At 42.0% G+C, this 115,891-nt stretch overlaps 5 protein-coding genes and 1 long non-coding RNA gene across 17 annotated transcripts; 5 read left to right on the top strand and 1 right to left on the bottom strand.

The window, feature by feature from the left end:
- The first annotated feature begins 938 nt into the window (after nucleotides 1–938).
- On the top strand, nucleotides 939–7,631 carry UPK3A (uroplakin 3A). The gene is made up of 7 exons (XM_081861336.1): nucleotides 939–1,020; nucleotides 3,531–3,689; nucleotides 4,023–4,302; nucleotides 5,723–5,805; nucleotides 6,680–6,812; nucleotides 7,217–7,472; nucleotides 7,541–7,631. Exons 1-6 carry the CDS (start codon nucleotides 966–968, stop codon nucleotides 7,329–7,331), a joined length of 825 nt encoding a protein of 274 aa, XP_081717462.1. The 5' UTR covers nucleotides 939–965; the 3' UTR covers nucleotides 7,332–7,472; nucleotides 7,541–7,631.
- Nucleotides 7,632–11,665: 4,034 nt separating this feature from the next.
- Nucleotides 11,666–21,036, top strand: LOC309343315 (uncharacterized protein; the record flags this gene model as incomplete). Its single annotated transcript, XM_081864650.1, has 5 exons — nucleotides 11,666–11,873; nucleotides 15,074–15,229; nucleotides 17,512–17,749; nucleotides 19,088–19,167; nucleotides 20,145–21,036. The coding sequence occupies 5 exons, from the start codon at nucleotides 11,666–11,668 to the stop codon at nucleotides 20,279–20,281; spliced, it is 819 nt and encodes a 272-aa protein (XP_081720776.1). The 3' UTR covers nucleotides 20,282–21,036.
- Nucleotides 21,037–25,558: 4,522 nt separating this feature from the next.
- Nucleotides 25,559–42,456, top strand: FAM118A (family with sequence similarity 118 member A). Of its 5 annotated transcripts, none has more exons than XM_081861421.1 (9): nucleotides 25,559–25,622; nucleotides 30,415–30,472; nucleotides 32,654–32,906; nucleotides 34,235–34,456; nucleotides 36,810–36,938; nucleotides 37,991–38,276; nucleotides 39,356–39,388; nucleotides 40,879–40,962; nucleotides 41,845–42,456. In XM_081861421.1, the coding sequence occupies exons 2-9, from the start codon at nucleotides 30,426–30,428 to the stop codon at nucleotides 41,871–41,873; spliced, it is 1,083 nt and encodes a 360-aa protein (XP_081717547.1). In that variant the 5' UTR covers nucleotides 25,559–25,622; nucleotides 30,415–30,425; the 3' UTR covers nucleotides 41,874–42,456. The 5 variants fall into 5 exon arrangements, with proteins under 5 accessions (XP_081717547.1, XP_081717544.1, XP_081717546.1 ...); XM_081861418.1 differs by having other exon boundaries at nucleotides 25,569–25,622; nucleotides 30,418–30,472; XM_081861420.1 differs by lacking the exon at nucleotides 25,559–25,622 and adding an exon at nucleotides 26,042–26,163.
- LOC309341738 lies at nucleotides 35,032–36,457 on the top strand. Its single transcript, XR_014156552.1, has 2 exons — nucleotides 35,032–35,225; nucleotides 35,449–36,457. It is a non-coding gene; the product is annotated as an uncharacterized lncRNA (long non-coding RNA).
- Nucleotides 42,457–43,851: 1,395 nt separating the features above from the next.
- On the bottom strand, nucleotides 43,852–78,985 carry SMC1B (structural maintenance of chromosomes 1B). Of its 6 annotated transcripts, none has more exons than XM_081861348.1 (26): nucleotides 78,840–78,985; nucleotides 77,556–77,664; nucleotides 74,646–74,834; nucleotides 71,636–71,748; nucleotides 70,412–70,615; nucleotides 68,594–68,832; nucleotides 67,254–67,512; nucleotides 66,659–66,799; nucleotides 65,127–65,209; nucleotides 63,089–63,296; nucleotides 61,510–61,695; nucleotides 60,987–61,166; nucleotides 60,039–60,185; nucleotides 59,147–59,284; nucleotides 58,091–58,207; nucleotides 56,282–56,388; nucleotides 54,988–55,129; nucleotides 54,466–54,611; nucleotides 53,608–53,761; nucleotides 52,909–53,007; nucleotides 51,292–51,448; nucleotides 49,184–49,338; nucleotides 48,157–48,308; nucleotides 46,058–46,127; nucleotides 44,968–45,078; nucleotides 43,852–44,746 (listed from the first exon to the last, which is right to left on the bottom strand). In XM_081861348.1, exons 2-26 carry the CDS (start codon nucleotides 77,662–77,664, stop codon nucleotides 44,621–44,623), a joined length of 3,732 nt encoding a protein of 1,243 aa, XP_081717474.1. In that variant the 5' UTR covers nucleotides 78,840–78,985; the 3' UTR covers nucleotides 43,852–44,620. The 6 variants fall into 6 exon arrangements, with proteins under 6 accessions (XP_081717474.1, XP_081717475.1, XP_081717476.1 ...); XM_081861349.1 differs by lacking the exon at nucleotides 78,840–78,985 and adding an exon at nucleotides 77,817–77,942; XM_081861350.1 differs by lacking the exon at nucleotides 58,091–58,207.
- Nucleotides 78,986–79,921: 936 nt separating this feature from the next.
- On the top strand, nucleotides 79,922–94,069 carry RIBC2 (RIB43A domain with coiled-coils 2). Of its 3 annotated transcripts, none has more exons than XM_081862030.1 (9): nucleotides 79,922–80,010; nucleotides 80,363–80,511; nucleotides 81,845–81,926; nucleotides 85,888–86,232; nucleotides 86,782–86,900; nucleotides 88,723–88,950; nucleotides 91,365–91,531; nucleotides 92,674–92,794; nucleotides 93,607–94,069. In XM_081862030.1, exons 2-8 carry the CDS (start codon nucleotides 80,395–80,397, stop codon nucleotides 92,753–92,755), a joined length of 1,140 nt encoding a protein of 379 aa, XP_081718156.1. In that variant the 5' UTR covers nucleotides 79,922–80,010; nucleotides 80,363–80,394; the 3' UTR covers nucleotides 92,756–92,794; nucleotides 93,607–94,069. The 3 variants fall into 3 exon arrangements, with proteins under 3 accessions (XP_081718156.1, XP_081718155.1, XP_081718154.1); XM_081862029.1 differs by having other exon boundaries at nucleotides 93,409–94,069; XM_081862028.1 differs by lacking the exon at nucleotides 93,607–94,069 and having other exon boundaries at nucleotides 92,674–92,850.
- Nucleotides 94,070–115,891: the final 21,822 nt, after the last annotated feature.

Raw genomic sequence — 115,891 nt, 5'->3', positions numbered from 1 at the left:
TCAAGGGAATAAAACAAACAAGCAAATAAAATCCATGACCAACTAGGAACAGAACAAGAAATTCCCAGCACGGAGATACTGGAATGAGAGAAGCAAGCCTAAACTACTAAATTTATGCCTGCCAGGCCTCTGAGAAAGCATTTCTCCAGTACTAGCAGTCGTGGTCATAAAAACATTTACTGTTTATATTGTGCTTCAGAATGCTTGAAGTGCTGAACGTACTGCGGCCATCCCTTCAACAAGCCTCTAAGGTAGGTCAGGATTCTCAACCTCACATTACGGTGGGAGGATGAGGGCCAGAGATTTGACCAAAGATAACTTGTGCCTTTCTAATTCAGCCTTAATCCATCTGGTGAGCTCCAGGATGTTTTGGACTGCAACTGCTATCATCAGCCCCTGCCAACACGGCTGGGGGTCATGGCTGCCGTGGGCTGGAGGGCACCAGGTTGGGGAAGGCCAGTCTCTTGGCCACTCTAATAAAGTTTCTAACAATGTGCTATTGTTATTACAGGTGCCATTCAGGCATGTAATATACATACATACTTTCCTTTCTTACTGCAAAACATCCTGTGCAAGAGGTTTTACTTTTAACTTCAGAATAAGCTGCTGCTTCCTTGGGAAAACTATGAGTAAGTTCCAGTAACAACTGGCAACACAGCAAACTTTAAAAATGAGACCTTGCTAAAACTGTGACAGAAGGTCTGCAGTCTGCTTCTACTGGGTGAGGCAGGCACAGCCCCCTCCCCCCCAACAGATTGGATGCAGATGATAATGTGTGTTTGGGGCAGGGATGAGAAAGGGTGCCTGCAAGCGAGCTTGAAAGGGAGCAGAATGTGAGCCGCTGATTGGTGGAACAGAGTAATTAGTGGAAGGTGTAGAACCATTGATTTAGTTAGTGCAAGCTGTGGAGCTGGCATTTGTAAGCTGGGGCTGCCGGTAGCAGGGGCTTCCTCTACTGTCTGATTATGTGGGCTTTCTGGCTGCAGCTGATTTTTTGCTGTTTGTGGCAGCTGTGCATAGGTAAGTCACTGGAATCAGGAGTGGTGCTTGCTTTAACCTGTTCCCTAATACTGTTTATGCTACACAACTGGGCTGAAAGGTTCTTCATGGAAACTCCTCCCTGCAGGAGAAATGTTCTTTTTCTGGGATTGAAAGTAGAAGACTCTTCCTTCTTTATTTTTAGGAAATACTTTTCAGACATGGCACTCTAATGTAATCTTAAGCATATAAGATTGCATTGGAAGCAAGCCCATTAAGTTCAATGGAACTTGCTTTCAAGTGTGCATGTCTAGTACTGACAATTTCCCCTTTGTTTGAAAAAGTAACCCGAGTGCCTTGATTGCTCCTCACTACAAGGTCCCAGAGCATCAAGCGCCTTAAAGGGGGACCATAATAGAGCAACTTGGTCAGTGTTAATCTCTCTGCCGCACTGTATGTGCTGCTGTATTGAGTGCAATTATTACATATCCAATGACAATATTTTATAATAGTCTTCGTAAACTCAAAAGATACTAAAATAGATACAATATACTTGGGTAAGCCAATATCTGTTTAAATTTCATTACTCTTCCTTCCACATGGTTTATTAATTAACACATAGATGTTAAGAGTCATTTTTCATAGCTGTGTGTTGTTGACAATTCAAGTCTTGCATCACTAATCATATTTGCCCGTGGCTTTGAACAACGTAACACCAATTGCATTAATTCTGGCCTTGAATGTTTGTACAACTAAGTACCACAACAATTATTAGCAGCATAAGCTGTTGCAGCAACTTTTCCTAGTGGTGATGCTCTTCAGTTCAGCATCAAGAGTGCAAAGCAGAGGAGGGTATTATTTTCTCTGTTAAGGGAGAAACTTTTGCCAATATCCTGAAAATCACCTGGAGACCTAACTCTCAAACATCTGTGGATAGCAACAACTAAAGAGCTTTCTCCCCTGCTCCCTCCCAAATAGGTTGCTGGGGGGAAATATTTGAAGGGGACTGGAAAATGAGGCACAGATTTTTGTGTGAAATGGCTTGTTAGCTTGGTCATGGGACCAATTGCAAATCCCTAGGCTCAATCTGTTTGTTATGCTCACCTAGTTGGTGGACCTTGGGATTCTAATAAAATCAAAGTAGATCCTACAAATCTAAAGCCTGGCCACCGCTGCAATAAAAACATAGAAAGGGCTTGTGTGCCTGTGATTTTTATAGGCAAAATCTTTAGGATAAGCAGACCCTGTCGATATTCTGCACTACTAACATATAGCAGCCATCGTCTTATCTGGTTCCTGGATTGGTTGCTGGGGGGGGGGCTGTAAATTTGCATAGGATTGGGTATTTACTGGTGGCAGCTGCTGTAAGGATTTGGAAGTGCTAAAGATGACCAAAGATCAGTGTAATAACTGTTAAAGGAACAGGAACATATGACCTATGGGCACGGTGTGCTGCAGTTGCAATGTCCCCGACCTCTGTAACTTAGGATGTAGTTAGCTTGCTGTTTGTGGAAATGGAAAGGCAAACCACTCTCTTTTCTGTGTTAAAGGCAGAAAGAAGCTTAGCACAGATGATAGTGCTTGTGAATATTCCAAATCACTTCACATATGTTTTGTAATCCTTACATCACTCCTGTAAAGCAAATTAGTATTGTCATCCAAATACTGCAGATGGGACAGTGACAGACTAATTTAAGGCTCTGCTATATTTTGTTAAATATATAGACTAGTCATACAGTGTTTGTTAAAGTCTATACCACTCACACACTGGTTTGCAAGCACATTTAAGTCCCAAACAAATCCCTGAATCTGGTCAGTTTAAAACAATAAAAACAATAAATCCAATTATAAAGTAAAAACAAAACTAGCAAAGCAGAGTAAACCAGCAAAACATAATTTTTAAATGGCATAAAACCAGCTAGTGAATTATTTGATGCAAGAGTCTAAGAAAGAGTCTAAGAGTCTAAGAAAGAAAGCAAATGACCACATCCATTGTAATTTGAACAGCCTGTGAAAAAATAAAGGTCTTCACCTGGTCCTCAAAAGACCACAGTGAGTGTGCAGGTGTGCATCTCGTGGGAGAGCATTCCGCTAATGGCCCCCCCCCCTTGTTAGGCAGCAGGTAGAAACGGAGAAGTTCCTATAGAGGTAAGAAACTGACTGGAGAATCTCCTTGCTTCTAACTCAGCCACTTAGGCTGTGGTAAAATGCATCCTCACGGGTGTCATTCCCTTAGTCTTGATAGCATCAGGCATTTGGGTCTTCAACTGGCTGGTCAGGACCCACTACTGAGTCCACCGTCTGCTCTGATGTGGGTTGCCATAGCAGCACTGCCACCATAAAAATATATGGTTTTAAAGAAGAAGTGGGGTGCATGCTTGGGCTAAAAAACAGAACAGAAAGGTTCAAGACAGACACATGCCAACATTACGAGACTATATATACCCCTCTCCCTAAGTTCAAAGAGTACAACAGCTTCTTGTTTGAGCCTGGGAGGCTGAGTGATTGACTGTTCCAAAGTTAATAGCAAGTAATTTTTCTTCTTATTCTAGAAGGCCAGACTCTGGGACCACAAATTGCAAACCCAAAATTTGCTACAAACAATCCCACCCTCACAACAGTTGCTTTAGAGAAGCCCTTCTGTGTGTTTGATGGCTCGATGTTGAAAGGAGCAGCCTATGAAGTATACCTGTATGTCATGAAGGACTCTGGTAAGTGGGTGCTTATTGTGTCTTTCCTTGATCAAGGGGGGTCCCCAAAAGCTGATATTATATTGTTTGGAATTGGAGTAAACCTGTCCCTGTCACCGGCTCCTAGACAGAACCAATTACAGATAGCAGTTTCCACTTGGATGGCAAAGTTTGGAATGGGGAGCGGGGAATGGGTAGACAGGCATTTTGGCAAATGGCCACTGGCCATTCTCCTGCAAAGACACAAGAAAAAACACTGCTAACAGTTACTTAAATAAATAAGCTGATAGTGCTGGTGAATGCCATGTACAAACTGTCATGTAAACTTTTTGCATGTGTCCATTTCTGCTGCAGCAAGTACGTCAGGTTCCTTTGTTATGGACAATAGTAGTAAACCTCTCGAAGCTACTTTCCAACAAACCAGCGGAGGACAAAGTGGGCCTTACAAAGCTGCGATGTTTAATGTTCCAAACTGTGCGTCGCTTCCCAAGCTGTCTGATGCTGTGGATGCCACCAAAGCACCTGCCATCCTGTCTCAGTATCTGGTCAGAGTTGGTGATGATGCCACTTGTTTGTATGACCCAAATTTTCTAGATGCTTGTAATCCGCCTCTCTCCCAAGACACAGCCTACAGGTATGCATTTCTCCCAAGAAAGTTTTTAAAACGTAAGTGCTCAGGGTAATCTGAAAGGGACAGAACACCCTCTACCCAATTGAATGGTGGCATAATTATAAGTCTTCCTGGAATTAAGATCAGCATCCAAATCCTTCCCCAGGTATTCCCACAAAGTGAAATTGGGTGGTTGAGGGTTGGAGGGGGAGGTTGAGGCTCCTCCGTGTAGCGCCCAGCTTGGAAATTGAGCTTTTTCAGGAAGCCAGTTAGAACACATTTGCTGAGGCTTTTGGTGGCTTTTATTCTTATTGTCTTGCTTTTGCTTCTTTTAATTTGGTTGTTTTAAAGTATTCTACAGAGATTCCAGGGCAGTAAAAATTCAATATAATCTCTTAAGTGCAGCAGTAAAAATAAGGTAATGAACTACAAGACTATTAAGCAAAACAGACGTCATAAAACCAATGTCTTGGCCAATGCTGAAAAGACTGAGAAACATCAGTGCCTTCCTGGGGAGGGAATTCCAAAGCTGGGGCACCACCACAGAAAAGGCCCCCTCTCCTCTGCAAACCTCTTTTGCTCCCAAGTCAGCAGTATTGTTCCTGCTGCTGCTTTATGTTTGTACAAGCTGCTTTTAAATACTCAAAACAGCGTACAAATTTAAAATAAGCCAGCTGACCTGCACTTAGCTGCGACTGCAGCAAGTCTCTTCCCAAGGGCTCTGGAGCCTCACTGCAGTCCCTTGGCAGCCCTCTGAGTCACTTGCCATAGCCTGAGGTAGATCAGCAAAACATGTGTACAGTATAGGCCAAGACTCCAAAAGCAGATTTAATAGGTTGGCTTCATTCAGAATACTCCTTGCAAAATGTAGGGAGGGCTACAGCACCCAGCAGAAACGCTCTGCTTTTAAAAAATTGAGTTGCATTCAGGAGCAGGAGCAGGAGAGTTCCCTCTTCCACTGTCCACATGCTTAGTATACTAATCCTAGATTAAATATTCAGTAGAGACCAAAGTGTCAGAATTTGGGTCTCTGCCACAAACAGCTGCAAGGCCCTCATGGAAGGGCACTGATCTAAGGCAGGAGACGGGAGGAAGGATGCCTATGCAGGCTTCTCCCCGTGCCGCTTTATCCCTGCAAGCTCCCTTTGCTCAGCTGGGACTCAGATGTGTTTTCTGGGCGAAGGTGGCTGGGGCACGGAGGGTGGCAGAGGTGGGGAAGGCAAGAAAGCCTGGGAGGAACCATCTCGAGATCTCTTTCCAGCAGAGATCCAGATTCTCAAGCCAGGCCTTAATAATAAGTCTAGCAGCTCGCCAAGTGCCTTAATAGGTTATTGCTTATGCCTGAACTGAGGATTCTGCAGGTAAGAGGCCAGGGTTTTGGTGCGTTAAGATGTTGTCTTCTGTTATCGGAACAGTAAAGCCTTTTCCGCATTCTTGCTACCAGGTTTAAATACGTCCTTGTAGACAGTACAGCAGGTGTCATGAAAGACCAAACTCCCTGGTCTCAACCAATCAAAACCAGAAAGTGTAAGTATTATTATGAGGGGGGTTTGGGGGGGGGGAGTAAACTGTATGCTGAGACCCCTCTAATCCCTGGATCCAGCAAGTATTAAAATTTAACCAAGGCTTCTAATACTTGGAATAGGCAGGCCAGCTTCCTGCTGAGGTGATAGCCTGGGTGATGAGCCATTCAGGGGGACAAAGGAAGGGGTTCTGTGGGAGATGGCAAATGGAACTCACAGAAAGTGATAAGGACAAAAACCAGAGTTGAGAGCAGAGTTTGGCAGAAATGTGATCTAGAAGTAAAGCAGTAAGCTAGAGAGAGAGTCAGAACAATACCTGAGAGCAAGGCATGATTTCTGTTTGAATCCAAGGCTGTAGCTAAGGAAGAAACAAGACCCTTTTGGAGTGGTGATGCTGTGAACCCCTCAATCGTAGGTTCAGGTTGTACATATGTGTAAATAAACCATATATCATAAAGATTCCACAGTCTCTTCTGACCCTCATTCCAAGCGGAAACACGAACCCTGGGTGAGCACCTGCAACCCCTGGAATCTGGCACTGCTCAGAGACTGAGGCGGCATGCAACAGTATGTTTCATGGGAGTGGCATTTCTTGTTTGGCCATCCAGTGTTGTTATACCAAATCCTCCTGTTAAAAGCAACAACCTACCACTTGCCAAGTGCTCTTTCATTGTAGGGTTGCCACAAGTCTGGAATTTTGTGGACATACCTGGAATACTGCAGTCAGAAGCAGCATCCAGGCAGAAATCGGTTAAATGTCCGGGAAAATCAACAACTTCTGTCCGAATTCTCACTGTTTGAAATATGGCAACCCTACTTCATTGTCCCATCTAAATAGGTTGTGCAGAAGGCTGACACCACTCCACTTCCTCTCCTAGTGAAATGGTCCTCCACCATTGATACCTGGCCAGGTCGCAGAAGTGGTGGGATGATAGTCATAACTTCCATTCTGAGTGTGCTGATGTTCACCCTCGTGGCTGGATTTCTTGCTGCTACTCTTCTGACTGTAACGTGAGTTTCTTTTGTGCTCTGCTTTGTCTCTACCCATTATTAAGGTTCAGATCTAATCAACATCTCCCAGTAGAACCCCTTCAGAGCTTCATGCACATGGGAAGGAAACCCAAAGGGTTTTGCTGCAGAACAATACTGCCCTAGATGTAGCCTTATAGCACCATTAAGAGAGCAGCTCTGGAAGGTGATTGAGGTGGCTTTCTGTTTCAGTTGCTTAAGTGTCGCTTGAGCTATCATGAACTTGTCCTAATCAGTTGGCGTAAATAGGGCTGGCTTGCATATGCATTAAATTCATCTTGCTTCACATTATGCTTTTCAGTGAAGTTGGTTTAAAATGTAAGTGAGCTAGTGATCAAGGGGTTGCATGATGTGAACCCCTCCTTCCTTCTCTCTTTCTTTCCCAGGGCATCAGAAGAGACTCCCACTGAGATGAGATATGAATCCCAAACAACCCAACAGACGTCTCCAAGAGTGCTAGAAGCTTCTGAGTCAGAACTAGAAGTTTCTTCCACCCACTAAATATAGTCTTCAAGTCAGAAAAGGTGGCAAACCAACTGTGGATGTCCTTTCAATGCTCCCAGATGCTTGAATACGAAGTCTGGTTACAAAACTGCACATCTTTAAAAAACTGTGACCCCGTGTGACTTAAGTGTTGCTTAAGTGTCGCTTGAGCTATCATGAACTTGTCCTTGAGCTATCATGAACTTGTTGGCGTAAATAGGGCATAGGACAGGAATATTCATGAACTTATCTCCAGTTCTCAAGCAGCGATGAACTTAAATATATGGCTTTTTTAAGTTTAAAAGGGGACCTTTTCTGGGTGGGTAGTCCAAAATAATATTCTAACATTAATTCTAACATTAATTAAATTAATTAATTAATTCTAACATTAATTTCTTGAATGACTTATTAACTTTGAGCAATGGGCTATAAGTCCTGTTACTGAAGTTGGGGGTAGCCCATATGATGTTTTTCAGTATTTCTGACTACAACTCCCATCAGCCCCATCCAACACAGCCAGTGGCCAGGGATTATGGGAGTTGTAGTTCTAAACATCTGGAAGACACCAAACTGGCTACCCTGATTTAAGTGATATAGCCTGGGTCATTTAGCATGTGTGGTTTTTATAAAGCAATCATTTGATTTGTGAAAATTGATTGTAGTAGAGTACAAATTTAAACTTCTAAAGGTATCATAATTGATGCTGTATCTAAGTTCCAATTTAAAAGAAGAGAATACTGAGTAATTGGAGTCAACGTGGCCGAGTGGGGAGGGGAATGGCAGAGGAAACTGGTTACAAATCTGAAAATTGTTGTGGCTGCTTAAGCTTTGTCTTTGGGTGAAACTGAGCAACATTTATACATAGAATTGCATGGGAAACCACATTCCAGAATGCTCATTTGTTTAATGTACATCATGAGATTACTGAAAATCTTCCTGTGCTTCAAACAATAGAGCATTGGAGGAAGCATTGTTGACCTTGTTCTGATGCGATGCTCCTCTAATAACACAATCTGCAGTGTTTTCACGCAGCAAGAGTTGCTGTTTATGATTTTTGCTGGCCCTGTTGTCAGTCTAATCTACATCAGACCTAATGAAGGGCATCCCCAAAAAGTTTTTTGTTGACTTGGCTGAGGGATGGGGAGTTTGTGGCCTCCAACTCTACTTGGATTCCAGCTCCCATCAGTCCCAGGCAGTGTAGACAATGGATGGTGGGAGTTGTAGTTTAGCAACAGCTGGTGTAGAGTTGATCACTTGATTTGTAAAGTGATAATGTAACTAAAAATCTCAATCCAGATACTTTAAGCTTAAGCTTTTTTTAAAAAAAAAAAATGTTGTTGGCTGATTGCATGATTCAAAAGTGTTGTGGTAAAAACTGAAAGGTACTTTGAAGTTCTGGAGAATAAGTATCCAAGCTGTGAAGCCGGGAGCTGAAGAATGGGTAAAACGCTGCTTGAACAGAGTTTAACGGCGTTCCTTAGTTGTAACTTGCCCAGTCCCCAGTCCCCTTTCTTCCTTGTGTCTTGTTTCAGACTGCAGATGAAGCTATTTGCGCTTATCTTTGCCCAATAGCCTGGTTCATATGTACAGTATTGAGAAACTGCCTTTCCCATTATAAGTGAGACTTAGACTCACATGGTTCACCATTGCAGGAAACTGGCTTAATAAACATGCTGGGATCTTTGGGCTTGTTCACATTAACCATAGTTTAAGCAACCCACAGCCGTCAGATGTCTTGGGCAACTGGGAACAGTTTAAAATGGGAAGCAGAAGCTTTACATTTCCTCATTTCAGGTGTGCAGGCCTATAGCTCTTAAGTATTTGATCCTATGTTGTCCATTATGAGAAGAAATGTAACTTGGTTCTTTGTGGTATGTTGCACTTCCGAGTTAAATGAACAGAAATGTGTGTAATTTTTTGAGAATAAACAATCCAGAGGAACGCATTGTGTTTCCTGCCCACAACTTGCCTTGAAGAAGTCAAAAGCTCTGCATGTTTCAATGGGTCTCTCTCCTCTCCTCTCAGCTATGTTTGCCATTCACAGAGCTTTACTCCCTTGTGGTCAATTTGATATTATCATGGGTCCCGCCCAGGGGGCTGTGGAAAGGACCTTGCTATTCGGATGGCAGGTTGAGGACTGCATTACAAATGCATGCTGAAAACTGAAAACTAACACAGCAGGCCCAGGGAAGGGCTAGGCTTGAACTCCTGGATTTCTCCTGCTAGACAACTGTGGCCTTATTTTACATGGGGGGAGGGTGTTATAATGTCATAATCATGTCAGTTGACTAGCAGGTGGGTTGTCCCCCCACCTGTCAACGTTGGCCCACAAGGTGGGAACAGATAAGGATCTGGCCCACTGAGCCAAAACAGAACCCCACCCCTGTGGTAAATCAAGTTTCTCTTGATTTGATTACCACTAGCTTTCTCTAGCCAGTTTGCATGCTCCTCATGCCATTGAGATGAGAACGCTCTGGAACATGGGCAAGAACCACCTTGTACTCAAATATGATGTAGTTAAAGATTATAGGTCATCAAAGCATGTAGCTAAACCTGTTTGCAGAGGTCATGAACTTTGAAACAGAATGAAAGGCAGGGACAGTGGTGAAGGGATAGGACTGGACAAGACTGACCTTTCCGCTGTCAGAAACCAGAGCAAAAGAATCTCAAGCTGCATACATACCATATATTTCAAGCACATTTAAAACAGATGGCTTCCGACTCAGAATCCTAGGCTACCCAAACAATTTCCAGGTTGGAGGAGGCTGTGAAGCCGAGAGGGGTATAAATAACTAGGTCATACTAGGACACATGGCATTCTTAGGTGCCTAGTAGAGGTGGACAAGTTACTGCTGTGGCAAAACAGGGACAAGGTCTAACCCTCTGCAACAAAGAGTAGTGCTTCTATGAGATCCATGCTTTGTTCTTGGGAGGAGTTGCTACTTTTTGGAAGACCCCATTAGCACTATTCTTGAGTCAAGGGCTTAGCCACACTTCCTCTTTCCCCCTGGGGAAAATGGTTCTTTAGCACTCAGTCAGCGCAAATGGCTTGTTGGGTTTTCTGTGGGTTGCATTTTCTTCCGATTTAGAGCTGAACAGTGGGTTTCCCCTGAGAATAGTTGGTTTTCCAGGTCAGGGGTGGGGTGCAGAGGGTGCTCTTCAGCTTCCGCACTCATCCAGCCCTCACCGCTGACAGGCAGGCACTTGTGAGCTGGGCAAGGTGGGACATGGAGGGTGAAGAACCTCCTCTGCGCTCACCCAACCCGCACTGCCACAGCCCAGCAGGGCGCTATGGGGATCTCTTGGGGGCAGGGGGGGGGGCTGGTTTGCGCCTTCCATATTGTGTGCCCGGGGCCACGGCCCCCCTGGCTCCCCCACACTTCACCCCTGGGAGTGGGGCAAGGAGAAAACTGCTCAGCCCCATGCTTTCTAGGCACAGGACAAGCGGAAGTGAGGATGAGCCCAAATACAACAGAAAAAATACATACCTGCAGATCTATCCAATTCCCAAAGACTACATATGCTGTTTTGGCATGGAAGGGTACATTTACAGTAGAAAGTTCCTTTTTAAAAAAAGGAAATGATAATAATTTTATTAGTTTATTAATTGATTTTTACATAAGTCTCAAAGTGATTTACAATAAAAATAACTAAAATAGGTTCAAAAGAAATACAGAGAAAATGAAGGATCACTTTTAAAACAATAGAAAATGAACACCGAAGGCAGAGATGAGTACGTAGGTGAGTTTTCCATCTAGCTGGAAAAGCTTGTTGAAACAAAAATGTCTTCAGTTGTATCTCAAAATTATGATGCCCAAGAAACAGGGGCAGCCACAGCCCTCTTCTAAGTTGCTGTAGCGCAGGCATTTTAGCATTAAGGACTCTCCTGCTGAATGCCCTGAGCTACCAGGGATGGAAGGAGGAAGGTGGTCTCTCAAGTTACCTTGATCACACAATGTGTATGTTATTTATTTTCTACAGTCTACCCCACATTAACAACATTAACTCCGGGCACAGACAGATGACTTTGGAACCTCTCACACACTAACAAGTTGGGTTTTTTTAATCTCTGAAGCTGTATGTAATTGTTAAATATTACCATGGGTATGCTCCTGATATTCTTCTGAAAGAATGGACTCCATTAGGAATATAAAAAGAAAACTATCTTGTTTCAGCCCAGTTCTCATAATTATTTTTTTTTAACATTCCTGTAAGTGCTTTTATAGGTAAGTATGCAGTTCCCAATACGTTAAGGACTGTGTTGTTGCATAAGTGCCCAGCACACCTTGCTCCCCTGTCTTGCTTGTGCAGCACCTGATTATCTTGTTTTCCTTGTTTTTCTGGCCCATTTCATGCTTACAAAAGAATGGGCTGCCCATCCACACCGCCCGCCCCCCCTGCCCGGCCAAAGCAGAAAACTTGCGGTTCGATCAACTGTCCTTTCAGTTGGCCACTTAGTTAACTCTTGGCTGTACAACATGAAGCTGAGTTTGCTCTTGTGTTTGCTTGGCAGTTTGGGATCTGGATGGGCTGTTCTAGTGGAAGACCTGGAAAAAATCAGTAAGTATTACCTTCTTGCTTGAGCAGGAATAGGTTGCCAAAGCATTGAAGTGTAGAGCTTGATCTGGGTGGACAGGAACATAAAGCCCACTGTCATCTCAGTACATAAATTTATATTGATGAAGTTCCATATGTTTGGGTGATGTTTTACGGCAAATAACTGTTCATATTAAATAACAGTTTATGCTCTACACTACACATATGATTTGCTTGCAAAAAAATTAATACATAATCTTTTTCTCATTATGACCTGATTCTGCTGATACTTTCAGACTTTCTCTTCCACTATTATTGTTGTTTTCTTCCCTTGGGAGAGTCCTGTACCTTTAAAAGCTGTGTGGCAAGTAAAAATTCAGATACTTAAACTTTCCCCATTATTACAACTGGATGCCCCCAAAGAGCTGAATTTCTGCTTCCCACGCAGATGTTAAAAGCACAATAACTTTGCTTCAATGTTTTTTTCTTGGCAACCTTACAATAAATCAATCCTTGTCATAAGGAAATTTACTTTTATGTACAGTTCCAAGCAGCACTTCAGAAAACAAAGAATCACAACTAACAATTCAGTGGAGTTGCATTGTATATGTCTGAGAAAGAACTGAAACCTTCAAGGCTATAACTGATTATCGCCGAGAAATGACAAATGACCAGAAAGCCTCATGACATGAGTAGAAAGCTAGAAAGGACATCTGTATGTTAAAGCAATAATGGAGAAATCATTTTGTTTGTGATATATATTCAGAGATATAAATAGAGCAACGTAAGATACATTTCATATGAAGCTGTTAGGGAAGAAACCAAATAAGCTTTATGTTCCCTGCCACTGTTTGCAGAACTACATCAGAGAAGCTACAATGTTAACATCATATTTCAATTATTCTTGCAATGCTGTATGCAAAACGTGTTACTCTGCTGCTGTGATGCTCTCTTCAGAAAGGAAGCAGCGGTGGGCCTGGATGGCTAAAGGGCAAACATGCTGATGGGCAGCTAATGAGTTTTTCAGGTTATTGTTTTTAGGTTGTTTGCTGAGATTAAAAAACACATTTGAATAGAGATGGATTGATTATTATAAACTGATAGAGAAGAAGGAAGCTTTTCACCCTGTGTCCATAGTAGGGTTACTGCCTTTTTGACTGGCCCTCCACCTGTGCAGACTAAAGTGTGATGTTTCCTTGCCTTACGCCAGCACCTCAGATCTGTCTCTCTGGCCCTTGGGACTCTCCCTGGCTTGTGTCCCTCCTCAGCCACCCCCCCCCTCAAAAGGCTTCATCCCTCAATGACGCTGCTTCAAACTCTACTTCAGTGTTTTTGCCTGCCTGGAAGGTCTCCTCGGAGTATGGCAACATTCAGGGGTCACTTTTGTCCCTGGCCCTGCCTACCATTAGCATGTGGCCTCCAGAAGCCTCTTTGGAAGAGAATGTGGCCTCTGGCGGGAAAACATTCCCTACTCCTGACCTATATACACTGAAGACCTCCAGTCCTTTGAAACTCCACCCCCATTTGTGCTTCTTTCTTTCTTTCTATATCTATCTATCTATCTATCTATCTATCTATCTATCTATCTTTTTTGGAGAGCATAATTCTTCTAGCTATCTTTGAGTATTAAATTAGTTCTTTTTCACCAGGGAGCAGTTTAGTCTTCAGTAGCATAATTCTTTCATAGAGAAAAATTTAAACCACTTAGGCAACTCAACTGAAGGAATTACCGTATTTTTCGCTCTATAACACGCACCTGACCATAACACGCACATAGTTTTTAGAGGAGGAAAACAAGGAAAAAAATATTCTAAACGAAACAGTGGATGTATGATTTTTATGGTTCATGCTGTGGCCACAGACATGTGATCTGATGGTGAGTTTGGGGTAGCCCAATGCAAAAATCCTGAGGATCCATGTGGATCCGTGCTTTGTAACCACGTTTTAAGTGGGGAGGGAAGGAAAAGCACTCAAGGGACAAGGAGCACGCATGGGGTGTGTGGAGAAGGATGCTGCTAATAATGCAGGAGAGGGGTATAAGGGGAGAAGGCTCCTCTCCTCTCCCACTTTGCTCCTTTAAAACAAGCAGGCTCTGCTTCTCTCCCTCCTTCCCAGCTCGGCTAGCTGAAAAGCTTTGCTGCTATTTAGCGAGCTGAGTGGGGAGGAGAGAGGGACAGAGAGCACGGTTGATTTAAAGGAGCCAACAGGACCGGAGCTGCTTACACTCGTGTAAGCGGCTCCTCTTCTCTCCCGCTTTGCTCCTTTAAAACAAGCAGGCTCTGCTTCTCTCCCTCCTTCCCAGCTCGGCTCGCTGAAAAGCTTTGCTGCTATTTAGCGAGCTAAGTGGGGAGGAGAGAGGGACAGAGAGCACGGTTGCTTTAAAGCCTCTCCCGCTTTGCTGTTTCAAAGCGAGCCATGGAGGAGTGAAGGAAGGGGAACCATGGATCCTCTGCTCACGACTGCAGCAGATCCCCCCACCATCCGTAGGCATTCGCTCCATAACACGCACAGACATTTCCCCTTACTTTCTAGGAGAAAAAAAGTGAGTGTTATGGAGAGAAAAATACGGTACTCTTCTTTTATTACGTAGAACCATGTGTGTGCAGTTTCTCATCACTTGAGAATGGCAGCTAAACTGAGCTGGTTCTACCAAAAAGCCCTGCATTTGAAATAAGCCGAAGCCTGGCTGATGGTTCATTCAGACACAGCTGTCACGATTCAGGGCTGTGCTCATGAAGTGATGGACCTGCATGCCTGAGCCAGCCCATTTCAGCATCTCACTGGGCCTGCAATTTGAAACAGCACAACACATTCAGCTATTGAATATTGTTGAGTGTGTGTGGAGAAAATTTGGCACATGGTATGGCATTCTGCAGCAGCTGCCATCAAGCATTTTGTACAACAGCTTCTGAATAGGAGCAGCCTATGTCAGTGCTGTGAACTTGGGACTTTCAGAAGCAGTACAACTGAAAGTTTCAAAATAATTTTTGCCCCCTTCTGACTGGGAGGGGATGGAGCTGGTTTAAAAGTAGGAGCCTGTTCTGAACATAACAATAAATGTCTGTTTATGTCTTTGCCCTTAGTGATGGCTATCTGCAAGTTTGGGGCTGTGATTCAAGCAAAGGCACTTTGAAAAGTGCACTTTATTCAATTGACAGGGTTTGTGATAAATTAGCTATCCCATGGAACAAGACCATGATGTTACTTTTCATTTTGTTTTTCAGCATTGGATTTTTTCCCTAACAACAGCATGCTTTTAACAACCTATATGAGCACCTACTTTCTTGTCAATATCCCAAAGTGTGTTACCACCGCAAAGTTTTCTCCAGCCACAGTGAGAATAGCTGTAGCTCAGCTTCCTGACTCGTCCACTTTGCCAGGTATGGGATTTATGTGTGTGTGTGTGTGTGTGTGTGTGTGTGTGTAACATTTGATGCAGCCATGCAGGAATGAGCGGGATCCTGCCTGAGAGATTTCGTTACTCTAATCCAGATATGGAGAACCTGTGGCCCTCTAGATCTTGTTGGGCTCCACTTCCTATCAGCTCCAGTAGGCAGGAATGATGGGCATTATAGTTCAACAACATTTGGAAGGCCAAAGGGTAGCCCCCCTTGGTCTAATAATTGTCTCCCTTCTATTAAAAGTCTCACATGTTTCTCCAGAGGGCAAACCTCAGCATTGTACTTTGAGCAGAAGTCAGCAGCTGAGGGGATGGTCTGTTGTGGCTGTCTTCCAGAAGTGATGAACCTGCGGCTGTGTGAATTTTAAAAACTCATTTCCACATAGCTCCCATGCAACCCACCTCAAGGGCATTTAAATGCCGAGTGCCTGAAACATAGGGAAAAACATTAACATTCATATCCATTTATATCCCAAGTGCTCAGTGTACAATTTTCAAAACCAGGTTTTAAAACTGCCGTCCAGCCTGAGAAAGGTTAAAATAACAAGAGTCACCAGCAGATGTGACCTGGGGGGGCAGATGTTTTCCTTATCCTTCGTACATCAGTCTTGTGGCACCACACAGACAAGCAAAACTTGCTGATCAAGAACTGAAGATAAAAACTACAGCATTTCTGTTCCACGTTTTACTTCATTCCTTTTCCATTAATGTACGTCTGAGCTGGACTTTCCAGTCCCAATCCCTCTTGCTTTGAAATGGCCAACAGAATACTTGGACAATTTTTCAGGGACTCCTTCATAAAGTAGAGAATTAGCAACTGGGTGCTGTAATCTTTTTCTCTTTTCCATATCTGGACATGCAATAAGAGTGCTTGAGGAAAGAAAAATACAAAATATATTATGCTTCCTTATCTGTCCATCTCACAATATTAAAACTGTAAATGAGAACGTTTTCCTGTCATTTAGCCAAGCCGTATACTTGAGCAATGGAAACTGGGGAAATGATGGGCTCTTTGCTACTGGAAAGGGCTCCCCAAGGATGTTATGCTATGCTGTGGCTTATTTATGTACAGTATTTTGACCCAAAGGGCCCCAAAGCGGTAACCAGCATAACAGTACAAAGTGGGAGGGTGGGGAGTACAATAAATACAACTGGGTTTGACGGTTGGCCTGTAATACAAAGAAAGGTGGTCATATATTCAGGAAAATGAATAGGTTCTGGGTCACGTTTGAGTCCCCTTAAGCTCTTGGGCCATGTTGTTCTGTTTGCTTGGATTTACAGATATAGAGGGACACAGAGAGATGCACACAATCATTCCCCCTCCATTAATTAAGCTGAAGAATTTAGCAGAATGATGAGTCTAGTCTTCTCTCTACTTTCTTGGCTTTATATAATCCTTGAAATGTCTTTACCTGGCACTACTTTGGATGACAAGAATTTGGAGCTCATGATTGCTAGTGCCTGTCCCTCAAGTGTCCCATTTTAAGTGGGACATACCAGATCACAGAAGCCAATCCCAGCTTCTGTTTGGATCCCAGAAGCACTGGCGGAGGAAGAGGAGTGTGGGGGGAGCGCACTGCCCCTGGCAGCTCCATCCCGGTGGGGTGCCATCGCGGCTGACCCCCCGCTAGGTGCCACGCCCCAGCAGGTGGTATGTCATGCCCCCAGGACACATGCCATGCCCCCGCCTGCTCTCCGCCCCCTGGTACCGGAGCATGAAGCTCTGCCACTGCCCGGAAGGTCCTGTTTTTTCATCTGGTGTGAGTCCAGAGTGCTGGACCAAAAGATGCTCACTCTGGTGCAATCAGCAGGGCTGTGCCACCTCTGGTGTGATCCTGCTAACGAGTGCCAGAGTGCCGGAACAGAAGAAGGTGCGTCCCTCCTGATGTCCCAATTTTGGGAACAAAAATTTGGAGGGTATGGAAATAGCATGTAGTGTTCTTTCTCATTTCTACCAGTGCAGGCTTCCAAGAAGAAGGGATTTCATTTTTCAGTGATCCATTTTTGAAAAAGGAAAGAGAGAGGCCCCTCAAATAGAGAAATCCAGCATGTCAAGAAGAAGGCTGGGCTAACATTTTATGCATGCATAGAAATTCTTGGTTGCATATCAAAGATGCATTCCCTCACCTGCCATCTGAACAGGTGCCATCCGAGAAGAGCTGTAACATTTTCTGTTTCTAAATGCTGAAATGACTCTTTGTGCTGTACTGATGAAATATATTTGTGATTATCATATTATGGGCTGTTCTTCATCTTTTGAAGGTGTGACAGATACTGAACAGATTGAAAATCTCCGCAAAACACCTCAAGCCACTCTTTATTTTGCTGGTGAATTCAAGAGTGTCTCCTGTGAAGTAGCTAGGGACATTGTGGTACTGGATTTAGATAACAGCCAATATGAGCTCATGACAGTCGTAGGCTACCAGGTGGGATCAGAATTTTGCCGTCAAACTAAAGGTCCCTTCTGCAATCAAGCCCTCAAGCCATCCACATTTTATAGGTAACTGAAATATATGCACCTCTGACTTTTTAAAAATAATGTATATTTTATTTACAGACCATGCACTAATTTTAGAGGCTAAACATTTGTACTTTTCAGATGGTTACTGGTGTATGTTGGGTTGCATCTAGGCAGGGGAGGAACTGAGGTTGTAGCATTCTAGGACACTGCAAACATCAAGCTTGTGTTTAAAATACAAATACAAATACAATCAGCAGGAGAAAAACCTGTCACATGGAACCTTGCCTTTGGAATGATCTCAGGATAGGCACATGATATGGGTGGGGTAGAAATAATAATAATAATAATAAATAATAATAATAAATAATAATAAATAACAACAACAACAACAACAATAATAATAATAATAATCCAGTTCTCAGTGAATGGGATCCGTACCATTTGAGAATACAGAGGGGGGTCCTTATGTCTGAAATGTCCTCCGTATATACACATGGAGAATTAGCATGATGATGGGGCAAAAGCTAGGCTCCCCTGGTATCTAGTTTTTTTTTACATGGAAGAAATATTTTTATAGGGAGAAGAGTTTTAGTACAATCTGGAGTGGCATACTCCAACACAGGTTTACCACTTAAATAAAACAAAACAAATTCCTTCCAGTAGCACCTTAAAGACCAACTAAGTCAGTTCTTGGTATGAGCTTTCGTGTGCATGCACACTTCTTCAGATACTGAAGAATACTTCTTCAGATACTTCTTCAGGTATCTGAAGAAGTGTGCATGCACACGAAAGCTCATACCAAGAACTGACTTAGTTGGTCTTTAAGGTGCTACTGGAAGGAATTTGTTTTGTTTTCACTTAAATAAAATTAGGCTGCATTCTACCAGGGTTTCCAGGAATGGTGTAAAAAGCTTTCTTGTTCCATTAGAATGCTTGTGGGGTAAGAGAAACTCCCCTTCCTTTGCTTACCTATTAACGAAAGATCTTTTGGGTTTAACTAGTACCATACAGTATAAAATAGTAGAAGAGACAGGTTGAACCAGGTAAGCGATTTTGGTTGTTATCAATAACTTTATTATGTGTGCATACTTTTAATTATGGCCATTTTTTGCACACCACCTGCATTTATTTTCCAATATAAAAGCAAAAGTACATAGTACCAGTATTCTAAACAGGCAACATTCCCCCCAGGGCAATACCAAATTTTAATAATAGAATCTAAGACTATGGATTCAGGATGGTGGGTCGAGCATTCCTATTTAACATGTTAAAACATGGGGCCAAGACTACAATGAGATTGTCTCCAGTTCTATTTTCATACTTGATATTTTAAAGTGCATATGAATTTTCCCTGGCCTTATAATCTCTGTTTTCTAGGGTCAACTTCTTTTTCTTGGATGCCAAGTCTACAATAAGAGCTCATACTGACTGGTCAACAGCAATACAGACCAAAAATGGTGAGTTTCAGTAATGAATAGATATATCCTAGAATGTAACACATTGCCCAGTTAAAAAATATCTGTGCAGTTAAGGACAGATATGGTAGCAGAAAATATTCACCTACTTGGTATGTGAAAGATTTTGAATCTGGGTTTTCCACTGCTGCGTAACCTAAGTGGCCATTGATGTACGGATGCCCACCCACTGTGTGAAAATAAAAATAGATACACTTGTGAGTTGTGAACAAGCGGAACCTTAAAGTCTAACCACTTTTATTATGACAATAGATTCCATACACTCACAGGTGCACATGTAGGCCAGACTAAAAATTCTTAGACTATGCCACAATACACTTTGCTTCTCCCACCACCCAAAAAACTAACACAACTTTGGAACAACTTTGCAGGGGTTAGTTTTTTCTGATATGGTACTTGTCCCCCTGACCTCTAGTTCTCTATGTGGAAGGAATGTTCTTTCTGTAGGAAGGAGTGTTTCAGTCACGTGGGACCACTCTGACACTTTGTTGATTCAATAGGAATATGTTGTGTGTATACTCGTGTTATACAAGTCCTGCCTGAATACCTCAGTGCAATATTTTTAGTTGTTATACATAAGTATAAAGCACTTCCTTAGTAGGGATATAAAATGGACTTTGACCATTTATAAATGGACTTTGACCCAATCTGTCTTGATTGCTTTAATTCATGGGTAGGCAAACTAAGGCCCGGGGGCTGGATTCGGCCCAATCGCCTTCTCAATCCAGCCCGCGGACAGTATGGGAATCAGCGTGTTTTTACATGAGTAGAATGTGTGCTTTTATTTAAAATGCATCTCTGGGTTATTTGTGGGGCATAGGAATTCGTTCATTCCCTCCCCCCCAAAAATATAGTCTGGGCCCCCACAAGATCTGAGGGGCAGTGGACCAGCCCCCTGCTGAAAAAATTTGCTGACCCCTGTGTTTAATTCTTGAACCCGTTTTCCTTTTGCATTCCAGTGACAAACTATGAAACTGCTGATGTGATGTTTGAGCGAGCTGGAGGAATGATAGTAATCACCATTCTGGTCTCGGTTGGTGGGGCTGTCCTAGTGGTTGCCTTAATTGTAGCAGTAGCTCTTTCAAATAAGAAATAGCAAGCAGGCAACTCGGCACTTCCTTTCTTCTGGAACAGCGGCAACAACAGATATGAATCAACTGCAGGATTTTTCCAGAGAATCAAAGAATGTACTTTAGTAAAATGTTTTCAGTCAAAGAACAAGCATTCTGAAGAACGAGAGTATCTTAAAAATGTTTTGGGTTGTTGTTGTTGTTTTGGTAGAATTTAACCTACAATGACTGCAGAATTTATGCTGTTTATGTGGCCTCTTCCCACAGTATGTTCTTAAAGTCTATATATCTGAAAATGAGATTGTGGTTCCCTGTATGTTCATTGGTGACAAACCTTTGTTGTTGCCGCATAATGTATGAAATGCTGCTTAGATAAGACTGAATCATAATAACAATTTCAATGTCTTTAGCATGGGGAATGGAAGTTCCAGAGAATTATGAGGAGGGAAAACTCTTAAAGTGACACCTTTAACTGGACCAACTTCTACAAAGGTGCATATGCAAATTTTAATGCTTTATTCTTCATTATTTCTGCCTGCCTAAAAAAAGAATACATCTGCAAAACCCAAAGGCTGGTGGACTTTGGTCCTATAAGGCAGCTTGCTATTTCATGTCTTTCACATTTATACAAGTGCGCTTTTGGACGGGCCTGGTCTACTTTCTGTGCTCTGTTACTATAAAATAAAAATGATCAAACGTTGTACAGTCCTAAATGCTCCAATGTCATGTAATACACACACAATAAGGCTTTTGTAATCATTGTGTCCAAATTGAAGAAATAATAAATCTTTGTGTCTTCTTTGTCTTTTAGTTTCTGATTGTATGCTACAATGCATGCTGGTTTAAAATAATAATAATAATAATAATAATAATAATAATAATAATAATAATAATATAATGACTTAAACCTGTAACACTGTGAGAAAAAACTGCAGGGTTTATATTGTAAAATCTATGCATATCTGTCAGAGTCACCCGTGGTCCCAGCTCACAAGAGACCAAAGTCCAGTCCGGCTTATGTACAAAAGCTTTTATTGAAGAACATTCTTAGCTTCCCAGCCTAGCTCCGTGACCCTACGTCTGTTACGCTTAGACCGCTGAAGTCCCCTCTGAGTCAGTACCGCCTCTACACCAGTTTAAGAGGCTTGTACTGGTCCACCTCTTCCTCTCCTTCCTTTTCCGCAGGGTCTTTCTGCCCCCCTGTGTTCTCTCCCTTCGGGACTCTCCAGAGGCTGAATCCTCTGGCGCCTCCTCCCCCCTCCTTCGCGCTTTGGGACCAGGCTCCTCCCCAGGACTCTCTTCACTTCCGCGCGCCTCCCATTTTGAACTTGGCGTGCGTACGCTGCTTCTGACCTTCCCTCCGCCAGTTACACTGCTCTCGGTACTACTCTCCGCCCCTTCCGGCAGGACGTCTTGCCCCGATCTCCTTCCCCTCTCTGCTCCCTGTTCTGCTCCTTCTGACACACTGGTCACTCCACCCCCTTCACTCCGTTCCGGCGGAGAAGCCGGTCCCGATCTCCAACTCCCCCTGGGGGTTTCCCCTTCGTTCTCCTGCTCCTGACTGCTTCCCCCTCTAGCTCCCCTTGGCTTGCCCAGGGGGGCTCCCTTTTGGGAGTCCTCCGATTCACTGGACGGACTCATGGACAATCTTGGGTCATTGTCATCCTCTTCCTCGTCACCCTAGAATCCTTCCCCCTCGCTCTCTGTCTCCTCCCTCATCTGCGCCTCTCTCCTTGAACCCCTGACAATATCCATTTAGAAGTAAGCCCCATGGAGTTCAGTCAGGCTTATTCCAAGATTGCAGTTTTAGTCATCCTACTGGCTAAGTGTAGTTTGAGTGATTAGTGTGACAGCCCCATTTAGACCCTTCTGATCCGCTCCCAGGTGTTTGAACCTCTCTTTTTCTAATCCCTTTAACATGTGAACAACTTATTGCGAAGTAGCAATACAGGAGGGTGCACCTTACTTCTTTATTGTTTACTCACATTGTATACAAAATGCTGCTGCCCTCCCAAAAGAAGGACCATGTTGAGCAAAATCGGGTGATATTTCCATTGTTCCTCTCAAGACATAAGGTATCCTTAGTATTATCTCATCACCAAGTACAGCTCACTGCAGCTAGACAGGCAGCTAGAATAAGGAGGAGATTCTATAGCTAAGAGCCAAACTCAGTGTGACATTGGGGATCTGCTGCATTTTTAAACAAAATGGAAGCAGAACTATGGAGGGGGGAGGTCAGATCATGATGCCACCCCCAAAGCTGCTATTTCATAGAATCATTTATTTGTGCATGTGTGTTTTCCCCTATAGGGCAAACAACCTGATGGTGTGATTTTAATTGGGAACATGGCGCTAGGAAAAGATTAAACTTCTCCGCCAGAAGCACTGTCCCACTTTATTTGCCCCTCTCCCCTTGACTGCTATTGAGGGATTTTTTTAAAAAAAGAATAGGGAGATCTGATCTCCTCCTGACACTACTTGTACTTTTTAAAAGTCTGGAACGGATTAATCCATTTTGCATTACTTTCTATGGGAAAGCGCGCCTTGGTTTTAGAACGCTTTGGAAGTTGAACGGACTTCCAGAACGGATTAAGTTTGAGAATCAAGGTACCACTGTACTTGAAATATGGGAGATATAAATACAGTAATAGCAGCAGTGAACATTTTGTTTGGTTAAAGTTTTTTTAAAAAACTGTTTCCCTTTTTGATTGTGGTGCCATTCCATTATAAGCAAAGGGGGAAACTGGCAGATGGCGCCACCTAGAGTAAGCAGAAAATATGGACAAATAATGTGGCAAAAATAAGTCGCGACATTTTGTTCAAGTAAAGTCATAGCAGAGCTCACTGTGTGAGAAAAAGGGTTTATGTATTGAAGAGGGACTCCTGAAACACAAGACTTCCATTTCCCCCTCCACTTTCTCTCTTTTCTTTCTTTCTCTTCCTACCGACTCACCTTTTCTTTGTTTTCTTCTTTCCCTTTCTTTGTTGTTTGGTTGTGTAGCGAGGCCCCTGGGCCCCCAGTTCCCTCTGAAATAAACACACAGACACAAATATATTGGGTTAATTGGGATAAATTAGGCTACAACTTTATTGGTTACAGATGTGAGCGGTTTGGCTTAGGCATTTGGGTGAAGCCAGACTATATCCTGACTCCTGCCCGCCTGCAGAAAATCTCTGGTCAACCACTGACAGGGGGAGTCCTATGATATACAGTGGTGCCTCGCAGGACGAAATTAATCCGTTCCGCGAGTCTCTTTGTCTTGTGGTTTTTTCGTCTTGCGAAGCACGGCTATTAGCGGCTTAGCGGCTTTAAGAAAAAGGAAACAAACTTGCAAGAACTTGCAAGACGTTTCGTCTTGCGAAGGAAGCCCATAGGGAAATTCGTCTTGCAAAGCACCTCAAAAATTGGAAAACTCTTTCGTCTAGCGAGTTTTTCGTCTTGCGAGGCATTCGTCTTGCGGGGCACCACTGTACATCAATTAAGAGCACCCCCAGGGTCACCAATGGGGCCTTCGGACAGGCTCCACACCCCTGGATGCCTTTAACGGGATACCCTTAACATGGAGGGGCAGGCCAGAGGCAAGAACCACCCCTCCCATGACAAGGCTTACCCAATGCCTAGCCTTACAAAGTTGTGACGATTGGTACAAGGCAGGTGAAAACCAAATGGCTGGTGCCAATTTGCCAAGTGGAAAAATTCCTCCCTGGCCCCCACAACTAGGTGGCCGACATTAGTCATAGAAAGGCCACAATCAAGCAATGCATAAAAAAGAGGGTGGGCGGGCTGGGAGATCCAACAAGAAGGTGAATAGAGGTTGCCCCCCCTCCCACAGCTGCACTGCAGTTTAAACAGCATTGGCCACGCCCCCAGCTAACCCGATTGGTCAGCCAGGGGGCGTGACGTGGCTGGGAGCCCTAATGACATGGGTGGCATCCCTCTGCCCCCTGCCAGGTCAGAGTGAGGTCCCAGCTGCCCGCCCACAACTCCACTGGCTTTCTCAGTAGGCCTGGGCTTCAGTCTGGCATGAATGTAAGTAGAATATATAACAAAGTAAAGGCCCCTCCAGTTGTCCTTTTATTGAACATTCCTCATTACAAAACATGTTAATGGTGTGTTCAGGACAATGTCGTAGCTTTAAGAAATATGGTTTATTCACCTGTTTACACCTTCAGTGTGCATGGAGGGAGTCCAGATTTCAGTCTTTCTTCCCAGCAACACTTGCTGTGGAAGCCAAGCCTGAGGAGGAATGGTAGAAGGAGCTGGTATGTTAAGCCAGGAAAAGAGGAGGCTGAGAGGAGATATGATAACCATCTTCAAAGATCTTAAGGGCTGTCACGTGGAAGGGGGAACATGCTTGTTTTATCCTGCTCTAGAGAATAGGACTTGAACCCATGGCTTCCACTAAACATACGGAACCAAAGGAGATTCTGACTAAACAAGAAAATCTTTCTGACAGTAAGAGCTGTTTGACAGTGGAACTGTCTCCCTCGGGAGGTTGTTAACTCTCCTTCCTTGGAGGTTTTTAAGCAGAGGTTGGACCAAGGTGTGCCTGCCCTTATAGAGACATTTTAAATTCCCTGCCCTGGAGCTCCAGACCACCCCTCCATACATCATACCTACCATCACAGAAGGGGTGTAACCCAAGACCACCCCCCCCCCACAAACATCATACCTACCATCACAGAAATTTGAATGTTGTTGTTTTTCCTGCCTGCCAGGTTATCTGATAATGCCTTATCTGGCTGCCTTTCCTGGTAGTCTGGCCATTCCTTTGAGATGGTGATTTCCCAATTCCTGAGACAATGGAAAGGTTCCCTCGCTCCCTCCCTCCTTGCAGAGAAAACATTTGGTCACTTTGGGAGTCAAAATGGTTTCAGGGCCGTCTTCCTGTGCTGCTCCAGAAATGTGGTCCACATATCTATATCTATATCTATATCTATATCTATATCTATATCTATATCTATATCTATATCTATATCTATATCTATATCTATATCTATATATCAGAGCTTAAATCTTATATCAGAGCTTAAATTTTTTATTATAATATTATAAGGTAGCTGTGTGTTCTATGTTCTAAATCAAGCACTGCTCGGAGTTGCTTCTTTTTGTTCCCCGTTGCAGTTCTTGCCAATAAAAAAATCGGCGTGGCGCGAGCAAGTTTTCCTTCGGAAAGGGAGGACCGCAGAGGAAAGTTTGAGGATCGCAGGCGCAAAGGGGCGCCGTTTCTGCAGCCTGGAGCCAAGGAAGGATCGCAGGAAGGAGGAGCCGGAGGAGGAGCCCAGCCCCTTTCGCTCCTTCTTCGGGCTCGGCGTCGCCTTGCGCCGGACGGGAGACCGAGGAAGCGGCGGCGGCGGCGGCGGCAGGTCAGGGGCGCCCGAGTCGCGTCGGGGGGGGGCCGGGGAAGCAGTTGCGGGCGGGGGCCTTGGGGTGGCGCCCCCCCTCTGCAAGCCGGGCGCGCGCGCCGGTGGGTGCCGTGCGCGCGGAAGAGAGGAAATGGCGAGGATTTCTCCATCCCATAATGCGCACGCCTTGCCTTGGAAGGAGCCTCTTCCTCGGCGACCAGCCCGGCGCGGGGGCGGATTGCTCCGCGCCTTGGGAAGCATCGCTCGCTTGCAAGCCGGGCTCCTCCGCGCCCCCCCCCCAAGCCCCCTCGGCCGCCAAGGCTCCTGTTCTCTCTCAGCCCACGGAACGACCCAAGTCATTCTGTCTCGGTAACATTTGTAACTTGACTGGTCCCCCCCCGCCCCCCCCGACAAGAGGGTCAGGCAGGCCGGCGTTCAACAGGTGAAGCCTTTCCTCCAGCAACAGAACCTGCGGGATTTCTGCTTGCTGCGATGCGCTCAGCCCTACGGAAGAGGAAAGGACTCTGCTTATATAACTGAGTGGGATGGGAAGAAGGTTTTGGTGTGTACTTGAAATATGTACGGAAGAGAACCTGGGGTCTCTTGTTTTATGCGTATTGGGGGGGGAGTGTTGGGGGGGGGGCTTCTCTTTCTCCCTTTTTGCCCCGGCTCCACTCTATTATTCATGCTGTAATTCTCTCTTCTTCAATTTGAACCCTGCTTTTCAGCCTCAAACTCTCCTTGTTATTTGGCCCCTCTTCATTGAGCATTCCTTCTGATTTGCTTACACAAAGCTTACGTGGATTTTAGAGTATATCCGGCCATTGCTGAGCTGCCCGATGGCTTCTCATTAGCCCTTTGTTCGTCCCACACTTGTCAATGCGTTTCCCTGCCACTTTCCAAACTGCAAAAAGTCCAGATTCCCTTTTTTAAAAAAAAACAATAAAGTGGATTTGTTGTGCTAAAGAGACAGAATCCTTTAATCCACTTTCACTGCACCCACTGAGTTTAGCTACTGGCACTTTCCCCTTAGGTCTTCTCCGATAAGAAAAAGTCATCTGAAGCACCATCCACCCACCTCTTCTTCTTCTTCTTCTTCTTCTTCTTCTTCTTCTTCTTCTTCTTCTTCTTCTTCTCTTTGCCTTAGCTTCTCTGGTGAGCGCAGTGTGTCAGCTGTCTCTCTTTCTCTTTTGCACCTCGTTGTGTCTTCATCCCTTGAGGCGAAGGAGGAGGACACACATTTCAATCCAGCTGCTGCTTATTTGTTTCTGCTTCCTTAAGGTGCAATTCCGGATATTTTTTACTTTGCCTTGGCATCTTTGTCCTGGTAACTGTGACATCAGAGCTTAGCGATGAGACACCAGAGAGCCTTGCTTGAGGTCAAATAACAGGCGGTCATTGGTCAAAATAGCACCTCTAATGTCTGCTATTTTTACTCGCCAAGCAAACTGTTTCTGTGCCAGATAGGGAACAGGATGAAGGAATGTCTGTGGGAGGTTTTTGTGTGTGAATACAACGTTCAGTCTGGCGTCTAGTATTGTTAGAAACCTGTTAACTAATTTAATTGAAATGAAAGTTTAATGTAGAGATTTTCTTTGGGGTTGTTTTGGATAGAATGAAACACTGGTTTGCACTTGTTAGGTATTGGAACAGTAAGAATCAATGAGGTAATAATGGGCATGTACTTAGGTCATTGGGATCAATTCATGAAGTGTGTGTTATGAGAAAAAACATAAAATAAAGGCCTCAACAACAGGACATGACTGGCACCTCAATCCTAAATGTATTTGCTCCTTTATTTTCAATAATGTTTATTCAGAAGTGATTACCATTCATTAGGGATTATAAATGTCAGTAAATTAACTTCTGTTCATTTAATTCCCTTCAAGTGTGTGTAGTTAGGACCAAAGTCTAAGCATTTATTGAGGAGTGAAGTTTTTCTTGAGAGATCAGTGAGGAATTGGTTTACTTTATTTCACAAAATTTATACACCTCTTGATTGTAAAGTCCCCCCCCATAAATCCCAAAGTGGTTTAGCCACAGGTAAATATTCCATATTATGGTTGTCAACTTTTCCCCCTGGAAGGCCCTTGTGTCAATTTAACACCAGTGTAACAAAACACAAATTTAGCAAGTGAAGCTTTTCCTAGCATACAGACCAGTGATGGGAAAAGTTTTGGAGGCTGGTTTTCATCTGGCATGGAGCTATTAAAGCCACGAGGGCACTGCTGAAGTACAAATAGTGACCCTACATGATACGCAGTGGCGTGTGGATGTTGGGAGTGGCTATAAATTCCTCTGCACAAAACAGTTACATGCCCTTTAGGTTAGTTTCCATTTTCCAGGTCAATTTGTTTCTATATTGTAGTACAGAGGTTCTCAGACTTTCTACTCCCAGAGTTCACTTGAGATGGCCGGAAATTACTGAGGGGCACCAGACACACCCACACACACCCCTGTGCTGCCTAGGCAGAGCCAGTCACAAAATGGTGTCAGATGGAGACAGACATTGGCACAACCAGCTGGCAATTTCTGACTTCATTTTCTAGTAATCCATATATGGAAATTTCTGAATTCTTTGGCACAGCGTCTTCCTTGTGGCAAGGAGTTCTGTACTTCATCTTTCCTTAAACTAAGAACAGGCATTTTTGTTCTGTGGCCACACACCATTTTAGGCAGCATTTGTTGATCTGGGTGCTCAAAGTGGATAAGGGTTCTTTTCTTTGTAATATTCCCCTATCCCCACACCCGAAGTTTTTTACCCACCCCCTGTAACTTCTCCTCACTCCACTCGCCTTATCTCCACCCCATCCCACCAGCTTCTTTAATCCTTCCTTCCTGGTCCTTTTATCTTCACTTAATTCTCTTTAAATGATCTTTCCTCTCTTACTCTATTTTCTGTTTGTTTCCTTGATTAAACATTAACCTTTTCTTTCACTTGCTAGTTCCCTTCCATAGCTCATCTGGCCCTTTCCCCTCCAAGGAAGAAGTCCGTCCCTCCTCCTTCCCCCCTTGTATTATTATCTCCTGGCCGCTCTTACTCCAGCCAGAAGGCCAGGCATCCTTGGGGAGGAGAGGCCAGGGAGCAGGATGTGGCCCTGAGGATCACTGGTGGGTCCGGATCAGGCTCCCTCTGAGAAAAACAGGGGCTTCCAAACTGCATTTTGTGGGGGGGGGGCGTGGGGGTCAGGGCCAGCCCAGGACATTCTGGCACCTGAGGCAAACCCCCAAATGGTGCCCCCCTGAAGGGAGAGGGTGTAAAGACCAACATTGGGGACAAGGGGACTGTAAAGTCTCCAGAGGGCAGCCCCTGCCATTTTTTTCCTGGGGGTTGAGGAGACCAGCAGCACCTCCTACTCATCATCATCATCATCATCATTTTATTTGTAGGCCGCCTTTCCACAATTAAAAAAACAATGCTCAAGGCGGCTTACAGCATGACAAGATTTACATAATTACAAAAGTCATAAACAATAAATAAACCACATCAAAAAAAATACACAACCTAATGGGAAACAATTTCCACATAAAATCTAAAACGAAGAATACAGCATTAATATCACAGTTTAAAATGACATAGGCAAAAAATAACAGCAATTTAAGCAAGCAAACAAACAAACAACGGAGCCCCCCCCCCCGCCCAGCAACACCAGTGGCAGCAGTCCTTTACAGAGCCCATCAGGCCCCTCCCTGGGCCAGGGGGTGAGTGGCAGGACTGGGTCCTCAGGCGCTCAGCAGGGGAGTCCTGGGTGGCAGCAGCCGCAGCCGTAGTTCTTATGGGCCTGTCAGGCCCTGCCCTGGGCCAGGTGCACAGCTGTCAAATTTCAGTTTTGAAAATAAGGGATCAGCAGCCTCACCTGTCCCGGGGACAGGCTAAGGGATATCTAACAATCCGGGTTGGCAGCAGGAAGCAGCGGGAAACGGCGCTGGAATAAGGGAATTTCCCGCAAAAAAAGGGAAGGTTGACAGCTATGGCCAGGTGGTGAGTGGCAGGGAGACCACTGTAGGGGCAGCATTAGTGGCGGCAGGGGGGCCCCGCTCCGAGGAGACTGTAGATCCAGCCTCCAAGGAGCGGGCTGCAGCCATTGCTGCCACTGTGGCAACAGCAGGGGATGCAGTCCTTGGAGGCCGGATCCGCTGCCCTGAGGGATCCTGCCACCGAAGGCAGTCGCCTCACCTTGCCTCATGGGTGACCTTGCATGGGGTCCCTCTCAGAAGCTTCCCAGGGACCGGCTAGTAAGAAGTTCAGCAGAGGCAGGCAAATGTCTCTGAAAGTGAACAGGGCTTGTTTCTCCCTCGCCTTTTGCTGATCTGTTCCTTGCAAGGTGCAGCCTGCAGGAGAGCATGGGGAATGCTCCTGGGGTGCACATTCAGTATGCCTGGTGCGCTGACAGACCCAGTAAGTCTAGGAAGAACCCTGTGAACCACAGGGGCGTCCCAATGTTCCAAAAGCCACGGCAGCAGAAAGGGATTCTCTGGAAGACAAACTAGGTTGCCATGGCTCCTCAAGAGTAGGCTGTGGCAGTTTGAGGATACTGAACAATGAAGGGTTGCAAGTGGAACCTAGTTTTCTTGCTGCTGCCATCTCTGTAAAATATGCCAGGGTTCCTTTCATGCCCACCCCATCATTCGGGCTGAGTGCTGTGACCTAACAGAGGCTGGCTTGATTCCTGCAAGTATAGTGGGCGGGAAGTTGACCCGATTAATTGGAGCCAATTTTTTTATTGGTCCAAAATGTGTTAATATATTGATAAAGTTGATTAATGTGTCAGCTGTAATTAGCCTATTGAATCCTTGCCTTGTTATTTCACAGGAGCTGGGGAAATGGATTCAGCTGAAAGAGCTACAAATAGAAGTGAACAAAAATCAAGGTGAAAACAACTCTTTAAACCCTTTTTAAAGAAAACTTTTAGGTACATGAGGATTATTGCTGATACTTTTAATGTTTGGAACAGCTTCTCCATTTTATATCCACAACAATTCTGTGTGGAGAACTCTCTTTTACATTTTATAAGTGCCAAAAGTAGGGATGGAAACATCTCTCAGAGTCGCTTCCCTCAGTTTCTCATTTTATGAATCTTAAATTCTGTTGTCCATATTTCTGTAGCAGTTTGCATTTTTTTAAATGCTCATGAAAATTGGTCACATTTCTTCTGATAAACACATTTTTGTGTGCAGTTTTGACTAATGTATACATTTTGCAAGCATTTCCCCCAAATGTGATGCATTTTTGCATGTTATTTTTAGGGCTGGGAAATATATTGATATATCATCCAAAACCAGTTTGAAGTCCAGATCGTGATAGTGGTTTCATAATTTTTGACCTGGCAAAAGATCATGAATCATGGTGTGTGTGTGTGTGTGTGTGTGTGTGTGTGTGCTTTGAAGGTTGGCTTTGATTGTCATACTGTTTCAGAGAATGTGGATTTGATAAATGGGGCTTTAAATGTGAACCAAATGTAAATCCTCCCCATAAAAAGTATTTTCCTAGGAATATGAAAGCATACATACTACTACCAATATCTTATTCTTATTTGTTATTCTTATTTATTATACTTCTGTTGTGCCTCTTCTCCTATGAGCTTGAGGCAGTGCACACTCTGGGAGATTGTACTGATTGGAGACGATGAGGAACTGCGATTTCTTCCACACTAAAGCTGCTTCCACCCTTTCAGTCCTGTTCAGCTAAGTTCCCTTCCACAGTTAATTAAAAGCTTCCTGATTTTAAAGGAACCCAGTTGATGCCTGGCATCTGTGATCATAGAATCATAGAGTTGGAAGGGACCCTAAGGGTCATCCAGTCCAACCCCTGCAATGCAGGAATCTCTGCTAAAGCATCCATGACAGAGGGCCAGCCAAGCTCTGCTTAAAAGCCTCCAAGGAAGGAGAGTCCACCACCTCCCAAGGGAGACTCTTCCACTGTTGAACAGCTCCTGCTACCAGAAAGTTTTTCCATGTGTTTAATTGGAATCTCCTTCCTTGTAACGTAATGGTTAGAGTGCTGGACTAGGACCCGGGAGACCAGGGTTCGAATCCCCACTCAGCCATGAAATTCACTGGGTGACCTTGGGCCAGTCACAATCTCTCAGCCTAACCTACCTCACAAGGTTGTTGTGAGGATTGTATTGGGGGGGGGGGAGAGGGAGAACCATGGACACCATATTGAGAACTTCTGCTGAGTTCCAAAAGAAAAGTTTGATTAATTACCGTATTTTTCGCCCCATAGGGCGCACTGGCCCATAGGGCGCACCTAGTTTTTTGGGGGGGAAATAAAGGGGGGGAATTATTTTTCCCCCAGGTGCAGGGCTGGGTCGGGGGAAGCTCGGGCTTCCCCCGACCCCAGCCCCCAGAATAGGCAGCTCTCCGCAAGCCGTGGGAGCCCAGCGCGAAGTCGGGATGCAGGCTTTGGGATGCAGAGGAAGACCCTTCTGTTCCTCCTCCAGCTTCGCAGGAGAAGCGCGTGGCTGAAGGGTCGCTGCACAGTTCAAGCGAAGCTGGAGAAGGACAGGCTTTGCAGAACAGGCGTCTTGCTGCAGAACTGGAGGAGGAACAGAAGGAGACCCTTCCGCTCCTCCTCCGGCTTTGCAGGACAGGCGCCTCGCTGGGAAGCTGGAGGAGGAACAGAAGAGGCAGCTGCCCTAGCCGCGCGTCACCTCTCCAGCTGGGAGAGGGTCGCAGGGCTATGGCAATACCCCCACCTCCCGCAAAAGCCCACAAGAGCCACGCACCCTTTAAGGAGCATGCGGCTCCTGTGGGCTTTTCTATGAGGAGGGAGAAGGGACTGACTGGCAGCGTCAGTCCCTTGTCCCTCCTGAGGAAAAGCCCGCAAGAGCCGCGTGGAGCTTGTGTGCGGCTTTTGGGAGCTTTTCCTGCCTGCCTCCCCCCTGCATTCGCCCCATAGGACACACACACATTTCCCCTTCATTTTTGGAGGGGAAAAGTGCGTCCTATAGGGCGAAAAATACGGTAATGTTCTATGCCGTTGATTAACAAAATATGGCTATGTCAGCTGCGGCCATAAATAGAATTTCTGCTTGACTTCTACTCCCCAGGAAATTTTTAAAAAGCCTTGTGCGGAAGCAGCCCCAAGACCTCCTGCTAGTGATTGGAACGGGAGTGAGTGCTGCTGTAGCACCAGGAATTCCAGCCTTGTGCTCCTGGCGAAGCTGCATTGAAGCTGTCATTGAAGCCGCAGATCAGCTGGAGGTGCTACACCCGGGGGATGTGGCTGAATTCCGCAAAAAAGTGGTCAAAGAGCGAGACTTGCTTGTGGTGGCACATGACCTCATCAGAAAGATGTCGCCGGTAAGCACATATCTATCGCTTTGCAACAAACAATATTGGACGCGCATTATTACCATACAATAGTGTTTCCTCAAACTTGGGTCACCAGCTGTTGTTGAAGTACAACTCCCATCATCCCTGACCACTGGTCCTGCTAGCTAGGGATGATGGGAGTTGTAGTCCAACAGCTGGAGACCCAAGTTTGAGGAAACACCAGAACTTAGTCAGGCAACTCTCAGGTGAGCGCCATTGCTATTGTAAGAGAACAAGGGAGGCGTTCATGGTGAGTTCCAGCACCTCCTTTTCTAGAAAAATAGCACTGGATATAAGGTAGCTCACCTTGTATACTTAGGCCAGCTTTGCCTGCCTTTCTGTTGGAAGACGGAGAAAGAGAGGGGCCCTTCTAAGGTCCCTCCTGTCCTGATCTGTTTATTGAACTATTGCTTTTGAACCAGTTTTTGTGATTAGGGGTTTGGTTCCTGCTCAGGTTCAAGGCAACCAAGAAATCTTAGATTTGGACTTCAGTACTGAATCACTGGTGCTAGCCTCTTTAAGTCACTGCTTGGGCTTAAGTGGGTCTTTTCCATGCCCTGCTTCAAGCTATTTGGCAGTTTCTCCATTTTTGCATTTTTACACCGTCCTGTTCGCACAGGGCAAATTGGGGGAAGGCATGTTGCGAAGCAGGGGCTATTTGAAATGGTTCAGGAGGACAAGGTTATATACTTACCTCAGGTATATTAATGTGCCGTAGCTCTCTATTTCCTTCTTGTTTTGTCTGTGGACGAGAGTGGTTACAGTTCCACCAGGATGCAAAAGTTATCCTGGCATGCGGTTACTATTTACTGTCCCCAGGGGGCAAAAACACTTTTTGTAGCGTAGCATAATGCACAGCCTTCTGCTATCCCCTCATCCTCAACTACAGCAAGTTGTGCACTCACAACCTCAACTTCAGCAGAGTGGTTGAGACCTTGGCAGACCAGAAGACATGGCTGCAGATGGTGCAGGCTTTGTGGTAATGTAAATGAGCACCATTAGAAAATAAGAAGAGCCTGCTGTATGAGACTAAAGGATTGTCTCATCCAGCATCCTCTTCTCACAGCAACCAATCAGATGTCCATGACAAGCTTACCGGCAGAACCTGAACACAGCACTCTCCCCACTTGTGATTTCCAGCAACTGATACTCAGAGGCTCTGCGCCTCTGACCGTGAAGGTAAAGTAGAGCCAGCAGGGCCACTAGGTGTTGATAGCTTTATCCCCCGTGAATTTTGATGCTTTCACGGTTTTTATTTTGCTGTCAAAGGCCTCTACATAGATATCTTCCTTCTGTGCTTCTCTTTCCTCCCGCAGCGCACTGGAGATGCCAAGCCAAACTTTTTTCAGGACTGCCTAATGGAAGTTTTTGATAACTTGGAGCAACACATTCAGAATCCTGTTGTTCTGCAGTCAATTCTTCGGCTAATGGAGAGAGGCACTATGGTGCTGACCACAAACTATGACAACTTACTTGAAATCTTTGGTCAGCAGCAGAGTAAACCAATGGAATCTCTTGACTTAAAGGATAAGGACAAGGTATGCTAAGACTACCGCTGTACCAAATTAACAAGGGCGATTTATCAGGTGGTGGTTATTAAATTCATATACCACCCTTCATCCATATATTTCGGGGTGGTTCATCCACCTCAAAGTCAACTGTTTCGGTTTGAGCTGTATTTCAGAGGTAAAATGGCTTTATTTGGGGGTACAGAATCAGAGCAGCTGCAATTTTTTTCACCTGAAAGTCCTGCTCTAATTGGTTCTTGGATATTGGCGAACTAGGAATTACTGTTGACATAATAACTGTCTGTCTCTTTTGCTATTGAAAGCAGCTGAATATACAGTAAGCCCACAACTTAGCTCACTTTAATTACATGACTTCAACCATAAATGCGATCTTATATAAATGAATATGTTGGAAAAATTGGGAAAAATCAAATGCACTGTAGAAGCATGTCAATCAGCCATTGCACTCACTCTGGGAGAGTGTTTTGGCGGTGTCAGAGTCGAAGGGTGAGAGAAGGCCTATCAAGAGCACAGAGGGCAAAGGGAAGCTGGTCTGAGAGTGGGCAGAGGTGATCTGAGAGCAAACGGAAGATTGGCTAAGCAAGGGGAGGTGATCTGGAAGGCGATCTGAGAGCAAGAAGAAGGTGGTCTGAGCAAGCCGAAATGCTCTGGATTTTTAAAATACAAACATTGAATGCCTTGCAGAAATCCAAAGGTACAAAAAGTGTCCCATGCTGTATTTGTGTGTGCGTGCGTGTGCCAGCGATGGGAGAGAGATGCATGTTGAATCAGAAGTACAGTGGTACCTCAGGTTAAGTACTTAATTCGTTCCGGAGGTCCGTACTTAACTTGAAACTGTTCTTAACCTGAAGCACCACTTTAGCTAATGGGGCCTCCTGCTGCTGCTGCCGCACCGCCGGAGCACGATTTCTGTTCTCATCCTGAAGCAAACCTGAAGCACTATTTCTGGGTTAGCGGAGTCTGTAACCTGAAGCGTATGTAACCTGAGGTACCACTGTAAGCCCTATTGAGTTCAGCATGTAAATTACTCACTTCCAAGTAAATGTGTTGAATTGGCAAAATGGCTTTTCCTGGAACTAAGCTAATTTCATGATATTTGGTCCTGTCACTGTTTCACTCCAATGCTAGATAAGACCAGCTGCCCACCTCTACTCTGTGTTTACAGAATGCAATTGCAAACACTTTTGCAATTCCCACAACTTTAATTGAAATGAATGAGACCAGCCTGAGAAATTTCTTTCAGTGGAGCTTGCATTTGCAGGGGGCAGGAAGTAGCCCAAGGTTGTTCTTCGTCATTGTTCTTTTATTTTGAATAATGCATTTTTTTAACTGTGGGCGGAAAATTCTTCATCTTTAAAATGTTAACTAGACATACAGTGTTTCTCTAAAAACAAAAATGTTTAGTCTAGTTGTACTGGAGTGTTCTGTTTTCAGCTATGTGTAGCATAACGACTGTTGGGTTGTTGTTTTTTTAGAAAACCTATTTCATAAGTAGCTAAAGAAGTATGTCCCTTCGCAACAACAAGGCTCGAAGAGAATTCAATGTTTGGCAGCAAATTAGGAAAGCTTATTATATTAGTGCATTTCCGTACTCTTTAAGCAAGCCAGTAGGAGCCCATGGACTTGTGAATGTGGGATCCAGTGGTGTTATATTACCCCAAAGCAGTCAGGTATGAGACCCAAGACTTGCTATAACATCATAACAACTAAACGAATAGCAGTGCAAGGGATCCAGCATGTTTTGCAGTAGAAATAAAGGTCAGCTGTGAAATCACAGGGTGTTTTGAAAGCCCCAGGTAAACTGAAACAGCTGGTTAAGAAAGTGGCATGGTTGACAATATTCTGTTGCCCATCTGAATGGCTATAACTGGATTACTTGTACTGACATTTTTCTGTAGAAGGTAGCTGGATTGATGGATACATTTTCACCCTATTGTTTTCTAGAACATTACTGTATTTTTCCATTAAAAAAATAGAAAAGGAAAATAAACACGTATATTTTGATTTGCAGTTTATCCCCTCCCCCATTTTGTTTGAAATGATACCATTGTAGAATTTGCATTATTGCAGAATATTGTTCTGCATTTAATAATTTGAAACTTAGCTCTCAAATGCCATGTTGCAGCCTAGACAATTCTCTAAAGAACGGCAAGCCTTCAACAGGTAGCAAATGAAATATGTGTGAATGCTGCAGCCTGCAGTTTGGGTGGGTTCCTTTTTCAGATTTGGTTGTTGTTTTTAAAGTAAATGAGGAAAGTGATAGTACTGTCACCAAAATGAATAAATCACATGTCCCTTTTGAGGCACAGCCCCTTTCTGCCTCATGCCTGGCAGTATTAATAAAGTGTTTGGCTTTCTCCAGGTTCTCCAGTGGGCAAAAGGACATGTCAAATATGGAGTGCTTCACATTCACGGCCTGTATGCTGATCCCTGTGGAATGGTGTTGGATCCCTCAGGATATAAGGATGTTACTCAAGACCCTGAGGTGATGGTATGTGCACCCTGAAACCAGGAGATTCTTCTCTTTCAAGTTATGTCGCCTATAAATCAGGAAGTGCTTCAAAAGCATATTCCTCTTCTTGGGGACAGGAGCTTGCCTTCCCTGGCCTCCATCTCCTTACATTAATCCCTGTTGCCCATGTTGCATCATTTAATATGATACATATTTTTGTGGGTGAGGAGGAATTTTGTGCAGCAAGCCCACAACTTGCCCACATTGCACATTCAGCTTCACAAGTGCAGCAACAAATTTAAAAAGTTGCAGGGTTTGGGGGGGAATGACTTTAGTAATTCCCCCCGCCATTGAACCCAATGGGTTTTGACTATGTGTGATTTTGACTTTAGGCATGATCCCCAGAGCATTACCCCCCATGTAAGTTGCAGGCCTACTGTATTTTGAACTGTTAAAAAAACTTTTTCTGATACTTATTCCAGTGTATGCGTCACTCCTTGATGAAGTGCAGATGTGCAGTGTGAGAGGGTGGTAACCAGGCCTGCATTCAGCATCCATATTTGTTATATATGTAGTTTTTACAAGAGCTATGTGAGTTTGGTCATGCTATAGACTACTCTTTTTCTGAGGAAGGATTTGAACCCATTCTTTCCACTATACAATATTCTAATGAAATTCTAATTAAGTGGATGCAGACAGTGGCTCAGCAACCTCTTGATCATGACATCTTAACAAAAATATTTCTAATATATGTGTATATTTTGAAAAGTAACAACTGGTTATACTACCAAATTCCTTGGGCATAAAAATGCAAATGGTTATGTTATCTAGAGCCTTGTAATGAACCCGTCAAATATACTAACTTGCAAAAAATTTACTAGCCCAAATGTACAGTTATTAGTCATTTGTGGCAGTGACAACCTGAAGGAAAACCTATTGTCTTAAGTGTTTGGAAACTTCCTTACCTGGAAGCAATTTTGGCCCACTATCAATCAGGAAAGGGGCCATTTATGAGCCCAGGCTGCCTTACAATTAAACATTTATCTTATTTGTGACCTAATATTGACTTAGGAACTACTTGTTCTTTACAGGAGGCTCTGCAGAACCTGTACCGGACAAAATCATTTTTGTTTGTGGGCTGTGGAGAAACCCTTCGTGATCAGATATTTCAGGCCCTCTTTCTGTACACTGTCAAAAACAAGGTGGATCTAGAACATTATATGCTGGTGCTTAAAGAAAATGAAGACCAGTTTTTTAAACTCCAGGCAGATATGCTCCTACATGGAATAAAAGTTGTATCCTATGGAAATTGCTTTGAAAGTTTCCCAGAGTATGTTCAAGATCTCTCCACTCAGATTTGCAAACAGAGGAGTCCAGGTGTGTGTGTGTCAAATGTTGTGTCAAAACATTTTTTCTCTTCTCCATATACCAGTGGTTTTTAGTTTCATATATTTCTGGAATAAAGGGTATTGCTTTAAATGTGTGTGAAACTTCATTCTTCTGATGCCACATTCATCTGTAAAATCGTCTGTGGCAACCACCATCCCTTGTTTCTGTACTGCCTATGACAATCATGGAAATGATAGCCAAATCATAGAATTATAGATCTATGATTCCTTTTATTCAGGCTAAACATACCCAATTCCCTCATCCATTGTTCATAAGGCTTGGTTTCCAGACCCTTGATCATCTTGGTTGCTCTCCACTGCACACATTCCAGCTTTTCAATATTTTTCTTAAATTGTGGGGCCCAGAACTGGACACGGAACTCCAGGTGTGGTCTGACCAAGGGAGAATAGGGGGGGACTATGACTTCCCTGGATCTGACACTAGACTTTTGTTGATGCAGCTTAGAATAGCATTAGCTTATTTTTGGCTGCTACTGCTGTATCACACTGTTGACTCATGTTAAGCCTGTGGTCTACTAAGACAAGATGCTTTTCACATGTACTACAATGTTTTGCTCTTTTATTTTGGAAGGCCTGGGATACAGCAAAATATACATGTTAATAAGTATTGCCAATGGGCAAATATCCCATTTTCAAGAAGGTGGCCCCCATGCTGCCCTATCCCATCTTTGGCCCAGTAGTTCTAGGAAGAAGAGCTGTTTTCTCTTATCCCAAGAGTATCCAGACTACTCTATCATGGAAATACTATCACGATACAGTACTGCAGAACTGAGGGTGTAGATTCTTGGACCTGTAAAAGCACAAGTTAAATGTAAATCATTATTTGTGGTTTGCCTCCATGGAGAAACTTACCACTTTATATAATATAGGAATATTAATATAATATTGTGTGTGCAAAGAGTCGCATGTGAATAATGTCCTAGATAAGATGTCTCTGTGCATCTTTGATGCCTTTGATGCAACCTTGTTTATTAGCAACTCTGAAAAGTGAATGCAGCTAAATTTTATCCTATCTTGTTCATGACATAGTTTTCATTCTTTCTCCAGATGCAGATCGGGTGGACAGTACAACACTTTTGGGTTAAGTACATTTTTTAATTTGAATGCAGGCCTTGTAATATTCAGTTGGGGTGGGTTCTTGGGAAGAACTGGGATAGTATGATTTTGCACTCATGTAAAATTATGTGCTAGTTTGAAAGTTCGGGTAATTATATTCTGTTTTACAACAACAGTAAAATAATAATAATAAACCCTCTCTCTGGCAATAGTATCCAGAGAAATTGATAAACTGTCACATTTCCTCAACTTCTCAGTTAGTGGTTTTATTTATAATTGACAGATTTAGCAAACATTTGCATAATAAAGAGTTGATATAGCACCTTCTTATAGCAGCTAGAACAACCACTGCAATTTGGGGGAAATTGAGCCATTCTTACTACTTGGTACACTAAAGCGTGGAATATTGCTGTGCTAGAAAAACTAAGTCCTTAGGGGCCAAAGAGAAGAGGATGATTTTGGTCTCACTTTCATTTCATTTGAAAGCAAGGAAGAAAATGGCCAAGGACTCACCTCAGCCTATGAACAAATATAGTTGATAAAGTGACAGGGGGTGCTTGAATACATTATCTACTTTGCCTTGGCATAATAGGGTTTGTTTTGTAAACTTTTATTATGGTTTATTTATTTTGGTTTATGGCTTATTTGTTTTGTGCAGTAAGCCCTTAATTTTGCAAGCAGTAAATGTATAGGTGTTTCTCAGAGATTTTGTTTCAGCATCGTAGTGCTTAAGGCAGGAGCACTGGAAGGCTACCTCAAAGTTGTGCCTGTCAGGAGAACCCTAGAGTAATACCACTGAAGGGTGATTTGTGTGTTTCTTTTGTGCACAGCCACAATTTTAACACATTTTCCTTTGGATTGTGAGGTACCACTTCAAACAGTTACAATTGTATAAAACTGTTACCTGGTCAAACAAACTACTTGAAACAAGCATCTCATTTTTCTATTCAAAGGGGGAAATCCTCTGGGGCATGCCTGTCAGCGGTGTGTATGGCCAGCACCTCAGCTAACCTGTGCAGATCAAGTTAGGAGGGGGCAATCTGGACATTAACCTTCTCTGCCCACTCCTGTATCCTGCCTACTTTATCTGGGCTCTTAGGAGGCCAGATCAGGCCTCTGGGGCCCAGAATGTGCATGAATTCAATTCAGCAGGGAAATCTCCACTCTGGCATACATTTTGTAACTGGTTAACCCCCCAGGTTCAGGGACCTGAAAAAGCCCCCAACCCCACCAGTTTGGGCAGCAGCAACAAAGGAAAAAAAAGTTAAAGTACATGCGCAGCCGAATGGATGCAGGTGCAAATTCTACCTCTGCTGGTGCGACCCCCGAAGGGTTATCCAATGGTGAATGCAGACCTCCATCCACAATGGTTACCTACATCTGGCATACGGCACAGGATTATGATGTGAATTCTAATGGAGTTCAATACGTTCTTAGTTGGAGACAGTCTTTTCATGAAAATCCTTATGTTCACTACATGTGTACGATTTTTGTAATACTGTTTGTTCTCACAGGAACATCTTGCGTGGATTGTGCCAAGAGACGGCTAGGGGAGAGCAGTAATGACCAACTTAAGAGACCAAGGCTTGCAGATAATGGTAATTCTAAGCCGTTATTTGACATTTATTTTTATTTTCAAGGGGACATTGTTTCCAAGCCTACAAACAGTGCATAGCACATATTTATGAGTCTGTAAACAGAATTAAATAAATGCATGGTGTGTAAAAATAGTGTGTCATGGGGCATGCAGCCGATATTTTCAAGAACATGAGCCTAGAGTCATGCCACACCATGGGGAAAGTTGCACTGCATCTTAGTTATCACCAAGTCCTAATTTGGGTTAAATAAATATTTGTTTATTACTGTAAGACCCCAAAATGGTCATTTTGAGAATAAAAGTGTGGCTTGAAATGCCAAAATAGTTATTGGGGGGGGGGGGATCCTTGTGCAGATTTCATAAACACTATCCTGCCTGGATCAACAGCTTGCTATGTTTATTTCTGTGATAGAGGTGGGGAATCTTATTTTTGCCATATAAACAGGGGAGTGGCGTGCCAGCAATCTAGAACCAATTGGAGAACTCGTGCATCTCCAAACTCCGTAGTCATTTCCTAATCTGGAGATGTTTAGAGAGATTTTAGTCGGTTCCAACTGCTGTTGCTGATGTGAGCTATCTTGATGGAAACAAATTTCTCTGCATATAAAGGGATAAATAAATTATGAATTAAGTTTGTATCTCAGCATAAGTGTGGGCTTTTGTCATCCACAACGAGATGATAAACTGCTCCTTAGAAGAGCATCAGCATCTACCTGAAATGCTACAAGGCAGTTTCCTTTCTGCCAAAGTTTTAAAACAGCTGCTTTTAGAACTAGAGGCAGAATTTCCTGGCACCTGTGCATACCCATTGCTTCTATCATTTGTCTAGATAAAAGAAAATAGTATTTTTTTCAATTTGAAAACACTTTTTTTTCAAAAACAGGTAGTGTCGAAGATGTTGCCCCTCTCTGAATAAAAGAATGTAACTTGAACAACAGTGGTCTACGATGAGTGTGTCATCTGATTATATCACGGATAAGGATTCCAACAACGGCCAAGAGGACCCTTTAAATTTATATGCATTGTTTACTGAGAATTGTTTAGGAATGGATTTTCTATTACAGACTTGTACATCAATTCAGGATATGTACATTTTAAGGGTATCCATTAACCAATTTGCAACTACCTCAGCAAAGAAATACTGCAAAAGGATAGCTTCTGAGATAAATCTGTGAAACAGCGTTTTACCTTCTTTGAATTGGACTAATTTTGTTTCCGTTTGTCTGAATCCAAAGGTGAGTATTAGAAATCTTCTCACAAGGGCAGTTGTGAGAAAAGTGCATGAGAACTGCTATAGAACCTACCCATCAGAGTGAACTCTTGTGCAAACATTTGTGCAACAGCAGTAATGGTAATTTTTATTTTGCTTACTCCTACCCCTTGCAAATATAAACAGGTTTTGCACATTTTCTAAGTTTTAAAAAAACTTGGTTGCAGTGGGGAACAGTAAGGGCTTTTAATTTATGTACATTTTAATAAAAAGATTTGAAACCCAGGAGCAAATATTTGTTGTTTTCTGTATATTTTTAAAAAAACCTAGCAAAATGTCATAAAATAAAGACATAAATAGAAGGTAAAAGCTATGAGACTAGTAGAGGATCTTTGTTAGAATGGTGTAAAGCATGGTATTATTACAATAGCTACTGACCAGCAATTACCCACTTCTTGGGGAAGAGAGCTGTTCTAATCTGGATTCAGGGCTAGGACTGAGTTGTCCTGATATGATGACCTTTACAGAGAGCATGACAAGAAGAATGCAGCCATCTGCCATGGAAGCTTTTAACTGAGATTCCTGCATTGCAGAGCTGGACATGACCCTCGGGGTCCCTTCCAACCCTGCAGTTCTGACTTTGCACTTGCTTCTTGACTGCTGCAGCTTTTGATACAGTTGACCACTGTATTATCCTGGACTGGCTCCATGCCATGGGAATTGGGGGACCTGTGGTTCAGAAGTACTTGAAAGCAGCACTACAGTGGTACCTTGGGTTACATACGCTTCAGGTTACAGACTCCGCTATCCCAGAAATAGTGCTTCAGGTTAAGAACTTTGCTTCAGGATGAGAACAGAAATCGTGCTCCGGCAGCGCGAGGCCCCATTAGCTAAAGTGGTGCTTCAGGTTAAGAACAGTTTCAGGTTAAGAACGGACCTCTGGGACGAATTAAGTACTTAACCCGAGGTACCACTGTACTCGAAAGTCCAGAAAGTAGCACTGGGAGACTGATTAACTGCCTGGTGGTTAGCTGTTTAATAAGTATATGAAGCCACTAGCAGCAGTCATTAGGAGTTTTGGGGCAAGGTGATATCACTACCCTGGAGACATCTGAATCAGGACAGGCTGTGTAGGATCTGAACTGCTATTGGGAGGCAGTGTTAGCACAGATGAGGGGAAATAAGCAAAGCTTGAATCCTGGCATGATGGAGGCACTGTGGGGCGAGTGGTTATTGCTGCAAGATGGGGTTGCACGCCAACTGAAATAGCAGCTAATGCAGCCTGTGGGGTGTTTCTGAAGGCCCAGATAACCGAGTAAGACAGCTTGACCACAGTAGTTCACAAACTTCTTGATCTGGAAACTGCACCCAGCGTAGAATTACTGAACCTAAGCATTCATGAAAAGTTTCTATTCTTCTCTCTCCCCCCCCCCCCAAGCAGGTGTATAACATATGCATCTCTGAGAATACCAATAGTGAATTGCAGTGTAAAATGTAATCACCACCACTATTTTTCTAGAAAAAGAGGTGCCAGAACTCACCATGAACAATTATTCTCTTAGAATGGCAATGGCGCCCACCTGAGAGGAGCTGGAACTGAGTTCTGAAGAGTTCCAGATGAAAAAAAACTCTGTTTACCACTTATATTAGCAGCTATGCTTAGAAGTGACTACAACTTAGTTTTAATTAGAAACTAAACATTGAATAGTTTATTTAGCAACTTTCAAATATAAATGCAAGCAAAACAAATTTAATGGAAACACTAAGAAATATTTTGTGTAAGAACCTGTTGCATAATAATCTTCAGTGACCAGTGTCAGTGGTTCTAGTTGTCTATATATGCTTTTTATTAGTTAATGTCACTGGTCCCCAGTCTTTGTTTGACCAAGGATAACAATCAGATCAAAAACACCAAAAAAGTGTGAAACTTTAACTATAAGTAAGGCCAATGCAGATGTTGCATGTAGTTGTGTGTCATGACCCTGTTTTAAACAGGAACACACTGCTGGAGCCACACTTTGAGGAGTGGCTAATAGGGTGTGTTTACCCACTCATTCTTCCATTCCAGATTGCACCCCCATGACTTTTCACATGTTTGCTCTTGCAAATACCTATCTGAAACCTCTCAAGGTAGTGGCGAAGTTAAAGTGTGGGTGGGTGGGAATGGGACAGAATGGTGGGGAAATAATTAATACTATTTCCACATTCAATCCCATCTGCTCCTCCAGCAGCTTTTCTTTTTGATAGAGACATCAGGAAACTGTATCTAATGTCTAACTATTACAAATTTTTGCAGTTAAACTTCCACAGAGAATAAGCATATTAATATAATGCTAAACATCCAATTCTCACATTAAATATATGTGAATTTAGTTTTATACTGAATTCTAATCAGTAACATTCAAACCTGTCACACTGTGGTTAAAAAAAAAAGCCCACAGCCACAAATTCACTTTGTATCATATTTCAATGCAGAGCTCTTTCTGCCTTTCGGTTGCCTTTCATTTTCATCATCAGACTCTCGATACAGAGTAAGATCCAGGCTCAGTACTTGACTGTAGATAGTATCTTCTTGCTAAGGAGAGAAACGATCAAGAGTTATCATAGCACACCAGGCCATAATGATGAAGCTGTAGGTGTTCGGTTTCTTTGCATTTCTGCCACCCAACCCTTTAAAATCACCAGGGATTTGATTCTATAGAAGTGTAGCCATATTCTGTTTCTGTTTTCTCTATGAAACACTTAGGGTGCGGAAACTATCACTCAAGGGTGTGTTTTGTGTGTGCATATATATACCTCAGGCCAGACTCCAACTAAAGCATCTGCTTCAGAATAAAACTCTTCCTTTAGAGAAATAACGATAATCTGAAACTTTTCTTGGGCCTGCTCTTTAATGAAGCTTGATATCTTTTTGAGAAGAAAAAAAAGGGGTTGTTAGATACATGCAGAAATACAATGTTTAGAAAAGAAACTTGCTTTATAGAATGAGTAAGCATACTGTTGTCAAGACATCTCAAATACAAGACTATGCTATAAAATACATTAGAGAATCTGGAATAAAAGTTCCTCATGCAATATCTCTCTACTCACTAAGACAGTATTTTATTTTTAAAAATACACACCATTATGGCTTGGAGGAATTGTAAGAAGTTGCTTAACAAATAAGTGCAGAACAAATCATGGGAGGGTCTTCATTATAATAATTTATTATCTATGCGGGGATCTTAATTAAAACCCTCACGTGCTAATAGGCTACAGCAGAGGTTTGATTAATACTGTCAAAAAATTGTGGAAGGTTGCAGGTTCCTTTCCAAAATAGCCTGCAAAGCCCTTGCACAGTACATCCCAAGCGCCCGACAACCAGCTGAACAAGAAGGGCTACAAAGCCCCTTCGCCAAGCCCTGCCTTTACCTCACTTTACATGGGCAGGGTTTGTCAAAATGGCCTAGTGGGCTGGGTTAGGTCTGTGGACTGGAGGTTCTTCCCACCTGCCTTGGTCCCTAGGCAAATGCATGTCTACTCACTGACAATTTCTGGAGTCCTGAGATCCCAATGAACAGTGGCTTTCAAGAACTAACAGTTCTTGTGGCTGGAAAGTACGAGTAAATCTTAAGATGCATTGGGTAAGCAGGGAAAGATTCTTAAGTGAACAATCTAAACTGCCTTTAACAGGGAATTAGCATGAGATGCAATTCGCTTCCTTCCATTTCAAATAGTGTCTGATATATACAGCATATCCAGTGTAATCTCTTTCATAAAGGGTTTGCTTGCTATTTACTCTTTGCCCTTGCTTAAAAATATTGTTTTCATATATAAAAAGAAAAGGCACGTTTCTGAGATGGAATGCTGTTTTACTTTTAGGAAGAAAGAGAGACCGATAGCTTACCTTGCCAATGTTTGTGTTATCTAGCGCTGCATCTACTTCATCCAAAACAAAAAAGGGGGCAGGCCTAAAGCTGAAACAACAAAGCAAGCACAATTATTAATGGAATGTAAATTAGTCCAATTGTACCTATAAGAGTAACAGAAACAATTTCACCAATGGAGTGTGCACCTGCCACACCTGCTTTCTACTTTAATGACTGCATATTCGGAATTTCAAGACTTCTTTTTACTTTTTCTTAATATATAGCCAAAATCCCCCACAAATACAGAATTTAAAACAAGTGTGCATATAGTATACAGCCTCCCCCACCTTATAATATGCCAGTGGTACAGAAATATAGAAATATATTTCTACTTCTCTTTACCAAATTGCCATCTAAACAAGGCAGTATTACTTTTCTGTTTCAAGCTAGCGTGGAATTAAAAGTGGCACTTTAATAAATTAATATTATTATAGCACTTAATACAGTGCTGTATTATCTAGCAATTTCCACCTCCATAGCCAAGACCTAAAAGGGAATTAAGCAGAGGTAGCCTGGAACTTTAACTAGACCCTTTCCAGTACAGTGGTATTTTGTGATTTTAGAAAAAAGGAAAATATAAGGTCAAGCCAGAAAATAACTGCCTGAATGGTATCCTGAAACCTATCAGAAACCTCCTAATTAAGGAACAATTAATTACCAATGCCACTCTACACCGAACAAGAAGTAGAGGCAGAAGAAGCTTCTAATTAAAGGCACAGTATCCTCCCCGAGAACAGCCGTCTACCTTGGAAAAACTGGTGCTGCAATTGCATTTTATTTGAAAAACAAGAAGAAGAAAAAACTGGGTGGGCAATCATACTGTCTGTTTTCACTATGAAGAATGAGTAAGAAGGATGACAATTCCATTCTAAACAACGAGCATGGTAGCAGCCCTAGAAGATTAGTAGGAGACAAACTTCATTCAACATGATCCTCCTGTTGTGGGGCAAGGCAGCATTACGTTCTTAAAACGAATATGATCATTACAGAAGTAAGAGGTATCTATTGACTATCAGCTATAGAATTAGTGAGCAACAGAACAGAAGTAATGACCTCTGTGTGAACATAGCTGGAGTGCACTTCATTGTTCTCAAACCTTTTTATTTTAATTACTATATAAGACCACAATAATTAGAAATTACAAAAATTAAAAGATTACATAATGAAACAAACTAAGAAACAATATAAAAGACAAACACAATGATTTAAATACATTTCCTACTGCCTGATTTGGGCTTATCAATAAAGGCACTTTAAATCATTTATTTCAATCAGCAAGAAAAAAAGGCAACTACCACAAGTACTGGTAAATGATTTATGTAAACTTTCCCACCGATATTTTATATATCCCTTAAATAATGGTGCTCATCTGAACACTAACCCATGTTGAATTCTAAATAAGAGTAATTTTGCCTCAAGGAAGGAGCTATTTTGTATAATTTTTATTTATTTGGATACTGATTTGCGTGGAAGTGCTTAATGAATAACTTAGATGGTTATCTTTGTAGCAAAAGCTGCATTCCCTAGGAGTATTAATACTGCCCCACTCTCAAATTCTGCACCTGGAAGAAGGCCCCTCACTTGCTGCATCCCTGACAGACTTCCTTTGGAATAGGTGGACCTTGGGAGAAAGTGGCACATTCTAGACGAAAATCTATTTGTGTGTTGCTCCCCATGTTGCCTATCTCTTGTTGATCTAGCTAAATAAATTGGAGAACCAGGTTTTCTGGCTTGGAGCTTGAGCCAGAACTGAATATAGGAAGAACATCCGCTAGAAACCGGGTGTTGACACAGGGCCACAAAACGTGATCAACAGCTTTCCACATTTACTTCCAGAACTTCGAAGCATAAGCACAGGACCAACAACAGACCAAATCCTCTCTTGCCTTTCCACACTTCCAGAACAAACTGAAAGTTTATATATGTTGCTCTCCTTTCTCATCTTGTCCACCATATATGCCCAGAGGTAGAATCTCAACATTACATGAAGAATGGAGTGACTCCAAAACGATACCACGGTTGTATAAACTGTGATATGTGTGTCATATTCTTTTTTGAAGTGCAATGCATTTCTTACCTGTGTATTGCAAACACAAGAGCCAAAGCTGCAACAGATTTTTCACCACCTGACAGGTTGTCCATTGGCATAAATCTTTTTCCAGGAGCTACACAGTTATAGCCAATACCTTCCAAGTAAGGCTCCTCAGGATTTTCGGGACTAAGAAACGCCTGAAAGATACCAGCTTCCTTGTTCAGTTAATAACAAAACATGGGCATTAGCTTTATCTGTAAAAAATTTAATGCAGGGCTTGTCAACATGGTGACCTCTAGTTGCTGTGAACAACTATCAGCCACAGCGAGATGAGCCAACAAACAGGGAAGACAGGAGTTCTTGTCTGCAACATCAGGAGGACACCATACTGGCTATTCCAGAATTCGTGAATGCTAAAAAAATACTGGTTTCCAGAAATGCAATTTAAATTATTATTTTGGACAAAAATGCAATCCTATTCAAGTTACGGATGCAAACAATACAACATTCTTCAAAGTAAATTTGGAAAACAGGGAGCATCTAGATGTGAAAGTCCAAAGCAGTATCTGTACTGGATGGAAAAGAACAACAGAAAATAATTCACAAGCTGCTTTGGAAACAAACCAGAGCTCCTTTCTGTGTCCATGAGCACAAAGCTTGAGAACACACTAGTTCTGCACATGGCAAGTTAACCTAACCTTCATGATAACTGCATGCCAACTTTGCACAGAACAAACTTCCCACCCCCAAAATAAACTCTTCTACCGTGGAGCCTTGATGCAGCTTCACAGGTAAGTCATCTTTCACCAGCTCTGTCATTTCCCCATGCCCAGCTAACTCTGTATTTCCAAGTCATGGAAGCAGAGGGATTGGACCATTTGCTGTTTGCCTTGGGTCACTTTATTTTGAATCCTGAATCTGGTTGCCCATATTTCTGTTTTAAAATCTAAGAAGAAGAATTCCTTGAATGATTCATTTTCTGATGGACCAGTAATCTAGCCTTAATTTACAACCAGTACACTCACTGTTGTTGTTAAAGAGTATTAAATGAAATATCTGAAAAATTACAAACCTGAGCGCTACTGTTTCTGCAGAGTTTCTTGTAGATCTGATCTATAGCTACTGACACATGTTCAAAACACTGACTGAACAGCTCGTATCTCTTTTTCTTCACCTTCTCAAATTCTTGCCTACATAATCTGGCTTCTGTCCTACAAGTCTCAAACACTGTAAAAGGATAATTGAACTAGTTTTAACAGAACATATCACTAAAATATTGGGAGTTAATTTTATAAGGGTAGAATCCAATTAATGTCCTTGCATTCAAGGAAGAGCTTTTTCTGGTAGATGCCTCTGCTAATGTAAGAACATAGGGTAGATAGGTGATTTACGCCATACTCAAATTCGTTTCAGATAGTTGTCACCCTCCAGCAGAGGGTTGAAGGTAGTGTGGAGAGCGGCAGGTGGAAGAATGAATTAGCAAAAATCAACCCTTCTCCTTTTCCGCTGAATCAAAAGCCCCTCCATGAGAACAAAGGTCACCAGCTGGATTCTACCCACAATTTCCTACCAACTTCAGTAAACAAACACAAGAATACAGTATTTATGCAGATATTCTTTTGCAACAGAAAGCCACTTTTCTCAACATCCAAGTTTGTGCTGTACAAGGCCAGGTTCTTGCAATTTAAAAAGTCTTCTCAGTGAACATTACATGTTTGCAGTGCTATTTAAATTCAAACTTTATTGTAGCTTATGTGGCCCATTTATCTATCTGTGTATGGTGGAAAATTGAATTGCTTCACACTTTCATGGAAAGAAAGAAAAATCCTTGCAAATGTCTATTATTTTGATGGAACACTGGATTTACCAGGATGTTCTCTTTCTTCAGTACCTCTACATCTATTGCCCTAAAGGGACAAATAAAAATGAACATCCTTGCAAAAATTGTCATTGCAGTATAGATTCTGACATAGAGCCCCTTCACCTGCAAGTTCCAGTGAGGGAGAATGTTGTGGGGCCTGAGAAGGCAGCACTGTCCTCCCAGCCCCGCAAGCCCTTTGGGGTAACCAGGATGTGCAGTGCCCAGGATGTTTGTCAAGCCTTGCGGGCCTGACAGGTAACTCTTGGGATGAATGGAAGCTTTGAGTCATCACGGGAGGGACAAAGAAGAGTATCTTACAAGGAAAGGGATTTTGTGAGGGTTGAGAAACATTTCAGGCAAGGCCTATATTACTTGGACTTCTGACACCTGAGGTGTATATTTTTAGGAGCCACCATGCTTTGTGATTATAATGTTTTATTTAAACTATTTGGAAGTTTTTCAATGTTGTAACCGAGAGCTGTTTTCAGGTCCCTAAAGTGGTATCTCAAGGGGGGGGGGGAGGCCAATGACGATTACTTTCTTGGAATATTGCCTAAGGGATCTTGTGGATCTACACACACAGAAAAAAATGCTATAATTAAGTCAGAATTTAGATCGTTATAACAAAATAAAAAAACCCTTTAGAAAAACACATATAAAGATTTCCTCTCCCTGGCGCCATCTGGTGTTGCATGTTTAGAGCGCATTCAATTTGTTTCTTTACTCGTGTAAAGAAAGGGGTTTCCTTGCTTGATGCAAATAATGGTGACAACTCGCCAGGCAGAACAGTAAGGTCCATAGGGGATGGACTGGGGACTGCCCAGCAGGGTTGGGAGCATGTGCTGAAGGGGACTGCTCATAACCGAACCATATGCTCAAGTACAGGGCTTCACCAGAGGAAAAAGGCCCCAACAGATAGTCCAGCAGGACAAACGGCCAAGCCATTTCTCCTGGGGGGGGGGGAGGGGGAAGGGGAGGCCTCCTGCCCACCTTTCAAATATTTTATCTCAATTACTTATTGAAGGCAAACAATAAATAAAAGTTGTGGCTGATTTTTAATCTAAGACATGTGTTCGCCTCTTTCCTGCTAGGACATTTTGAAAGACTTGCAATAATGTAATAAATTGGGATGTAAGTGCACTTTGGCATGATCAAACAGCCACAAGGGCACCCAAGCAATCTGGGTTTACAAAAACACCTTTCTCATTACTACTATCAGAATCACAGAATCGTTTTATTATTAATTTTACAAATAAAGGTTAATTTTATTATTAATTTTATTAATTAAAATTTTACAAATTAAAAAGGTTCAATATTACCATCAACCGATTCTTGAAATCTGCCTGTAACAACATGTAATCTCTCAAGAGCTCTCATATTCGGTGCTGCTGTTTTTGATAAAACATTTTCTTTAGATGCTATTTCCTGCTGAAGTTTTGTTAGGTGAGTTTCAATATCTTTGTCGGAGCGCAAGTCCTAGATGTAAAATAAAATAAAGAAGTATAAAAACAATGAATAATGGTATTGGGTTATTAAAAATTGCCTCAAAGTCTTAAAAGAAAAGACAAGGAGGGGGGAGGTAATGTCCACACGAGAGGACTTGCTGCAGGCACAACATTTTGACTGTCCCTGTGGGGCTGCCAGTGCCATGCTTATTCCTCCTGGCCTTGTGGACTCAGATAGTGCTACTGACCTTCTTAGAGCATACACAGTCCATCAGATGGATACTGCCGTCTATCACCCACAAGCAGGAACGGCAGAGTTTAGGAAGTATGATTTTTAAGGTACTGGTACTGAGACAATAAGGGAAACACACTAGAACGAAAAACACGTTTTAAAAAGGCTTTCAGGAAAGGTTTGGGTGCAAAAGCTACTAAGAGAAGAAAAAGAACTGCTATGGCTTAGGAGAGCAGGTGTGGGGAAGAGACTGAAGACATTTGCTCACATACCACAACTACCGTTGAATAAAATTAAACTTGATTCACTTCAGGTGGGGAAGCTGGGGGGCCAGGAAACAAGCAAAACACCAAACCACTGGGCCAAGAAGCCAAGCGGATGTGAGGAGACGTGTGAAGAAAACATTAAAATACTGTCAGGAAAAAACAATAACCCAAACCACTCAAAGCTCAACATAATGAACAACAAGCAAGCAAGCAGGGAAGGAAGGGGAAGATAAATCACCCAAAGATGTGAGGCTAGGCATGAGCAATGAAAGGCAAACCCATCTGGACAGGACACAGGAAACTGACCAGGGTCTCTAGGAGGAAATCTACTTCCCCAACTCTGCAATTCCTGACAGTGGATGGCAGATGGCAGTATCTACCCATCTGAGGGACTAAAGAATTCAGGGAGAATTTGGTTCAGGCAACAAACCTGATATAGCTGTGAATACCTACAAACAACAATAGTCTCAACACAGTGTGCAGTGTCAGTAATGCAGAATGAATGCAGAACTAATTCCTTTTCTTTTCTTTCTTAGTAATATCCCACCTTTCCTCCAAGGAGCTCAAGGTGGCATACATAATTCTCCCCATTTTTTCCTCACCACAAACTTATGAAATGCAGAAGCACTCATCTCAACAGCTAGCTGTGCTATGAAGTGCAGACTGCACAAGCTGTGGGAGAATGTCCCCCACATGCTGATGAAAACCACCCTTCTCCCTGAAGCTGCTTCTGTCCGTCTATGAAAGATTCCCTCCGTGGTTAATAGCAGCAGGAACCGGTTCAGTGGTCCTGCACACCACAGAATGGATAGCCTCTGGAGTGATTGATTGCAGTCCTGCTTACTGAGCAAGTTGCAGTGAATATCTAAGGAATCATGGTAGCCAGATGTTCCTTTTAACCACATTAGCCAGGCAAAAGGAAAATAAACTGTGGAACCAAGCTCATGAAAACATGCTTTCATACACAATATTAAAATGGAGATCTTCTCTTACCATTAGCTCTTTTGCAAGATTGCTATAGTCCACATGAATTGCCTCTTCTCTTTCATAGATATCAGCCGTCATTTCTGTAGTTTCAGTATCAGATCCCAGCTGTAACAAACAGCCAGCAAAATTAATGGAGATACATAATACTTAAAACTGAAAAACCCAAAACAGCAGCAGCAGCATTTGCTTCTCTCTCCTCTCCCATCCTTCTACTTATGGTTAAGGTACTGTTTACTTCTTCATGAAAAACAGTGATGTCTCAATTTTATCCAGCCTCCTATTCATATCTTTCTACACTTTCCCCCTTTTTGAGGGGCAAGAGCATCAATTGTTAAATATACATCCTAGCATCTGAATAAAATAGCATTGGATTCGGGGGGAAACACCCATCGGGAGAACATCTTTGCAGTTCTGGTTCTCTCTGCGCCCTCTCAGCGTTAGCTCTTCTAAAAATTTGGTACTTGCCACCAGATAAAACTCGAGTTCAGTGTTTCTCAAACTCGGCCCTCCAGATGTTTTTGAACTATAGTTCCCATCATCTCTGACCACTGGTCCTGCTAGCTAGGGATGATGGGAGCTGTGGTCAAAAAAGGCTGGAGACTCAAGTTTGGAAAAACTACTCTAGTTAGATCAAGGTCTGGCAGACCTTATTTATGTACGAACTCCACAACTGTATTTAATTATTTAATATGCCACAAAACATACCTCTATTTCACTAATGTCATCCAAAGATCCCAACAGAAGTCCTATCTTTAAGTCCTGGAGTTTGCAATCAAGAAAGGTATTATGCCTTTCTAACTTTTTCTGCTCCAGAGAGGTCTCGATTGCAATACCTTCCTTTTGCAACTTTGCCAACTCTCTGCCACCAAAAAGCAAGAACAAAGAAAACATAACACTGATATTTCAGCTACTGAAGGTTTAAAATTTATAGAGGAATAGTTTGTATATTATATTATTAATTTAGACTTAATACCCAGGCTGAGAAACACATGAGATAGTACTTTTGAACCACACTTCAAGCTTAAGTTTCTAACCCAAATACAAAGTATCTCAATCCATTCTAGAAATCAATTACTTCCCCATCAAATTCAGCTTGCTTGCTTGATTTCAGTGACATGTGTAAGCAGACACAGGTAACTGGGAAAGATTTGCATGCCCTCTTTCAAAGATAGAAACAGTTTTGTATCCAAGACATTTACACATTTGCTCTTGCCACTTTTTTACCATCCAAAGGCACCCTGCGGTGGTGATCCAACGAGCACCGCAGCTGAACATGTGCACATCGGCTTCTGGATCTCTTAACCTGCTCTGCACCACCAATTCATGAGTGGCCTGTCAGGCTGCAATGAAGATGGTATTGGAGACACCCTGTTGTACACAAAGAACCTCTCCATCACAAACCTTCGGATCTAGGTCATAGCAGTTGTACAGAATTGTACTATCTTAGCAAATATACAATGCTGAACTTAAATGTTCCTGTTCACACAAATTAGTGAGAGAAGTTTCAGTTATCTGGAGTTCCTCCCCCCACAAATCACTCACCTATTCTAAACACAACCTTACCTTATTAGAGTTAGCAATGCCTTCCTTGATTCCTCAACTTGATTCTGTGCTTCTGCAACATCAGCCTTATTAACATTCCATCTTTCCTTCAGCTGTTGCAGTTCCACCGTAACTTCCTCAACCATTTGTAAAAAGTTTTCCTCATCCTATGTATGAAAAGTATTTATAAAGTATAATAACCTCATGGTAATCTTATCCAGACAAGATAGTCAGATACCTATTGGTAGAGATGGAACACTCTAATATCTCTGTGTTGGGTTGATGGATTTCCCCCTCCTAATTCCCATCTCACTCCTTAATCTTAGTTACATTTATATGTTCATATATTATAGACATGCAATGTGCACATAGTGCAAAATGCCTAGAAAAGGAGGTCTTCTAAAATAATTAAACCAATTTCTTTGTGAAGTAAATGACTGTAACCAAATCTATTATATTACTTTAAGAAATTTTATGCACTGCTTGATTGTAGTGAAAACTTGAAAAGCTGGATATAAATTATTGTAACAAACCATTGGTTACCTTTTTCAGGCTAATAATATAAGCTTCATCTTTGCAAATATTCTCCTTTAACATGTTATTCTTCTTCACCGCCTTGTCTACCAGGCTGCAAATATACTCAAGCTGAGCACTCAGTCGTGTCTTCTGGTTTTCAAACTGAAACCTGAACAGACACAATACAGTAATATGTTAAGATGGACAAAACAAAACAAATTCCTTCCAGTAGCACCTTAAAGACCAACTAAGTCAGTTCTTGGTATGAGCTTTCGTGTGCATGCACACTTCTTCAGATACCTGAAGAAAGCTCATACCAAGAACTGACTTAGTTGGTCTTTAAGGTGCTACTGGAAGGAATTTGTTTTGTTTTGACTATGGCAGACCAACACGGCTACCTATCTGTAAATGTTAAGATGGAGACAGCAAGGTTTTCCTGTCAGGGGCCATTACATCACTCAGAAATTATGTCAAGGGATCTGTGTCGACTGTGGGAGGGCCAAAGTCAACAGTGGGAAGGGACAGAGTCAGAAGTGTGGGGGGCACCCCCTTTCTCTCTCTATTTCAGGCACACCTATTTTTCTCTTGTCCCCTCTTCCTCTCTACCCAGCAGACTGCCAGAGGACGGACAGATCACACTTGCTAAAAGGCTGAACTGATCAGTTGCAGAGGGGTGGGCATCCATGTGGCTTTAGGCTGTAGGCTGCCCGCCCTTCTCTAAATGCAAGGTAAAAAACAAGTTATTATTTAATAATAATGATAAAATGGCATCAGAATGCATTGTGCTTTGAAGTGTCAATCCCCCAAAGCTTACAATCTACCCTTCAATCCAAGGGAAACAACCAAGGAAGCAAAAGGTATTGGAATCAGGGGTAAATAAGGAAGCAACATATAAAAACATTACACGCAAACATCCCTATCGGTAGGGATAGGATAGGAAAAACAGCTTTGGAAAAGAATAAAGCTAGCGACAATTCCTCTCCCCCAATGTACTTGCATCCCCAAGGAGTAGCGAGGGCATTCTATGCAAACATAGTTCTGACCTCAATTTAACAATAAAATAATCATCATATGATCCAGTTACAGATAGGTAGCCGTGTTGGTCTGCCATAGTCAAAACAAAACAAATTCCTTCCAGTAGCACCTTAAAGACCAACTAAGTCAGTTCTTGGTATGAGCTTTCGTGTGCATGCACACTTCTTGATAGCTGAACAATATCTTAGGCAGAAACATTAAGTATGTATGTATACAGAATACGGAGGACTTCTGATTACAGAATGATGTTACAAAACATCACTACTATTCACTTCTGCATAGTTACCTCTTCTTGTCAATTTCTTCCTGCTCTTGCAAATGTTCTTTTTCATATACACGAATATTGTCTACTCCAATCTCTGCACAGAAGTCACTGAAAACATTGTCTTCCACCTATTGCAACAACCCCCCCCCACCAAGAAGGCAATTAAATATAATCCCTTAAAAGAAGTTTTTTCACACAGTATATGAAGGTTTTAGAAATATAAGAAGTATCAATTGTTATTGTAGGGATGTTCACATATTACATTCAACAAGTATACAAGTAGTCAAGCTATGCAAATCAACAATAACAATAATTTGTATAGACAAATGAATTTGTATAGACAAATGCTTGTGTCTGTGTGTAATGTGTGAATGTGCCATTTAGGAACATTGTCAAGACATGAATTTTCTTAATGACCTCTTTCACAGAGTCACTGGAAAGAAACCTCACTTGTACCTTTTCTTCTTCAGTAATGTATTATATTATTCACCTGTTAATTGGAACACAGGAACAGTGAAAAGCTTGATAGGGCCAGAAGAATTTCACTACTGTTTTTTTTTTTACTGCAGACACACCTTTTTAAGGAATATTTGGTTGGTAGAGATCAGGCCAAGCTAGACATTACATTATTAAGGAAAGTAGCAATTGTACAAACACAAATAGTAGCCATATGGCATGTGTGTGATTTGAACTGGGACTGTAAGGCAGCTGGGGGGTGGCGGGGAGTCTTCAACTCTTTAGCCCCCCTATGCTCCCCACCTAAATAATTGTCCCCATCCCATGGTTCTTATCTGCACTGGGAAGAAAATTCCCTTTGGCGCAAGTGGGAGCTCTTCTCCCAATGCAAATATGGGGGTTGGGAAGAGAGATCTGGATCAGGACAAAGGTGGAAGAAAAAGGTTAAATTGTCTACCCTTCAGCATAGCTCCTATTTACTTGGTTTTATTCACACACTCTTACACACTTGCTAATTGCATGAACAGCATCACATCTAGTTTGGCCTGAACTGTTACAGAAATTGGTGTTTGGTTAAAACTGTTTCAAGTTTTATTTTATAATAGAAATGAAGTGCTGGTGCCCATTTTGAAGATTTCCTTTCTGTTAAAGAATCAACATAATTATTATACAGGGGCAAATGCCAGAGAGAAGTAAGGGCAGCACTAGAAATTCTGTAGAACATATTTCCAAGAACGAGTTCAAGGACTTCTTCAGGGACACCATCAGTTCTTCTTAGAGAGCTGAACCTTGATCACTATCTATGGCAGCAAAAGCTGACCTGCCTTACTTACAATACTGGTTCAATTTAAATGAAACCTAAGATATGGGTCTTACTAAACTGTGCAGGGTTCCCACAAAGGGTTGTAAGTTGTCAAAGAATTGTCCAAATAAATTGGCAAGTTGCCTCTTAACCTCTGAAAGATGGATCTTTGACATTAGACCATCATTGTGCCCTTTTTTCCAGATACCAGAAAATTATTTGAACAGTTTTCTATGTTTTTGTTATTAACAACGTTGAAATTTATTTTAACTGAGCTTTATGTGCTATATAGCTTTTGGATATGAAAGTGTGTTGTTGAGCTTTTGAACTCCCCCTTCCTGGGTTATGGATACATTTTATTTGGAAAACTATTAATCTGTGGTCTGAGTGAACATGAAGCCTGCAAAGGCCTTTGGCTATATGCACTAAGTTTATTACAAGTGTAAAAGCAGGTCTGGAGCTTTCCCCTTAGATCAGTGGGTTTCAGAAGCAGCCACACAAGGAACACACATCTACAACCAATTCTCACAAGACAGCCATTCTATATGCTGCCATGATTGAAAAACTTATACCTCATCAATTTTCTTTTGGAGTTCATCCATTTTAACAGCTCTTTGTAAAACTCCTTCATTCAACATCACATGTTCTGACTGGCTATTTAATAGTACACTTTCCAGCATAGATTTTTCCTAAATACAAATAAATATGAACAGTCTTTAAAAACAACGGATAACTAGTCTCACTGTTTTAATTATTTATGTTGTAAGGATATTTTATTCTGGAACCACACAATTGTACTGCAAATGTAACTATCAGAACATAGGTAGCTAACCTGCAGTCCACTGGCTGCATTTTGCACCCCAAACCATTTTTGGTGAGGCCTCCCCTAAAACTGCTCCATGGGTTCCCCACTATGAGACCGTGATGCCAAAAAAGGCTTTTTGTGGGGCCTTCCATTTTTTTTTCCTTTTTTAAACATTTAATGATTTTAATGATATTAATTCTTAGAAATAATTTGTTACTGCTGTAACTGGTTCCTGCTGTAACTGGTGACAGCAACATGTTTGAGGCCAGACAAATCCAACCTAAATTTCTTAATTTACAAAATAATTTTAAATTTAATTTAAAGAAATGTTTTTATTGACTCCTTCCAAAGGTAAACTTCACTATGCTACAGTGATGACAGAAGTTTTTTGTGTCCTCCCAAGATTTGTCCTTTATAAACAAAATTGACAAAAATGTGGTTGCACTCACTTTTAAACTGTGGCCCCTGGATGATTGATCAAGGGCAATGCAGTCCTTGGCACAATAAAAAAGTAAGCCAGTCTGGAGATCAGAAGAAGCCACCCCACTCCAACACCCAAACACAAAAAGGCCAACGTTTAGTTTCCTGTTCATCTAAATGTAGACTTCATGTTTAGAGTATAAAAGTATAAAAATGAAAGTCTCTCAATAGAAACATTCCCTCCTAAATTATGGGGTTTTTTTAAAAAAATATTACTTCTATTTCTTCAACGGGTAAAGAAAAAAACTCAATTATGTTACCATTTAAGATGTCCTAGTTAAAACCAAAAAGCAAGTCATTTTGCCCAGACAAGGAAAACAGCCATCTGAGAGTTTAATATTACCTTATAGAAATTAGCAATATGTTTTTTTTTAAGAACTTCTAGTTCATTTTGCGAATATTTATGTCGTGTTTGAATTCCTTGGCATTGAGCTTGCAACTGCTTTAAATCAGCCTCTTTGCGCTTGATTTTCATCAAGTCCTAAGTATAGGAGAGAAATCTGATTTAGTTTGCATTTAGAGGGAAACCTACCTAAATCACACTTTCTGTAACAAATTTGCGGTGCAGTTCTCCAGCCGGGTAATATGTACAAGAATGCATTAGTGAAAATAACAAAAAAAATGCATAATATTATGGGAAATTGCATTTCAAAAACGTGTTCATTAGGGGGAAAATTGAATCAATTCATCAAAAGTTGAATTGTTCCTTTTACAGTATTACAGTAATGATATTAGGATACTTTGGCACCTTAAATTTAGGTTATGGGCCCAACAACGGAATGCCTAGGCATGCTTTTAAAAAAAAATATATACAAAGCTGAAAAAGAATGAACTACAGCTAAAATATTATGTTCATTTCAAATGATCTTGTCCTCATCTGCAAAAAACAAAGGCATGCTTCCCCTGCCCTCCCTAATATTCTGAAGAGGGTCTCTTCTCCAGTCTTCAGAGAGTGGCTGGAAGTGGGGAGGCAGAAAAAGGTCCTCCTTTCCTTCCATTCTGTAGTTTGTTGCAAAACGCTCCCAGTGGCGTAGCGTGGGTTGTCAGCACCCGGGGCAAGGCAAGTAATTTGCGCCCCCTAACCCGTGGATTTGCGCACCCTAACCCTAACCCCCAGATGTTGTGCCCGGTGCAGCCGGCCCCCCCTGCACCCCCCACGCTACGCCACTGAACGCACCTAGAACAATGGGAGTTTCAAACACTGATACTGTTGGACATAATTTCCATAGCTTTACCTTTAGTTCATTCATCAGCTTCTCTCTCTGCTCCTTAAGTTCATTCACCTCTTTTTCATCCCAGTATCTAGCTTTCTTTTTCAAATCACTTGAGCCGCCAGAGATTACACCAGATTTCAAAAATAAAGTTCCATCCAGAGCCACTGTCTGAAAATTAAACACTTTTTTCTGAATTGATCAATATTACTAGAGGGCAATTAGGCATAAGTATACTAACAATTCCTGGACTGAGGTGAGGGCAAGTATATGGGGGGGGGGGGATATTCCAAACTAGCTATATTCAAATCAATTTTGCCTTCCAATAAAACACAAAGAAACGGGACATAAAACCAGTGAAATAGTTCAGGATTAAGACAATTATATAATACAGTGTGTATCTGACTATCCTGTATCTTGGATGAAAGGTAGTATATGTGATAACCTCTGGCTAGCTTAAACCTAACCAGAACCTCTGGCTGGTCTCATATAACAGCAATTTTAAAAGACCTGCACTGGATGTCAATTGTCTTATGAGCCTGGTGTGTATGGTGACTTTTAAACTCTGAAGGTTCCTATTTTACCCATTCAGTGGGACAATGCTTAACTTCAGTAGTTAATGTGTCATTAGATTATAAACTCTGTTCCAGCTCCTGCCAACCCAGCATTATATTTTATATAACACTTTATTTTAATTTAAAACAGCAATAAAAACAGTAGCTATAACAAAATAATCAAAAAGATAAAACTAACAAATTTTCAAAAGCAAATGTTCAGAGGCCCACCAGTGTAATCATGTCAGGGGTAAGTGTTTTAGTCTAGCCTATTTTAGCTGTATAAAATGTTTCTGGCACTGGCTAGCATTTCAAGTTATATAGTTCTGGAAAGATGAGCTCCGTGATTCTTCTGAACCTTGCGTGTTTAAAAGCGAACAGGAAATCTTATTTTAAAAGTGAGGTTCTTTGTGCTTACTTTAAGTCGGTATGGTCCTTCAAATGCTATTTGTCTTGCTTCTTGTACTGTTTCACATACTAAACCGTTCCCACAAACAAACTGAATTACTTTCTTCAGTGCAGGAAACGATGTCTGTATAACATCAATCATCATTTTAGTTCCTTTTATCTCTCTCAACTGTTCATTGATTGGTTCTACCTAAATAAAAATGTTTAGAAAAGGTTACTTAAATACAATGAAAGAGCCTGTAACAAGGATTACAAGTATCCTATCAGATTTTGTTTCTAACATACAAAACATGCTTTCAGACACTCATAAATTAATAAAGCAATATTAATTGGGCCCAAAAGGAGCCACAGAGAGACCAAGTATACAAACCTAGACACTTTAATTGTTGTACAAAATCTTCTAAGACTACAGTCACATCTTACAAAATATTTTTAAAGCAAATTTAAACTAACAAAATTTCTTAGACGTCAAAGTAATCCCCAATCAGCTTTGTGAATAAAAAACTAATAATATACTTTTAATAAAAGTGTACCTTAAGGTAATCTAAAGGAAGGAAAGTTTCAGCCTCAGCTCTTTGTTCCTTGAGAAAACGAATACATTCTCTAGCTACTTTTTCTGAAGCCACAACAATCGCAACCATATACATGCCAAAAACTTTGGTGACAGCAAGCTGATATTTTTTATGGATAGGGTGACACAAGTCAAGCAGTCTTCCAAACTAAAAACAGAACAGCAATAATAAGCAAACTGATCTTTTGAGTTTGTACAGCACACATTTCATTTTAGCTAATTTCCCTTTTTTTCCCAATTAAAATTGCATTTTTTTCCTTGATGGAAGCATCCATTTTCAAGAGGCATCAGAAAAACCAAACCTTACAATCCTCATTCTAGAAGCAAATACAGGAATGTTTTTAAGAGCAGTAAATCCATTATGAAAAGACATTCACTGCATTCTACCTAAATGAACCTTATTTGAGCACATATGAGAACCTACTATGTGGAGCATCTTAGAAACCTCTGGGTATGTTGGTGTATTATTATGGCAATGTTTTATCACACCATTTTTAAATAAACTTGTGATTGCTGCTAAAACACTTTCCCAGCTTTAGCTCAGTGGAAAACCACTTGAATGAGAGTCCTAATATCATACTATATGGCTAGCCAATGTGAGGCTTCCAGGCGCTGTGGGACTCAGCTATTAGCCAGCAAGAGCGATGGTCAAGGATGATGGGAGCTGTAGTCCATCATCATCTGGAGGGCATCACTGCCATAACGATAATAATAAAAAGGATTGTTTTATTGTCTAGAAAATTCATTTTGAGAGCAGCCATTGAACACATTGCTAAAAAGACAGTGTCTGCAATGGGTGCGTCAGTGATATTCTAATAATTAAAACACTATTTATTTATTTATTTATTTATTTATTTATTTATTTATTTATTTAAAAGGGGGTGTATGGAATGTTTTAGTGATCATTTGTTAAAAATAAAAACGTATTTTTTAATCTGCAAAGATTAAAGTGAATGAGTGCCAAGAATTAAACTATTGCTCAGGGGAACTGCACCTTCTCCACAGCCTCAACATCATGTTCACCTGTGCTGATGCAACATAGACGCAGGAAAAGCACAATACTCCTCCCAACGGTATGGACAGTCAGATACAATGGAAAAACTAGGATTGGCTCCTAGCGTTGTCCACCCATCTCAGAGCGGTTCAGCAGGGAGCTTCCAACTTCCTACTCCTCTTGTCCCACACTGCCAGTTGGAGAAACATATTCTTGTGGTTCCATAGTTTCTTTTTGAAAACCAAGTTGAGATTTATTTATTTTTAATCCGGTGGGGTATGTATTTTATGAAATAGCTAGCTAGCTACTAGTTTCTCACTTTTAGTGAGCATAAAAGTTATGTAGCCACCATAGTACTACTTTGTTTACCCAGTTAGAAAAATACTGATACTCAAAAATGGTTTGCTAGTTCTCAGTTGCACTTATGTTCAACACTTCTCAGCACTTATCAAGTAGGAAACATGATAAAGACAATTGGCTATTCACAAGGCGAAATTCTGAAGTCTACTGAACACTTTAAAATGTAACAATGAGTTCATCTAGTTACCACGTGACCAGGATATAGTCTTTTGAGGCTCTCCAAGTTTTCAGCCCTTGTCTTCTGGCGTTTCCCCTCATGGACATCAATTTTTGCATTATGCAGGTCACTGACAATTTTATTCAGTTCTTCATTTAACTCAGTCATTCGTATCTTTGACCTTTCAATTTCATTGGTGAGTGTTACTTCTTCCTGTTTTTTCTCTGCTAAAGTTTCACTTCAAACCAAAGCAAAATGGTAAAAAACACAGCCCAATTAGTTTAATGTCAACTAAGCAATACTGCCATGAATCCTGAAGGTCATCCTTCAAGGGAGGATCCCAGTCAAATCAAGCAGGGCTTGAAGTACCTGCCAATCAATAGATTGCCATCACTTTCAGCAGGGATGGGCTCCATTCGGGAGCTGCCGAGAAAAGCCAGTCCTGGCAGGGCTGCATTTAGTGCCAAGTAGAAACCCTGCTTGCCAAGGAACTATCAGGATTGCACTTTAAGGCTCTTGGTTGTTCTTAGACAACAGTATTTTTACCTGAGCCCTAGGTAAATGATCTTAGGTGGGGACACTCAGTTACAGGATCTTGATCTGCAAATAGAAGTACAACTCTCTGGAAAAAACAAAAAATTCCTTCCAGTAGCACCTTAAAGACCAACTAAGTTAGTTCTAGGTATGAGCTTTCGTGTGCATGCACACTTCTTCAGATACACTCCATTGGTCTTTAAGGTGCTACTGGAAGGAATTTTTTGTTTTGACTATGGCAGACCAACACGGCTACCTATCTGTAACTGGATCTCTGGAAAAAGCTGCCATAGGAGAAAATTCCTGATCATCCAAAGTGCCCACAATGAAAAACAGTATGAACCAAAGATATATTCAAGTGAGAGAAAGACCCCCCAAATGTAAAACTTACTAAACTAAATTCTTAAGACAAGATTCTCCCCACACCTTGCACAGTAACCTTCCTGGCTGGGTAGGGCACTTTCTATCCATTACAAAAATGTACATATGTAAGACCAGTAATAATAACAATAATTATTATTAATTTATACCCTGCCCCAGCCACTCTGGGTGGCTCCCAACAGAATATTAAAAACACGATAAAACATCAGACATTAAAAACTTCCCTAAACAGGGCTGCCTTCAGATGTCTTCTACAAGTGAGATAGTTCTTTATTTCCTTGACATCTGACGGGAGGGCGTTCCACAGGGCAGGTGCCACTACTGAGAAGGCCCTCTGCCTGGTTCCCTGTAACCTCACTTCTCGCAGTCAGGGAACCGCCAGAAGGCCCTCGGAGCTGGACCTCAGTATCTGGGCTGAATGATGGGGGTAGAGATGCTCCTTCATTATCCTTTTCACCTCAAGTGGTGTTAGCACCAAAACAACCTTGCTCATACTGATTTATTGGGAGAGAGTATTGTTCTTACTACTGTATTGTCTGTCACTGTCAGGAACTGGGCAGAGGAGGAGGAATGGTGGAGACTGCCTCCCCAGCCTGACCCTTCAGGGAGGAGGAAGATGGAAGACAGGATAGGTGTGGGCAGGCTGCTTGGACGAGTGAAACTGCCCACCTGTCTCCTTGATCCTTGCCCATCCTGGCTCATAGAAGCAAGCCAGGAAGGGCTGGGTGATGGGCTCCACGGGGTGATGAATGCTTCCCTCTGTGAGGGAGCCTTCCCAGACCCGCTGAAAGAGGGCAACCAGCCAGGAGCCTCTGACAGTGTCCTGACAGTCACCCTGGGTTCATTTGGGAGAAAACGTAGGATATAAATTTTATATGTATTAAAAATAATATCCCCAGTCAACTTATGAAACTCAGCCCACTCCAGAGCTCTGTGAGTTTACCTGGGTATATGCAGAAAGCCAGTTTACAACTCAAAACTATATAGCATACACCTGTAGATTTGCATGCAATGCTCTCCCTTTAATATACTATTTTGACAGCAGGTTTATGGGGAAAACCAAACAAAGAACTATCAAAATATTTAATCTAATAGCTCATGTTTGTGCAAAAAGTGATGAATTTAAATTTAATCAGATTTTATAAATACATACACACATGTGCTGCTATACTCTGTCAACTTCTCTATCCGCTTTTCATGATCTTCTATCTGTTCCATAACTTGCTTCATACTTGCCTAAACAAAAACAGAATGTCAAAAGATACTACTTTATCAAAAAGGAATGTGAGGCTTACCCTTATTCTCTCCCGAGTGGATGGAAGTTATCCAGGGGATGGATTGCTCCTATGACTTACTTCAGAGGCAGAGCAAAGCAAAGCACGCTGTACTTAACCCTCCCACCAAATGGAAGAACTTCAGGAGGCAATGCTGCTGAATAAACCATTTTGGGCATAATTTGGCATCCAATCAACCATGAACATGGAATTTCAGAGTTGGAAGAGATCCCGAGGGTAACCTAGTCCAACCCCCTGCAATGCAGGAATCTCAGCTAAAGCATCCATGACAGATGACCATATTAACCCTTCCCCCAAACAGAGCCAATGATTCAGAAGACAATCTATTTGTACTGGAAACACATCCTCAGGTCTTCTGGGCTTGAGAGAATCAATGCCATGAACAGTAGCAAACTGTCTCTCTTCTACCTCTAAAATGCTAGTGGCTTTAGAATGAAGGATCTCACTTTGAAAAGTTTATTAGAGGAAACATTGTGAGTTTGCTGGAGGATGCTCTTAGAGCCCCAAAGCATTCATTTACCTGAGAGTCTGCCTGGTGGGTCCCTGGTACCCTAAGGCTCTTCAGGTTAGCATCTTTCACAACAGGCAAGTTTCTCCCCCTGTGAAGCTCACAAAGCAATCTCCTCCTTTCCCTGCCAACTTTCCCGTTCCAGAGCTGTGTCTAAAGGCTTGTAAGCCTTCTTTTTTCTCTCCCTGGTCTCCCACTTATTTAGAAAAAAATTATTAGCACACTACTGGACAAGATACAAGCAGAACCACTGTCATACACTGCCTCTGATATCCCTCCCACTAAGTCAGTCCAGGAGAATATCAAGGCTGACAGTATCAAAAGCGACTGAGAGATCAAGCAAAAGTAACAGGGTCTCACTTCCCATGTCCCTCTCGCAATAAAGGTCATCCATCAGGGCAACCAAGGCTGAAACTGGGCCAAGTTCTGAAACTGGGCCTGAACCCAGACTGTAGTGGATCTAGATAATCAGTCTCATGAAGGAACACCTGCAGTTGTTCAGTCTCCAGCTCCCTTTTCCCCTGAAGGTTGCATCTCTATCCAGTTGCCTTTCTACTACACCGTTTTGTTCCCAGAACAATTGAGGTTTCCATTCTCAATTTCCTCAACTCTGCCATGCAAAGATCATTGGAGGACTATTATGCGCTGGGTTCTTCATCGATCACTATTCTTTACGGGACTAACTAGATGCAATAGGGAGGGCAGAGAAAAAACTGCCTTGGTGCTGTTTGTTAGCAAAACCGAATGCATGAAAATACACCATTTCTTGAACTGCACAGCAAGTGCAGTATTAACATAGAAATATGAAAACCAAGAGGGCCAACAGGTTGAATACAACTCTTGCCCCAAAATAATTTTTGGTTTGTTATTATTTACAAGTACCTCAACTTCTCTCTGTTTCCGCTGCTCAAATGCTATCTTGTCCTCATCTGCCTTTTGCTCCAAGTGCAGTTTTTTCAGTTGCTGAGTCAATACAGCTACTTTTTTCCTAACTAGTTCTTTCAGCTCCTTATATTTACGTATCTGGACACAAGATCGGACATACATTACCATAAAAGCTATTTACCAAGTTTATAAAGTGCTCAAGAGCAATCAGTAAAATATTATTTTTTTAAAAAAAAATCCACCATGTAGTAATTTTATAGCTTGAATTTTCCAAATCATTGTCCATTTAAGGTATTTAAAGTTATTTTATTTCTGGTTTTAATTAACTTTTAAAAATAACATGTAGGACTATATGGGACACTAGAAACAAAAAAACCCAACATCATTTAATATTCTACATACAAAAGATAATGAATATCTACTACAACAACTTCCTGATTTATGTGGCTAAGACATAATAATCACTCCAAAAATGAATTAAAAAGAATTTAAAATGAAATGGTGAAAACAACGAACTCCTGATGTGTTAAGTATATGTCTAAAACTACCTAGAGTTAAAGCTTGAGCTTTTTCTGCTTATTTTGAAATTTACCTGACTTTCTTCCAGCAAAACCTCTCTCCCTCGGTGCAGTGCTTCCTCTTCAACCTTTTTTTCATATGCTTTCCAAGCTTTATCAATATCCATCAGTTCTGTCTCTAGTTCTTTTTTGTTTTCTTCTATCTTAGCCTGTTCTTTCATATGATCTCTTAAATCTTTCTTAGCTGTATCTACTTTTTTTATTTGGTAAGAGGTTCTTTCTTTTGCTTTAATATACTGAGGTCTTTTCTGATTCAGCAAAACTTCCAGAGACCTAAAAAGGGATATATTTTGATCTTTGAACAAAGTACTTTTCAAAGGAATTCAAGAAAGAATTTTGAAAGGCTCCATTAAAGTCATCAACCTTTTTCCAAATAAACACTGGTCCACTTACTTTGAATATGACTTCATAAGGAGACATCCATTTAGTGGGTTACTTTATTCAAATCACCCAGAGATCTACCTGGAAATTCTGCCCAATGCCCATATAAAAAAGCCCACGGCTGGTTAATCTAATATACTGGGACACATCTGATTTCTAAGTACTCAAGGGGGAGGCTCACTCTGATTCTGCGACATCCTTTAATATTGCAGGGAAAGAGGCTGCCTTCTGAGATACTGTGACAGATGCAGAGACTGAAGCTGCCCTGGATGGTGCCTTTGCTGGAACTGGTCAAGCAGAGCACATAACCACATTGGAAATGGCCTTGACGATAAGCCAATGCGTTAAATAATCTGGCTCCCTTAACCTCCTCATTGGGCAAATCATTCCCCTGGCCTCCCTCCTTATCTAAGTCATGAGGTGTCTCCTGAGGGAGGCTCTTGAGTCTCAGGAAGAAATGGCTCACTTCTACCCAGGTCCCTAGGTAGAGAGCTGATAGGTTTAGAAGAACCCTTGCCCTTAACTGGAGTAAGGGGAATCTGGGAATTCATATTCTGAAATGTCAGAAAAGTGGCCCTGGACAGTCCTGTTTTGTGATGGCAGAAGGTTGGGTTTCAATGCTTTGTTCACTCTTCTGTTATGCTAAGAAGCTGGGATTGGCAAGGGAAGGGGTGAAATGAGATTTTAAAAATATATACTGAACTCGTCTGGGATTTTAGCTTCTTAGCAATATCGGTCAGTAAATAGAAACTGAGGCTTTGCATAATCTCCAGATTCAGCAGGCTGGCTCTGGAGAGCTGAAAGAAAATAAATAGAAGCATTCCCACTCAAAGCATTTCACAACAATATACTGCCTCCTGAAAATGGGGTAACAAAATCCTCACATACCAGCAACACCCACTAGGTGTAGCACAGCATTCTGAGAGATGGGTAGAAACAAACATTTCCCAACAATGTTAATTTATGCACTTACTTTATTTCTTTTTCGATCTGCTGCTGTTTTCTATTTAATGCTCCAAGCGCTTTTTTCTTGGCTCCTACTGCATCTTCAGCATGGGAAACAGCAATTTTGTTAGAATCAATATCCTTGTTTTTTGCAGCCAATTTGCTGTTCAGAAAGTTAATTTTTTGCTCATTGTGATACAGCTTGAACATTTGCAGCTTCTCTCTACATTCCCTTAACTTGTCAAACATCATCTGGTAATGCTCTGCCTGTAAACAACCAAAGTATTAGCAGCTAATTGATATTTAACAGCAATGGATATTGGTAGTTAAAAGTTGCAAGCAAAGCGCCAAACAAAAAACTTGCATTTCTTTCAGTTATATTAAATATACATACAATATATATTAGTAATAATTTGTGATTTATAGATGCAGCCTGTATATTTAAATCCTTAAAACAGTATTTGTAAATATTAGAAATTTCTTAATAGACATCACTATACCAAAGGTTTCCGTGGTTTTTGTGGGGGGGAGGGGTGGATGAAGGGCAGATGGGTACCACCATCTGGCCATACTGCAGCCCAAGCTCCGAGTGCTGGTTTCCTGCAGGCTGGGTCTGTGTGAATCAGAGAAGGAAGGTCTCCTACCCTGATCTCTGCCTCGGCAATCTATCAGGGGCATGGCCTAGGCATTGTTGTCAACTCTCTCTCCCAGCCTCTCTTGTCTTACGACACTCACCACCTTGATACGGATAAAATGTTAGCCACTGGTTAACAGAGCTGGAAAGGAAACATACTCCATTCATAGGTTTTGCCTTCTCCATAGCAATATTATTTGATAATTGTTTAATTATATTATTCTTTAGTTTGTCACAACAGGTTATAGGTGTCGAAGGAATAGGACCAGATCCATAGCAGGATACACACTTTAAGGTCTAGGTTAAAGCCTGGCATGCCTGCCATAAGGGCCACAGTTTCAATCTGCACAAAAGGAGGCCAGAAAGTCTCTTCTGCTCCTTAAAACAGGTATGGCTAACCTTCTTTGGTCCAAGGGCCAGGTTTTCTTATGGTCAAACCTCTGGAAACTGTATGCCTGCTGTGGGTATGGCCAATCCACACCCTGCCGTGCACACTCATGTCCTGCTGCACGATCAAGGTCCAGCTCTTCTTTACTTACCTTTCACTGTTTGCACTTACTTCCCTTCTGACTGGACAGATTCCATTACCAGGTGTTTAGTTGGTAGGGACAGAAGGAGAAGTGGAGACAGACTAAGTATGTTGGCTGAAAAAGAAAAGGTGGGCCTGGGAAGTAGGAAAAGCAGCTGCCAGGGAAGCACTGAAAAAGGGGAAGCTGGATCCATGGGGGAAGGGGGAGGGAGGCAGCAGGTAGGAAGCGGGCTGAGGAGAAACTGGGACAACAGAAAGAGCAGTTTATTTTTCTTTCATTTTCTTTTCCTTTTGCTTTAGAAACTACACCACTGCTGATATTGCAGAGCCATTGATTATTTTAGTTGATTTTATTTCTACTGTTGAACAAGAAGAACCAGACACATGATTCTCAGCTCTGAACCAGGAGAAGCAAAGAAAAATGTCAAATGAAACCTGATTTATAAGATTTCTGCACAAATAGTTAAAGTAAATTCAGAGGAAGCATATTTTGGCACAATCATGCTGGTGCTTATGCTTATGAGCTATATCTCTATAATGGGAAATTATTTAGAAAACACTGGTTTAAATCATGAATTTCTACCGAAAACAATAAAAACACCACCTAAGAACCAAAAACAATATTGCTAAACTTCGCACACAAACTTTAAGAGCCAAATGTTTTGTGCTATTCTTTGAATTACCTCCTCCTTCTCCAACTTGGCACGTTTGCGCTCAGCTGCAACATTTTTCTTCTTGTTATAACTAAACTGTGCCTCTTCCTCTGACTGCTGCATATTCTTCTTCTTTTCTGCGTATTCAGCAGCAAGTTCTCCTGAATGACTAATTTGTTCAAAAAGTAGAGTTCTTTCCTTGGGTTTCTTCATAGCAATTGTTTCAACTTCACCCTACAGTGAAATAGGATCAAACTACAGAATTACAAAGCATTAAAACTGAAGCAAAACCTTGTCACCAGCAACAAAAATGAGAAAGGGATTAAAAACAAAGACCATGTTTGTATGTCATATGACACCATCATCTGATTTAAAGAATTGGGAACAAACTTCGGCCACATACACACCGTACATGTAAAGTACATTCAAAGCCCTTTTCCCGACCACACAAAGAATCCTGGGAACTGCAGTTTTTAACATCAGACACAGGAAAGGTGGCTAGTTTGTCCAAAACAGCCTGTCTGGACTTGTGAAGCCTGGTGGACTTGGTGAGGCCAGCAAGCTGGAAGTTTCTCACTCCTACATTAAACTATGGTTTAGAAAGACATGCACAAGCAAAAACAAACCACAACTAGCTTTGGTCTTGTGCATCCCCCGTTTCCTCCTCCCCTATGACCAGGGTAAATTCAGAAGCTTTTGTTTCTGCTTTTCCAACACTGAGCTTCTTCACATTGTCATTTTATGTGTTATTATTATAGGTTCAAACTATGGCTTGCGGTGCAACTAACCACAGTTAATGTTAACCACAATTCTAGTGTAGTTAAGCAGAAACTGTTAAGAGGAAACAAAAGCTTCTGAACTTGTTCTGTAAGAAAGTCTAAATAACTAGTCTGCAAAAAATGTTTACTAGCCTGCTGGGAGCTGAAAACAGCTTGCCACATTTCTATGCTGAACAAGGAGGCAGTGGCTTTTGCCCTCTGGTAGCCCTGCTTGGTTTCTATGCCAGACACAGGCAAAGGCAGAGCACTCCATGCTTCCTCTGCACACAATTCATTGCATGGCTGCTAAGCTGGTGCTAAAAGTCAAGGCCAATACAGTACCTGCTTCAATCTACCAATGGGTGTGAGGCTGCAGGACACACAGGATGTCACACATTCTACTCCCCAGATTCTTCCATGCCTCTGAAGCTGCAGAGACCTCTGTCAAGTTATGCTCTAGTTTCCTGATACATTAGATTACAACACAAATATTTACCTGAAAAACCAGGCAATTCCTTGCTCTAGCAATTATACCAATTTCTTCAAGTTCCTTTGTATAAACAGATCTGCTGACAATCTTGTCATTAACAAGGAATTCAGATCCACTGCCTAGTTTTGGAAGAAAGAGCAGATTATACAATCCATCCATTTTGAAAGAGATAATGACTACTCAAGCCAAGAAAACAGTTCATTACTTTAATAATAATAAATAATAAATTTTATTTATATCCCGCCCTCCCCAGCCGAAGCCAGGCTCAGGGCGGCTAACAACACTAAAACAGTACAACATTATAAAACATTATAAAAATGGATTAAAATGAATTAAAATCAAAATTGATGGCAACCATAAACTAAAGTTTTGTAAAGATTGCCAGAGGAGGGAGTCATGCTGCGCCCTGACCAAAGGCCAGGTGGAACAGCTCTGTCTTGCAGGCCCTGCGGAAAGATGTCAAGTCCTGCAGGGCCCTTGTCTCTTGTGAGAGAGCGTTCCACCAGGTTGGAGCCGCAGCCGAAAAAGCCCTGGCTCTAGTTGAGGCCAGCCTAACCTCTCTGTGGCTTGGGACCTTCAAGATGTTTTTATTTGAAGATCGTAAGTTCCTCTGTGGGGCATACCAGGAGAGGCGGTCCCGTAGGTACGAGGGCCCTAGGCCATATAGGGCTTTGAAGGTTAAAACCAGCACCTTAAACCTGATCCTGTACTCCACCGGGAGCCAGTGCAGCTGGTATAGCACCGGATGAATGTGATCTCTAAGCGAAGACCCCGTAAGGAGTCTCGCTGCAGCATTTTGCACCCGCTGGAGTTTCTGGGTCAGTCTCAAGGGCAGCCCCACGTAGAGCCCCACGTAGAGCGAGTTACAATAATCCACTTTCTGACGTGGTCTTTAGTTCTGAACTGCTACCAGATCTGCTCTTGCACTGGTGCATGCGTTCACATGTATGCTCGTGTTACACACAGATGGCAAAAAGCTTAGAAGCATGCCTTCGAAAATAAGTAGGCAGCATCAAAGCCAAACAAGTTGCTTGTTATGGATCTCAGGAGGAACCAGGCGTCTTCCTAAGCAATGGGAGGAAAAGCCTGTTGTCTCACCATTCCTGTGAGACCCAGGTCATCTACTAGCATTCCAGAAAAACCAACAAGAATGCCTTGTGCCACGGGTCTTCTTTTAACTGTACTGGGTTCTCCCAAACCTTTTACTGTGATTGAAAACATACAAATATTTCCTTCCAAGATGGATACTGTCTGGTGCCTTCCCAAGAAAGTCTTAAAAGTGAAACAACAAATGTGGCTTAGAGGCAAGAGAATTCAGAAGGTGGAGGTATTGCTAGACACTACACTAAGTGAAAGTATGTAAGGAGAAGGTGCTCATAAGCTGCAGCTTTGCAGTGCGTGACCAGACAAGACTGACATTAATGGCTTAACCGAGTGATGGGGACCAATATATCAATCTAAACCTGGTTTCGAAGTCCATATCATAATGGTTTCATAAAATGTCACCTGGCAAACATCCCAATTTTGGGGAAACCATGTAGCCAGCCAGTGATTCTTAGTGCTTCCGCTGCCTCCTGCAGGGGCAGCGAGTGACTCACAAGAGTAGGTGTAGCAGCCTTCACGATAGGCTCCCCACCCCCCATTCTGCAGCGAGCAGCAGCTCAGCTCCAATACCTGCTGCAGAGGCAACTAATCACAAGAGCAGATGACACTTAGAAACAGCTGGGAAAGCAGCAGGCAGCCAGCAGCAGAAACTTAGCAGACACCTGAGGTTCTGCTTGCTTAAAGTAGGGCTGGCGGGCCAGGCTGGTAGGTGCTATTTAGAGATGCTGCTCTGAGCTGGCTTGAGGCTTCTTGCTGGGAGCCCCTTTCCCTTTTGCCCCTTCCTTACCCACCATGAAAAAAGAAACTGGTTGTTTTCTTCAGAGTAAGAGGGGGGAAAGTTGCCCTGTTATTTAAGACTCATTCTCTTTTCTGCCCTTCTATGTGTCCTTGTGTCATTTCTCTCCCCTTCCTGGTGCCTTTAATGCTCATCTGAGGCTGGGACAGAGCCCCTTTCCCCCCTGTGTACAAGTAAGACGTTTGTTGGCCCTAAATAGCTTCCCTCATATAAATAAAGGGAAAGAAAGAGAAAGCTTTTTGCCTGCTTGTCCTCCCTTTGATAAAAAGGGAGATTGGTGGGATGGAGGCTGGGAGGGGGGAGGTGTTTGTGTGTCACAATAGGGGGAAATGGAGGGGGTAAGATTTAACACTGAATGCCTTATGCTGAAATGAGAATTAGGCAGTTGAGCCATCAACATTTGCAAGTCGGACACGACTAAACGACAACAAATCACTGTGATAGGTCTGCTTGCTAATGTCAAATTTCTTTGGCCCCAGAAGTCATTAACAGCTAATCACTGAGATATTCACATTTAGGCACACCAGACAGAAGTATAGTATTAATATGAATTTATAATCCACCTTTCTACAGAAGTACATAAGGTGGTTTACACTGAACTGACACAGTACAAAATAAGATAAACGTACACCCTAAAAACAAGACAAAAAGCAACCTAAAAATCAACAGCAGTTAAAAAGCAAGCTATTTTAAAATTTAGAGTAATTATATATTTAACCATACAAATTAGCTTAAAAGCTTCTATGTATGTTGCTGATTATGCTAATGTATTTTTTTCCCTATAATTACTTCTTTAAAAAAAATGTATATAATGAAAAGCTTCTATATGTATTTTCCATATAAAACTCATACCCACTATCTAGAACAGGGGTCAGCAAACTTTTTCAGCAGGGGGCTGGTCCTCTGTCCATCAGACCTTGTGGGGGGGGGCATGAAAGAATTCCTACGCCCCACAAATAACCCAGAGATGCATTTTAAATAAAAGCACACATTCTACTCATGTAAAAACACGCTGATTCCCATACTGTCCGCGGGCTGGATTGAGAAGGCGATTGGGCCGGATCTGACCCCCGGGCCTTAGTTTGCCTACCCATGATTTAGAAAAACTCCACTCACCTCGAATAATTCTTGAAAATGTTTTCTCTTCTCCATTTTCCTCCATGTACACCATTTTAACACTTCCAGTAGATGAAACCGGCTTCCCGATATGTGCTCCATGTATCAGTTCTTGGATGTGCCTCACTCTCAAATTAGATGTCTTCTCACCCATTACAAAACTAAGTGCATCCATTACATTTGATTTCCCTTCAGTTGTATAAAAGATCAAAATATTACCCTTTTCAAATATAGTTTAGATAATCACAATCATCTTTATTTTCATTTCAGATCAGATGTAAGAGACTCTTAATTCAAAAACTTCCCTTTAAACTAAGATATTTTTATCCATTGGCACGGCCTTGACAGTATGTACATCTCAACATGTCCAACAGATTTTCTTGGTTCTATGGGTTGGGTATCGTCTACCCAACCCTCCGAATATAGGGGGAAATGAAGTTATTCTCAGATTCCTTTCTATCCTCTTTTTTTAAGGGCATAATTTAATGAGGTTAGCCAAGCTTGAAAGTTAATTTTCATCACACACTCCATAGTGGGTAACCCAACTTTTTGAAGAGCTGAAAGGCAGATTTGATGACTTTATTTCATTTGCCTAGCCAAAGTTCAAGAATAACAATGAAGGCTTGCTGTATGCATGATGATATGAAACCTTGAGGGCATGTCAAAACCATTAACAATACTAAATGAACCATAAAAACAAAAAAAGCTTAAAATATTGTATGGTGTGATAAAACTTCTGACTAATATTTGATTCATACCAGGCAAAGAATCACGACTCGTGTATCACCACAGCTATGTTTTATCTCCTAGTTGTGAGAATGAACTCACAGACATTATTTTTATGTTAGATTATAAACAGAGCTAGTATAATTCCACAATTTAGCACACACTTCTACGCACATTTTACTAAGCCATATTGAACTTTAATAAGATTTGCTATCAGCCATAGATACAGGTTGAAACAGTTTTGCACGGTACTTTTATGACTAAAAACCACTAGCACAGGTAACAGGAGACTATATAACTCAGGTTTCTTCTTTATAATACATTTTTATACCTCTAGATACACAAGGAGGCAATTTCTGAAATAGTGCCTCACACAGCAATTCCCACAGAGTGTGGGGCACCATACTGGTGCAAGCAAGAGCACCAGGGATGCCTGAGATCACCAACATGACACCTACTGGGGTCTGTGCGCCTCCCTGCCAGCCAGTGCCTCCTCAACCACCCACAAAAGTTCTCAGGGAACATCCCTTCAAAATCCCACAATGCATACGAGTCTGCTCACTCTTCCTGCCCAGTTCATGTACTGTAAAGATGTGAAGGTCCATTAAAAAAGTGGAAAATGTGTCCCCCATTTTTTCAGAAAAAAATCGAGCCCCCCCCCGACCATTTTCCTATTTGTTTTCCTTCAACATCTCTAACCTCTCCTGTGCTGAGCTTACTCTCTTAATCACACTCACATTTCATTAAATTTCAGAGCTGGAGACACTTTCCTTCTGTTCTGAATGGATGAGATAGGCAAAAAGTGCCTTTAGTGAGCAAGCACAGCTGTGGCTGCTAGAGGTACCTTTTCCCCACTGATAGGGGGAGCAGGGGCATGCTTGTACCATTTTGCTGTACTCTTTCTGCTCTTTTAGATGTGGCAGCCATTTTATGTTATGCCACACTGCATACCCCAAAGCAGCCATTTTGTGACCAGAGCCCTCAAAATTCCTAATGTGCCTACTGACCAAAAAAAGTTGGAAAGTCCTGAAACCCCATAAAAGTGCTTCATTGATATGACACTGAGAGATGCCTCGCTTCACTTAAGAGGTGCTGCCAAATTTTAATATTAAATTATACTCTTTTCTTTCCCCTAACCGTAAGCACAAACAGCAAAGACTTCACTGTAGAAAACATTGAAATCATTACCACATACCCCCAAGTCTTGGTTTGGTAATTTATAGGGTAATTATATTATATAAGAGTTTTATATAATATGTGAGGTTTTTTCCTTCAGAACTATTATAAAAATTAATGATAAATTAATTTTAATAATAATTCGTAAGGGAAAAAACATGTATTATTTTTCTGTAACATATACAAACCTGCCATAGCAGGTACCATCTTAGAAGAGACAGGAATTATCTCTTCTAAAACATTTTGAAATGAAAGCCACCTATAAGCTTACTCAGCTGCAAGTTAACTCCTCTTTTTGAGCCCCACTTTTCCCCTCTGCAACATAAAATGAATTATTACCTCAGTAATTACAGTTGAATAAGCTTGTATTTTACTTTCTAGTTTTAATATGAATTTAAGTATATAAGAAAGCTTGTTTATGCTTAAAACAGAATTTAAGCACAGCATATGGGGAGGAAAGTAAGGGTCACAGAGTAGTTCCAGTGAAAAAAGGGGGAAAAGTACACAGGGTACCTCGGAAGAACTCAGAAGATTAAACATTGCAACCTCAGCAATGCATATGCCACCTACAGACTTAGCAGGTATATCATACTGTATATGAAGAATTCTATATTGGGGTAAGAATGGAAAGATCCTCAAAGGCATTATTGGTGGGGGCTAAAGATTTTTAAAAGCTTGATATTTGAGTAACAGCCATTGTCTTGCAAACTGAGAAACCTTCAGCAAACTTTCCCTAGAGGGCTAGTTTATTAAGTTTAGTTTACAGTGGGTTACGGTATATTAATACAGATTAATCAATTTGGGTAGGTAGAACTACATTCCACCCAATCAATTTTTAAAAATGTATTTCATTAGAACCATTTGTGAGCCACCTTTTAGCATTCAAAGTAGCATACAATAAATCTTGCTTGGTACATCACAGACAAATAATACACAGGATAAAGAAAAACTCTAGCAAGAGTGTGGAGATAACAGGGCAGAAGTCTGTCTGAATTGTTCACGTGTTACCTGAACCATTGGGACCAATGACACATGTGAATTTCTTGAACGGTCCTATGCATTGTCTCCCTTGCCATGATTTGAAATTTTCCACCATCAAAAGCTGCAAGTATCCCATCTATGGATTACAGGGAGGAGAGAAAATTATTTTTGAAAGAAAAATATATAGACAATTTCCCCTCAATAGTTAATAAACACTTTAAGTAACAATCAAACACTGCAACCCTTTGAATATGAGAGTTGCTCAGTAGAAATGATATGGATAACTACCAGGGCTGCAGGCTAACACTGCTCACTGGGGAGTACGTGCCACTGAATTCAATAGGATATATTTCTGAAGAGACATAGTTAGGATGATACCATAAATCATTAATCCCATTAAATGCAGACCTTCCACTGTATTACACATAATAGTCATAACAAATAAATGTTGCTGGAACAGGCAGGCCAGTAGCTATGCATTAATTTAATAAATACGGTAATAATAATAATATAAACTGCTATTGATATATATTCTCCATGTTTCCATATTCCCCGTAATATAAGCACATCTTAAAGGCACGAATTTAATAAATAATAATGAAGGCAACTGCCCTCTCCAACCAATCTGACCCTACTAAAATTCCACTGCCATTGAGAGATAGGTATCCTCCATGAATTTGTCTAATTCCCGCTTTAAAACGTTTCTTGCAGCACCATCCTAACCATGCCTACCCAGAAGTTAAATCCTTTGAACCCAGGTGAGCAGGGGGTGCAGCCGAAGTAATATTTTTAACAAGTCAGTGACAAGACAGTATTCAGCACCCGATATTTAAATTACCAACATAGTTAATAAAATAGGTGCCATATAACATTACTATATAGAAGTAAAATTAAGTAAAACTGTAGAGTTGGACGGGACCTCGAGGGGCATTTAGTCCAACCACTGCAATGCAGGAATCTCAAGACTGTGTGTGTGTGTGTGTGTATATATAGAAATATAGATATGCACACACACACACATATATATACTGTATATATTTACAGTGATGCGTGTGTGCTTTTTTAATACAGGTGGATATAACGTGACCCGCTTTCTCCACACCCTCATGTTCAAAATATATGTGTAATAATATAATATAAGCTCCAGGTGGCGCTAAACATATTCAAACGGGGAGTTCAAAAAGAAAATAAGTCTCATTTTTTAAAAGAAAAACCACGATCAAATCATACAAGACAAATAAGCTGAGGGGAGCCCCGAGGGTCTCCTCGCCCAAGGATGGTGAAGGGGAGAAGCGGGGAGAAGACGACCACCTTCTCGCCCGGAGGCCGCCTCACAGACCCCTCTCTATCGTCTCTTCCTAGAGCGTCTCTTCTCACACCCGCCCGCTCTTCATAACGGAACAAAATCTCGCGAGAGTCCCAAGAGAGGGGCGGGGCAGTTGGAGGGGCTTCGCCGAAATCGGAACGGAAGCCCCGCCCCGAGTTTAAGGGCTCCCGTTTTCTGAGGGCTGCGCGCGCAGAGCCGGCGAAGGAGGAGACGCCGGGGGCGGGGTTTCCGCTTCCGAGTAGCGCGGGCGCTGAAGTTGCGCCGCCCGAGGGAGGTCGCTGGAGTCCGGAGAGGGGCTGGCCAGACGCCCCTCGGGGCGGGGGGGGGGGTCACTTCGCCGCAACTTCGGTTTAGCTGCGAGATTATTCAGCGTTTTTTGATTCAATTGCTCCATGCAGTACAATGGCGCAAATAACAAAGCACATAAATCAGTTACGCGCTACAATCTTCTGGTTATTACGAGCAGTAAATCCATATACACTAGAAACACAAATCAGTTATGCACCATAATGCATAATAAATGAACCCTGGAACTAAAAATTAGGTTGTACTAGAAGAGTAACCTTTAATTTTACTTTAAAAACACACGGTCTACTGTGGTATGAAGTACGGAGATGCAGGTTTTAGAAAACAAAACACTTCATCTAATGCCTTGAAACAGTATTTCAGTACTTTATATGTTCACTTTGGCCGAAGCGAGTCCAGCCTCTGACCCCTCCATGGGGGAGAAGGCGAGCCCCCCCCCCCGTGGGCAGGAGGAGGAGGAGCGCGCCGCTTGCATCCGAGACACACGTGTAACTGACCCTGCGAAGCCTTAAAAAGTCACGTAAGAAACTCCAAGCACGCTCGACTCCGACGTCGGGAGGAGCACAGCGTCGCTCTAGCCCGCGCGCCTCTATGGTGAAGCCCCGCCTCGTGTTTTGGTCCGAGGGGGATTCACCGGAAGTACCAGTAAGGAAGAGGGCGGCGTGTTCTTCATAGAGTGAAGGCGCCAGAGGAAGCGCGATGGTGAGACGGGGTGGGCGGAGCCAAGAGGGAGGCGTGGCTTATGGGGCAAGGCGGAAGAGAACCCGGCTGGGGGGCGCGGCCTGTTTCCCTTGGCAACCGCGCGTTGTTGACATCCTCCTTAGCATCCCCAGGAGGAGAGAAGGCGAGGTGGGAGGGCGGTGGGAGCTGCTTTGGATGTAACTCCAGCAAATCTCATATTTTTTTTATATATATATATATATATATATATATATATGTGTGTGTGTGTGTGTGTGTATGTATATATGTATAATTAAATGCATAATACTATTAATTATTCATTTATGCATATACCTTTAATGCATACAGCTTTAATTCGATTAATGCATATAGCTTTAATTCGATTAATGTTTAATGCTTTTTTAACGAGTGTTTCCCACTCCCTATGTTTTTAGCTTTTGCTAATATATATATATATTACACACACACACAATCACACGCGCAGACACATAAGTGGCAATTGTTGCTTTGCCCTTTGCAGGTTTTTAGACGCGCTCCCTTCCTCCCGCCGCCATGCAGAAACTGGACTGCCGCCAAGACCTGGCCGAGGACGCTGCGCTCCAGCGGAGGCGCTACCGGGAGCTGCAGAGGCAAAGCCGGGTGTTCGACGCCAGGGTCAGGACCATCGGGGTAAGCGTGCGGGAGAGGGATGTGGGGGGATAAATAATATCAATAATAATAATAATAATAATAATAATAATAATAATAATAATTCTGGTACTGTAGGCAGAGTGCCTCTAGCAATGGGCAGAGTGACTCCTGGGGAGGGACAATGCTTGCTTTTAGGACATCTAGACCAAAGTGTTGATTTAAGTATCCTGTCTGTAAATTTCTGAAATTGGAATGTCAAAATTGATTTTACTGAAAATGTTGGTTCTTGTAGCCTGATCAATACAATCATGAAATAAATGGTACCGCAATGTCCCAATGAGCAGCATAAAACTTTTTCAGATGACTTGCAACTCTTCTTACAAACTCCCTTTGCAAATGTTATGAATAATCCACAGAAATATTTGGAAAACACTGTGGAAAATAATTTAAAAACATAGACATTCCTTGAATTATTAGGATATTTTCTTTCTGATATTGTATAACTCGCATCACCAGCTACTACTAAGACTGCTATTTATCTCTCCCAATTTTATTTATATTTACCTTTATTTTCATTTGTAATCTTTTGTTAATTACTGCTCATTTATCATATCTACAAATGCAATGAAGACATTGAATTTACAAAAGCTTGGTCACTACCTGAGCAATGGTGATTAGAGAAAAGTCCTCTCAGTGAACTTCGTGGTTAAAGAAAAGGCCATACTTTATCACTAGCTGTAATTACTCTGATAACAGCGTAATACTGTAGTATGTCAAGTGTTTGTGGCATGCTCTTAAAAATCTATGTAAAGTCATGTTTAGACATTTGAGAGCAATGTTTGGATAGACGCTCCTAAAGGAAAGTAAATAATGTGTTTAAGGACAGAAATCTCTTACTAATATATTGTTTGTTATGTAGGGTGCTCACAGTGAACACAGTTGTACTCTCAGTATGAACCCAAGCCGCTCAGTAGGGGATTTAAGCACAGGTCTCCCTTATCCCATTCCAGCATTCTGTAACACACTGGTTCTCAGCGGAAATGTACATGTTTTCCTTGTTTTCCAGAAGTAAATACGTTGGATACATAATCAGATGAACACAAGTCTTTATTTTCAAGCTAGTGTCTTGAGTTTGCAAAATATATTAATACCCTTTTTACTCCCGTATAGAGAACTTATAATGACATCCTATTCTAGGAAAGGATTAGTCTTGGAGCAGTTACATGGATAATCTGATCACTAGTTCATTTCTAAATGCTTTATCTTGAATAGCAGTTTCTGTATTGAAGTTAGCCATGTATAGTTTTGGTAATGCAGTAATTTCTTTATACGTTTGAACCAGTTTTGTGGTGGGTTTTTTTTTTAACTACAGGTTGACACGGAAGCTTTGGATGCTCAAATCAAAGACAGAAAGATCCAAGAAGCAACTCAGAGGGCATATGATGACACCATTGGTATATTTGTTAATAGTTTTAAATCAGTAATTTATCAAACAACTATCCAAATTTGTTCTCTTACTATTTTCTTCTTAAATAACACCTTACATTTTCTATGAATCTTCTGCTTTGAAGATGGAAGTCATGAATTGCCAGCATTATATAAGATAGTAACAGCACAACCCTCCACCCAGGGCTATCTGTGGGCAGGATCCGTGCATTGGAGGGGGTTGGACTAGATGACCCTTGGTGTCCCTTCCAACTCTACAATTCTACGGTTCTATGTCTACTTAGAAGCAAGTGCCATTAAGTGGGACTTAACCCCAGGTACATGGAAGAGGTGCATATGTCTTTCTGTGTGTGTTTCCAGCCAGTAGGAGTTGCAACAGAAAGACATATGTTCACCACAAACCTAAACAAGTCTAATTGTTATTTCTTTCCCCAGGGAATTATGGGAACTGCAGTTGTGTGAGTTCTTATTGAGAATACTCACCAAACTCCCATTCCATGATTCTTTGGGAAGGCATCAAAATTACACTGGTGTAAATCCGTTATAAATTTGTAGTAGAGATATACCCAATGTAGCACCAATGCAAATTTGATCCTGCTTACTGTTGCATGCCACCGCAATATCCGAGGGCTGCAAGATTACAGGGGTGGTGTTTGCTTTGGACTAAGGTACAGCAGAGGCTGAGGTGCCTTTATGATATATGGCTTATTTACACATCTATACAACCTGAGCCTACGATAGAGGGCCTCACAGCATTGACACCTCATAGCTGCAGCCTTGGATTCAAACAGAAACATCACTCTGACTCTCTGGTTTCCAAGCCTGTTGCTTCCCACTTCTAGCTTCTAGCTCAGATCACTTCCATCTGGCCTTTAGTCTTTCTAACTAACAGCCAGTTGAGGGATGGTGGCCCACCCGTTTGTTATCTGGCACAGATCCACTTTGTTTGTTCACTTAATGGTCCATTGCCTAGACTATCACTTCACCAGGAATTTGAATCATTGCTTATCATAGAATAATAGAATTGTAAAGTTGAAAGTTACCCTAGGGTCATCTAGTCCAACCCTCTGCAATGCAGAAATCTCAAGTAAAGTATCTGTGACAGATGGCCATCCAACCTCTGCTTCAACCAACCTTCTGCTGTTTAGTCACAATCTCCTTTCTTGTAACTTGAATCCATTGGTTTGAGTCCTACCGTCTGGAGCAGGAGAAAACAAGTTGCTCCCTCTTCCGTGTGAAAGCCCTTGAGATATTTGAGGATGGCCATCATATTTCCCCTCAGTCTCCTCTTTTCCAGGCTAAACATACATTCAACTATTCTTCAAAAGACTTGGTTTCCAGTTCCTTGATCAACTTGGTCACCCTCCTCGGCACATGTTCCAGTTTGTCAACATCCTTCTTAAATTGTATTGCGCAGAACAGGACACAATCTTCCAGGTGGGGACTGACCAAGGCAGAATAGAGCTGTACTATGACTTTCCATGATCTGGACACTATACTTCTGTTATAGTGCCTATAAAGTGTTATATTTTAACATTTGCTGGATCCAGGGATTAGAAGATTCCCCCAACTCAAAATACTACAAATATGTGTAATAGAATTCTAGTGACCGTTAGAAAAAAGGAAAGAAGAGGAGCTTCAGAAGGGAAACTTCGCCTTTCTCCTGCCTGCTGTTTCCTCAGTCCTAGCTGGCCCCACCCCCACCCCTCTTGTGGACCAGGTATTTACATATCCAGGTGTGCATTTTGAACCTCACAGGTTGAAAATCAGCCAAGGCAGCAAGGCCTTTTGGAGTAGAAAGATGGCAGATTACCTGATAACTCCACTTACCTGAGTAGACATGATTAGAATTGCATCCTTACTCTTTTCATTCTCCCACTTTTCTCTGTTGCTCAAATATTTGCATATTTCTACACCAAAACAAGTTGGTTCAATAAAAAGAATGGTTCTTTAGCATTTTTTAAAATAAGGAGTGATCCAGTTGACCACATGGGGAACTCAAAAATACTGAGGATTCTGAGGCTTCTTTTCCTACTGCAGTGCAGAGCCAGTGTGGTGTAGTGGTTAAGAGCAGTAGTCTCATAATCTGGGGAACCGGGTTCGCGTCTCCGCTCCTCCACATGCAGCTGCTGGGTGACCTTGGGCTAGTCACACTTCTCTGAAGTCTCTCAGCCCCACTCACCTCACAGAGTGTTTGTTGTGGGGGAGGAAGGGAAAGGAGAATGTTAGCCGCTTTGAGACTCCTTAAAGGGAGTGAAAGGCAGGATATCAAATCCAAACTCCTCCTCTTCTTCTTCTTCTTCTTCTTCTGCTGCTGCTGCTGCATGCAGTGCCACTGAAAAAGATCCCCCCCCCAAACCGGGGGTGGCATGTGCTTCAGAGCAGCAGCCTGTGGTACAGAAGTGTGAAGAATGGTAGCTGAAAGCCATGCTGCATGCATACAACAGGCACCCTGGCTCCTTTGAGAGGAGGGTGAGATATACATTTAATAAAGAAAAAGTTTGGAGACAGCTCAAAGACATTTGGTGCCAAAAGGCATCTCTCACTTATCTGCATGGTGGTAAAAATGTTAGAGCATTTGCAGTCTGAAATTGACTCTCTGTTGTTTTTTTTAAAAATGATATTTATTAAGTTTTACAGAAAATTAACAATCCACAAAAATCACAAAAACAACAAACATCAAAAATACAAACAAAAACAAGGAATCATAAAGAGAAAAAAAACATAAAAAAGATTTAACATAGTAATAAAAAGTAAAAAAAACCTCTTTTTCATTTTAATAACCTTCAAAACCTTATTTTCCTTACTTCCTCCCGCCTTCCCTTCTTGTATTCCACTTTAAAAAAATTTCCAGCAAGCTCATTCATATTCGTTTTCATCCTTTATCCTTCCCTTTATACTCTTATTTATCTTAATCACTAGAACCCCTTCATTTCATTTACAATGCCCTTAGCATTCATAAATTTTACAATGTTTTTGTAGATAAGCTTTAAACTTCTTCCAATCTTCTTCCACCTGCTCTTCTCCTTGATCTCGGATTCTGCCGGTCATTTCTGCCAGTTCCATATAGTCTATTACTTGTATCTGCCATTCTTCCAGGGTGGGTAGATCTTGTGTCTTCCGGTGTTTTGCGATGAGTATTCTTGCTGCTGCAGTAGCATACATAAAAAAGGTTCTATCCTTCTTTGACACCAATTGGCCGACCATGCCCAGGAGAAAGGCCTCTGGTTTCTTTAGAAAAGTATATTTAAATACCTTTTTCAGTTCATTATAGATCATTTCCCAGAAAGCCTTAATCCTTGGGCAGGCCCACCAAAGGTGAAAGAAAGTTCCTTACATTTCCTTACATTTCCAACATTTATTATCGGGCAAGTGATAGATTTTTGCTAGCTTGACTGGGGTCATGTATCACCTATAGATCATTTTCATAATATTCTCTCTTGAGGCATTACATGCCGTAAATTTCAAACCGGTGGTCCACAACCGTTCCCAGTCAGCAAACATAATGTTATGACCAATATCTTGTGCCCATTTTATCATAGCAGATTTAACCGTTTCATCCTCAGTATTCCATTTCAACAGCAAGTTATACATTCTCGACAATACCTTAGCACTGGGTTCTAGCAATTCTGTTTCCAGCTTCGATTTTTCCACCTGGAAGCCATTTTTCGTGTCCAAGTTATAGGCCTCTCTTACTTGAAAGTAATGTAACCAATCACGCACCTTATCTTTAAGTTTCTCATAGCTCTGCAGTTTCAATTTATCTCCCTCTGAAATTGACTCTCTGGAGCAGGCTGTCTCACCCTCCTAACAGCTGGCATAACCCTACATGGAACCATCAGAAATGCGCACATACAAGTCTTTGGATGCTGGTCAACAAGTTTGTAATTCTTTTATTGATAAATAGTTAAAAAGAGTATATGTTTCATATGGGTTGTGAATGAGACTTTTTTCCTTTTTTTAATCCAGCTGCTGAAATGAAGCAAAATGACAAAATCCTCTGCATCTTAGATGAACGACAGAAAAGAGACTCTCAAATTCAAAACAAAGCTGTCAATGAATTTCGCCAAACTTATCAGCAGCCAGAAACACGGCGTGAATTTGATTTGTCTGACCCACAAGCCCTAAAGAAAGATACTCCAGCTCGTCTCGCAGACAGTGACCCTCGATGTACCATATCTGGCTTGCAGAAGTTTATGGGAGAAGATTTGAACAGTGAGAATAGGTGGAAATTCCAGAAGGAGCAAACAAGGGAATGGCTTTTGCAACAACAAAAAGATTGGGAGAACGCACTGGCAGATAAAAAATATGCTGGTAATAAATTAACCTAGATTTTTTAATTTGTTTTGAAAGTTATATCTCAGGTAGCTGGCCAAACAGTCGTCAAGCTGTTCAGCTGCATGCCAGACAAAAGTATTCCTACATATTTTTATTTAGAACACTTCTCCCTGACATACTAGTTTTGTTGCCTTTTTGTGTGTTTTTTTGGCTGGAATACATTTCAGTTTTGTCAGCCCTAATCCACAGTCTGGAGCAGTGGAGCAGTTCAGTACCTATTTACTGGGAATAAGTCCCATTGAAATGAGTGGGATTTACCTAAGAGTAGACATTCATTGGATTGCAGAATCATATGCATGTGATGCGTATTAATTGGAGGGAGAAAGCTGAATCTAGGGCTTAGAGAAGTTACTGGTTTGTCAGGAGAGCAGGGCAAATGAATTGGGTTGTGTAAGGTGAAAGTGGAAACTTGAGTCCAAGGAACAGGCAGAAGCAACAGAATGAGACAATAGGTGTCCGCCCCCCCACCCCCAGTTATACTGATTTACATGTGTACACATGTCCAATTCTGTTTCACTAATTTAGATGATCTCCATGACCAACACAGAATGGAACTTGATCAAAAGGCTGTGAACCTTCAAAGAATAGAAGAAGAAACAAGACGAGCCATTTGCATCACTACTACAGAATTTAATAAAGCTCTGGTAAATCAGTATTAAAAGGGAAAAGAAGATGAACTATTATTTTCCAAGTTTAGTGTAATATAGTGTAACAAAGAAGACACTGAAAAAACATTTCAGAATACTTAGACATCCTCTAGAGACATACTTTATTTTATTTATGAATCTGTTCCCATAAAACATCTCAAAGCAATTTAACAATAAAACATACATAAAAACAGTTTCATAGAATCATAGAATTGTAGAGTTGGAAGGGACCCCGAGGGTCATCTAGTCCAGCCCCCTGCAATGCAGGAATCTCAGCTAAAACATCCCAAGACAAATGGCCATCCAACATTTTTGATGGAACAGGCTATTCTTATGGAGTGTTTTCAGGGCCCTTTCGGAACCAAACAATCCCTATTCAGTTTCTGCAAAAAGACTTCCTTCAAATGTACAAATCACTGTCTTTTCCCCCTCCCCCCCACCCTTGGAAGTGGTCAACCTTTTGTTCCTGGAATAAAACTCAGGACTTCTAAGGGGTAGGGGGACAAGTCCTCCGCAGGCCTGTGGGAAAACTCCCATTCCAAGTGAATCCTGCATGACTTAAGAATTGGCTCGTATTTTATGATGAATGATTCCAGTATGAGAAAGAACCAACAACAGTGATATCTGACATTTGGTTTGCTTGACCTTTTGATGTTTAAATCATTGGTTTATTCTGGCTCAGCTTAGGAAGTTCCCTCCAAAATAAAGTGGGGTTTAATGAATTATGAGCATTTTTTTTTTTAACTTTAGTCTCTTAAACTTTTAGTTGGCCCTTCTGCATATTTATTTATTTATTTATTTATTTCATCTGGTTCTTTCCTATCTTGTTTTTAAGCTGTGGGTGAGTTTTGATTCTTCTCTTTCTGTTTTTCCACTTGTTAGACTACTACTAACTCTTGTCAGTTAGTGAATCTTGTCTGTTTTGGCCCATTCTAATCTTTGAGAGTTTTACCTTGTCATTTCTCTTCCTTTATTTCGACTTATTGATTTGCCGCTTTCCCAACTTGTTCCTCTTTCTTCTGTTGTTTTATTTCTTTATAGTATTTGCATACCACTTTTCACAACTTTAGGGACGCGGGTGGCACTGTGGGTTAAAACACAGAGCCTAGGACTTGCCGATCAGAAGGTTGGCGGTTCGAATCCCTGCAACGGGGTGAGCTCCCATTGCTCAGTCCCTGCTCCTGCCAACCTAGCAGTTCAAAAGCACATAAAAGTGCAAGTAGATAAATAGGTAGATAAATGTTTCCATGCGCTACTCTGTTTCGCCATAAGCGGCTTAGTCATGCTGGCCACATGACCCGGAAACTGTACGCCTGCTCCCTTGGCCAGTAAAGCGAGATGAGCGCCGCAACCCCAGAGTCGGCCATGACTGGACCTAATGGTCAGGGGTCCCTTTACCTTTACTTTCACAACTTTAGAAAGCAGTTGACAGTGCACTTCAGAAATACAATAACTAAAATCAATAAAACAGCAAGATTAATTTTTTTCAGTTGAGTAAAAACAGTCAGCAGCAGGATGCTTACCTCTGATTCTCATCCTCTTGTGTTTCTCTGTTCTATGTTGGCTCCCTTTTCCTCAGTTCATTTAGTCCAATTCAGTTGCTAATGTTTCCATTCTTAGGTCTTCCTTATTTATCTTTCTATCTTGATTCTCCTGTGAGCTGAAGAGAAGGGATTGTAGTAAAGTGTATTAGATAACATAACAATATCATGCTGTATTCATTAAGAACTGTGCATGGTTTAACAAGGTAAATCTTTTGGAATAATTAATAGGGTTTGCTGTTTTTCTGAGTTTTTCCTACAACAATGTCTTTTTTAAGGCTGCTGACATTGCATCAAGAAGACAACTTGAAAAGCAGCAAGAAGACGAAGATAACATAGCTGAGATTTCAAATCTGCTTAGAGGAGACCTGCTCTCTGAAAACCCACAGCAAGCTGCCAGTTCCTTTGGTAACGGTCGAGTGATTCCTAACCGATGGAAAGGAATGAACCAAGATCAGCTCAAAGAAATACGTGACGTTCAGCTGCAACAAGTTCTGGAGAAGCTGGTATTCACTTTCATATTGCCACTGTGCTACAGTAGAAACTTTTATGAATCCTCTTTTGAAATAGAATGTTTAAAAAACACAAATACTTAGTTGCTTTTCACCAGTTTTCCAGAATTCATTGTAAGAACTACCGGTAATTCACACTTAACATCATTGCCACCCTGACCACACAATTATTTTGGGATTGCACAGGGACACTTATTTTTTAAAAACAGTGTAACATATCAAGAAAAATATAATTCCATAACTTTGATCATCATTACTATTCCTTCATAAAATCTACTAACGCTACTCTGTAATGATTAAAACTACAAAACAATTACATAATCTGTCCACATTAACCAACACCATAGAGGCTAGTGGTGCAGGGCACCAGGGAAGAGGCAGAGGCTGGATGTGGCGCCTCCCGGCATCAGCTTGCCCGCCTCTGCCATGCTGCGCCAAAGCAGCGCCATGCCCAAAGCCTCCGTCTGCTGTGACCACCGCAGCACGAAGTGTCTAGCTGAGTTGGGAGGCACCACGTCCAGCCTCTGCCTCATTCCCGCCAGAGGAGCTGCCCCCCTGCCGCTGCCTGCCTCCTCCAGCCCTGCTGGCAGCGCCGTCCTCCCTAAAAAACTCTGGGAAATGGGGGGGGGCGCCAGAGGGAGCTTTGCACCATGCGCCGGATATGCTTAAGACGGCCCTACCAATGACTTCATTATTTTCTTAACAACCTTAAAAATGAAATTATGCTTCATCCGCTCAGCCCAATTCAGGTTGCAGTCCTGTAGCTGGCCAGAGTCTGGCTGAAAGGCCTGTGTAATTTGTCAGCAGAGTGGTCCATACATCCCTGTGCGAGCCCCTGATACACCTGTGTGTGTCTGTGTGTCTTTGCATGTGAAGACTGGGTGTGCCACGGACAGCCTTGGAGTTGAATCCCCTTGTTCCTCTGACATGTTTCCCCAAAGCACCAAGAATTCTGTAAGCCCTGAAACTTGAGAAGATGATTGATGTCAGTGGGTGGGAACCTTGAAAGTGTACATGTTGGTACAAGGAAGAGAAGGGAAAAGGCTGCCCACACCTCTCATCTCAGCTGCATTGATCTCCTGTACCTCCATAGGTGTATTAGAGTGCATTCTCTTCTTAGCCTCGGTCACCAAAGATCAACACCACCAGCAGGGGAGGCCCAAACTGTGCCCAGATGGACAGAAAGCTAATGCATTTAATTTGACCAACTCTTAATTTCGTGTTTCATAATTGTGTCTTTCCCCCCTATATTGTGCAATTAAAATATGTACAGCTATTTATAAATAACAGTTCTCTTTCCTGTTACTGTACTGATCCTACCTCTTCCAAATATCCTAAGATAATAATTACAGGAACTAATAGAGTCCTTAACATTTGTCCTTAACTGTAACTAAAACTCCTATTTCATTGCACATTCCCACCAAACATGCAGTATGTCTACTCCTTGATAATCACAGAAGAAATAATTAAGTATATTAGGGTTTATATGTTTATGTGGAGACATATGCTACTTGGCAAATATTTTATGTAAAGCTGGTAATGTCAGTTGCATGGATTTCTCTAAATGTATTTCCACATTCTGGGCTCTGTATAATTGTGCCTTTATGCCAGAGGCAGGCAACTTGCAACTCTCAGCATAACTATATGCAGATTTCAGTCATGGAAACTCACCAGCAGTGGCCCTGATCTGCATCAGATCCAGCATAATTAAGACTGTGGGACCAGCACATTATTAGGTGGGTGGGTAGACTTCCTGCCTACAATGAGGACTGAGGAAGCAGTTTGATCAGAGTCCTGAGCTGTGGGCTTGAAATCCACTCTGCCACTGTCTTAGTTATCCCAACCCTGCCACCGGCATGTGGTCTGTTTAAACACAGAAGGCATGCACAGCACCATTTGCACACGTACATACATGCACACGTACATCATATTGATTGAATGAGGATTGCCCTAGTTAGGATTGCGGTGTTTGTGAATTGTTGCTGGCTATGAAGAAATAGCTATTGTTGCTGGCTATGAAGAAATAGGGACGCGGGTGGCGCTGTGGGTTAAACTACAGAGCCTAGGACTTGCTGATCAGAAGGTCGGCGGTTCGAATCCCCGCAACGGGGTGAGCTCCCGTTGCTCAGTCCCTGCTCCTGCCCACCTAGCAGTTTGAAAGCACGTCAGAGTGCAAGTAGATAAATAGGTACCGCTCCGGTGGGAAGGTAAACGGCGTTTACGTGCTCTACTCTGGTTCACCAGAAGTGGCTTAGTCATGCTGGCCACATGACCCGGAAGCTGTACGCTCCCTTGGCCAAGAAAGCGAGATGAGCGCCGCAACCCCAGAGTCGGCCATGACTGGACCTAATGGTCCCTTTACCTTTACCTTTTATGAAGAAATAACAAGCATTTCTTTTTTGACATAGAGGTTGGAAGAAGAAGAACGTCAAAGAAATGCGGAGTGGGACAGAAAGCGCATTCAGGAAGCTAGGGCAGAAGTGCTTTTTGAACGGCATCAGCAGCGTCAGAATCGAGAGCTTCGGCGAACATTAGATAATCTTAATGCACAGCTCTCCCAGGAACAAAAGACAAGGTAAGAAGTGTCTATACCACGTACCTCATGTGCCTAGTCTGGTAAGCTATCATCTACACATATGACCATCTTCAGTCTCACCAGAAAATAGCAGGCATTGGTCAGGCCTGGTATAAAGGTGTCAGGGAACTGCCATCGGAGCTTAAGGTGGTGGAGAGGCTCTCGGATGCTGGGAGACCCTCTGGTGCTGAGGAGGGAACCAGCAGGGGGAGAGGGAGAGCTTCTGCGGAAGCAGGAGGGGAGGCGGAGGAGACAGAGTCGGAGGTGAGGCTCAGAGACGCTTCCAGCGAGACCAGTGGGGAGAGCTCAGGACCTCCCCTTGGGACGCCTACTCTGCGCAGAAAGCTGTCACGTAGGGAATCAAGGAGGAGACTTTCTGTCAAAGAATTTTTATGCTGGAAGAAATTCAGGAAACGCCCACTGACGGATTCTGCCAGCGATTAAGGCAGCCATGCACTGATGGCTCCGCGGAGAGGGAGAGTTTTAAAACTAACTACGAAACTGTGAGAGTCTTAGCGCTCACGCACAAGCAGCCCCTTATCCCATTACAAAAGGCTAGTAGCCTGGTTTTTGTTTTTAGCTGATCAATAGAGTAGTGTCTTCTGCTCGTTGTTCTTTAGGCTCAGGTTTCTAGTCTTTCCAGTTTAAAACCCTGATGTGGAGACACCCCCTTCTGGGGAAAGGTCTGCCTGTAGACGGTCCTAGGTTCAGTCCCAAACATCTTCAGGTAGGGTTGGGTATGTCTCCTGGAGAGGGACTGCCAGTCGTTTTAGACACCACTGAAGTCGATGGACCCATGATCTGACTCTGTGCAAGGCATCTTAAAGAGTTTGGCAGAGTTATTCTGTTTTGATCAAACTGGTTGCACTTGGTCCAAAATGCTCATCCTACTGAAATTCCACAGAGAACTTGCTATTTTCTACATTCAGTGATCTGTCATAATCTTTAAAAATAAGCATGCTAAGTTTTTACAAAATGTCAGACTTAATAACAATTACCTGTTGTCATTCTATGATACTATTGATGCTTTTGATGACTACTTTACTTTGCATAGCAGTTATCTGAAGCGTAAGCAGCACACATGAAGAATGAACTTTACATTTTTGTGAGAACATTTATTAACTGAATATATTTATTTCCAGGCAAGCATATATTGATGAAGAGGTGTATTCAAATTTTCCTTCTGGCCAGTATTACACACAATTTAACACCACTAGCCGGTGATGTTTGGATCAATATTATCGAGTTGGATATATCCAAAAGGTTTGCAGAAGTATTTGCTTCAACTTCAAAACTGTAATAAAGAAAACCACATTTAATATGTTTTTTACCTGACATATGGATATTATGAAACTAAGCCTTTATAATGAGCAAGAGGATGGGGGGCTTCCAAAAGGAAATATTAATGCAGAAATACAAAATGTACAGTGAAGACAATATAATAGAACATTTGCAGTTCTTAGTAAAAGTTGTTGATACTGCTATAATGCTTCTAGAAGAATTTATAGGAGAATTTTGTAGCCCCACCATTCATCGAATGATTCCAGTGTCAGTTTCAGCAGAATAATCTAATGCTGCCCAATTCATAAAAACAAATACAAATTGAGCAAAATTTTGGGAAACAGTAAATTAAATGGATTGCTTAACAATTGTTCAGTGCACAAACACATCCATATAAGAACGTTTCTAGATAACAGACTGTTTTTACAATGAAACTACTGACAGAAATATATGTTGCAGGAGATGGATAGTATGGAAAACAGCATTCCTATGTTGCGTTCTGCACTGTATCATATGGTATCACTTACCCCATATAATAACACCATCACCTGTGCATTTCTCCACCTCCATTCCAAATCATTGGTTGCCACTGGCAGGAGTAGATAAGCAATATTATATGTTATGGAGGAAAACTTGAACAAAGGCATTCCCATCTCATTTGTGACATCCAACCCTGTGCATAAAGATTCATTGAATGACCAGAAAACTCCACTAGTAGGACACACATAGTTGGTGCAACAGATTTCCCCTCTCCCTACCGTCCCCATCCCCAATAACCCAAAAATCTGCTTTAGAGATTTGGTGATCTTCTGGAGCAGATGTGGACAGAGGGGCCCATCAGGGTTGGAAAGGAAGAGGAAGAAGAAGATAAGGAAGAAGAAGAAGATAAGGAAGAAGAAGAAGAAGAAGTCAGCTCACTTGACATTGGATGTTATCCAGAATATTCATCTCAACTAGGAAAAGTTTGTCCAAAATTTGTCTTCGTGGTCTCTTTTCAGAATTTCACATGGAATTTTCTCCCAGGAGAAAACATCCATAAGCTTTCTAGAAAGTTATAGAACTCTGTCATGCTCAGAGTAGATCCGCTGATATCAATGGATCTACTCTGAGTTTGACTTAGATACTATTTTATATATGTCTTGGGGAAGTACTGGGCCCCCTTGCTTAGTTGGGTTGAAGGTCTTTTTGTGTCTTCTTGAACCATTTTTACTTTTGAGTTATTTTGTAGAATTTAAAAATAAATGAATGAATTCTGAGGAGCACGGAGAATTGTGATTTTAACCATCAGTGGGAGAACTTTGGCAGTTACTCAGAAATCCCAATTCAGTCTTCACTAGTCTTGCATCTTTTATACATGTCTCTGTCCCATAAATTTGGGAAGAATTTACCCATGGCCACACATCCAAAAGACATACTTGCATGTCAGAGTTATTTTTATTTTATTTTTTCCTATCAACAGTTCCTCTACTAAATCCAAAAATTGCTTGATAAGCTTACCCCCTTCGCTTGAATGCCATTTGGGGGAACGAGACAGAGCGTCTCCCTCACCTGCAGCAGCAGAGCGGCAAGTGGACATGCCTGGTCTACAAATGCAGAGGAACGGAGGGGCATTTTCCTTGGAGTGTCCTGCACCACTTCAGACGGCAGGTGGAGCGGGAATCTCAGTTTTGAATGCTGCTCCTCTACACAAAAAACCACCAAAGAACCCAAACATCTCCCTGAAACCAGGAAACTGACATGGCAGGGGGTGGCTTGCTTAGAACTTGTCTCTTGAGAAGTGAAAAGTTTTCTTTGCAGGGAGCTTTTAATGTGGGGAAACATTCAAAAATGACATTTCCTACCTCTAGTATGCAATAGTATTGTCATCTTTATTACCCCATTTTGCTCCATGTGTACACCAAGTCACAGTCTCTCAAAGCTATATGATGACGTTGTACAAGATTCAGAGATACATTTCAATGCTGTGGGAAGGAAGTCAGCAAATATGACTCATTAAATTTTGGCTTGCATTTGTATTTTGCGGGTCTTCAGTCAGTGTTCTTGCTGCCAAAGAGAAGGTTGGATGCATAGATAAGAACAAACAGGCAAACAAAGATAGCAAAAAGCAGCAGGTATGTTATCAACAGAATATATAAGCAATTTACAATGACAATGTCCCGTGGCGGCATCATACACTTTGTAGGGTACGATACTTGGATAATGTTACTGGTGTCTTCACTCTACAAAACAAACAAACAAAAAAATGCATTTATTAATCTGTTGTGGAAAAGGAACAAAGAGAAGCTTGAGTTAGGAGGACAAAAATAGAAAGTTGAGTTTTGGAGTCTAAGGTAGCAGCAATTTTGTGGGGGTGTCCGCCTCTCTCTGGGGACCAAATATGAGGTAGTAGAGCTTTCTGTAGGGAGTTTTTGAACTGAGTGCCTCTATCAAAACTCAACTTGTTTATTTGTAAATAAATTCAGATTACAAAATACCATAAGTGATTTTCTCAACAAAATCAAGCACAGGCAAGTGTGGCAGTCCTGAGCTTCTCACTCACAACAGAAGTCAGAGCAAATGTACAATAACCTCACATCACAAAAGTTTTTCATTTAAATATATGGTATTAAGCCTACCAAATTCATTTATTCAAAAGCAAAAACATTTTCATCCTTTTTCTCCTTCCCTAACAAATGATAGTTTTCCTGTTATACATAGAATCAGAATGGCAGAGTAGGACAGGACCCTGAGAGTCATCTAGTCCAACCCCCTGCATTGCAGGAATCTTGCCCAATGTGGGGCTCGAACCCACAACCCTGAGATTAAGAGTTTCATGCTCTACTTTTTAGTAAATAGTTGGTATTTCTTCATGTATGTTAGTAGGTTTCCTTTCAATTAAAAAAACTGGTTCCAGAATTAAAACATACACTTATTCTATAATTTGTGGCCCAACTGTATGCATATTTGGCTTCTTTCAAAAGCTAGAACACCTATTTGAGCATATTTTCACAGGAGTAAAAGAAAATACTCTCTACTCCTGAACTACAAGTGGTAAATTAAAAAGTGGAATCACCTGAAATATAGAACTTCTGATTCTGCCTTATACTGGGTGATGCCATTTGGCTGCAGTTGTCCCAAGGTATTTCCTAGCTCTGCTACCCAAAATAATCCTTTGAACTGGAGATGCTTGGAATCATACCTGACATATTTTGCATGTGAGGTATGTGTTACAGTACTGAGCCCAACTGGCCATTAAAAAAAAAAAGAATTTTTTTATCAGTGCCTCAGCATTGTGACTTACCTTATGCTGTTCCCTGGAAAATTTCCGTAATCACCTATTATTTTACTTCAGATCTGAAGCCAGCAGCTGGTAGATACTACCATCTCTTTTTCTTCTATAACTAAACAGATGAAGCTGGAATCAGTGACAGATGTATAAGTCTCACTATTTCACATCCCTTTCATGCTTAGGAGCCTCATTTACCAAGAGAAAATAAGATTAGCGACTCAGTTCAGAATCCTCCTTTTGTATTAACACTTTGAAAAGGAGGCAAGATGAACTACTTGCCGTTAATTTTTACAGAAGTCCATTCTTCTTTCAGTCATTTATGTCTCCTCCATGCATTGAGAGGGAGATACAGTTGTTTGGAACAGGAGTGTGAAACCTTCGCCTCTCCAGATTGTCATTGGGCTACAACTCCCATCATCCCTGACCATTGGGCTGGCTGGGACTTCTGGGAGGTGGACATACAACAACAACAACAGGAGAGCCACAGATTGTCTACCCCAACTTTGGAAGCACTGAAAAATGTCAGAAGCTGAAATCCATGCTTTCCTAATGGAGTGGCACACACTGTTGGCATCTGTCAGTCTTGAGAGACAGTGGAGTGTGCCTCTGGGGGTGAACTCAAGCTGTTGTGTTAGCAGCACTGAAGTGCCCTCCTTGGGGCTCAAGTCTGGTCAGTGTGTAAGGAAGTCCTGGGCTGCCCAGACAACAAGACCTCATGGCCTCACTGAAGTGGTCCAAAGGAAAGCAGAGCAAGACATTGGGCACCAGCTGGGCTGCAGGAGTTGCCGGAAGGAGGCGTACAAGGCACCATCCAACCATCTTGAGGACTCAACTCCAGATTTGTGTAGAGTTTAATCCTTAGCCTTTTCTTCTCCTGAAGATATTACTCAAGGCAGCAGAGATTTAGGATGATAGTTTTCCTTCTAGATGGGCTACCTTCCCAGGTGGATGAGTGCCATCTGCCTCTCACTTCCCTCTACAGCACATGCAGAAACTGCCTTCTTAACTATTGGACCCACTATTGGTCCCATCTGCTCAATCCCCTGGAGGTGTCTTCACATGCAGGGGAAGTCCCTAACTCACCGAGGGTTTGAGACCCATCGGCTACCCTCACCTGGCTTAGTTGGCCAGCCAAAGCCATTTGTGGGCTGTGACCGCTGTCGCATGCTGACAGCTTCTAGGAGCCACAGCTGAGAGCTGACTGCGGGGTGGGAACCGAAGGTGGACAAACTACCCCAGAAGGAACAGCATGTGTCCCCCACCAGGACTACTACCCCTCCCTTAATACCCCATAGACCCCAGAGGCATATATATATATATATATATATATATATATATATATATATATAAATAAAATAAGTAACCACACAAAATCCAGAGGTTTGAAGCATCATGGCTTGAAAGCTCTGTTAAAGAAAAAAAAGTCAACCCCTCTTAAGTGTAGGAATCTGCACATTGTTATCTAGACAACACTACACAGTGCAGCATGAAATAATGCAAGTGAATAATAGGCTTGAGAAATCTATTTCCTGTGCCTTATTAGTAATCCAGCCTTTTCACAAAAGGCACCACAAAAATCCTTCCATATAAAAAACCACAAGAAAATAAGCAGTCTTACATTGTCAGTTTGTAACCCTTTAAAAAATGGCATATCACAAGATTCTGGGCTGATTCACTACCCTTTTTTCCTAGCTTTATCTGCGTTTGGACAGGAAAAGAATGCTTACAAGCAGCTCTGTTTTAGTAACAAAGCAAGGTCTAATTTGATTACCCCATTCTTCTGGGATACAGAAATGCAAAAGAGGATTAAACATGTTTTAATCAGCTGGGGGGGGGACCTTTTTCAGCTTGGCCACATTTCCTAATAGGCAACTTTGAGAGAACAGGGTTACAGCCAAAAGCAGGCAGCGCAACAGATGTGGCATACTTTTCCATCGTGGGCCACATTCCAGAAACATAAAAGCCAGAAGTTTCCACACACCTTTTCCCGCCATCCAGGCAAGAAAGAGGCATTATTATCTGAGTTCAGGAACACATTCCAGCCAGAAAGAGGTACTTGAGAAGAGCCTGGAGTCTGGTCTGGTGAAGGATGTGACCTGCGGAGCAGGTACTGTGGCCTGGGAAGGGTCTGAGGGCCAAAAAGGCCTGGAGGGCCACATTTGGCCTGGGGGCTAGAGATTCCCCACCCTCGCTCTATGCATGAACATAGGGCCAAAAGAGAAGTTTTGAGGGAAATAGGTTTCCCAACATCATGTTTTCCTTGTAATACTAATATGGGACAGAAGCCAGGGAGATTTGCAGTGGAGACTCAGGGAAAAGATGGGCTGGGGGGAATTGTAGCCTTTCCCGCGCTCACCCATTTTCTACAAAAAAAAAAAAAAAAGCCAAAACACCATTTCCAGAGAAACAAGGGAGACTAAGCACTTCTGTTTCCCTACCTTCCCCACCACCATCACATTCTCACTTATCTTGGGAATCATAGAATAGAATCATAGAATCCTAGAGTTGGAAGAGACCACAAGGGCCATTGAGTCCAACCCCCTGCCAAGCAGGAAACACCATCAGAGCACTCCTGACATATGGTCGTCAAGCCTCTGCTTAAAGACCTCCAAAGAAGGAGACTCCACCACACTCCTTGGCAGCAAATTCCACTGTCAAACAGCTCTTACTGTCAGGAAGTTCTTCCTAATGTTTAGGTGGAATCTTCTTTCTTGTAGTTTGGATCCATTGCTCCATGTCCGCTTCTCTGGAGCAGCAGAAAACAACCTTTCTCCCTCCTCTATGTGACATCCTTTTATATATTTGAAGATGGCTATCATATCACCCCTTAACCTCCTCTTCTCCAGGCTAAACATGCCCAGCTCCCTTAGCCGTTCCTCATAAGGCATCGTTTCCAGGCCTTTGACCATTTTGGTTGCCCTCCTCTGGACACGTTTCAGTTTGTCAGTGTCCTTCTTGAACTGTGGTGCCCAGAACTGGACACAGTACTCCAGGTGAGGTCTGACCAGAAGCATGGGGATGGGAGTGTATCATTGTTAAATCTGGCCCAAAGAAGATCCCTTTCTGTGATTTGCTTGCCAGGGCACTAAAAGGAATGCTGGTAAGTACAGGTTTTATTATTATTATTATTAAGGGTTTTCTTGTTTTACAGTGTAAGTGTAATGCCTCGTATTTTTCCCCCCATGTAATATTTTTACAAATCCATTTCATTTGTTGAGGCATTAGGGGGAGAAGAAAAAGAAAAGAAAAAAAAGAAAAGAAAGGGGGTGGAGGGAGGGGAGATGGATGGGGGTGGGGTCGGGTAGCGGTGTTTCTATTATTCTTAATGTATGTAGTTTGGTGTCAGCGTGCTTGTGTTGTTCACTTGTGTTCCTTTGGTGGTGAGAGAGGTTGGGGTTGGCCTAGGATGTGATTGTTTGCTTGTGATTGGCTGTGGTGATCTTTGTTTTCGTGTGTGAGTGAGGTGGGTGGGTGTTTTGGATCAGGTTAGCCATATTGATTTGTATGCTGTTGGTGGATTATTGTCATTGTCCTGTTGGGCTGTGTATGTGATAAAGGGGAGCCATACTGGGGTGAAGGTGTCTTCTTCTGTTTGTCCCCGTGTCAGTTTCAGTTTATTAGTTAATTTTTCTAGTAGGGCTGTTTCCCATACTATTTGGTACCATTGGTCCATGCTTACTCCTGACAGGTCTCTCCAGTGTCTGGTTATGGTGTTTCTGGCTGCTGAAAGTAGGTGGGTTATGAGTTCTTTGTGGTGTAAATGGGCATTGTTGTCTTGGAAGATGTTTAGTAGGGCCAATTCTGGGGTGAAGTCTAATACTTGCTTAGTTATTTTACATATTTCTTGTATGGCTGTTGTCCAGAATAGTTGGATTTTGGGACACTCCCACCACATGTGAAGGTATGTGCCTGTGGAGGTGCACCCTCTCCAGCATTTTGGTGAGGTTCCTGGGTGTATTAGCGCTAGTTTCCTTGGTGTTAGGTACCACCTGTAGGTGAGTTTCAGTGTGAGTTCTTTTCTTTTCGTTGATATGGATTTAAAGGGGGGTTTAGACCACATTCTGGTCCATTGAGTGGGGTTAATCTCATAGCCTATGTCATTCTCCCATTGTTTTTTGATTGCGTCTAGGGGATTTGCGGGATTTTGGAGTAGTATTTTGTATATTGCGGATACCGTCCCTTTACCATTTCCCTTTGTTGTTAGGAGGAGGTTTTCAAAGATTGTTAGGGGCCTAGTTGCTGCTGATTTTACTGTTGGGTTGTTTAAGAGGGCATGTAGTTGGTGTTGTGTTAACCAGGGCATTTGGGTGTTTTCTAGTTTGTCTTGTATTTCTTGTGTTGACAAGGGTTTGTTATTTTTATAAAAGTCTATTAGGCGATATAAGCCTTTGGTTCGCCAGGTTTTTATCTGGAGGTTTTGTGCTGCATGGTGGAATAATGGGTGGTACGCCAGGGGGATTAGTGGGGATGGGGTTGGGGATAGTTTGCCTGTTTGTGTTTTCCATGCTTTGAGCATGGTCTGTGTGTACCTGTTAAGTGTTGTGGGAATTTTCTTTAGTTTGTTTGGGAGGAGTGGGTATGTTGTGGTGCAGGTATTTTCAATTGTGTCCCTCTCTAGGTATACCCATTGTTTTGTCTCATCTTCTAGTATGTATGGGATTATATGACGTATTTGGTTGGCAATGTAATATGCTTCTATGTTGGGGATTCCCCATCCTCCTTCTGAGGTGGGGAGGTGCAGGTATTTGGGGCTTATTCTTGGTTTTTTATGTGAGAAGATGAAAGAGTGTAGTTTTCTCTGCCAACTGCGAAGTTGGGTTGAGGGGATCCAGATTGGGAGGGTTTGGAATAGGTAGGTTAGTTTTGGGAGTGTGATCATTTTGATCATGGCTATTTTGTCTGAGAGAGTGAAATTCGTGTTAGTCCATCTCTTTAGGTCTTTGTTAATTTGTCGCCACAGGGGCTTGTAGTTGTGGAGGTACAATTTATTGAGGTTTCTGGTTATTTGTACCCCTAGGTATCTGAACTTGGTGTTGCAGAGTTTTATTTTGGTGAACTTCGTGAGTTCTTTTTGGGTGTGAGGAGGGGTGTTGAAGCACATAGCTTCTGACTTTGTAAAATTTACCTGTAGGCCCGACACCATTGCAAATTTGTTGAGTTCTCTGATTAGGGAGGTTGCTGTGCTTATGGGGTCTGGTGTTGTCACCATTAGGTCATCTGCAAAGAGCCCTAATTTGTAGGTTCTGCCTTTTATTTCCATTCCCTTGATGTCTGTGGCTGCTCGGATGCGGATTGCTAAGGGTTCCAGAGCCAGGATAAATAAGAAGGGAGACAGTGGGCATCCTTGTTTCGTGCCTCTTTGGATAGCTATAGTATTAGAATCCATATTGTTAATTCTGCATTTTGCTGAGGCTTGGGAGTATATTTGTTGAAGGATTTGTAGGAAGTTGGGGCCAAATTTCATGTTAGTTAGTACTGCTAATATGTATTTCCACTCTAAGCAGTCAAAGGCTTTGAGGATGTCTAGGGACATAATTGTCAATGGGAGTTTCGTTGCCTTGCTGTGTTCGATCAGGTTCAGTAGTTTCCTGATGGGGTCTGTTATATTGCGGCCAGGGACAAAGCCAGTCTGGTCTGGGGCTATTAACTTGTGTAGGAAGATTTTTAGGCGGTTGGCCAAGATTGATGTGAATATCTTGTAGTCTTGGTTTATTAATGAGATTGGGCGGTATGATTCTACTTTGAGGCTGTCTTTTAGTGGTTTTGGGATGGAGACTATTTTGGAGTGGGTCCAGGTTTTGGGGATGGGGCCCCCTTTTATGATGTCGTTGAATAGGCGGGTCATGTAGGGCATCAAGGGTTCTTTGAATTTCCTATAGAATTCTGCTGTGAAGCCATCTGGGCCTGGGGCTTTGTGTGGTTTCAGGTTTTTGAGGACCACATCTATTTCCTCTGGGGTGATAGGGCTGTCCATGAATTCCTGTTCCTCATCAGTTAGGGTAGGCATGGTCAGTCCTGCTAGAAATGTTCTGATTTCCTTCTCTGGTGGGTTATGGGAGGTGTATCGGTTGGAGTAGAATTCTGCAAATTCTGAGGTTATTTCTTCAGGGGAGAATGTTATGTTGCCGTCTTTTTTGGTGATGCAGTGTATTCTTGTTTTGAGTGCTTTTTTCCTACTGGTAAGTACAGGTTAAGCAATACTGGTTGTACTTTCCATACATTGAGAGTTTGACCATATAGGATGACTGTCTCTCCATAAATAAAATTTAAAGCCTAATCCAATGAGTTCTAACACAGGAGTTGAAATCACAGAAAGCATAGTGACATACAGACACATACATGTGCTGCTTCACATTCTGGGTTCATTTTTTGGGGGTGGGGATAACCTCTTTATGTGGTAGAAATGTAATAATTAGTAATGTAGCCTTTTCACTATCTTTTGAATCCCCAAATATCTACCTGTGTTCTTCTTGCTTCTACATGGAATAACATATGAATTTGGCCTTTTGAGTTTGTAAGTAAGGCATTTTAACTTTCTAAATGGTGTGGTCTGTTCATTGCAAGAGGGGAAGAGACGGGAAGCACTGTAAGTGGCTAGAGAATGATATTTAAACAGTCTAACAGTCCCATGATTCTGTGATTTTTAACTGATATGGTCTCTCTCTTGCTAGAGAGTATCTTTAGCCCCATGTTTTAGATCTAGGGATCCAGCCAATTAAGTAATTGATTGATTACCTCACATGAGTGATCTATCTTTATCATTGGCTCATTGGCTAGCATTGCCAGTGGCAATGGAGGCAGTGGGGAAGCCCAGAGTGCTGAAGCCCCTCCATCACCACCAGCAGAGCTGAGAGAGGGTCACTTTTGCCTGATTCTAACTCACTGTGGGAGAGCAGATCAGGAGTTCATTTCTCTGTAACATTTTAGGATCACCTTATAGGACAAAGTGCTCTCGGGGGAGCTAAAAATGAGCATCATAGTCTTGCTCCTGCAGAGTTTCCATAGCACTATAACACCTGTCAACTCTGCGACCAGAAATGGAGGTGGAATATAGGAAAAGAAATCCACATGCTACCATCAGTCCTTTGCTAATTTATTTCTGCAGTCCAATTTCTACTTCTTCTTTTCTTTACCAAAAATACTCACAATGGCTTACCATTTCAGTACAGATGACACAAATTAGATAAAGAATACAAAGCAGCAGCAGGCTAAAAGCAAATTAATAGAGAAAATATAATGTAAAGAGAGGCAAACTAAAACTTTATTCAATGCCTGCCTAGAAGTAGACAACTGTATTGTCTGCCCCCAGCTTCCAGTCAGTGAAACCTAGTCATCATATAGCATTCACATTTTTAAAGTAAATGGTAAAATCATTTAATGCATTAGCACTGACGTAACATAGTTTGCAATCCCAAACGGTGCTCTCATTCTTGGCAAGTTTAATGAAATACTGTTTGGTTTCCATAAACTGCTTGGATTCAGAAGAATTGGGGCTTAGAAAAACAGGATTATGATGTTGTGTCTAGGAGGTGCTATTTATCCCTGAAATGGAGCCACTCTAATGATTTGAATATGCTCTGCTGTCAGGTATCCCATCAGATTAAATCCTGATTATCCCCACTGATGGGAGAACCATGCTGCTATTTTTTTGTATGAGAAGTCCAAGGAACTAAACTTTGCTGCATGCGGCAATTAGTGGCCTCAGAATTCAGTGAGAACCAGATATAATTGCAGTGCATGACATCAGTTAAGTGGACGGATCTAATTTGCTGGATTGGGACCAGAATATATCAATTCAGCCATTTTTTATTTCTGCAGTTGATGCTAAAACTAACTGTTAATGTATATAAAGAGGGTGTCTGTGGTTTTGCTGAACTAAATGTTTCCACTCCAACAGTTTCACATATTTTCCAAACCTATGTTGCAGTCCAACTATTCTCCTCATTCCAAACTTCTGATAACAGAGAGATTTTTTCCCTAGATTAAAATTGAAGCATACTCTTAATACCGGGGGGGGGGGGGGGAGCCCAGAGCAGGCTCCTAGGAGAGAGCAAGTAATTCTACTACATTTCTGCAACCAATGCAGAAAAGGGGCAGAATTACCTGCTCCCAGCAGGGATTAACTGAGGTGGAGGAGACAAAGGTTGGAGAAGGGAGTCATGCAGAGATGTAGCAGGAAGCCTCCATCATAGGTGGGTACTTCGGGCTCACAGAGTTCAAATGCACACAACATACACAATGGAAATAACTGTGCTATTCTCAATTCTCGTTCCATTCAACATACAATTTTGATGTATGTAAATAGCATCGCTTTATCTCAGATATGAGTTTAAAATTGTAAGGAAGAGTTGGAGGGTGAAGAGAAAAACAGCAGAAAAATATACTGGAGAATTTCTGCCCCCTTGCTAACAGTGCTTTTAATGTTGATATATGCAAAGCTGCAGCTGTTTGTTGTTAATGTATTTATTTCTACCCCACCTTTTTCCCTGGTTGGACTCAAGGTGGCTTATTGATAATAAAAAACGTTGCAAAAACATAGAAGAAACAGCAATTAAAAAACAATTAAACACTGATAGAATTAAAACTACTGTATATACATATAAGTACTTAATTCGTTTCAGAGGTCCGTTCTTAACCTGAAACTGTTCTTAACCTGAAGCACCACTTTAGCTAATGAGGCCTCCTGCTGCCACTGTGCCGCCGGAGCACGATTTCTGTTGTCATCCTGAAGCAAAGTTCTTAACCTGAAGCACTATTTCTGGGTTTGCGGAGTCTGTAACCTGAAGCGTATGTAACCTGAGGTACCACTGTAAGTTGAAAACATACAAATAATTACAATAAAAACAGCACGGCACCTGCCCTTTCATTAAAAGCAGTCAGTTCAGACCACTGTTTGCAATGCAGTTCATAGTAGCTGGAAGCTAGGAAGAGCAGACAAGCCCCTATTTCTCTTGATGATGTAGATAGGAATCCTTCCAGCCCCAGCACAGGGAGGGCCTCTAAGGCTTTTAGGCTCAGTCCTTTAAGAATGTTCTGGCCAGCTGAGTTCTTCTCATATTAACATAACCTTGGAAATTCCATGGCTTTTAGGAAGCAACTGGTCAAATTCTATTGACTACAAATTATAACCAGGGGCAAATATTTCCAGACTGCTTTCTGATGTAGTGCCCTGTCAGCTTACATATGCACCTCTCTCCTACTTTCCGAGATTTAACTTCTAGGGAACCAGGGGAAGGAAAGGAATTAAAACTGTAGCGATTTACAGTAACATGTTTTTAAAAAACCGATTTTGTCAAAACCCACTTGAAAGACAAAACAGGGATAGTGGTCTACCAGGGGTAGGTTTAAGAAATTTGGAACTGAGGAACCAGTGCAGAGTATGCCATTACCCTTCTCAAAATGTCCAAGATTTTCTTCAGAGATCTTTGCAACCAGCTTCGTTTGGAGGTATTTGCCATCAGTACGTTTTTATGTTTCTAGAACTGTACCTTGTGCTGCCTTGTGTTGAAAATAATGCTATCCTATTGTATGGTGTAGTGGATTGTAGATGTTCCCTGCTTAAGCTTCCTAGAACTTAATGAGGGGTAAAAACCCAACATAGCGTAGATGCAAGAACCAATGCTTATTAAGGGAATGGCATCACTAATAGAAAGGGATTAAGAGATGGATTAAGAGATGTAAAACACCGTTTAAAAATGAAGATGATCATCTGGGATAGGGATGCAGCACATATAGAATTCTACATCCCCACAACTTAGTTCTTTCTCTTTCAGCAAGAGGTAATATTTATTTATTTAAATTTTTATCCACTTTTCAACCCAAGGCCCCAGGGCGGGTGACAGTCATTTAAAATTCTGTATTAAAAACAGTTAAAATGAATGACAGTCACAGGAATTTATTACACATGCTTATTAAGGCTCTGCCTGGAAAATAAAAAGAAGGATTGTGTGGAGGCTTAAGCAGATGCAGGCCTCCACCCCTATTTTTCTTTTCCATACAGAGCTGTGCACATTGCAGAGAGGAAGGACGTCACCCGATAACTAAGCTTCTTGTGCCAAGTCCTTGTTTAGGTGGTAAACCTGTGACTGAGCTGTACCACTTCAGACATCAACTAGGGTCTCACATGACTGAATGTTCCTTCATAATAAAAATAAATAAATCCCTGCACATAGAAAAGTAGTTTGTCAGCAGACAAGCGTCTTTCCCCTGATATCGTGTTCTCTGCATGGGGAGAATAGTTTATAGAAAGAAGCGTTCAGTCTTGTGAGCTCCCACCAGACGTCTGAGTTGCCTTCCTCAATAAGAAGCAGCCAGCCTCCTTGAAGCAGGTCAGGGTTCTTTTTCTATAATCTCCCCTTTAGCTCCATAGTTATGCCATTGTGTTTAGTATATAACATGTGTATCTGGATTTATATCATATTGGCATATTATTTAAAGGGAAGAGGAATTTAAGTTCTCCCTGAATAATCTTAAACTAGTGCTCCAAAGCAGCATGCATCTCCCCAGCATCTTATCGTAGCTTCTTGTTGCCATGCTTTTCAACTCATATCCTGACTAACAAAGCATATGGTGAGGATGCTGTAATTGCAGCATGCTCCCTCCTTGCCTGGAGTCATTTTGGCAGCAGTGTTTCAAAAGCCTTTGTGAAGGATACCATATGGTTTTCCACACTTCCATGCTGCCTGAAATCTGGCTCTTTTACAACAGACCTGCCAACTAATGTCTATTGTTCATGCCTCTGATGAAGTGGAGTTCGTCCACTTATGCCGTAATAAAATAGTTTTTAACAGGCATAAATAAATTCTCAGCAGATTGCATTATTTGGATCTTTTTCAGAGATGGTTGCACATTTAGCAACTTTCCTTCCTGGATCCATTGTGCTGGGTACTCTACCTTCGTCTTCTTCTAGTCACTTATAAGCCTTGCACCTGGGGGACATGTGAATACTCCTAAAACTCTTGGGCATATTTCCTTGTTCAGGCCATGGAGTTTAAAAAGGGTCTGACTTCCTTAGTTCCCATTCCCAAATGCAGAGAGGAAATGCAGTCCTAAGGATGAAGGGAGCGGGATTAGAAGTCTTACATTTATAGGTGGGTATATGTATTGCAATTGAATCATAGAATCATAGAATCATAGAGTTGGAAGAGACCCCAAGGGCCATCGAGTCCAACCCCCTGCCAAGCAGGAAACACCATCAGAGCACTCCTGACATATGGTTGTCAAGCCTCTGCTTAAAGACCTCCAAAGAAGGAGACTCCACCACACTCCTTGGCAGCAAATTCCACTGTCAAACAGCTCTTACTGTCAGGAAGTTCCTCCTAATGTTTAGGTGGAATCTTCTTTCTTGTAGTTTGGATCCATTGCTCCGTGTCCGCTTCTCTGGAGCAGCAGAATACAACCTTTCTCCCTCCTCTATGTGACATCCTTTTATATATTTGAACATGGCTATCATATCACCCCTTAATCTCCTCTTCTCCAGGCTAAACATGCCCAGCTCCCTTAGCCGTTCTTCATAAGGCATCATTTCCAGGCCTTTGACCATTTTGTTTGCCCTCCTCTGGACCCGTTTCAGTTTGTCAGTGTCCTTCTTGAACTGTGGTGCCCAGAACTGGACACAGTGGTGTTGTGTATTGAGTCAAAGGATTTTATATCTGTATTATTATTGTCTGTATTTGCATTAGGGTAAAGTAACTGCCTTTTGGTTCCAGAGGGTACAGCTACTATTGGTTCATTTAAGCTGCTGTATTTGGATCCTCTGTCTTATTGGTTGCCTCCAAAAGGCAGGACTGTGATTGCCTGATATTGTTCCCTCCAAAATGTATCCTTTCTAGCTAGTTCCCTGTCCCTATAAATGTAGCTCTCCCCTCCTCAGGTCCTAGTCTTGTTGCTTTAATAAAGAAGTGTTACTAGAGAACTGTCTCCAGCATATTATGTCAAGAGAGCTGAAATCACAAACCCCACGTCACAACAAGTACTCCAGGTGAGGTCTGACCAGAGCAGAATACAGTGGCACTATTACTTCCCTTGATCTAGATGCTATACTCCTATTGATGCAGCCCAGAATTGCATTGGCTTTTTTAGCTGCCGCGTCACACTGTTGGCTCATGTCAAGTTTGTGGTCAACCAAGACTCCTAGATCCTTTTCACATGTACTGCTCTCAAGCCAGGTGTCACCCATCTTGTATTTGTGCCTCTCATTTTTTTTGCCCAAGTGCAATACTTTACATTTCTCCCTGTTAAAATTCATCTTGTTTGTTTTGGCCCAGTTCTCTAATCTGTCAAGGTCGTTTTGAAGTGTGATCCTGTCCTCTGGGGTGTTAGCCACCCCTCCCAGTTTGGTGTCATCTGCAAATTTGATCAGGATGCCCTTGAGTCCATCATCCAAGTCGTTGATAAAGATGTTGAAGAAGACCGGGCCCAAGACAGAACCCTGTGGCACCCCACTAGTCACTCTTCTCCAGGATGAAGAGGAACCATTGATGAGCACCCTTTGGGTTTGGTCAGTCAGCCAGTTACAAATCCACTGAGTGGTAGCATAGTCAAGACCGCATTTTACCAGCTTCTTTACAAGAATATCATGGGGCACCTTGTGAAATGCCTTGCTGAAATCAAGGTAGGCTACATCCACTGCGTTCCCTTCATCTACCAGGCTTGTAATTCTGTCAAAAAACAAGATCAGGTTAGCAATAAAGACAGCCTACTGTGTTAAGCCGTCCCCGTCCCCGTCCCCGTCCCCATCCCCTGGTCATCCTCATGTCTCTCTGTCCCACATTTGCACTAGTCATGATTACATAAATACATTGGGGTTCTCCCTGCCCGAGCCCCAGGAGCAGGAGGACAAGACAGAATGCGCAGAAAGGTCCCATAGCACAGCAGCATTGGATGAACACATTTTGAACGTGGATAATGGATAAGACCATAAGACCATTATGTTCAGAGTCTAAAATTAACTAACCATCATTGTATATGTGTAACAAGCAAGTACCTCTGACAGAATGCAGTCTTCTATTTGATATTTATGTATCTATGGTAAAGTTGTGTTGTGTGAATTAATGCGATATTGACTGTAAAAGTGCTTCCATACCCTCCAGTCCTATACAGTGGTACCTCGGGTTACAGACACTTCAGGTTACATACGCTTCAGGTTACAGACTCCGCTAACCCAGAAATATTACCTCGGGTTAAGAACTTTGCTTCAGGATGAGAACAGAAATCACGTGGCGGCAGCGGGAGGCCCCGTTAGCTAAAATGGTACCTCAGGTTAAGAACAGTTTCAGGTTAAGAACAGACCTCCAGAACGAATTAAGATCTTAACCCGAGGCACCACTGTAAATGCATTAATTTAAAAGGCAAAAATTAATTTACATATATTTATTTATTTATTCACTCACTTATGTACAGTACTCCAAAATGGCTTGCAAGCTGACATGCAGACTGGCCTAGTCTTATTTCCAGGGTTGGGTGTGTGCTGTGATTCTGAGAGAGTACAGAAAAAGTGCACAGAAATTTGGTATTCTTTGTTATTTTTCCTTGGTTAGGTAATCCTTAATGTCATTTGTATGTATTTAATTCACTTCTCAATCCAAAGTATTAAAATACACAGGGTGTTCTTTATATATATTCTTTTCAGCTAAATCAAACGTTAATGTTTTGTCAATCCTGATAATACAAAGGAAACAAGACATAAAATTTACTTGGACATACAAAATTAAAAATAACAGATGTCTCCGAAAGCCTCAGTAACAAATGCTTTCAGAATGGTGCATGTCTGAGGAATTCTTATGGCACTTTGGATAGTCTTTTTTGTTTCTGCATGCCCCCTCCCTCCGCTTATGTGGTTATCTTTTGATAATAAGAACCAAATGTTGTCTGTGGAAGTGACTGGAAATGACAATCATGATCAGCAGGCCTGGTTCTCCACCCTCTCCTTTGAAAAGCAAATGTACAGGGCATAATTTAAATCGTTTCAAAATGTCGCAACCCTTGCATGTGCTTGCCTCTTTAATCTCTGCAGACAGAGCTGGAGAGGGAACCCCAAACAATGATTTGAAGGATTACTGGTTCCCTGTGTCTTGGCCTGAGGGGAAAGGGGGCTGCGTCAGCCATGTTCAAGGCCGAGAGACTGTGTTAATTTGTGTCATGATTTCTTACTACATTTGGACCCCAGCTTTCAGACTGATACAGGCTCACATGCAACATGTTTAATGTGATTATTAAGAATTTCCTTGTTGATGTGACGCTTATGTGGAAAGGAAATGGTTTCCAGCTTGAGGGAAAGTGACATGTGTGGAGAGGGAGGCGTGAGGGGTGGTCCAGAAATTCCAGGTTTCAGGAAGAAGAGCTGAGGGACTTAAGGGGAAGCGAAGAAGAAGAAGAAGAAGAAGAAGAAGAAGAAGAAGAAGAAGAAAGATGCATGTGTGGATCTACAACACAAGCACAATTTCTCAGGAGACTTCCTGCCAAAGTTGTGATACAATTTCCCCGAACACAGCCAACTTGACTGGCTGAAATGGAGGGCCAAAGAGCACCTCAGTCCCCTTTGGGCTGAGCGCCTCAGCGCCACCACCTGCTCAGCATCCTCATGTTCATGCGCTGCTTCTTGGTTGAACTGAAACTGCCCTGTAGGAGAGCCAGAGAAATCTGGGGGGCGGGGGAGCGCTGAAGGGAATTAGAAAGAGAGATGAATGGTTCATAGCTCTTAAAATAATAAAGTGGGAAGAGAAAGGAAGAGGATAAGAGAGGGAAGCTAGTGGTTGTTTTGCAGGGGGAATGGATTTAAAAGGAGGGATGAAATAAAGTTTGAGGGTGGAAGTTAAGTGTGAAAGAAGGCAGAGAGAAGAAATGGCAGAAGAGGAGCAAAAACAGCTTGAGAGACGTGGGGGAAGGGAAAGATATAAAATGAAAAGCTGTATTCTTTTGAGGCTCCGGAGCAGCAAATTCCCCTTAAAATGGAGAGCTGAGTCACAGGGCTTCCAGAGTGAATATATGTATTTAACTTGGAGAAAGCTGAACTGCAGAACTCCTTGCTACAAGAAAACTGCTCTGGCAAATAATTTAGCAATTTCAAAAGAGGAAATCTGATTTCCAAACTAGCTTCACTTGGCTCAGTATAGGCAGCCTGCGCAAACTAGGACTTGGTAACTTCTATTAAGAATTCTTTTTTTAATCTGTGCCTTCTGCCCCAGAGAGGAACACCAAGTCTTTTTAATGCCCCACTATGCCCCCAACATAGCAGTGCATCACTGGTGCTGGGGAAGAATGAAAAAGAAGGCCCAAGCATTTGTTTGCTACAAGGGGGGGGGGGACGGACCCTGAAAGGATTCCCTTAAGCCCAGTGGTGGGGGTCCCAGGAAGGGCTCTGGGCCCAGACCCTTCCCCAAAGATGGAACGTGCTCCTGCGGGGCCTTCTAGCCAGGCCTCCCTAAATGGTAGGTTATCATATCATAAATTACATATTTTAACATTAAACTACTTATTTTTAAGCCTCTCTCCTCACGTGTTCCCAATTATAGACTGTTCTGCTTTTCATATATTTACAGCAGCATTTATTAAGTCTTTTTTCCTCCAAAAAACTTATGGGAAATGTATTAACAGAAGAAATCCAACTGCTATATTAGGTTTTAAGTTGGTGTCAATAATTCATAGTGTAACAGCTAAAAAGCAGATCTTTTCTTCATGTGAAGTATTTTAAAAGCCTATTTATAGGGTGATTGAACTCAAGTCTATTTTTTAAAATGCTGCTTTTCAAAGCAAATTATTAAATTGTGGATGTATACAAAATGACATTAATATTCTTATTTCAAGGATCATATGTCCATTAAATAGAGGGAGATTGGGCAGCTACCCCATTGCCCTGGCACTCTCTCAGAATGAACGCTCAGTTTTCCAGAAACAGGAGGCTGAGGCTGAGATACTGCTCTTCCCAGCCTCCTACCCAGCTTGGCACGGCCTTGGATTTGGTAGTTCCACCTCTTTGAAGTGCCCTGCAATTCTACATACAATTTGCATACAAATTAAGCCTTAGTTCTGATTTAAATACATACTTATTTTGGATGATGCATGCACACATCACAGTAGGCACCATCTTAGAAGAGATGGTGTTGTTGTGCGATGAGAGAGAATGCATCTTTCAAGACGTTTTGTTTTGAACTAAAAATTATATTTTTTAATTTTTTTAAAATATAAATACTCAGTAATTAATCAGCAGCTCCTTTTCTGTTGATCAATTTTTAAATCAAATTTTCTTTATATATTTTTTTCCTATGGTTTTCAAACTTTGTTCTTTATCATTAGCTCTTTCTACATTTATGTTCTGTGACAGATGGAAGATGAAAGGCCCTCCGTGAGAGGCAGGGTAGAGAGGATCTCCCAGGGTGGGAGGCTGGGGGGAGAGGGAGAAGCCCCCAGGCGAGAGCTGGGATGGCTTACTTCCCTTTGTGTGGACTAAGAGTAAAGATAGAGAGGGCTTTGTATTTCCTCCAATTATTCCTTCCTTCCTTCCTTCTTCTCTTCTCTTCTCATTCCTCATTTTCTTTTCTTTTTATGCTTTTACTCCCCCCCACCTGTTTTACTTTTATTGTATTCTAAAACTTTTAATAAAAATTGATTATAAAAATATCAATCAGTATAGTAGATTTATCAACCTAATAAGAATATTTCCTGGCTGCCTATATAAGTAAAAAATAAAGAACCCCTGGATGGTTAAGTCCAGTCAAACTTGACTATGGGGTGCGGTGCTCATCTCGCTTTCAGGCCAAGGGAGCCGGCGTTTGTCTGCAGACAGCTTTCTGGGTCATGTGGCCAGCAGGACTAAACCGCTTCTGGTGCAGCAGGACACTGTGAAAGAAGCCAGAGTGCACAGAAACGCCATCTACCTTCCTACCACAGTGTTACCTATTTATCTACTTGCACTTTGTGCTTTCAAATTGCTAGGTTGGCAGGACCTGGGACAGAGCAACAGGAGCTCACCCCGTCACACACATTTGAACTGGCAACCTTATAGTCTGCAAGTCCGAGAGGCTCGGTGGTTTAGACCACAGCGCCACCTGCGTCCCGTTGGCTGCCTGTATGTCCCTGTATTAGCTGAACTGGACCTGTACAAATGGGAAACCAGTGTGTTTGCTGAAAAATAAGAAGGGTAGAAGTTGCAATCATTTGCGGATTACAGTGGTACCTCGGGTTACGAAGCGTTTGTAACTCGAGGTACCACTGTACTGTCTCAGGCCAGTCCCCTGTAGATAAGTCTTGCACTGGATTTTATTATATTTTTTAGTTCTATCCAGAGCAATCTTATTTTTATTGTTAGCACTCAGGTGCCTGTAACCAGAATGGAATAAGACTAAATATAAACAAAAGTGATCAGTGACCAGAAGTATGAGGCTACCAGCTCCCCGGTGGTAGGTTTATCTGGGAAATTATTCACTGCAAATTCCTTACACAGATACTTACTGGAAATGTCTCCTGACTCCCACCTCAAACAATTGCACTCCATATTTCCTGTAGTGTATAAGCTGCCAGTTATGAGATAAATCAGCCAATCAAACGTGGATGGAAGGAAAAATGGTTTTAATCATACACTTGAAAAAGTGTAGTCTCCCTTTATGGTTGTCAAATCTCAATAGCATCAGACCCTGGTACTCAAAGTGAAGGCATCTGGGTAACAGGAGGTGGTTGCCGGCAGATGGTGGGCTGTGGGTTGGAGCCTAGGGACAGCTGGAAGAGACCCGGGACCCACCTGCAGATCAGTGGTCAGAGCCTGGCTATGCTTGGTGGCTTAGCAGAAGAACCAAACCAAGCAGAACTGTCTGACTTTGCGTTCTGGCACATCGCCCCAAGGTTTTACACTTCATTTTTTAGACCTGCAAAAGAAGGCCTAAGCTATAAAACTGTGTGCTACATGCAGTAGTAATCAATAAAATCATTTCAAAACATTTTCTTTCACAACACATGCAAAAAGTTATTAGAAGCTCCTTATGAAGAGAGCTTTCATGCAAACATTGCAATATATAGCACATACTCTAAGTTGCACATGAAGCAAAGGTGCTAATATTGGAAGCAAACAGAGTAAAGGCAACAGGGAACAAATTTCCATTATGTCACCATCCTGACTGCAGGTTTGTTTTAGTTTTGCTCTGCGACAGTTCAATTTTACCTCCAAATAGTTTGGCTTCCGATAAAGCCAGCAGCAGCCTGGGGGACAGATGCTCTGTGGAGATTTGGGTTGAGATGGAAAGGAGCAGATTTGTTTTGCTCCTTAGTTAAAAAAACCCAAATACTCACTTTTGTACTATTTTTATTTGTGAAGTGTGGCACCAGACAAACGAACTCCCAAGACTTGGGTTTGCTTGGACTGGAAATGTCAGAGGTTTGGCTTGCTTCTCAGGATTTCCAGGGCAAGGCGTTAAATTTCAGGATGCGCAGAGGACTATTTTCAGAAGTTTAATTTGCAGACTATCCTAAAAGTTAGCCTCCTTCCCTTTTCTCGTCATATTGTTCCAGTCTCACTTGCCTTTTCTCTTAGAGGAAATTGAGACAGGTGCCAATAAAGTCTAATAAATATATTTTGAAAACTTATGAGAAGGAGGGCAAGAATCCTGTTCTGAAGACAGCAAGTCGTCAAGAGATGACTGGCTCCATTCGTTTTGTCTGGCATTGCCCTTGAGTTTTCAAGCTCTGCTCCTTGAGCCTCAGGAACCTGGCATTGAGGAAATATGCAAATGTGTATGCAGATATGCCAATGCATGTGTGCATCATCCAAGCTGCCCAAAAAGGCACAGTGGCCAGGGTAACGGGGGCGGGTGGGCTGGAGCCTACACCATGAGAAGGAGGGCAGACAAGTGAAACAGCTAGCTTAGCACCTCCTTCCTTGGTCCTCACTACTGCTACCAAGTGGGTATCTCTGTATTTCCTTTCTGCCTCCACTAAACAACCCTTTAACCCAGGGGTAGGCAACCTAAGGCCCGTGGGCCAGATGCGGCCCGATTGCCTTCTAAATCTGGCCCATGGACGGTCTGGGAATCAGCGTGTTTTTACATGAGTAGAATGTGTGCTTTTATTTAAAATACATCTCTGGGTTATTTGTGGGGCATATGAATTTATTAATCCCCCCCAAAAAAATAGTCCGGCCCACCACATAGTCTGAGGGACTGTGGACTGGCCCATGGCTGAAAAAGGTTGCTGACCCCTGCTTTAACCTTTGGAACTGATTTCCTGTCCCAGGCAACTCTCTATGCTGTGCAATGTGGTAAGCCAGTGCCAGATTTAGAAGGCACCAAGCCGAGGCGGCGCAATATTCAGAAGATCCATACTTGTGAAGATCTATTTGGGGGCGCCTTGCGCAAGGTGTCATTTTACAAAAAATGACCAGATTCCACTCCTGTGATAATGAAATAATAATAGGGGGGAAACAATAGAAGGCAGTTATCAGTTGCTAACAGCACCCATATTAATTGCCTTGTCCATGGACCAGCAGAGGCAGGTGGTCCCCTCCAGGCATTGCTTGGAATCAGCCCACAGCTGGACACAGAATGCTGGACGAGATGGGCATTGGTCTGATCAGATGGCAGTTCATAGAGCCTTAACAAACCATCCAGATGGGCAGGGTATAAGTAATGATGATAATAATAACATCTTAGAGTTCCAACTAAACCATTAAACGAATTAACTACAATACTTTGGGGCTCACTGGTTGAAGATTAAATGTGGATGTAGAACAGTCCAGTTTTGTAAGTCATGGCCTGCTGGTCACTTGGGATGATTACTAGAGTTCTGTGTAAATGGGAAGCCCAGGACACTCTTGGAGGAATGGGGAG

This window comes from Podarcis erhardii (assembly GCF_964252035.2).
Source record: "Podarcis erhardii genome assembly, chromosome: 5".
NCBI classification, from domain to species: Eukaryota; Metazoa; Chordata; class Lepidosauria; order Squamata; family Lacertidae; genus Podarcis; species Podarcis erhardii.
Note: the sequence above shows the minus strand (reverse complement) of the source record. Positions and strands in the feature narration are given on the sequence as shown.

Bases quoted from the DNA above. Each gene is read 5' to 3' on its own strand.
- UPK3A (XM_081861336.1), top strand. From the start codon at position 966: ATGTGGGCTTTCTGGCTGCAGCTGATTTTTTGCTGTTTGTGGCAGCTG. The intron at 3,690-4,022 runs GTAAGTGGGTGC...TTTCTGCTGCAG, and splicing joins GTATGTCATGAAGGACTCTG to CAAGTACGTCAGGTTCCTTT. The intron at 5,806-6,679 runs GTAAGTATTATT...TTCCTCTCCTAG, and splicing joins ACCAATCAAAACCAGAAAGT to TGAAATGGTCCTCCACCATT.
- FAM118A (XM_081861421.1), top strand. From the start codon at position 30,426: ATGGATTCAGCTGAAAGAGCTACAAATAGAAGTGAACAAAAATCAAG. The intron at 32,907-34,234 runs GTAAGCACATAT...TTCCTCCCGCAG, and splicing joins TCATCAGAAAGATGTCGCCG to CGCACTGGAGATGCCAAGCC. The intron at 39,389-40,878 runs GTTAAGTACATT...TTGTTCTCACAG, and splicing joins GGACAGTACAACACTTTTGG to GAACATCTTGCGTGGATTGT.
- SMC1B (XM_081861348.1), bottom strand. From the start codon at position 77,664: ATGGGATACTTGCAGCTTTTGATGGTGGAAAATTTCAAATCATGGCAA. The intron at 59,285-60,038 runs GTAAAGCTATGG...TCCTATACTTAG, and splicing joins AGCTGATGAATGAACTAAAG to GACTTGATGAAAATCAAGCG. The intron at 49,339-51,291 runs GTAATATTGAAC...ATCCTTTTACAG, and splicing joins ATTTCAAGAATCGGTTGATG to TGTTTGAGACTTGTAGGACA.
- RIBC2 (XM_081862030.1), top strand. From the start codon at position 80,395: ATGCAGAAACTGGACTGCCGCCAAGACCTGGCCGAGGACGCTGCGCTC. The intron at 80,512-81,844 runs GTAAGCGTGCGG...TTTTAACTACAG, and splicing joins CCAGGGTCAGGACCATCGGG to GTTGACACGGAAGCTTTGGA. The intron at 86,233-86,781 runs GTAATAAATTAA...TCACTAATTTAG, and splicing joins GGCAGATAAAAAATATGCTG to ATGATCTCCATGACCAACAC.